General features: G+C 46.9%; 5 protein-coding genes, 1 long non-coding RNA gene and 1 pseudogene across 9 annotated transcripts; 4 read left to right on the top strand and 3 right to left on the bottom strand.

The window, feature by feature from the left end:
• Nucleotides 1-1,671: 1,671 nt before the first annotated feature.
• On the bottom strand, nt 1,672-14,437 carry DES (desmin; the record flags this gene model as incomplete). Its single annotated transcript, XM_083432072.1, has 9 exons — nt 1,672-3,020; nt 3,700-3,782; nt 5,730-5,773; nt 6,540-6,760; nt 7,551-7,676; nt 7,831-7,992; nt 8,227-8,322; nt 9,574-9,634; nt 13,887-14,437. The coding sequence occupies 9 exons, from the start codon at nt 14,435-14,437 to the stop codon at nt 2,979-2,981; spliced, it is 1,386 nt and encodes a 461-aa protein (XP_083288198.1). The 3' UTR covers nt 1,672-2,978.
• A 298-nt stretch (nt 14,438-14,735) lies between these two features.
• On the top strand, nt 14,736-24,313 carry LOC310673617. Its single transcript, XR_014509153.1, has 3 exons — nt 14,736-14,840; nt 20,993-21,134; nt 23,475-24,313. It is a non-coding gene; the product is annotated as an uncharacterized lncRNA (long non-coding RNA).
• A 9,968-nt stretch (nt 24,314-34,281) lies between these two features.
• DNPEP (aspartyl aminopeptidase) lies at nt 34,282-50,260 on the top strand. Its single transcript, XM_083432068.1, has 15 exons — nt 34,282-34,419; nt 34,575-34,641; nt 37,604-37,692; nt 37,863-37,976; nt 38,713-38,838; nt 41,511-41,641; nt 42,888-42,972; nt 43,113-43,217; nt 43,852-43,929; nt 45,093-45,176; nt 45,958-46,118; nt 47,249-47,288; nt 48,352-48,453; nt 49,024-49,191; nt 49,858-50,260. Exons 1-15 carry the CDS (start codon nt 34,414-34,416, stop codon nt 49,906-49,908), a joined length of 1,407 nt encoding a protein of 468 aa, XP_083288194.1. The 5' UTR covers nt 34,282-34,413; the 3' UTR covers nt 49,909-50,260.
• A 3,250-nt stretch (nt 50,261-53,510) lies between these two features.
• On the top strand, nt 53,511-87,861 carry PTPRN (protein tyrosine phosphatase receptor type N). Of its 2 annotated transcripts, none has more exons than XM_083431984.1 (23): nt 53,511-53,791; nt 63,742-63,792; nt 64,488-64,601; nt 65,525-65,630; nt 66,516-66,699; nt 67,270-67,468; nt 67,865-67,981; nt 68,452-68,489; nt 68,911-69,236; nt 70,122-70,208; nt 71,025-71,104; nt 71,663-71,727; nt 73,072-73,284; nt 73,506-73,721; nt 74,762-74,909; nt 75,527-75,600; nt 77,002-77,079; nt 78,373-78,492; nt 79,818-79,984; nt 84,529-84,582; nt 84,864-84,928; nt 85,200-85,273; nt 86,602-87,861. In XM_083431984.1, exons 1-23 carry the CDS (start codon nt 53,683-53,685, stop codon nt 86,671-86,673), a joined length of 2,757 nt encoding a protein of 918 aa, XP_083288110.1. In that variant the 5' UTR covers nt 53,511-53,682; the 3' UTR covers nt 86,674-87,861. The 2 variants fall into 2 exon arrangements, with proteins under 2 accessions (XP_083288110.1, XP_083288109.1); XM_083431983.1 differs by having other exon boundaries at nt 53,535-53,791; nt 67,270-67,585.
• Nucleotides 87,862-88,255: 394 nt separating this feature from the next.
• Nucleotides 88,256-122,601, bottom strand: LOC310683835 (uncharacterized protein). Its single transcript, XM_083454260.1, has 22 exons — nt 122,477-122,601; nt 120,684-120,776; nt 119,120-119,229; nt 118,278-118,337; nt 117,786-117,902; nt 116,343-116,447; nt 115,891-115,993; nt 114,657-114,727; nt 113,022-113,562; nt 109,528-109,762; nt 109,313-109,417; nt 107,688-107,753; nt 102,416-102,507; nt 100,516-100,625; nt 99,192-99,245; nt 98,124-98,240; nt 96,831-96,911; nt 96,409-96,514; nt 95,255-95,325; nt 93,991-94,227; nt 92,116-92,170; nt 88,256-89,510 (listed from the first exon to the last, which is right to left on the bottom strand). The coding sequence occupies exons 2-21, from the start codon at nt 120,746-120,748 to the stop codon at nt 92,142-92,144; spliced, it is 2,475 nt and encodes an 824-aa protein (XP_083310386.1). The 5' UTR covers nt 120,749-120,776; nt 122,477-122,601; the 3' UTR covers nt 88,256-89,510; nt 92,116-92,141.
• Nucleotides 102,728-103,315, top strand: LOC310673607 (large ribosomal subunit protein eL20-like; annotated as a pseudogene). Its single transcript has one exon. The product of its transcript is annotated as a large ribosomal subunit protein eL20-like (transcript).
• A 3,061-nt stretch (nt 122,602-125,662) lies between the features above and the next one.
• Nucleotides 125,663-135,203, bottom strand: LOC310673546 (uncharacterized protein). 2 transcript variants are annotated; one of them, XM_083432016.1, is made up of 5 exons: nt 135,075-135,203; nt 133,289-133,451; nt 132,141-132,250; nt 130,585-130,635; nt 125,663-127,373 (listed from the first exon to the last, which is right to left on the bottom strand). In XM_083432016.1, the coding sequence occupies exons 2-5, from the start codon at nt 133,411-133,413 to the stop codon at nt 125,740-125,742; spliced, it is 1,920 nt and encodes a 639-aa protein (XP_083288142.1). In that variant the 5' UTR covers nt 133,414-133,451; nt 135,075-135,203; the 3' UTR covers nt 125,663-125,739. The 2 variants fall into 2 exon arrangements, with proteins under 2 accessions (XP_083288142.1, XP_083288143.1); XM_083432017.1 differs by lacking the exon at nt 130,585-130,635.
• Between the last annotated feature and the right edge of the window lie 6,274 nt (nt 135,204-141,477).

The following is a 141,477-nucleotide window of genomic DNA, read 5'->3' as shown; positions in this document are numbered from 1 at the left end:
GATTCATCAGAAGATACACCCATTTTAATAAAGAATATGAGAGATTATTAAACATTACCTGCTCAGCCCATGCAGCATCCCAACATCTGTAGTATTTCATGTAATCAAATTAATGTTGATCCAAGACATGAGTTATGGATACAATGACTCTTATTGATTCAAAATCCAGGTGATCTATTGATCCCTGGTGTGTGTGTGTGTGTGAGAGAGAGAGAGAGAGAGAGAGAGAGAGAGAGGGACAGCATATGCATACACATGTATCCATATATATATATATGCATAAACACGTACATGTACATATACTTGTTGAGTATTTTCAGCTCAAGGTCAATGATGGCCGCCTTCCGTGAATCATTGGCCTGCAACAGGCCAGTGGACAAGCTCATAGTTTGCTCTTGAATTTCCAGAAGTGTCACTAAAGTCACATTAGTTTTTGCAACTACATTATGCATCAACAAACATTGCATGTTATTAATATTCTCAGTGTGGCAACTGATAATATTTCAACTGTCAAAATGAATTTTTGTAGTGCCTAAATACTTAGGAAGGCAGTTTCTGTGCAGAGACAGCCTTCTGTCACAGATGTATATTTATGTGCTAGTCGTGAAAGGGTAACTTGTTGATTGTAAGACCAATTTCAGAAACGAACATGTTTGTTACAGGAAAGTAGCGATACTACAGTATGATAAGTATTTGGTGCTTTTATTGTTGATGATTAATGCTGGAAGGTTGTTTTTTTAATTATATAGTTGTCAATACATATGTCTTACAAAGATGTTCAAAGCAGCCTGGGAATTATTATTCATTACATGCTAACTGCACCCATTGGCTTTGCCTGTTGCGTTTTCCCTGCTTTTGGTGAAGCCCACTTTTCTTTTGTTTGCAGATATAAGTCAAATCTCCCACTGCTTGGGCTGCATTCGTACCTTAAAATCAGCAAATAGATTACTCAGGAGGGGAAGGGTTACGTCTAGATTAATCTTTTATGTACAGAAGTATTCCAAGTATTCCTTTTGTCACACAGGAGAGCCCATTTCAGGAATGCCATGAAGCACCCTCAAACCTGAAGTTATAAATAACAGTCCTTAAGATTTGCATAGCACTTTGAAGAATGGAAGTGCTTCCCAAGCGTTATCTTAGCAGCAATCCTTCCAACAGCCTTGTAAAGCAAGGGCAGGGAGACTGTGGCCCTCCCTAGGTTCCTGGACTACAACTCCCATCTCCCCTAACCATTGGCCCTACTGGCTGGGGCTGATGGGAGCTGGAGGCCAACAGCACCTGGAGGACCACAGGCTCTCCATCCATGCTGTAAAGTAAGCCAGTATTGTGGGGCTCATGGGGGGATGGACCCCTTTCTTCCTGGGCTTGGGGATATCCAGGAGACCTTGGGCTACAGTACAGAGTGTAGGTTCATGTACGGTTGCTTCTGTCTGACTTTGAGGCACATCCATGTGCTTCTCCCATCTCTTTAGCACCACCAACGGAAGAGGTGGTTTGATCAAGCCATTGTGTGTCACACAGCTCTCGGAAGGCACAGAAGCCCAGTTTTGATTGAACATTGACCAGACAAGGCTTTTATCATTATTGATAAAGAATTGTGTGTGATCACATGGGATAAGACTCGCCCAGCCAAAGGCATGCAACGGGACGGGAAAAGACACAGACCACCAGTTTTGTGCTCCATGGTTTATTAATCACTTGGCAGAGCCAGGGGCGTGCTGGGGTGGGAGGGTCAGGGGCACACAGCATCTCTCCATCTCCTCCCTCCTCTTTCGCTCACACACCCACCATTTTTTTCCACACTCTCGCTCTCTCTCCCCCCAAATCCATCACCTGCCAGTTCCTTCTCTTCTCTTCTCCAGCTCCTGTAAATGGCCCCTTGTATGCAGCAGCCCCTACAAGAGAGATTGGGATCTAGGATGGGAATAACACTCAAGACAGGGATGCCTCTAGCTGGCACCCGTTGGCGCTGTTCTTCCCCTCCTTGGTGTTTCCCATAGCTCACACCCCAAGTCTAGGAGCTTTGCTCTGCAGCAGGTGTGGGTTCACTTACCCTAAGCAGTCCCACTCACTTCCTCCTTTAAGGGGGCCCAACCCTCTGCCCGCTGCCCTGGCAGGAAATCCCAGCATGGGTGGGAGGGTAAGCGCTTGTCTGAAGCCAAAACTGCAAGCTAAGAATATCAGGAGAGCTGCTTCCTTGGAGGGACTGACATTCACTGAAGCTAGAGATAACAAGCCCCTCCCCACAACCCTCCAGGCAAGGAGTCCTGCTCCACTGCAGGAGGTGGGGTGAGGAGAGGCGCACTGTGGCTTTGGTCTCGGAGGCAAGGCTGGGCAATTGGCTCATCTCCGTCCTCTGGGCTGTGCCAGCTTCCCCTGCCTCCTTCCCCTGTCCCCTCATAGCCTGCAGACCAGGCACATTTCCGCTGCAGCAGTCGGGCCTTGAGGGGACAGGGGGCCTGTGGCGGCACTCAGGCTGGGAGTGAAGCTTCACACATGGCTGTCGTCTGGGCATGTTGGTGGGGAGTCAGTGCCTGCAATGGTGCATGGGTGAGAGATCGACACTGCAGGCGGCGGCCGGAGCTTCAGACCCTATTGTAGCAGGAAGCCTCCCCACCCCCAACACAGGAAGGGCACAGGAACATACGCATTGATGCACACACACATACACACACATACTCAGCTGCCCCTCTCTTTCAGTCTTCCTAGCCACATCCACCTGCAGCTTCTGGGACAGGAAAAACAGAAGGGGAGCAGAAAGAGAGAGGCGTTGGGAAATGGGGTGCAGGGAGAGCCATGCGCACGCACACACACACACATGTGTATGTGTGCGGCTGGGGGTGTGAGGTTTTCCAAGTGGTGCCGTCACAGAATGGGTGAATGGGAGACTGCGTGGGAGCTAGCGACCCCGGGCCTTTGCACGCGGTAGGGGAGAGGGTTTTGAGATGCGCCAGTTGCCTCTCTGGGGATGAAAAGATCTACAGCATTTCATGTTGCTGCTGGAGGGCTTCGCTCACCACCTAGACAAGGGAAGAGAAAGAAAGAGAGAGGGATTCAGTCCTGATGCACACCATATCTTTAAACCACATTCAATGCAACTTCCCCCAAGGAATCCTGAGAACTGTAGTATTACAGGGCTGCAATTCCATGCATCCTTAAACTACAGTTCCCAGGATTCTTTAGGGGAAGTCGTGCACTTTAAATGTGCACTGGGTGTGCCTTAAATGTATGGTGTGGATCTGCCCAAAGGAAAAGCCTGGCTACCCCACATGTCCTTTATGATCAGTTAGGTCCTGAGCCCGCTCCCCCCACCCCCACTGAGTCCTTGGCATACAGACCTCCCTCTTCCTGCAAGCCTAGGCATCCATAGCTCCTGGGGAAAGAGAAAGCTAGCTAGAGGTATGTCCCTGCTAACTCCCATATGTTGGGAATGGCTATATGTTGCTGAACTGCAGCAGCATTCCTAAGAACAGGCCAAGCTGGCTGAGGGCACTAATGGGTATTGGGAGTCCAACATCCTATGGAGGGCCATAGGTTCTCCATCCCTACCCTATATTGCACCCTCAGCAGATTTCACTTCAGCTGTCCCAATTCCAGAGGGAGGAGGAAGAGAGAACCAGAACGCAAGCCCATTTTGACCATTGGTTTGCATGTCTCCCCCATTCTACCTCCCTGGCTTTTCCAGGTCTGCCCACTCACCTCCCCATCACGTGTCTCAATGGTTTTGATGGTCACTGTTTTTTTGGTGTGGACCTCAGAGCCTCGCTGCTCTGGGCTGGTCTCTGTACATAGGAGAGAAAAGAGACATCAGCTGCTGGTGGTTGTGCTCAGGTTGGTGTATGAAGATGGAGCAAGGTCAATAAAAAGCATCAGGCTGTGGCTGAGAGCCTCTTCCTCCTAGAACACCTTTCCCTCTTTCATAACATGCCAGTCCTTGCACAAGCCTCCTCTTCCTGGCGGTAGTATCAGCTTCCATCCCTAGACCAGCTCATCTTTCTACAAGTTCCATCTCCCGCTGTGGTTTCAAAAGTCACTAAGAGAGGCACACCTTCCTCCGGTCCACATGGGCACATGCCTCTGTAGGCATAGACACATTCAGTTGTGAGCACCCCACAACCACTGTGCATATTCCCCCATTTAACCCTGCCTTTGTTTTCACTTATCCCGTACAGTCAAACCTTGGTTCCCGAACGGCTTGGTTGCCGAACAAATCGACTCCTGAATGCTGCAAACCCGGAAGTAAGTGTTCTGGTTTGCGAACGTTTTTTGGAAGCCGAATGTCCGACATGGCTTCTGCTTGAGTGCAGGAAGCTCTTGCATCCAATTGGAAGCTACACCTTGGGTTTTGAACAGTTTCAGGAGTCGAACAGACTCCCGGAATGGATTAAGTTGGAGAACAAAGGTACTACTGTACATTAACTTAGAAGACGGTCACATTATGGAAATTGCAGAACAAAAAGGAGTCCCTTTCCTTCCCTGTTCTCTCCCAGCTTCATCTTCAGCACACGCACTGATGCAAACACTCTTTTGCCACCTTGGCACACAGTGCATTTATTCATTTAAGCACAGACCACCTTTGGCATTGCTCTAGCACAGTCTTCCCTAAGGATGTCCTCTCCAGAAGTCTGGGACTGCAGCTCCCATAAACTCCAGCTAGCATGGCATACGATCAGAGGTGATGGAAGTTGTAGTCCAGACCACAAGTTGAGGAAGGTGGCTCTGGCATCATCCAATCAAGGGGTAAGTCATGACTGTCCAAAAATCTGGCATGAACGTCAGTCACCCCCACATCGTGCACCTCCTCTTTCCCTTCCCAACCAAATATAACACTACCCACTTGTGGCAAAGCAAGCCATCTCCAAACCCAGCTGCTGGCTCAGCTACAGCAGCAGCTCCAAGCCAAGGTCGGTGTCAGAATTGGAAACAACAACAATGATACTGATTTGGCTTTGAACTTTTGCCAAATGAACTGTTTGAATAACCTATTATTGATTGAATAATCTTCTAAGGGAACATGCATTTGGGTGAAGAGCAGAAGTCTCAGAACACAGAATTGGATGATGATATGTGATGGACTTGCAACAGTTTGTTACATAGATAAAATAACATGTCATAGTATTGAGTAAATATTGTATTGCATTGAATTTTAGCCTTTATAATTTAGTTTTATACATGGGGAGTTGTTGTTGCTTTGATATATTATTTGAAAAGCAGAACATCTCCATGTAACAGAACACCAAGTGTTAGTTGTAGGATTTTCAGCTGTAGGGCAAATCCGTTTTGGAGGTGGATTTGAAATCCAGAAGTGGAGGGTGGAAGGAAATGCTTCATCCTTCCTCCACCTCCTTCTCTTCCGCTGAAACTTAACCCCTAGCCTTAACTAAGGTACTACTTTCAGCCCATCTACTGGGTACTTTCAGCCACGTTTACCCTTGCAAATGCATGTCTGGCACTTGAGGGGGGGCATGTTGGGAGAGGCACAAATTTTAACAGAAAAACACCCCTCCCTCCCCACTTTGCCCTGCAAATGGCTCCATTTCCTTGCATATGCTGGTGCGAGCAGGGATATTTAGCATGCAACTCACCACCATTTGATGCTCCCTAAATTGGGACTGACTCTTCAACTGCTGCTCCCCTCTTTTTTCTTTTTAAGTGAACACATTAACATTCCCCCGTCCCCCTCTTTCTTTTACCAAATGCATAATTCACAGAGACATTATGTAACTTACCTCGGAAGTTGATTGCAGAAAAAGTCTGAATGGGCAGTGAAATTCTACACAGAAAAGGAGAGGAGGAGAGTCAGTTCAGCCACGGACTTCTTCCTACTCAGACTCCCTTTGGTCTAACAGCCCTGAACCAACAATCACTATGCTCCACCTTCCACTTCTCTTTATGAAGTTGAACAGATTGTGTGCCTTTTGCTCATTTACTGGAAGATTGTTTCCAGTTCTCTCGTCATGATTTCCAAACCTGCTCCTTCTCACATCATCCAGCTTCATTCTAAAGCATGGTTGTCAGTACACCAACATATTTAGCAAAAGGGGAAAAACAAGGTGCAATTTGACCTTTGAGATACTAGCTAGCCTCTTTCTTTCACAGCTGAGCGTTAACTTATGGCTTGTGCACACGTCCACTTGCCCTATGCCTAGAAAACACGGGTCTGAATGGTTTTCTGTTTGCTCCACAGCTTTCGCCAGGAATACCTGCTCTTTGCATTGAATCAGAGGAAAACCCAATTGACGTTTGCTTTGATTCAGCAGTAAAGATCAAGTTTTCCCAGGGGACATGGTGGGACAAGTAGAAGTCTGGATGAGCATTAAATCATATGTCACCATAGAAGAGCAAATTTCCTTCCCAACTACAGTACCTCTTTGCTGTTAGGAAACACAAGGAATATAATGGGCCATTGTGCCTCACCACTACACTAGGACCGCAGGGTCAGCTGCTCAAAATCTGCTAATTGCAGTTCCTCAGAGCAAATACAGTGCCAAAATGCATGTTCCAGGCCTGAAAAATTGCAGGTGGGGGGGAGCACTCACCTGCTTTCTTCACCCTCCAGCAGCTTGCGGTAAGTGGCAATCTCAACATCAAGGGCCATCTTGACATTGAGCAGGTCCTGGTACTCGCGCAGGTGCCTTGCCATCTCATCCTTCAAGTGTCGGATCTCCTCTTCAAGCCTCTGGATGGTGTCCTGATAAGTGCCGGCCTCGCCAGCAAAACGTTCCTCCATCTCCCTCATCTGTCTCATCAAGGAGTCGTTCTGGAAGCAAAAAATGGGGAAATAAGCACTTCAGAACCTCTGTATGTGTCTGCGTAGGAGAACAATAGTCACGTCTCAGATTCTTTGTTCTCTAGCTACAGTTATCCGAGGAAAATCATGGCATCAGGATGAGGATGGGTTACAGCATTTTAGATGAGAAAGAACTAAACTTGATGAATGAGGGGAAATTGCAGAGTGGGAGGACAGGACCGGCAATCAAGAAAGCAGGTAGGACTCAAGAAGCCAGAGCTTCCACAAAAGCCCAGAAAAGAACAACTCTGTTCCACCTCCAGTATGCTGAATTTCAAGGAAGTGCAAAACAGACCCTCCAGATTTTGTGGGATGACATATCCCATTGGCCATGGGAGGTAGATTCCAACATCTGGAGGGCACCATATTGGCTACCCCAATCTCTATTTTGACTGGCAGGGACTTTAGTATCTCATCCAGAGGTGTTTACTAGTCCTTCCACATGAGATCCTTTAGCTATAGATGCCCAAGATTGAAGCTGGGACCTCAGTTGTGCATAATATGTGTTTGATCATTGAGCTACAGGCCCTCTCAAAAGGGCTGCGAATGGCAATCACATCAGCCATCAACACAGAAATGCGGCCTGGTAAAATCAAGAGCCTTTTTGTGTCTTGCAGAGGTCTCTTACGCCTCACTATCACTAATTAGTGACATTAGTAAAAAGTGATTAACATCAATTGACGTGGGGGCAAATGTTGCTCAATGGGAAATACTTGAATATGTGATCTGACTCTGCCACCAACTTGGCATGGCACCTCACCGTGCCCTTGAGCGCATCAATCTCACAGGTGTATGACTGTATCTGGTGCCGATATTCCATCATCTCCTGCTTGGCTTGGCGCAGGGCATCATTGTTCTTATTTGCCGCCTGGGTCAGGTCAGACACCTATATGCAGAGAGAAGCGATAAGAAGATACGGTGTGTGTGCAGATTAATATAAGAAACAAACCTTTACCATACCATAAGCAACAGCCCGCACAAAGCTTCCCTGACCCTACAGCCAATGCAACTTGTTTCCTAGGAGAGTGGGTGTCTCATACCTTGGACTTGTACCATTCCTCAGCTTCAGAGATATTCTTTGCAGCAATGGTCTCATACTGGGCACGGATATCACGCAGTGCTGCTGTCAGGTCTGGCTTGGACACATCCATCTCCACCTGGACTTGCTGCTCTTGTAGCTGTGATTGCAGCTCTCTGATTTCCTGGAGGAACCAATGGCAGCAGAAGATCAGGACCAGTCCAAGTAGGGCTAGACTGATAGTCTTATAGCATAGTAATGTTCCCATACAACCCCATGTTCCACCCACATCCCTATCCACTCCCACTTAGTCACCATCTCCTTCAATGACTCCCCCTCTTTCCATCTTCCACTCCCCTTATGGCAGCCATCATTTTAAGGAAGAGGTGCAAGGGCACTTACAAAGGTACACACTTACCTCTTCGTGCACCTTTTTGAGGAATGCAATTTCTTCCTGCAGTGACTCAATACGTCTCTCCAAGTCAATGCGGGCCAGAGTGGCTGCATCAACATCCTGTGATGGCAGAAAAAAGGAGACTTGGTTTCAAGGGTAATAAATGCAGTAGAAGCTGGCCACTATTTTAGGGGGTGAGGTGGAGAGGAAGGAACTCCAGGTCCTTGAAGAAACATTTATTTCAGGCCTGACATGTTTTGGAATAATGCTTATTTGGAGGCACATTCTGAATCTGATGAAGTGCATCAAACCACCATAGTAACTCTTCCAAAAAGCATCTTTTTTATAAACTAGAACTAGTTGCCTGTGCAGTCAGGTGCCTGCATAGAAGCAACACCCAACTACAAAGGCTACTGGTTCTAGTAGTTTGTGTAGGTGTCATTTTGAATGCTTTTTTCCAATACAAGTTATTATAGTGATATATGTACCTGATCAGGAGTGCAAATCTCCAAAAGGATTATTCCAAAATGTGTTGGGCCTGAAATAAATCTTTATTCAAGCACTTGGAGTTCCTTCCTCTCAGTGATACTTTCCCAGTTTCATGGTCATTTTTCACTGTTACTGTGGCACAAATATGCTAAGGAGAAAAGATGCTTATGTTTAACTATTTGCTTATGTAAAGACCATGAAGCTGCCCCTCCGATCGCTAACTAACATCATCTGGGAATTTAGCCAATCGTAAATTTAGGAAATGTGTGGGACGAGCTGTCCTTCAGGGCCAATCCACGATCCCTGAACTAGGAGCAGGACACTCATTTTCTGGCACTCATGCCTGATCCTGCTGAACACCACTTAAAGGGAGCTGATACATGTATTATTATTATTATTATTATTATTATTATACCTCCCTTAATCTGAATATCTGTACCCATGAGGGAGCCCCTCAACACCCATTTTGCTATAGGTACCCCAGAATGACTGAAAACATCAGTCCAGAACAAAACTTCACACCCAAAGGTTATACATGTTGGATTGTTAACTGATGTTGCACTATACAGTGAGAGAGAGAGAGAATGTAAAACAGTAGAGGGCGCTGCATTAATTTAACGGTGGCACTAAACTTTAGGAAGAAGCTGAGCAGAAGGGGCGACAGAAACAATACATTCTTCTCAGACCTTGTGAATGCTCCTACAAGGAAAACTTTGCTGTTTGGAATATGGTGCCCAAACAGCCTCTCTCAGACAGTGGGACCGTTGACTTTTGATGGAGCAAGACTCGCCCTGTTATTTCATGAGCATTTTTCTCCTTCACACCCACTTACCCACCCCAACTGACCACACCAGAGGCAACCCAGGTAAGGTCTGGACTTACAGCTCGGAAAGCAGCCAAGTTGTTCTCCGCTTCTTCCTTGAGATGAATCTCCTCCTGCAGCCTGGGAGAGTGAGCCAGAAAGGAGGGGTGTCAGACTGACAGATGAACCAGGCCCTCCAAGGCCTGGATATATAACACTGCATTGCACACACACATCCCAGGGGGCTAAAGCCTGTGTGTGGCTCCCCCAGAGCCCGTGACCTGTGACTCCATCCAAGCAGCAGGAGTAATGTGTGCGTCTGGAATGAGCGATTCTCTTGCATTCCAGGGGGTGGAGTGGGATCTGGCTGGGAGCCAGGCAGGGATGGGAGCTGGAACATGTCCTCTCATTGCCTGTTATAGTCAAAGGCCCAGGCACAAAAGGCATGAGCTCACTCGTGGATAATGCTCACTCCCCCTTCCCTTTTAGGGTAGCAGTGCTTGGCTGCACAGAGGCGGGCCTGGAGTATGGGACAGGGCAGAGACTACAAAGAAGAATCATGGAACAAGTGCTGAGAGGGGAGGGTTCTCCAGCCTGGGATTCCAGGGAATAATGTGGACCCCCAGCTTGGGGTACTGGGAAATGGCAAAGGCATGGCACGAGCTATAAAGATATGGGGACAGGTGGAATGCCATTGAGGTGCCAGAATGCCAGGGATGGTCTTCCAGGCGTTTTGACATGGAAGATGCGTGACATCACCTAGGGGGAGATTTGGACATTAAGGGCCGGCTGTGGGCATCTGAAACTCTGATCACAGACAGCAGTGGGATCCAGTTTCTGGCAAATAATGCCCCCTTTACTACTGAACTCCACACACCAAGCCCCCACATACTCTACAGTGGCGGCTGCAAGGCCCTGGCCCCAGACTGTTCTAAGCTTCTGACATTCAGGACCAGACTGAAAAAAGCTACCTATGACTATTACAGCATCAGTGTTTGTGTAGTACTCTTGGTAGACTATCCTAATGTGGCTGATTTACTGATATACTTCCAACTAGAGTGGGTGCTCTGTTAGAGCATTTAACCCTCAAGCAGAGGGACAAGCTTCTTCCCTGTGGTTACAAAGGGTCATGGAGTTCCCAGTTCACTGCAAAAGTGCTCCATCACGGTCCACACCTGCAACATACATTTAAAGCACTCTCATACTACTTTAGCAGGTCTGACTTCCCCCAACTGTAGTTTGCTAAGGGTGCTGAGAGTTGTTAAGAGACCTCCTCACAGAGGTGCAGTTCCCAGCACCCTTGACAGACTACAGTTCCCATGATTCCTTGGGGGAAGCCATGAAAGTGGTATAAGTGTGCTCTAAATATGTGTGGATGTGACCACAACTGGGGCACCAAAACGAGTAGGGCTCTTGCAACTTTCAAAGTTGCGCAGAAGAGGGCAGTTCAGCGGGCGTAGCTTTGTCATGCAAACTTCCCCCAGTGTGGCCTGGGAGAGGTCTTTGCTCCCCGGGACCCTCTATCATGATTTCTCCTTTCTTTATCCTTCTGAAATGCCAGGATTTCCTGTCAACGTGCCCAGCCTTGATGGCTCAGCATTCCCTGTTTCCGGCTGTGCCCAGTTGTGCCCTGTCTGTCATAAGGGAGCTAAATCAGGAGGAGAAAATCTAGAGTGTCCGATTCCCTCAAGCTGGCCATGGTTTGGGGGGACTAGGCCTCACCCTTCATGAAAGGAAGATACTAAGCTGCTTCCCCCTCAAAGGCCTACATTTCTAAGAGGCTGCTTAAACTTTCTCACCCCAGGCCCTGAATTATTACCCAGTATTACCCAGAATCCATTGCTACCTAGAAGGCTGCTTTAATGGAGGGGAGGCAGTGTTGAAGGAGTCCTTGCTTCACTGTTTGGTGCTGCTTGTGACTCACTTGCAGGCCTGAAGTTGACTTTATTCTTCTTCATTTTGACTCATGCTCAGAGGTCCTGTACCTAGTGATCTATAGGCTTCTTCTTGCCCTGACCTGGAATTTATGGTCTGTGGTTGCAACAGTGTAAAACCGGCATGGCAGGCAGAAACTGAGCATGTCTGGCTTTCTCAGTGATTGCATCTCTCCACCGAAACAGCTGCATTTCTTGTGTCCTATGTAGCTGCTAAAGATATAGTGCAACCTTCACCAGAGGTCTTGAATTAAACCGTGCAACCTTCACCAGAATTTTTGAACTACAACTCCTATCAGGCACAGCCAGCATGACTACCCTCCCTGGGGCAGATGGGAATTGTAGTCCAAACATCTGAAAGGTGTTGGTGAATGCTGGCATGGAGCTTCCCTCAGGAGAAAAAGGTGGAAGTCCCACCAGGGGCAGCTGCTCCTGTACTTGCATAGCCAACCCTTGGTATTGGGGGCTGGTACAGATGGGAACTAGGCCGAATAAATAGGATGAGCTGCAGGGAACGGTGCCCTTCCCAATAACAAGTAATGCTTTGCCGCTGAAGCGCTAGGAGAGAGATTGCTGAGAAGGAAATAAATCAGGCTTGGCACTGGATGAAGACCTGTAGTCCTCTGGATGTTGTTGAAATTCTCCCATCACTCCTTATCATGGGCCATACTGACTGAGAAACTGGAGTCCAACAACCCATATAGCTCAGGGTGTACAACATGAGACGCTTAACCTCAAGGTTGTGGGTTCAAGCCCCATGTGGGGCAAAAGATCCCTGCCTTGCAGGGAGTTGGACTAGATGACCCTTGTGGTACCTTCCAACTCTACAATTCTATGAAAGAAAAAACTCATCTGGGGGGCTACAGGTTTTCCATCCCTGGCTTAGACAATTAATGATGGGCTGGGTATGTTAGCATCCTCACCACTGTACCTGCTGCAGCTCTTCAGCATAATAATTGAAGGACGAGAGCAAAATCTGGAAACAAGATCTTATGACCATCCCACAAATATTTTTGCACATGTTTGGGGCATGTAGCTTGGAGCTGGTTATTTTTAAAGCCTACCCTATTCCTAAGGACCAGGGTAAAGGTTACAATGTTTTCTTATTTCAATTAGTCCTTACACCAATTGTTTGAGGTAGGCTACTATTATGGCCATTTTATGGGCCTGTGGTTGGTAGATCCTGTCTGGAGCTGGGAATTTAAATGGACAGTTTGCAACAGACAGGGAAAAGGCTTAAGAGTGACCTTAGGAATGAGAGATAAGCTTAGGAGTAAGGTGCTCAGTCTCTTCAGCTTATCAAAAGAGAGGACAAGTGGTGATCTGATAAGAAGTGTAAGCAGCTATTTGCAGGCCAAGTGTCAAATGGTTTTCGTCTCAAATAGTGAGGGCATAACAGTCACTTTTGGTTGGGAATTCACGCAAGATTTATTCTCATAAGAGAACAAACCTCAGTGTCTAATACTGAAGCATTAAACACTACCTGCATGTGTGTGCATCTGATACAGGCATACATGTGTTCAGTTATCCACATCTTCCAAATCAAAACAAGAGTGTTTAACGAACACAATTTAGTCCCCTTAGCTCAATAAAAGCAGTGGTGGGGTTTCTTGGCTTGGGGAACAGATGGCACAGTCTCATCAGCACACTGTGTCTTTAAAATATATAACTCTCTAAACTAGTATAAAAATTTCTGAAGACCCTTTCATCTTAGACAGAAATAGTTGCACTTAAACCTCTTTACAACAAATGTCTACGTTTTACCAAACCATCTGGGCTTCTTATGTTTATAAAGATTTAAAAGAAGCTTAAAAGTGAGAGGCAGGGTTGGTGCGGCAGAGGAGTCTGTACCATCACTGGACACACCCTGAACCCTGTTCTAAGAATAAGCAACTTGGCATGGGGTCTTGGAGCCTATATGGGGAAGAGATGCTTGGTTTTTGCTGTGCCTTAGGAAAATGACCCACTTGTCTGAGATATAGCACAGTCCTGGGGCATCAGTTATCTAGAAGCCTTCGGGTGTCAAGGCCTTTAAGATCAACTTTCTACAAAGGAGGAGAACACCTTCCATGAAAGGGATTGGAGTCTTGGGCAAGGACTGGGGTGAGTGTTGATGGCAGTTTGGGCCAGAGTAGGGTAGTTTGGGGAAAAGGACAGCATGAGGGTGAAGGATGTCCAGTGCATAGGCAAGGCACTATCACCAGCCAAGGCCCTGGTCAAGGGTGGCAAAAGGTAGTCCAGCCTCTGTATTTCTTTTTGAAAGGCTAGGGATAGGAGATGATGACAACCGCAAAGTGAATATGCCCTGCCTTGCCCTGTTCACTCTGCTTCTGGTCAAGGAAGGCCTCTTGCTCAGGACAAGGAAAGAGCCCCAGCTACTCAAGCAAGCATGGGGAGGGGAGGGGATGAGCTTAGCAACTAGCCCATGGCAGCAAGGGCTGCTGGCACCTTAATCTCACCTCTGCTTCAGCTTCTGGAGGTCATCCAGCAGATTGTCCCTCTCCACATCAACACGTGCTCTCTGGTTGGTCAGCATCTCCACCTGGCGCCTCAGCTCCCGCAGCTCCTCTTCGTAGATCTCGGCCACCCTCGTGGGTTCCTTGCCCTTGAGCCGGTTGACTTCAGCCACCATGAGCGCATTCTGCTGCTCCAGGTAACGCACCTTCTCAATGTAGTTGGCAAAGCGGTCGTTGAGCTCCTGCAGCTCCACCTTCTCATTGGTGCGCGTCTGCAGGAACTCCTGGTTCATGGCATCGGCCAGGGAGAAGTCGAGGAGCTCGCCGGCACCCTGGTAGGCTGAGCGCAGTGGGGCCGAGTAGCTGGCTCGGAAGCTGGACAGGCTGGGTGGTGCGGCGCTGCGGGACACTTGGTAGACCCGAGAGGAGACGGAGCTGGAAGAAGAGCCCTTGCTACCGAAGGAGGCGCGCGGGAAGGAAGGCGAGGCTGAGCCAGCACCAAAGGTGCGGCGGTATGAGGAGAGTCTCTGGCTGGAGGAGTAGGATTGGCTCATGGTGGCGGCTGGACAGGACGGAGGCAGAGAGAGAACAGCTGCTCTGGGTGAGCAAGTCAGAGTCGGGACGGGGATCTGAGCTCTGGCTATTTGTATCCCTGAGTGTTGACATCATCCCACTGTTCCCTCCCCGTTTCCCCCTTGCCCTCCTCCAGCTCCCATTTTGGAACAGCTGTGGATTCCTCTTGTCAGTGAGAAATCTCTTGTGGGGCGGGAACAAGCCAGTCATGGGATGCAACAGTTCCGTTCTGCTAGGCAACGGCTAGGCCTCATCTGGGAGTGGGCCCAGATCATGCCCGTGGGCCCTGAGGACGATGGTCAAGGGATACTGTGAAGGAGGGGGTGAAGTGGAAAGTACCAGCTTTGGAAAGTGAAAGGGGATGTGAGATCACTGAAAGAATAGGTCAGGCTTGATGACGGGGGAAAACTTTCGGATATGTAAACAGCTATGCCAGGACCATAGTTTGGGAATAGGGAGAAAGAAGCAAACGCTATATTAGGACATTGAAATCCCACCACAACGAGAAACATAACAAAACAAACATTCAGTACAAAACCACACACAGACACACACAACCCTAAAGGTTTTGGCAGAGAAGCGAGTTCTTGGAATGAAGCCAAATAACTTGCAAAAAGAGGCAAAAAGGAATCTTTCCCAGAGTAGTTGAAGCATATTTAACCTGATATTTATTCCTAGCTAATGGACTAGATGGGTTCTGGATACCATTTCCTACTTATGGGTTTTAGTGCAGCCAGTTATCATGCCAGGGATTAGTCTTTATATATTTCCTCAGGCAAGTTCCAAGCTGTGGAGAGTGAGGGGAGTCAATAAGCCTGTTTGCTTTTTCCCCGAAAAATGTTTACCGATACTCTCATTTTGACTCAAAAAAATCACCATTTTATAGTTCAAATCGGGGGAAATAAATAGTAAATGCACAAAAGTACAAAGATTCACAGAGTTTTGGGGGGTATGCGTACGCCCAGGAAAAAAGCACTGCCTGTAATGTCCACAGGCTTCTAGTGCCCTTCATCTCACCTCATACAAAACCCAAAGGGAATTACGGTCTCCTAGGCTTAGATTTTGAAACCAAAACTAAAAACCCAAAGGGCATTGCAATCTCCTGGGCTTAGATTATGAAACCAAAAACAAGCTATATGCCCATCAAGACTGGGGTATCCTGGCCTGTACTCCTTCGCTTCCCACTTTGGGGGCTGAGTCACTGGCAACCTCCTTGCAAGATAATACCAGCCTGCAGTGAATCACCCTGTTTGTCCATGTGCCCAGAATGGAGCCAGCCAGTGATGTCAGAGCCTATGCTCCCTGAATCTCCTCCCCCTTTGCATTCCCCAGGTGGCAGCCACTAAACCTAAATAGCCCAGCTGCTATGCTTGCCTCCCTGTCAGAGTGCTATTCAGAGCCAGGGGGAAAAGGAGGGGCTGGTGAAAGTGAAATTAACCCTTTCTGCCCCTGCAGACATAAGAGTATTAGAAGAGTCCTGCTGGGCCAGGCTAAAGCCCTAATCTAGTCCAGCATCCTGTTTCCTACAATGGCTAACCAGATGCTTATGGGAAATCCACAAACAGGACATAAGCCCAATAGCCTTCTCCCATGTGACTCATATCTAGAGGCACAATGCCTCTGATCTTGGTGGTAGAATATTGCCAGAATGGCGAAACAGTGATTGATAGCCTTATCCTCCATGAATTTGGCCAATCCCCTTTTAAAGTGACCTGAGGAATAGGGAAACTTCTCCCTATTCACATTATGCAAAATTTAATGCACCTCTGTCATGTCCTCCCCCCCCCCCCCTTGCTAACAAGGCCCTGACCTATAGGCCTGAGATGCCATGGTTCTGAAGATGATGATTTCAGTGCCACTGCTGAATTAATAAAAAGTTAGTAGACTACTTAATGACCCTCAGCAATTTTCAAGTGGAATATTTAAAATGCAGTCAAACCAACAATTCATGTTTTTGCTAGATAGGCACAAGACAGGAGCTGAAGCTCACAGGGCTTTCCTGTAAACTTGCTAGAGAGAACTCTGTGAGAGACATTCCCACTGTGCCCTGACAGGGGAAGGGCATAGCTGTATATTTTCCTACCTGCCTGGGCACACCCTCTTCCTCTCTTTCCATCTTTTTCCGCTCTGCTGGAAATGTGAGAACATCTGCTGAGTCAGCTCCAACGCTCAGACTCCATCTTAAGCAAGACTTAAGTATTCATTGTAACTGAATTACCATTTTAAGCCTAACTGAACAAAGCTGCTGTATGTGTTACTCTTCAGCATTACTTAAGCTAAATGTCTAAAACTAGCCTGTCTAAGCTTCCCTTTTAAGCTGCAAAAGGGATGGCACTCTGCTGAACTCACAAATTTGAGGAAGGAAGGATATCTAATAAATAAATCCCCTCCTAGCATCTATTCATATCTCTCAATGCACAGTCAGGGGTGAAAAGGTTATGAGAACTACTGGAATACAGTGGTACCTCAGGTTAAGTAATTAATTCGTTCCGGAATTCCGTACTTAACCTGAAACTGTTCTTAACCTGAAGCACCACTTTAGCTAATGGGGCCTCCTGCTGCTACCGCGCCGCCAGAGCACAATTTCTGTTCTTATCCTGAAGCAAAGTTCTTAACCCGAGGTACTATTTCTGGGTTAGCAGAGTCTGTAACCTGAAGCGTATGTAACCTGAAGCGTATGTAACCCGAGGTGCCACTGTATATGGTATTGCCATTTTCAGGTGAGATGCAATCACATGCCAGCTGATTCAGGTTGTGCCATTAAAGCTGATTTGGTGCTTTTGCTCAACAAACCTGTTTTACCCTCCCAAGATTCAGGCCTTTTTACAATAAGGAAAGTGATGGGGAAATGCACTAGAAAAAATAGAGGAGAACATTTGCTTGACACAATGTCATATAACCGCTTGGACCCATGCTTTCTAGGCACAGGACAAGTGGCAATGTAGACGAGCCCAAAGTTTAACATGCAAAGAAATTCATATGAGAGAGAAGCATGAAGAGTCAGAATACAGTCATACCTCGAGATAAATATGCTTCAGGTTGAGCGCTTTCGGGTTGCGCTCCGCGGTGACCCAGAAGTAACTGCGCACGTGAGAAATATATAAAATGATATCATGCGCATGTGCGGAAGTGGCAAAACGCGACCCGTGCACGTGAAGACGCGCTGTCGCGTCTTACGTTCTATTTGGGATGTGAACGGGGCTCCGGAACGAATCCCGTTCGCATCCCGAGGTACCACTGTAACACTAAAATGTGTATGTGTGTTTCACACACACACTTGAAAAGCAGTTCCTTACATACCCACAAAACCTACAATCATCTGACATCAATGGACAAGGATCCAACTGTGTTGTTCAGGTTTCCACACAGTGCAATGCTACCCCTGCAGTATTCTGAACCACTGTAGGGGCCTTGATTTCTTTTCTGGGTGATCACCCTCCTTTACCTAAGTGACAGCATAATATTTCATTATCTTTCCAAACTCAGTTCTACCTTTGTGTTACACTCCTCCTCCCCTCAATGACATCACAGTGCATTCCAGTACTTGGCACAGCAGGAAGCTCATGAGAATCCAAATACTTGCAATTGGAGAGGGGATGCCTGGGATGGAGAAGCCCTTTGCATGTCTTTAGGGAGTGGATGGAAACAGATTAGGAAGGCCAGCCACAGTCCACATCCTATGCTGCAAGAAGTATGGTGGACCAGGGTTAAGCAAAAGATAGAGCTTGGTCCACTGCTCAATTTCTGGTTGCTGGGATTCTTGGAAAGAAAATTAGATGAGGTTCACTTTGGCTTGATCCAGCAAGGCCCCCATGCTCTTAAGAAAGAGTACATACACCAGATTGCTCAACACAGCTTTCTTATGCCTCTAAAGTTAAGAGATGCTGAGTATTCAATCTCGCTTTGTAAGCACAGAAGTGAATGCCCATGGTAAATAACAGAATGTGGAGTGGCACTAGGTTCTCCACGAATCATGGGGAAGCACCTCGATTATCTCTGTCACATTGATTATGGAATAATCACAAGCTGATACAATTGCCATTTGCTCCAATTGAGCACCAAAGAGCAGATTTCCCTAGGGAAAAGCAGCAGGACCAGAGGAAGTGGATAAGCATGCTGCCCTGCCCAATAAAACCAACAATCAGAAGTGAGAGAGAAAGGGAACGGACTGGAATAGTGGAACAGTCAATGGTGGAGCAGCCATCATTTCTGTCTTGCAAGCTGCCGTTTTCACAAGGAGGAGAGCAGTCTTGAGTGAAGCTGCTGTGCATCAGCCTGACCTTGGTAGCATGGTTCACATTCTTCCCCCATCCCTGGAGCTGTGGCCCTGGAGGCAATGACCCTCTCTGCAACTGCCAGTGCCTCCTCACATCCTGGATCTCCCTTCCTCCACTCCCTCACAAATGGAGCACCTCCAAGGAGAGGGTAAAGTCTGGGGCTCATCCCACTGCTGCAGCCTGCGCCTTCTTGCCTGACTGTAAAAGGGAAGGTATTTCCAGATGGGGATTGTCTCATCCCAATGCTGTGCGGGAGGTGGAAATAATGGGGATGGAGAAGAAAACAAAGCACAGGCTCCAAAGCAACCACCGTTCCCCCCTCCCTCTCCCCTCCTCCTTCCCATTCATCCATGATGCCTGCCTCCTCCTCCACAGCCTTCTTCCAGCCTTGACCTCTTCTTGCTCCCTTCCTAACCCTTCCTCTCCTCTCCTTCCCACTTCCAGCCTCCAAAACACAAGGCCCCCTAATAAGGAATTATAGGGCTGAATGACCAGATAGTGTACTAACACTGTTTTTAATACGGCTTTTGACAACAAAATGGATCCTTCAGAAGACCTGCCAGCTCGGGTTCTAGTTAAAGACGTGGGAGCTGAAGAAAGGATGGGGTTTTTTATTGCTTGCTTTAGCATAAAATGCATCCTTATATAGTTACAAGCAATCTTGTTCCCTTGTGTTTTTCATAAATGGAGCCCGTAGACGCAAAAGAGATGTAACTAAAGCAAGGGAGATACTGTTGATGGGTGGTAATTTGCGTCTGCTGCAGCTCTCACTATGATTTATGCATGACAGTGTTGGCTGGTGATTGAGTGGCAGAATAAGAACTGTCTGTGATGTTACTGAGCGCTGTTGCTCTGCATGCATAAGCTTATGGATGATGGCACACTCTTGTATTTGTTTAATTATATGAGAACCTTTGCAAATGTTCAGGCCATGGAGGCCAATCTGACCTACAGACTAAAGAAAAAATAGTTTAATTGCAAGTACAGAATTTAACATACTGAGAACATGAAGGGGGACTTTGACTTGGTTTCTTGGAATTAATTGCATTGTCCAGTATGGACTTCAGCAGACTTGCAAGCTGCTACTTGACCATCTGAAAGTGTCTGATCATCTATACTGGGCTAGATGATAGTTCAGTATCATCTAGCCCAATGGTCTAATTCAGTATAAAGGCAGCTTCTAAGTTCCAAAATGGTCTGGGGCTTGGGAGCCATGGGCCACCCCCTAACAACGCCCTTGTCTGCTGGGTTTTGGAAAGCTGAGACCTCAATATGTGGCAAAGGGCGAGTTATGAGCAGGGGGAAGGGAAGGGGGAATTGAAATTAGAGCTGGCGTCAGCCACACCCCATCCAAGCAGTACATCCCAGTGCCAAGGAGACATGGGGCAGACAAGCTGGTTTCTGCCAGGAGTTTGGGTGGGGGGTGATTTATGGAGAAGGATTAAACCACATATGTTCATCTTGGGGATGCTCAGGTGGGGGGAAGGGAATGAAATGAGAGGTGGCCAATACTGCCTGGGTGTGGAGCACTAGCATCTCCTAAGAGCCTACATGGCTTTCATTTCAGCCTTCTTGTAAGGAATAGGTCTTGCCAGCTGGGTAGGCCAGTCACACCAGGGGCTCTCAGATAGGCTGCCTCCACACTCAGCTCAAGAGTGCTTTCTGTGGCAAATCCTTGGAATGGGAAGGAGAGAGAGCATCCTGCTTACCCGTCCCTCCCCAGAGACCAAGGTAGCTTTCTTTTCTCTTTCAAACCTATTTACACACACACACACACAAAACACACACCATGGACCAAATTGATATAGGGGGAAATTGCCTATCAGTCTGGCAGAAATGCACCCAAGACCCCCAAACACCATAGTTATGAAGTTTATTTAGAATAAAAAGACAAAGGTAAAACCAGAATGGTACTTTAAAAAGAAAGAAATTGTTTCATTTCAAGTCTACTTACAAATAGGCTTCTGGTCTCCTCATGTGCATTGGTGTAGATGGTCAATGAGGGAGGGGGAATTTGAGGGACATAGAACTGTTGGGCAACAGCCATCTTTTAGAGTATCTGACCCAGCTGTGCCTTGATTGACAGGTGACTGTGGCCAGCCAGTCACAAGTCAGTCACCTCCATCAAGAAGATGGCTTGATGTCTTTTGGAAGTTGGGAGATGGGCTATTGTGGTGTTAACTGTTGCAAGATTTCTCTGTCTTCCTGCCAGACAGAAACCTATTCTATGTACTCAAGACAATTTATTTCTCCCCTAAGACAGACCCAAATTGGGCCCTAATTACACTGTCGTCACTTCTCCTGACTCCCATCGTTCCATCTCCGCACTCCCCCAATGTGGATGGATGGGTGCACCAGGAAGGGAGCCATCTGGAGGGAGAGTCATAGCCAGCATATGAATGTAAGAGAAAGTATGCTTAAAACAGCTGAAACCCTGTGTGTGTGTGTGTGTGTGTGTGTGTGTGTGTGTGTACGTGCGCAAAATAAATACTTCATATTTATTTGAGCTATTTTTATGGGAAATCACCAAAAACTACACTGCCAACATGGGTTGCCGTATGTCCGGATTTTCCCAGACACTGTTTCTGACTGCGGTATTCCAGATATGTCTGGGAATTTCCGGGCGTATGGCAATCCCAAATATTCCCCCTGTGGATAAAATGGGACAACCCATCCTGCCATGAGCTCATTGGAAGATACAAATGTGATGTGAGAAATATATAAAAGGACTTCCTACACAACCAAGTTGCCCCTTGGCAAGTTCCTAATAATATTCACATACAAGGAAGAAGAGGGAGTCCCTGGCAGCATCCACCTAAAGTGTGGTTTCATCTGTGCAGGGCAGAGAATAAGAATGAGTCTCTTATGAAACATTTCTCTGATTTTGTGTGTGCATCTAGCTGTTCACTCTAGTGGGTACTCAAGCACTCACTCTCATAAGCAGTGGAACTTGGGGGTCCTGCTGCAATCTCTGGCAGCAGCTGCTACACTCTTCTACAGACCCTAAAGTAAAGGTAAAGGTACTCCTGCCCGTACAGGCCAGTCTTGACAGACTCTAGGGTTGTGCGCCCATCTCACTCAAAGAGGCCGGGGGCCAGCGCCGTCCGAAGACACTTCCGGGTCACGTGGCCAGCGTGACATCGCTGCTCTGGTGAGCCAGAGCCGCACACGGAAACGCCGTTTACCTTCCCGCTAGTAAGTGGTCCCTATTTATCTGCTTGCACCCGGAGGTGCTTTCGAACTGCTAGGTTGGCAGGCGCTGGGACCGAACAACGGGAGCGCACCCCGCCGCGGGGATTCGAACCACCGACCTTTCGATCGGCAAGCCCTAGGCGCTGAGGCTTTAGCCTACAGCGCCACCCTCGTCCCCTTCTACAGACCCTGCTGCTGCAGTATTTCACATTGCAACATCTTCCGTGATTTAGGCCACTTGTATGAACTGTTTAATGTGCAAAGAATGTAGAAGTGACAATAGGCTCCTCCAGATGACCTGTTTATTGAGCACTCATCCTGATTTGCTTACACAAAGATATCTGATCTTCATTGTGAATTCATTCTGATTCGTTTGCAGGGAGGTTATATGAAAATGAGCATTTGTCCTGATTTGCTTGTGCCGTGGTGGTTATATGTCTTCCTGGTTCTCATCTGTTCACCCCATACTTTTCAGTGCATTACCTTATCGCTTTGCTAAGTGTATTTGTTGTGCCAGGGAGAGAGAGTGCTTTAATTCACTTCAGTTGTGCTAAGCTAAATCTCCAATATGCATTAGCTCCCCTCCTACAAAATGCTGACAGTCTGGCATCAAACCAAGTACAGTAATATAAATCTGATTTGTATAAAATGCACACATTTCCCCAATAGTTCAAAGCAATGCGCAACACAAAAGGTTACCATCGCAGAAACTATTGGGGAGAGGGGAACGCAACTGCCTTTAGAATCTGTACAATATTCGGTGCCGCCATCCTTTTCTAAACCAGGACTATAGCATGCCTTTCCCACGTCACTCCTCAGCGACTGTGTTTATTGGCTCCTCCAAGGTGGTTACTGCTTTCATTCACTTAGCTCTATGTGGGGTTGGTATCCTTTATGACTATCCCAGCAGGGAAGAATGGCCAGGCCATGTTCTACAGTACCTGCTTGGCCTAGCCTAGCCCCAAACAATCTCATATTTAGACAATGAGTGCAAGGGAGCAAGGCAGCAGAGACACTTCCAACTTAGGGAAATTTTCTTTGGAGTTTCATGTCTGTAAAAGGAGCGGGAGTCAGAAGCTGAAAAGGAAGCAAGTGATGTCCCGTGTTTCTCTCTGATCTTATGCATACAGCTTGAATGAGGCAGAGGAAGCCCCATCAGGGAATATGGCCAGGGATGGGACATTGAAACCTTTTGGCTCTTCAGGCTAATGCCTAGGCCCTTGGGTAACACCAGCTGCCTCATTTTGAGTAACAAAGCATATAGCTTTAATACATGTATATAATTCTATCCATGTTTAATTGTTTTAAAATAATTGTTTTTATCTTATGTTTGTACCAGTTCTTGTTCTTATCTGTAAGCTGCCTTGAGTCCCATCAGGGGAAAAAGCAGGGTATAAATAAATATATCATAATATCAATAATATTAACCAAGTGGTCAGAAGCCAAGAAGGAACAGGATCCTCACTTTATTATTGACTCTCATGGGATGTTTAGCTGCCTTATCACACTGCTTGGAGGGGTACATAAAATGTCTTTGAATTCTGCTTAGGATTTCAGCACCCTGGAGAATTGGATGTCATCCACAAAGTGGGTCACCTCACCAATAGCACCTCTTGACTCCAGATCTTTTATGAACAAACAGTGCCAATCCCAGTGAAGATCCTTGGGAGAATCCACAGAGAAACTCCACCGCAGAAACAGATCTTTAATTCTGACTGTCTGCCACTTGACATACAGGTTCATTTTCTACATGCAAGCAGCCATAGAAACAGGGGCCTTCAGTGCAAGTAGGCAACATGGAACACAGTGAGGCACTTGTGTGAGTGACGTCCCTATGGTTTGACACAGTCTTCCCCCAAACTGATGCCCACCAGAAGTTTTGGACTACAACTCCCATCAGCCACCTCTCATGATGAGGAAGGGTTGGGTTCCGTTTTTGGTCCCAGGTGGACGCTGTTTAAAAATATAATTCCATAATAGTTGTTGCCTGGGTGTGTGAGAGAATGAATGGTGAGTGGGTGTTTGCACATGGATGAGAGAGGAGGACTATGGCGTGGTTCTGGCCCTGCTCCTTGCTGGTGTGGCCTTCAAAAGATTACCCCTAAGGGAATGTGGCCCTTTACAGAAGAAATGCTCTCAACACTGTCTTTTCTATCTGCTGCCTTATGCTGTCACAGCCAGGTGTGATCGAAGTAGCAGAAATTACTCCATTTGGACCAGATTCTCTGATCTGTGGTGATATACAGCTTGTATTTCCTCAGTGTAACTATTTGCTTTTACTTTATATATCAACTCCCAATTCCTCTGTGCTTTAAGGCACTTTAAACAGCTCTAATCTGCTTTCTCCAAGAGCTTCAAGATATCAATAAATCCTAAACATTTCTGACAGGTCTTAGGAATGTTGCTCCCAGGGAAACCTGGATGGGTCTGGTCTGAGAGAAAAACCATTCATTCCATGGAAGATTTGCAAGGTGTGGTGGGAGTCAAGGTTTCGGCAGGCAGAGAAGCATCTGCAGGTCTCAGCAATGCTATTTGAGATGAGAAGGGAAGGATGTGTGCCCCTCAGATATGTAGAAACTGCAAGGACAGATGGAGGCTTTTAGTGCCAGTAGTGGGGCAGTTAGAGCTGGACCTTGAGGCCAAAGTCCAGGCAGAGAGTGGCAAAGGATGGGCACAGTGGCAAGCAGGCTTCCTATCAACATCTACACCAGCACAGGCATGATGGGACCTGCTAGGAATGATGCTCTGCAGAATCATTTTTTTTCTTAATAACATTTTATAAACTGGACTGGCTGCCCAGGCATCTACATGACTATAGGTGGTAATTTCATTATTTTTACTTTAAAAAATGTTGTTCATTCAGAAAGGAAGGGAGGGAATATCCCTTTCTACAACAAAATGGGGCTTATTCCCAAGTAAATGTGTTTACCACCAAGACAACAGAAGCAATCCCCCTTTTGCTCCTGTTTATGGCGCTATGAATTGATAGATAGATAGATAGATAGATAGATAGATAGATAGATAGATAGATGATAGATAGATAGAAGAGGGTTGGCAAAACATTTTTGTGCCAGCGCACTGGGAATGTGGAAGCATTAGTAATGCAGGGAATGGTGGCGATGAGAGGGAAAATGTTAATTGTGTGCTTCATATTTGAAGTAACACACATGGCCCTCTAAAGGAGCCCCCCCCCTTCTGTAACTCCATTATGATACCAAAGCTATGAACTAGCTGTACTACTGAGTACTAGGCTATCAATGGCAGGTGAGTTTAATGCTCCCCCGCTGCCCCAGTTAGTGTAGAAGGCAGGCTATGCACAGGGTGAGTAGTTGGCAAGAGGGGAGAAATTATACAGATTTCATATCTGTCATTCATTCCACATTATGTCTGGGAAGGCGGGGTGTCAACCACATTTTCTCTCCTCATGTTGACAGACATCAGGCGGTGAAGCAGCCGCAGCCAGCAGGCAGTGACGCATTAGCAAAATGAAACAATTATATATTTCTTTTAGGGGAACGGTGTATAGAACCCCTGGAAGCATATTGCCTATGGGGGTGGGGGGAACAGGGGAAAGTTGTGAGTCAATGGCGTGGGGAAGCGGGTTGCTTAATATATTATGTGGGATTGTCACATAAGCAGTCGGAGTTGCCACTTGATTTTTCAGGCTCATCCCCTATTTCAGGACATTGCTTTCCTATTGACTGTAGCGGGTGCTCTTCGTTTCACCAAGTCCATAGATTAGAATGGAGGCTGCTTATTTTATTCCAGCCGTGTTAAAGCTCTGAAGTGTCTCCCCCCGCACACACTCCCTTTTTTCTTTATTTGATAACTTAGTTTCTTCAGACAATCGCAACGTGGGGTGGTGATAGTGCCTGTAGATGATTCTGGACCAGTGACAGATGGGAAACAGCCGTACATAGTGAGGGTGGGATGATCTGTTTTTGGCAGCCCCTCTGTCGTTGCCTGCGCTCAGAATAGCTGCTGCCGTGACCACCCTGGCCTTCTCGTGTGGGTGTCTAGGGAGGGGCTGCAGCAGCTGCTGCCAATCACCCTACAACGATGGGAGACGGTCCCGGAAATAGAATTTCCCATTGGGATTGTTACACTTGGGGAATCAGTCCATCTTTTCACTGAATAGACCTTTAGAGAGATATCGGTTCCCCTTTCTCTCTCGAAGGTCCACTGGAGGCCTCTCCCACCCTTCCAATCCCCTCCCGCCCAGAGCGATCAGTTTCAAGGACATTTTAGATGACAACTGCTTCTAGTATGGGTGCTGCCACTGACACAGCCCAAATGGATTTAACCTCTCACTCAAAGGTTGGAACTGAAGCATGGGGAAAAGACACACATTTTAAAAAGTTGATTATTTTTATTTAAATCTGCCCATTGGGGTTTCCAGAGCAGTTTGTGAAAAATGCATGTAAAATGGATTTTTAAAGATTAATATATATTAATATATTATATATATTATTATAATATATAATATAGTATATAATATATATTATATATATTATACGTATATTTATTAAAATATATTTTTAAAGATTAATATATAGTTGCACAAGAAAACCATCTGATTATCATCTCTGCAGAGTAGGGGTAGTTAACATGACAACCCAGTTCTTGTCAGCAGAGGGAGGACCCAGGAGCCTGTTTCCCATTTTCCTCAACTGGCATGGCCATCCCCCAGCCACCTCTCGCCTTTTTTAATAACTCAAAAGAGGCCATGTCATCAAGGGTGCAATCAGTGGCTGTTAGTCATGATGGCTATACAGTGGTACCTCGGATTACAGATGCTTCAGGTTACAGACACTTCAGGTTACAGACTCTGCTAACTCAGAAATAGTACCTCGGGTTAAGAACTTTGCTTCAGGATGAGAACAGAAATCGCACGATGGCGGCACGGCGGCAGTGGGAGGCCCCATTAGCTAAAGTGGTACTTCAGGTTAAGAACGGACCTCCAGAACGGGTTAAGTTCTTAACCTGAGGTACCACTGTATATTACATACAATATTGGAGTCACTATGCCTCTGAATACTAGTTGGTGGACAGCACTATTGCACTCTACATGTGCTGCTTGTGAGCTTCTTCTACGCATCTGATTGGCCACCATAGGAACAAAATTCTCAGCTAGGTAGGCCACTGGTCTGGCCAAGCAGGGCTCTTCTTAAGTTCTTAACCCCAGGTGCATCACTTCCTGAGGTGCATCACTTCCTGTAATGAAGCTAAAACATCTCTTCAATGTACCATTCATTCACAGTTGAGCAGAACTCTTCACTGTGTGCTTGGCATTTGGTTAAGAACATTTATACTTTGCGTGTAAATTCACCGTACAACTGGGCCCTCAGATTTAAAACAAGTCTTCATTACAAGTAGTATAAGACTTAAAAACAGTTCTTAGCTTCACCTGCAAAAATGCTCAAAGAGGAGGGGAGGAAGAAATAAGGTGTGCCTTCAGTGCTTACCACGTTACTGTCAAGAGCTCTGGCTTCTGCCACTGTCACCCCCTGCTTCTTAGAAAGGGAGGAGATATCAGTTGTTGCTTGGGTAATGACGGTAACTTGACCTATTCCTGTCTTGTTTGATGTTTGCCCTGACTGTCTATGGTTGTCATGGAGATCTGGCAGCTGAACTGATGTTTTGAGTGGCAGCAGGGGGTGTCCCAGAGATTGAGAGGTACTGGTGGGGGTGCTGTCTCCAGCATTTGATGTGAGAATTCACAGTTCTCCGCTTGAAAGGGCTTGGATTTCAGGGTGGGTCTGCTAGTCTGAATTCTTGATGGGGTGTTCAAGCACTTTTGAGCATTGGCTCCCCTCTGTGTGGCACACAACATGTCACTGGCGCTTGGAGATGGAGAGGGGCAGATGAACTGAAACTAGTTCATCTGCCCCTTGCATTGCTCCTAGGTCCAGGGTCCTGCTGGTCTTTTCCTGCTGCAGCCTGCCTCCTTCAATCTAGCCAGGGAACTGGGAGGTAAAGCCAGATGATAAGCCCTTGAATAATGTCACATGAAACCTTCCTTTACTACTGGGTCCAGAAAAGCATTGCTGGCTCCATGTAAGCTGCTCCCAGATAATGCCAATGGGCAAAGGTTCTCCATATTCTCTAGTATTTTGTCATTGGCACCCATCCCAAATTGTAGTTTTCACTGTCGACAGAGGATCAAAGTGGGCAATTGCGTTTTAGCCTTTCTGAGCTAGTCATACATATAATTGAATTGGGTGTCCTCATAGTGCAGTTCTACCATATTGGATAGGCCTTACCGCCACAAAAGGATGTAGCCTTAGTAAAGTGACTACTCCCCTTGTAGTCTAATGTACCCAACATATGATTCTTAGGCCTATTTACCCTGCACCTAATGTGCTCCCACCACTGGATTGGGAAATAATGTGGGACATACACACACCAATAGTCATAATTCATATCTACCCTGTCTACATTTTGATGCATTTTCCCCAAACTGGTTCAATCTGAATTGAGAAAAAGAACAACCTAGCTGTGTTATGTATACACAGCCTTAAATGGGATCAGAAAAGTGATGAAATAACTATTCATTTTGCTGCATTTTTAGGCCACCTAATAACAAATTATCAAGGACAATTACGATAAATGTTTATTTTTAGCAGTGACACTAATTTCCGAGTGGAAACTCAATGTGGAAGTGGAAACTTCAAGTGCTTAAAATGGAAGCACAATAGTTGATTGTTTACTTCTATGTCTGAATTTATATCATATTTTCTCCCAAATAGGCAGTTTTCTTGTTGAAAATATTCCTAGCTTTTGCTTTTAGGGCATACATATATCAGGCCATAATCCACGTATTCTACAACAGTAACCAAGCGCAAAAGAATTCAACGAAGCCACAGAATTGTATAAAAGAAGAATAGTTCATCTCAGTACAGTCAAACCTCATGTTACGTTTGCTTCAGGTTGTGTCCTGCAGCGACCTGGAAGTACCGGAAAGGGTTACTTCCAGGTTTCGCCGCTCACGCATGTGCAGACGTACAAAATGACGTCACATGCATGTGAAGAAGCGGTGAATTGCGACCTGTGCATGCGCAGACGCGGGTTGCGTTCTGCTCATGTTGCGAATGGGCCTCCGGAATGGATCCCATTCGCAATCAGAGGTACCACTGTATAATTTTGGGAACAGATTGTAGTTCAAAATAAGTATAAAATGTAATGCTGAAAACACCACTTTGAGGCATATGATGTGGCCATGCCCTATGGTGTCTTCTTTCTGGTCAGAAATTAACTTTGCTTTTGCAAAATCCTTGGTGTTTGCAGATATCCACACACTCTCTAATTATATTTTTGTGGTGTGGGGACTGATGAACAACAAAAGTGAATCCAGCAAGCCATTATGGTTCAAAAGATGCTTCTACTACAAGACTTGAAGGATAAACACCCACCATCTCCTAAGTGGTCTGAAGATCTCACTGGTTTTTATGCATTCAAATGCATTGCTTTCTCATTTAGATACCTGTTTGGACACATGGAGTTCCTATACTAAGCTATACCTTTAAGATATAATTTTTGTTAATCTTATCACTAATGTCAGCTGATGTTACATATTTCTTTTTCTGTCATATTTGCAATCTTAAAAAAAATAAAAAATGCAACATATCCATACAAATGATACATTAGATGGGTATCACATAATCTGAGAATATGAAATGGGGCAAAATTTACTAATTTCCTGAAATGTAGCCTCATCCGGGAAAAAGGCTTTTTGTCTATAAGTGAGATACAAAATGTTTATAGGGCTGCAAAGGATTAATATGGCTGCATTAGAATACTGGGCAAAGGTACAAAACTACTCTGTATATATTTGCAAGGATCCTACTTTATAATATCTTTGTCTTATCAGCTGAAAAACACATTTTGTACTTTCTTATTTTATACACTGTTTTACAGAGAGTACATGCATATCATTTAAACTTAGCTGGTAGCAAAAAACTGTTACCATGAGCTTTTAAAGCATTGATCTTGTTGGCTGGGGGCAGGGGAAGCACTGGTCTGTTGGTTGAGCAAATATTTTTTCCTGTAAGCTACAGAAAGAACCACTTAGATAGGGCAAGTCATAGTGAACAGAGGCGGCTTCCACAAATGCTGGGTCATTCAGATCTGATTTTCCTGTGTGAGCATTTGACAAGTTAGCTTCCCCACATTCCAGCTTCTTCATTTATAATATTCATTGTTATTTTGCCGCTGGCCGTCACACACCAGTGGGTGAAGTTTGGTAGACTGTATTTGGGCTGCATTTTTCTGCTCCTTTCAGCAGTCATGACAGTTATCTTGCGTTAAAATGAAGAAAAACAGAGGGTTGTGGTTTTTTTAGGGGGGTGCATTTATCTATCTATCTATCTTAAAACTGAGGTCTACTGCAAAAGCGATAAAGGCTTTGCACAAGGCCACTGTAGTAACTTTGATTATCTTATGCTGGGGTAGAGGCCATGGCAGCAACATCCATGATCATGGGCATAGCCAGGGGGTAGGAGGGGGGCAGCTGCCCTCCCCCTAAATCAATAAAAATCAATAAAAATATAGTGGTGCCCCGCAAGACGAATGCCTCGCAAGACGGAAAACCCGCTAGACGAAAGGGTTTTCCGTTTTGGAGGTGCTTCGCAGGACAAATTTCTCTATGGGCTTGCTTCGCAAGACGAAAATGTCTTGCGATTCCTGGGGGTTTTTTTCCCGCTCCCCACCCCCTTCTTCTAAGGCACTAAGCTGCTAATAGCCTTTTAGCAGCTAATCCGCCAATCCCTTAAGCCTTTAATAGCCGCTAATAGCCGCTAAACTGCTAATAGCGCTAATCCGCTAATGGGCTTGCTTCGCAAGATGAAAAAACCACTAGACGAAGAGACTCACGGAACGGATTCTTTTCGTCTTGCGAGGCACCACTGTACATAGCAAACTGAGTTTCTGTCCCCCCCCTAACAAAAATCCTGGCTACGCCTATGTCCATGATCATCCAGATTTTCACTGTTTTATGAGGATACTTTAATGAAATGTAAAAGAGACACTGTTGAAGTGGCCTGGCAAAAAGGGAACTGGGCAGATGCTGAAGAAATCAGAAAGGGTTTTGAAGAGAAACCAATGTACCTATAGTAATGGCTGAATTGCCTTGCACCGTGTAGAAAACCCAAGCCATATGGAAACTGCTGTTAGTCTCCATCTGTACAGCCCACCCTTTGAAGCTTGCCACACTTTTGACCAAAGCACTGGACACAAGCATAGTAAGTTTTGACTCCATATGCAACATCAGTTTCACAAGAGAACAACAGCTGACATTCCTGCATTGCAGAGGGTTGGACTAGATGACCTGCACAATCCCTTCCAACTCTACAATTCTATGATGCTATGGAAAGTACGAGTTGTGGTGGCTGTTTTTCTTCTTCTTTTTAATCACTTTGCTGTTGACTTTTGTTGTTGTTGTTTGTTTCTGTTTTTGCAGGATCCACTGGTGTAAATCCCCTCCCTTCTTCTGCTCTGGCCACTGACAGTGCTCTGTCTGCACGAGTTGGTCATTGATGTGTCCTTCCTTATGTTTTGTGTGTATGTGTGTGTGTTAGACAAATCAAATCAAAATTACCGTAGGTTGATTTAGAGAGCAGGCAAGAGGGTAGAGTCCCTGGAGTTTATTAGCAAGAGATTCCTGCAGCAGGAGCTCCCCCAAGTGGGAGAACAACCAACACCAGCAGCAAAGCTGCAGAAGAGCAGGAGCCTGTATGCAGCAGGAGTGTATACAGCACTCTGCAGTGGCATGGCTTGCAGTTCACTTGACCCTTGTAAGAGGCAAGCCAGTGGCTAAGAATCCCTAGGTCTTGGAGAGCCAAGTTCAGATCCACACACAGCCACAAAGCTCAATAAGTCAACTTGGACCCAGTCATTTTTGTTTATTTGTTTGTTTGTTTGTTTGTCCCAGCCACTCTGGGCAGCTCCCAACAAAATATTAAAAACCACAATAAAACATCAACCATTAAAAACTTCCTTGAACAGGGCTGTCTTCAGATGTCTTCTAAAAGTCAAACAGTTGTTTATTTTCTCTCTCACACACCTTAATTTACCTCACAGGGTTTTTGTGAGGCTGCATGTACACCGCCTTGAGCTCTTTGAAAGAAAGGCAGGATATAAAAAATTTTTGCTCAGCCCGAGGCTCTGAACCAAGAGCCATAGAGGAAACAATATGCAATGGCTGTAAAGAGTTAAATCAGGTACATGTAGTTGTGACCATAGAATCATAGAGTTGGAAGGGACGATGAGGGTCATCTAATCCAACCCCCTGCAAGGCAGGAATCTTTTGCCCAATGTGAGGCTTGAACCCACAACCTTGAGAATAAGAGTCTCAAGCTCTGCCGAGTGAGCTTTGCCAGGTCTTCAGAGATCCATTAGAACACAATTCAGAGGGACTGTAAACTAAAGCACATCATAGCAAAAGACCCCTGGAATAGCTGCAGAATGTCCCAAGAATTCAGCCTGACACTATCAGTCAAAATCTTCTTTGAGGGAAGGGTACTCCCTCTATCCAGCACATTTGCTTAGGGAAGGAAACCCATGTATGTCTTACATGTGTTGTGACTTCATTAAAGCTGGAGAGCTGGCAGATATGAGCTAGATGAAAACCTTGGAAAAACCTGGATTTCAGTTCTACTCTAGGCACCAACTTGCTCAAAACAATTTATTTATTTGCAAAACAGGGATTTTGAAAAGGACCTACCTCATAGGAATGTTGTGAGAAACAAGGGGGGTAAAAACAATATACTGTACATCACATCTAGATTCAATTGCTATGTGCAACAGTGATAATAAAATAAGGGCTCTGAAGTAATTTGCATGTATTTTCAATCCAGTATTCATCTTCACTCCAACCTGTGGCGCTGAATTATTTTCTCAGAAATAGACTTAATTGGTAAAGCATATGAATTTTATTCTGACAGCAGGGTGCACAATGTTTTCACAAAGCCAAGATAGTAAACAAGGAAAGAGAGGTTCATATGAGCTTATAAAGGCCAGAGGAATACGTGCTGAAGTAGAGGGAACAGATATTAAGATAAGGCAAAACTAAACAGAGAGCCGTGTTTAGAACAAAAGTCAGACAGGCCTCTTGCCATTATGCAGGTACACCATGTCTAACATCTCTGTATGGTTTCCCCAGCCTTTCGCACATACTGTGCAGCACTATTTCTGCAACCGTGACAACTGGAAAATTGATTTCTATCTTAAAGAAAAACAGCAAAAAACACTGTGTCAGGAAGCAAGTTCCCACACCAGATTCACGTCTGCTTACAACCACAAGAATTGCAAAGTGAAAATCTGACCTAGCAAGTCAATGTATATTTACTCAGAAGTAAGCCCCATCTTGTTCAAAAGAGCTTGCTCCCAAATAGGTGGGCATAGGATTGCAGCCTGCTCGTGAAAACAGACATTCTAATTCCCTGCCCTGGCACAAACACCTCATTATGCAGAGAATATAGAATCACAGAGTTTGATCTCACCTGCAAACGTGATTATTCCCTGTCCCATGCTTTAGGGCAGAATCCTACACTGAAGCTGTGCTGGCTGATGGGCTGCAGCAGGGATGTGAAATCTTCAGCTGGAGGGCCATATTCTCTTATCAACAACTTTCTGGGGACCACATGTGGGGCAACAGATGTGATTCTTACCTTTGTGTAGGAGGGTACGTTCCAGTAATGCAAAAACCAGAGGTTTCCTCACTCCCCAATTTTTTCTCTGCACCCTCTCTCTAGGCAACCACGATTCAAAGACACATTCCTGGAAGGCAAAAGCACTTGAGGACATTGGTGAGAAGGGTCCAGCCAGAGAGACCTGGAGGGCTGCATATGAACCCTAGGCTTCAGGTTCCCCATCCCTGCGCCATAGGATATGGTGCAAGACTCCTCACGCTGGCGATGCCGACGGCGACACACATAAGTTACTGTACAGTGGTGGAACACTCAGACGCGCTGAAAACGGAGCCTTAAATGTCATGGGTAGGACCGGTAGTTTGTGTGTGTTTTTAAAAATTGCTTAGGGGTACTCTCATTTTCCTACTGATATTGAAATACTGCCCCTTAATGAGGCCAAACTCAGTCACAAAATGTTTAGGAGTATGCGTCCCACCAGAAAAAGGCACTTGGTAGGCCTTTGGTTGCACAGAGCAGGAACACACTTATGCCAACTGCATGGGGTTGGACTAGATGACCCTCGGATCCCTTCCAACTGTAGTTCTGTGATTCTATGAAAAGGTGGCTTATTATGGCAAGCATCGCTTTTGCAACGTACGACCAGCCCTCCACGCCCGGCGGCGGACCTCTGAAGCAGCGTCCCGGGCCCTACCGAGAGCTGCCTGCAGAGGGGGCTCCGCCCGCCACTTCCCTTCCCAAGGCCCAGCAGGCCCAGCGCAGCCGGGCGGGGCGGGGCCGGTTCTTGCTAGAGAGGGAAGCGGCGCGGGCTTCGTTCTTTGGCCGGGCCGGAGCTGGGCAACCATGCAGGTAGTGTAAGCTTGAGGGGGCTTTGCTGAGAGGGACGGGGGCGGCAGGAGCGCGGAGGGTCTCTCGGGAGGCAGCGTGGCCTTGGGGCGTCCGCGCAGTGGCGAAGCCGGGTTGCTCCGGTGCCGCCTAGTGACTCGCTCCCTTTCCTTCCCCAGGCGAGCTCCAAGCAGGCGGCGCAGGAGCTGCTCAAGTTTATCAGCCGCAGCCCCTCCCCTTATCACGGTAAGACGGAGCCCGGGACCGGGGGCTTCACGCCCGGGAAGTATTTCTCCAACAGGAGGTCTGCCATGCATTTAAAGCACATGTCTTCCCCCTGAAGAATCCCAGGAACTGGGTGTTGGGAATTGTAGCTCTTCCGTAGGAGTAAACTACAGTTCCCAGGATTCGGGGGTGGGGTGGGGTAAGCAGTGTGCTTTAAATGAGTGGTGCGAGGGGTGTAAATATGCACAGTTGGGGGGGGGGGGCGGCGGAGGGTGCTTAAGGAGATAACAGAAATCACTGGGTTAAAGCTGACCTAAAGTCCAGAGGTACCATTATTATCAGTTTGCGATGGCGTGGAAGGTTGCAGGCTAGGAAGGACTTGCTCACGAATTTATTGACAGCTGCTGGAGTTGTTATAGCTAGGAAGTGGAAAGGGGCAAGGTGGATATAAAATGGGGAAATGGTATGAAGTGGTGCGGGTGGGATATAGCTATAAATGATATTTTAATATGTGCTATTAAGGTAAGACGGGTTGTATGCAGGAGCTATGGAAGGTGTTTGTAGAATTTGTACTGTTAAAACGGAAAGGGGTCAAACCATCACAAGAGGTGTTGAAATTTTGGGAGGTTGGATAGTTACCATGGAATGGTCTCAGGGGTGGGGTGCACATTTTTATTCTTATTACTTTGTCAAAATAAAAAATAAATTTATATTAGAAATAAATAAATGTGAGGTGTGTGCATTCTAGTCAGGAAAAAGCAGAGCCATTAGGGCTGTGGAGTGGGTAAAGGCCTGAGGGCCAGATAAAGACCTTGGATGCTGCATTCAGCCCTTAAGCCTGAGGGCGCCCACCTTTAAGATCTTCTGCTGAGACTGTGGTCACACTTGCACCATTAAGCCCTCTTATAGCAGTTTAACATGCATGGAGAATCCTGGAAACTATAGTTTATGGGTGCTGGGAATTGTAGTTCTGTGAGATCAGCACCCTTAACAAATTGCAGTTCCCAGGATTCCTAGTGGGTCACAATGACAACAGTGGTATGAATGTTTTAAATGTATGGTGTAGACGTAACCTCTCCAGGTGACTACTGTGTCAGATGTTTGGCATCCAGCAACAAAATAAAGGGCTTTTGTCAGCCTATAGTCCCCCTGGGATCAACCTTCCTAAATTGCCTTGCCTGGTACTTATGCTCTCTTTTTGGCACCAGGCAGGGGGGGAAATGTTATTTGCCCAATCATTTCTAACTTGTAACTTGAGTAACTTTTAAGGATTCTCATTTGTCTTACTGTATTTGTACTGTGATGCAGTTGATTGTTCACTACCTGAAATTCTGAAAAAGTTGGTGTTTAAATGTTTTTAATAATTAAACTTTTGGAAGATTATGGGATGCTTTTCATTCCACTTTCATAATTTTCTGCAGAACTTTAATGCATGCAACATGTTCCTTATCTGCAAGTCTTGGTGAGCATAATGTGCCCTTCATTGAATCATCTGTTTCATTTCCCTTGTAGAGGCTCAAACAGGTTCTGCTTGATTCAAGGAGGTTCACTGGAGCATTTTAAAATACAAGGAGGGTGGTTTATCTTCTCCACTGTGTTGGATGCTCAGTGGGCAGAAGTACAAGCTCAGGCTTGTATTCCGCTAAATTCTAATCAGAGTAAACCCATTGAAATAAATGAATCCAAGTTAGTCATGCCCATTAATTTCAGTGGATCTGATCTGGACTAGCACTGAATATTACCCACCATTCTTTGTTAGGGTTTCACACTTAATTCTGCTTGTTGTGCAGAGATGTCACAAGAAACATTTCTAGGGAAGGAGCTTTAGAAGGGTAAATGCTTGAGCCCTGTGCAGATGTGCATTTATTTACCACAAGTGCTTTTTCTCTGTACCCTCTTCGGCTCAGTCTGGCCTCGCCTTTCCTCACATGTTTATCTTGCTTTCCTTAATACATTTCTTGTTTGCTCTCTGTGGACATCTGAACCCAGAGGATGTTCTGAGCAGTTGCCTATCCTTCCATGTGCAGGGGCGGCAGCAAATCCTAATCATTTCTGTGAAGGTGTGGTAACATGGATGTTCACCTGCAGAGGCTGGGAAGCCACAAAAGGCTTTGTAGCTGAGGCTGTGCTTGCTGCTAGGGTAGGGTAAGCAAGTCAGGGTGATAACATTACAATATGACTCTCACGCTTGGGTTCAAGAATACAAATAGGCCTGTGAGTGCAGTTTAAGCTGCATCATGCTGATTTTGGTTTTTTTTTTGGCAGGGATGCGGGGTATCATTCAGAGTCTCATGTGTCAGGGGAAATTTCATAATTCATTTACCTACCTATACCCCAGTCTTTCAAAGCTCTGCCATCAAAACGTGTGGGACAGTGAATTCCAAGTAGGGAGCCTGCCACAGAGAAAGACCTTGTAAGCCTTCCTAAAAACTATTATTATTATTATTATTATTAATAATAATAATAATAATAATAATAATAAATGTTACTGTTTATATCCCGCCCATCTGGCTGGGTTTCCCCAGCCACTCTGGGAGGCTCCAAGACAAATGCACCCAGTGAAAGACTACCTACAAGCTGACCTTAGGACTCAGACATATTGGGAAGAGGCGAGACCTGAAAGTGTATGTTCCCAAGCCGTAAAGGTCTTTGAAGAATAGCCAGCCCTGTGAATTGAACTTGGGGATGGACCAGGAGCCAATGCAGCTGATATGATAAAGGAGATCCCAGGATCCCAGCACTTGTCCCCAGTTAAATTTCTGGGAGGAGAATTCTGCATCAGCTGAAGCTTTAGGCTATCCCGAAGTGAAGAGCATTACAGTTGTCCCAAAATTGGGGGAGGGGGAAGCAGTCCCACAAACTTCCACCTTATTCAGGGCAGCCAAATGTCTCCTTGAAGCCTGCTTCTGCATGCAGCTTGGCCAGCTGGGGGTGAGTGTCTTCATGCCCCCTTCACGACTGCTTGTGTTTTCCTCTCCTGCAGTGGTGGCCGAATGTCGGAGCCGCCTGCTTCAGGCTGGTTTCCAGGAGCTGAAGGAAACTGAACACTGGGATATCCAGCCTGACCGAAAGGTGAGGAAATAGAGCGGCTTCTTCCTTCCCTTTCTCATTTAGGAATTGGGGTGGTGGGAGAAGGAGTGGGGTGCTCCAGATGAGGCCTTGGCCAGGCACCCCATCTAGGGAACTGGGTAAAACACTGATGTCTCCCACTCTTTCTTTAACCCCTCCCCCTGCCATATTAGTATTTTGTGACCAGGAACCTCTCGACATTGATCGCCTTTGCTGTTGGGGGACAGTACCAGCCGGGCAATGGCTTCAGCTTGATCGGAGCCCACACAGACAGTCCATGTCTGCGGGTAAGCAGCAATCCCCCCCCCCCTCAATACTGCCTAGCATGCCCCTGAGTACTCTTTAGCATTCCTTCCTTCCTGCAGCCCTCTGTTGTCTCAGTCCTGCATTATTTGTTGTCTCCCCTTTACATTGACTTTCTGTGAACAGGCTTGTCCCGATACCCAATATGGATGGTGTGGGGAGCCTATGCCCCCCCCCCCCCAAGATGCTGTTGAATTCCAACTCCCACCAGCATGGCCAGGAGTCGTGGTGAGAGGTAGGGCTCCCAACAAAAACTGGAGGGCCACAGGTTCCCCATCCCTGCAAATACTGTTTTCGGCCACTCCTTTTGCCTATGTTATTGGATTGCCAGTGTTTGCAGAATTGTGATAAACTTGCTTCCTCCTTCTGGCAGCAGTCTGGACAACATCCCTTTGGATTTGCCTTCTTCCACTCCTTTTTTTAAAAAAAACAACTGTTGGTTGGGATTTTTTAACTGGACTTATTGAAATACATCTTTTAACACTAAAGAAAAAGCCATGGACCAAATAAATGCATACAGAATACCAACCAATTGAGTGCATAACTTGGTATATATGTATACGGTGAATGTAACTGCAAAAAATCCAAAGCTGCCACCCACTCTTATGACAATAACTCTGGCCCCATTTCTTGTTGTTGGGTCAGTTCCTTACAATGTGAGGAGCTAATTCAGTATGTGCTGTTGGGATATACATATGAATGTCCTTGTGTGTCATCCAGGTGAAACGCTGCTCAAAACGTAGCCAGGAGGGCACAGTCCAAGTGGCTGTGGAGACATATGGAGGGGGCATCTGGAGCACCTGGTTCGACCGTGACCTCTCTGTTGCAGGAAGAGTCATCGTCAAGGTTAGTCCTGGCCGGGGCCCTGCACTGTATACTATGTGACTTTAGGAGCTCTTCAATGCATAGGTTTTTCCAACTGGAAGAGACCTGACTTTACCTCCAGTATTGCAGCCATGTCACATTAGGGCAGGGGTGAGGAACACTTGCCAGCCTAAGAGCCAAATTCATTTCTGGACAGCCTTCCAGGGGCCACATGCCAGTGGGGGTGGGGAGGGCCAGAGACAAAAAGTGCACAAAGAAGCTAATGCAGTTTTTATCTTTGGACAGCTGAGTAATTTCTACACACACACAGACACAGTCCTCTCTATCTTCTATCCCAGACACCCACAAGGTATTATCAGAGGACTGTCACGGCTGAAAATTGGCCGCTGTTTCTTTAATGCTTAAAAAGCTGGGTCAGCGTGAGTCAGCGGCCTGCACCGTATATATAGAGTGAGAAATGTTGGTTGGGTTGGTTGGCTGGTTGGTTAGTGAAAGCTGGTAGTGTTGATGTGTGTACAGTTGGTCAGTCGCTTTTGCAAAAAGACTTTTAAGAATAAAACTCTGCAAGGATACTTTTCTCGTGGACTCTTTTATGCCGACAAAGGTCCGAGGACCAGGCTGAGGCAACAAAGGGAGGTCAGAACCCTTCCTTTTGTTTTTTTATGAACACTGACAAGGACAAGGACATATTCCAGTTAGGAAGAAACACTCAAGGAGGGCAGGAAGTAGACCTACTAAAGGGTATGGCTGAGGAGGGAAGAGTACCAAGGGCCAGATAGAGAGACTTGGTGGATAGGGTTGCCATATTTCAAAAACCAGGACACCTCCAAAATTGTTGAGCCAAAAGAACTTGCCTAAGGTCCAGGACAAAGCGCCACCTTTCGGAAATCTCTCCCCCCTTTGAAATCCAGATAATGTCCGGGAAAATCCAGACATATGGCAGCTTTGGTGGGCTGCATTGGCCTGAAGTTTCCATCACCTGCACATCAAGGCCTATTCTTATATTTGCTCTGCAGCCTGGGAGCTGCTGCAGTAGGACTGGTGAACTTGGCCTTCTAGATGACATTGGATTCCCACCATGCATCATTCCTGATCATTGGCCACACTGGTTGGGGCTGACGGAAGTTGGGAGACTCCCAACAACATCTGAGGGCCAGATGTTGTCCTGTCCTACAGCATGACGTCTTCGGTTGCCACTCCAGTAATGTGAGAACCTTGGAGTCACGTGGCTGAAATTTAAATGTGGCTACTTCCTCTCCACCACTGCCCTGGGTTAGGTGTGAGAAATAGCTCTAGATAGCTCTATTGCCCAGCTGTTGCTTTTTTCGTATGGGGTTCTTGCTATTATATGCTGTTAAACTGAAGATTTTAGTTGGTTGTCTTGGGTTTTTTTTTAAGTAGTTTGTTAAATGCTAATATGAATTGACATATTCTGAGGGTGCTTGATGAAGGAAACTGAAGTGTTTATCATGTGGAATAATCAAGCTGCATGCATTGCATTGTTTTGATTGAGACTGAGATGCAACAAAGGTTCCAACAGCGAATATCCTTCCCTGGAGACAAAGTCCATAAAAGTGTTATTAAAAACCAGCAATTTTAATCTTCTGTTTAATGAATTACCTGATCAGTGCTTTCTGCCCTGGTAAACATGAGTGTGTTCAGTGGAGCTGGTTGCCTAGCTGCACTTGAGTAGGACTGGAGTCTAGTTCAAAGTGTGTCATACTTTAAAGTACTTGTTTGAATATGACTGAAACCAAAAGCGATGAAGAGATGAAAGTTCTGATCAAAAAGATGTTTGGGGCTTTGTTCCATTCTGCAATTCTGTTCTCACCTACACCTACTTGAGAGTAAAATTAAACATTAATTTAAACCAAGTGGAGATGAGGCTCCCGCAAGCATAGGTGCATGGTCTGTGTGGGCCAGAAAATTTATTAGGGAAGTGGGAATGGAAGCGTGCATAGTTATGGTGGCACTCTTACCAAATTGAAATGTGAAACTTTCTAAAAGTTCCTCCAAACTCATGTTCTAAAATGCTGTCATAAATGCTCTTAGTTGGCATATTTTGAGAACAAGGGTCTCTTTTCTGCATTCTTTCTGAGTTGCTTAAAGACAGATGCTCAGGGCTGAAACAGATCTCTTCTTCTTTTTGTTGTTGTTTTTAAACAACTTTAAAGGAGGGAGGATCTCCCATTTTCATCCAAGCCAGTAGCATGGGGGAAGGAAGCATACACACACACACACACACACACACACACACACCTCTACCTCTGAAAGCGCTAATTGTCAGTATTGGTGAAACCATGGGCATAGTTACACTATTGGTCCAATCTTTTCCAGTCTCTCCCCCCTGCAAAGCTGCCTTTCCCCCCCGCCTGGGCACTTTTGTTAGATTGTTCGTGATAGCTCTATTTTCCAGAAGGGCCATATCTTGGTGGAAGATCACCTGCTTTGCAATTTGATCTCTGGTTTGATCTCTGGAATTTGCAAGTTGCACGGCAAAGGAGTCCTTCTGCCAGTCAGTGTAGACAACACTAGGCTGGGTGGACCAGTGGTTCAATGAGAGCCTTTAGCTCCCAGCTGCTGCCTTAATCTCGCTCTTCTGTTCCTCCCCTCTCCCACATTATGCTAGTGGGTGAAAGTGGCAGAATGACCCACACCCTACACTGATGTCCCCCTTCTCTTTTCCATTTCAGGACCTGTGCACAGGGCGCCTGGAGCAGCAGCTGGTGTGGGTGGAGCAGCCCATCCTCCGCATCCCACACCTGGCCATCCACCTCCAGCGCAATGTGAATGAGAGCTTCGGGCCAAACACAGAGCAGCACCTGTGAGTGTGTAAACTGCTGTTCCTCTGTGCTCATATATTCCGTGGTGGGTTGGGGCGAGGGGCAGCAGGCCTGGCTGGCACTCCTGTCATTTGCCTTTCAACAAAAAAGTCAGCTGCAGAGTTTGATCCCCTTGGGTGATGGGGAATGACCTTAGCTCAGAGGAAGACCATCTGCTTGGCATGCAGAAGGTTCCAGGCTCAAGCTCCCCATCATCTCCAGGGCTGGGGGCTGGGAATGGTCCCTGTCTGAAGCCTTGGAGAGCCACTGCCAGTCTGAACAGCACCGAGCTAGGTAGACCTGACTTGGTATATATGACAGCTTTCTATGTTGATACAATACTCTGTGCTTTAGGATTGCCTAGAGAGGCCATGGTCTGGATTCTGTGTAATAAGTCATATCAGACTGGCTGGGACTGGAGGGCTTACTGGCACCCCATCTTTATTTGGTTTTTTTTTTACTTCCAGTATTTATAGACCACTTAACGTTCAGAATCCTAAGCAGCGTACACAAGTTTTTAATGAAAACTACACCTTATAGAGAAAAAGAATAATAAAATTCATTGTAAAAGCAGAAAACCAGTGGAAAATGCCTTCTGAAATGATGGTCTTTGTCACGTGCCTGTCTAAGTTTTAACCAAGCCATACCCACCTGCCCTACACCTGGCCTGTGTGATCAGCATCACCTGCCAAGCCTTGTGCGTAGCTCCTTGCATGGCTCTGTGCCAGCCCCAACAATCAGTTGGTGCTTGCACAGAGCTGTGCATAGTGTGCTGGAACCCTGACACTCAGCTGATTCTCAGGACTTCAAAGCTTCATGTACCGCACAAGCAAGAAAGTGGCCCACCTGACATCGTTGTGACACCAGGTGGTTGACAGTGGCATGTCAAACTTGGCCCCTGGAGATGATAAGGATCCAGGCTGCTGGCTGGATCCAGTTCTCCACCCCTGATCTAGAGGACCGCAGGTTCCCCAGCACTTGGCTGTTGGACCATGCTACCAATATGATGGGAGGGGATGTGATGGCAATGGGAGGGGATGTTCCCAGAGAAAAAAAGGTGAGGCGTAGTTACAGAGTTTCTTGCTTTGCCGAGGGGCTGAGTTTCACCAAGTAGCTTCTTTGGAAGTGTTTTGTGCTGTTGGGTCTTGGTGGCTCCATGGGCTCCAGCTGCTTCTTGGAGCCAAATTTCCCAGGAAGCAGCAATAATGAGCAAGCCAGTTAAACAGCCAACACACCTGCCGTTCCCAGGGTCCCGATTCTGGCCACAGAAGTCCAGGAGGCCCTGGAAAAGAAGACGTCCAAGACAGACACAGCTTGTACCTCATCTCTCCAGGTAAGGCTGGGGAGGCAGCCGGGGGGGGGGGGGGGAGACACACAAGGATGCTGTTGAATTGGCTGGAGAGGTACAGTAGGCAGGTCCAAAATAAAGGGGGGAATTGGCAGCTTTCTTCTTACAACTTTTCTTTCTCACAGAGCCGTCACTCTCCAGCCCTGCTGGCCCTCCTCTGCTCCCAGCTGAAGGTGAAACCGGAGCAGGTGGTGGAGATGGAGTTGTGCCTGGTGGATACACAGCCTCCTGTGAGTGTCCTGTTTTATTAAATAAATAAATAGTTCATTCGGGGTTGGCAGTGGGGTTTTGGTTTTGGGCAGAGCTAGCTTTCTAAGGGTCACATGGTTGAACTCATTACATTTTCTAGCTCCATGCAACTTTCCTTTAGCACAGCAATGGGGAACCTGTGAGCTTCCTACCAGCCAGCATGGTCAGTGGTGGGGGTTGTAGTCTAGCAACATCAGGAGAACCACAGATCCCCCACCCTTTGGTCTGAGAGAGCAGCTGCTGGGTGACCTTGGGCCAGTCACACTTCTTTGAAGTCTCTCAGCCCCACTCACCTCACAGAGTGTTTGTTGTGGGGGAGGAAGGGAAAGGAGAATGTTAGCCGCTTTGAGACTCCTGAAGGGGAGTGAAAGGCGGGATATCAAATCCAAACTCTTCTTCTTCTTCTTCCTTTGGTCTGAGAGAGAGAGAGAGAGGCATAGAGAGAGATGCTTGTTCCAGATTCTCATTCATCTCCTGGGGAAAGATCCCAGCTGCCACTCTCCAACCCGTTTGCAAATCCTGCAGGGAGAATGTGTGGTGTGTGGCAGACAGACTGAACCAGGGAAAGGTTGGTCCCAGCTCAGGATTTTTTCTTTCTGGTGAATCCTCCTCCAGACACTAGGTGGCGCCTTCAGTGAGTTCATTTTCTCCCCTCGCCTGGACAATCTCCACAGCAGCTACTGTGCCCTGCAGGTGAGTACTTTGTGCGGTTGGGGGGCGGGGGTGGGTCAGAGATGAATTCTCTTCTGTGATCCGTCAGTGCCATGCAAAGGAGCCATCCTCTAATATGCTCTAATAACTTGTGTTTCCCCCAGAAATCACCTAGAACCTACTTCTAACCCTTGCTCTATTGTTTCACATTCCGTCCCCACCCCACACCATGTACTAAAATGACCCTTTACTCTTGCAGCCAAAAGGTGGGGTGACCCAGCATGGTGAAACTATTCCTATGTTTGTGGGAATGGCTGTGTGTGGAAATATACCTCTGAGACTCTCTCTGTGTGTAGCAACAGGTAGAGAAACATTTCAAATCTTGGAGGGATTATGCAGAACCACAAGGCTTCCAGCTCAGATGAAATGGAATACTGTGGTTTACATGGAAGTAAACCACACATGTGGTGGGGGGGGGGGGGGCGAGGAGAAAGTCAGAAGCAGCCAAGGGCAATCTTTATTTATGTAACATCAGGCATGGGTCTTTTGTAAAGTTTTGTCAAAAGGTAGGGTACAGCTTTTTCCAGAACTGTTGCACTACAGCGGAAGCAGCATACGATTTTAAATTCCCCTTTTTGTGAAATGACTATAAAGGCACCAGTTATCTACCCTGGTGACACTCTTCTCCCCCAGTGCACCAGCTTTCCGACATGGGACTGCAGCTTAAGAGTTGAGCCCAAGGGAGTCCTTCCATTTGCTGTAGTCAGAGGCCCAAGACAGCTGGAAGCACAAAACTCACAGTCCCTGAGCTTGTATACTTTCCCAGATACCTAGGATGGGCGCGGGGGGTAGGGACAGACAGCTAGTCAGAAGCCGTAAGTAGGCTTTCCTGTGGTGCCAGAAGCGATCTAGCATTGCAGTGAAACTGGCACTTCTCTTTAAGAAGTCAGCTCAGTAGAGAACCTTTGCAAACGTTCAGGCCACGGAGGCCAATCTAACCTACAGACTAAAGAAAAATAGTTCAATTGTAAGTACAGAATTTAACGTACTGAGAACATGAAAGGAGACGCTGACAAGGTTTCTTTAAGAAGTTGGCTCACAAGATAGCAACGCATAGACCAGCAGCAAATATTTCTGTCCCAGGGCACTCCCTATCCTGCCCCATTAGGCACTTCCTAACCTTGTCCCCTTATGTTTTTCCGCAGGCTCTGATTGAATCCAGCGAAGGGCCTGGAGCTCTTGCCAAAGAGCCAAATGTGCGCCTGGTTGCACTTTATGACAATGAAGAGGTCAGTACAAGACAGTCGTGGATGGGCAAGGCTACATTCTGGGTAGAAAAGAGGGAAGGGCCATAGCCCAGGGGTAGAGCACCTGCTTTTCATGCAGAAGGTCCCAGGTTCAATCCCCGGCATCTCCAGGTAGGAGAACTGCTCCTAATCAATGTAGCTAGATGGATCAATGGTGTGACTCGGTATAAGGCAGCCTCCTATGTTGCTGCAGAAGTGGAAAGTGACATCCTGTTCTGAGCATTAGATGAATATTATTATTTGGAGAGTGGCTCCACCTTATGGTTTGATAGATGATGAAGGGAAATGTTAAGAGAATTTAAGGGGCAGGAACAGGTCTGCTCTCTGAAACATTATTAATTCATTTATGCAACACCTTTCTTCTAAGGAGCTCAAGGGTGGCATTCCTGCTTCTCCCTGTCTCCATTTTATCCTCAGAACAACCCTGTGAAGTAGGCTCAGCTGAGAGGGACTGGCCCAAGCTCACCCATCACCCTTGCTGGTTGAGCTGTGATTTGAGCCCTCGTCTTTCAGGTCCTAGTCCAGGGGTGGGAAATGTTTGCTCCTCCAGATGTTGCTGGGCTACAACTCCTGTTGTCCTTGACCGTTGCCCCTGCTTGATGGGGGCTGTATATCAGCAGCATCTAGAGGGGCAAAGGTTCCCCACACCCATCATCAGCCAGCATTCCTAACTGCTGCACCACACTGTGATGGGAGGTGGAATATTTCTGGGTTAAAAAAGCTCTTCTTGCCGGCTCCTTTACTGACTTGATTTACCTGGCAGGTTGGTTCCCAGAGTTCACAGGGGGCTGGTTCGCTCCTCACTGAACTTGTCCTTCGGCGCATCTCTGCTTCGCCCCAGAACTTGACAGCCTTTGAGGAAGCCATGCCAAAGTCCTGCATGATCAGTGCTGACATGGCCCATGCCGTGCACCCCAATTATGCGTGAGTATGTTGCTGTGCCCAGCAGGAAGAAATGCATGAGGGTTTAGCAAGTATTTTACTAAATATTAGGCATTCTGCTGTGAATTTGCTGGCTTGCAGTACAAGCTGAAAAGTTGGCATCTCTTGTGGAATTCGGCTTTCAAAGAGGCCCAGCTTTCATTAAAAATAAAATAAAATCCAGTCCTCATGGTTTTATAAACAAAATTTTTTGACACTTAAAACTGTAGGATAGAAATGCAAGCTGTCTCACTTACCAACTCTCAAACCTGAAAATCCTGAGGTCAGAAACATTTCTTTATCAGTATAGGCTAATCTGCAAAATCCAAGTCATCGATTTAAAGGCCCTCCCCTCAATTATAACAAGGGAGTAAGGCTCCCTAAACTGTTGAGCAGAGGTCCTGGGCCTTGGACCCCTCCAGAGCAGAACTGGAGAATCTGCCCCCCCCCCCCACCTCTGCAGACATGGTTGGACTCCAAATCCCATTAGCCCCAGCCAGCATGGCCGGTGGTCAGGGATGACGGGAGTTGTCGTCCTGCAACATTTGGAACCACCCTCAGGGGTAGCGTTTTGGCAAAGGACATGGATTGAGGCAGAACCAGTAGTTATGTTCAGCCTTCCCCGACAAATGCACTTTCTCTCACCCAGGCCTCATGGCCCTAGAAAACAGTTTGGCAGTGTCAAAGGCAGCGTATGCTGAAAGTCAGAAAATGGAGGTGCTCCTCTGCCTTCCGAGTTTGGCTTGTACTTGTTCCAAATTATGTACCCAGCGCTGAATCTGCCCCCTGGCAAATGGTGCCCTTGGGCTAGATGCAGCTCTTAGGCATCACTGTCAAGAGGGTCTTTCTCATCCTGCCACTGGCATATGGCAGTGCTCCTCTTCCCCAGAATGCCTGTCTCCACTCTAATAAAAGTCCTTTGTGCATAAATCTGCATACAGGTGTTCTCACTGACACATCAGGAGCGCCACTCTGCCACCCCCCCCAAAAAAACCCTGCTTCTTTTGAAATAGCTCCCAGGCATCTCTTCTTAGTTTCATTCCACTGTTGTCTCTTCTTCGAAATTCAGCCTCATGTTTCTAAGAGTTTGGGATCTACTTGGCCAGGGTCTAATTTGATGCTCCCTTTTACAGCGACAAGCATGATAAGAACCACCGTCCAGAGTTCCACAAGGTAGGTGACAGGGCCACGTGGCAACAATAAAATGTGGAAAACTAAGGCAGACTCTCTGCAAGCAGTAGCAGAGTCGTCCTCAGCGCAAGTTGAACGGGGGAGGTAGCAAAACTTACTCCTGAAACTGAAGTTAATTCTTCTTTAAGACCTGATAACATTGGTTTTTAATACACAAATCTTTGCCTCTGAATGTAAGAATGAGCTTTCAGAGATGCTGGGGTGGGGGATTTGCTTTTGCTCCCGTGGCCTAGATGTTGAGAAGTATGGCAAAAGTTATTCAATTGCTGGAAACAACATGTTAGTTACAGTCCTGCCCTTTACAATATTTGTGATGTATCCTTACAGGCTGGAGCTGCAACAGAATATTGTAGTGTGCAGGGCTCCTGTTCTGGAAGCAGCCAGCTGCCCCTGCCATTCTGATAGGGTGTTTCATTTCATTCCCCCTCGCCCATTAGTATCATGTGCCCACAGAGCATGCTCAATCCTCCTTTGGCTTTTGGGTATTCCTCCCCCAAAATAAAAATATTGTAGTACTTCTGCAAACTTGCTTGCCTAAGCCCCTTAAGATTTTGTATTGGGGTAGTGGTGCTGTTTTGCCTACATAAGCAATGACACTCATGCCTAGCTATGGTAGATGGAAGGAATGATTATGCCAGTGGATTTTTCTGTTGTTGTATTTAGTAGGGCAGGGGGCTTGTTCTGGGACTTTGGATGTCTGGTGCCAAGCATTGGTCCCATCCCATGGCTGGGGGGCTCAAGGCAGTTGCTCATCTCCTGATCCCACAAGCCAGAAGAGCAGGGGGAAGATTGTCTGAAAGCCCAAAGGAAGACTCAGGCCTATGCTTGTTTCTGTGTGGGATACATAGAACTACTGCATTATTCTGGGGCAAGATTACCATGGGGTAGGTCTCTGCTTTCCAGTGGTTCCTTTTGGCTTCCATGCCGCCTTCTTTCTGTTGCAGCTCATGTTTCGGGAAGCAAAGCTTTATGTTCTTGATGTGTGCAGACCACATCTCCTTTCTTAGTACATCTTTTTTTCTGAATCCTCTGGTTTCTCACGCAGGGCCCTACAATAAAAGTGAACAGCAACCAGCGCTATGCCTCTACTGCTGTCACCGAGGCCCTGATCCGAGAAATTGCCAGCCGTGTGGACGTCCCCCTGCAAGTAAGCATTGTTCCTCTCTACCTCAAGAGCTATTCCCAAGCTTTCCCCTTGCACTTAATGACTGTGGCCACTAGAGGGTGAGTTTGGATCAGCCAGCGTAGGGAAATACATAAGTGCTATGTGCCTGTACTGTAGATTCTGCAGCCCAGGGACCAATGGGGCAAGATGCTCCATCTGCCGTTGGGGGCGGGAGATGGGACCAGAAATGGTGGGCCTTCAGGATTAAATGCTATGGAGAAGGCCTTACTCCATATCTGAAGATGGGTTTTTTCTGCTTCCTTCTCTCTCCAACCCCTGGCTGTTCCTTCTTGGGTTTTAAGGTCTGTGGAGTGTTGAAGCATTTCCACCCCATGGCTGTCTCTTGATGCTGGGGTTGTGCACATAGGTGCCCAGAGCCTTCTCCCCAAAGGCCTCCTCCACTCCCATCATCGACGCTTGGTAGATCCATATCTGGCCGCCCTTCTTAATGGCCTTGTCCAACAGCTAAAGGGAGTCCCCAACCCCTGGACAGTGTCAAGGCCAAATCAGCTGCTCAAGAGCCTTAAAAGAAAATTCATTTGCCTATTGCAGGAATTCATGGTTCGGAATGACTCTCCCTGCGGCAGCACCATTGGGCCCATCTTGGCCTCCCGCCTTGGCTTGCGTGTCCTGGACATGGGCTCCCCGCAGCTGGCCATGCACTCCATCCGCGAGATGTGCTGCACTTCCAGCGTCCTGCAGTCCATCACTCTCTTCAAGGTGGGTGGCAGCTCAGGTGGGGCAGAGGGGAAGCATTTGCATTGAGCGGAGCTGTTTTCTGTTGCCTCCCAGGGTGTGGGTGTGTGCCCTGGTCTCCCACCCACCCCTTTCCCAGGTTGTCCTCACAACAACCCTGTGAGTTAGGCTAGACTGAGGAAGCCTGAATGGCGTGAGAGAGGAGTATCCCCTTAGCAAAGAAACACTCTTGTCATGGGCCTTGGTTGTACAGTTGGGAGCAAACCAGGAAAGAGGGAAGGGCAACGTAAACAGAGAGCTTTCCTTCTGGCCCTATGTATTGTTTGGGGAGGAGGGGGGCACAAAGTGTGGGAAGAGCTTGGCAGACAGGAACAAGGTTTCCATACATATCGAGGTCACTATCTTCCCCGCCCCGGGTTGCAGGTTGAGCCCTGCTGCCGCCCACTCCCTATCTCTTCCTTGTAATCTTGTCTGTATGTTACCATGGCAACGATGGTGCCCTCCAGTCGGTGATCGGTTTCTGTGGCAACATGGTGCCTCACGATTCTCCTGCTGCCATGGTGACGCCATCATATGTGTGTGTTTGACAGCTGCCCCGTTCCCCCCCCCCAAGGGTTGTTCTTCCCCCACCAAACCTGACTCTTCCTCCTCTTTCTTTCTCTCCTCCTTCCTTCCATCCTTTTTTCCCAGGCCTTCTTTGAGCTGTTCCCAGTGCTGGATCAGGGACTGCTGAGCAACTGAAGAGCATCTCAAGCACAGGAAGCGGCTAACGCCTCCTCTCCCTGGCCAGATAGCAATTAAGGCACATGTTGTACAGCGGCTCATGGAACGACTGCTTCTGGAGAGTTGCATTACAGTCATTTTCCAAAAGAGGCTGGGCATTTGAGGCTTGCGTACAGCCAGGAGGGCCTGATCCAGAGAGCCTGTGCCATAGAACAGCTCGTCCTCACTCCTTCATAGCAGATAGAAAACTTTATTCAAGATACTGATGTGTTAAAGGGCTATCTACAGTCATCACGGTGCTTTAAGTGGGCACTGAAATTGTGGGTGAAATTCCAGCATTGAATAAATGCCAAGTGATTCATACTTTTAATTGATCATCCCACTCCCACATCCTTTGCTCATTCACTTGGGTTCTAAATTAGCTACCGCCCTGTGTGAAGTGCCGCTCTCAAAATGTCAATGAGATATACTGGCTGCCAAGCAAGCAATGTCTGAGAGGCATTATATACACAGGCAAGTACACAAGATCACACCAGGTAGATTACGTTTGTGGGAATGCACTGTTCAGCACCATTTTCTATCCATAATTCTAGTAGCTGGGGGGGGGGATTATTTTATCTTGCCATGGATGAGGGAATCCCCAGAAACTTGGCTGCCTAGATACCATAGAGTTGCCATATTTCAAAAGTGAAAATCCGGACACAAAAATTGGGTTGACGTACGTTCTGATTTTCCCAGATAATTCCACCTGGACACTGTTTTTGACAGCCAAGTCCCAGCAATTTCCAGGAAATTCTGGATGTATGGCAGCCCTAAGATACCAATGAATGGAATCTCCTTACTCAGGGAGCTCCAGAAGACTTGTTCACTGAGCATTCCTCCTGAATTGTTTGCAAGGAGGTTAGATGACATTGCATCAATTCAAGTGTTATCCCACACTTTCCTGTGCATTTTCCCATCACTTTCCTTATTGCAAAGAGCATAGCCTTTAGGAGAAGGAGGTATGTGATGCAGGATGTCCTGGTCCACTGTAATTGTGCAGCCAGAGTTTGCCACTATGTGGTTGAATCCAATCTGAAAATACTGGTAGTCTGAAAGTGCCCTCAGCCCCTATGCAGGCCTGGTCCTGGGAAGTAGGAATATGGGTTTCCCAGCTCTCCGTATCAGGGCAGAGGATTGACCGTTCTGATCTAAAATAGTGACTGGAGGTTCGAAGCATCATCAAACAGTACATGCCTATCTTTAGCATAGCCTCTGGTTTTAGCTCTAATCTGGACAAGTGGTGTTAATGAAAAGTGGACCGAAAAGACACAGACAACCTTGTCAACGTGGTCACCTTCCTCCAGTCTTATACCATTTGCTTAATACCCCCATAGTTTCTCCTTCAGATATTCTGTTGGAAGGGAATAACACAAGAAGCTGACTGCAATGTCACCATGCATGGTGTAGTGAGGAACCTTTTCAGCTGGAGGCCTCTGTTTGCTCAATGGCAGCCACCTGTGGATGCTGCGTGTCAGTGATGGGTGGCGTCAGAGGCAAAAGTGTGGGGAGCAACTGGTGTGATTTTTAACCTTTGTACAGTAAAATTGGAAGTGTTTACATACACCTTCCACCCATCCTGCATCTGTATCCTTCATCCAGACAAGCCAGGGGCATGGTCACAGGTCGGGGGGACATTACTGCCAAGAAAGAGCAGAGCCATTGAGGGATGCGGCATGAGAAGAATAAGGAGGGCCAGATAAAGAGGCTTGGAGGGCTGCATTCAGCCCCCAAATCTGAGGTTCCTACCTATCACTGCTCTGTGTGGAAGGCATCTTCTTCCAGTGGCAAAAGCCTGCAATGGGAGCCCCTGGGCAAGAACTGAGTCTCTTGTCTGATCCTTTGACCCAGACAGTCGACGCGCTGTCTTCCAAGGCAAAATCAAACATTTCCATTTGCAAAAACTTCATGCTTTTTTGTTGTGCCCCTAACTTCTGTTTCCATATCCCTGTTTCCTAGATGGCACACAAGCAATCTCTTGCCTGCTATATAGTCCTCCAGTTGATGGTGAAACATGTTCTTCCAACTATAACAAAACTGTAGGGAAACAAAAAAGAGAGGCAGCCTTGTTGTATGCTGCCCTGACCCCCTAGCAAGTTAGATAAGTTTCTAGTTCTATAGAAAACACAGGGAGTTTGAAAAAGTAAACAGCTTTAGTCCTACAGCATGTGAGGAGGTACCAGCTGAAATGAGCAAATAGCATTTCCCTCTTCCTGCTGCCCCTTAACCACTAAATTAACCTATGAAAGTTGCTGTTATGGAATGTTGAAAAAATATGGCAGAACCGTGGGAATTTGCTTAGGGTTATTTTGTCACAAGAGCCTAAACTTGCATCTTTTGGGTTGAAGCTGTTCTGTATTGAAAGCTGGCAGGAGCACTTAACACTGGCTCTTCAATACAATGGCTGTTCTGACTTAGCCCCTCTAGTAAGTGCATTGGCCTTTCCTGTTTTATTGGAACTGGTGAGGAGAGTGTGTGATGACTGGCCTTGAATCAAGTGCACGTGCTCTGCTTTTGAGAAGTGCTCTTGTTTCTGGTGCAGTCTTTTATTTGCAAAATGAATCCATAGGTCACTTTTTGTTTCTAATCAGGTTGCGTCAGGAAGGCAAGGGGGGCACTCACTTTTGTTGGTGGCATTCCTTCAGAAAGTGGCAAATAGGTCTATTAAAAGCCATTTTACTACTGGCCATTTTTAGGGGAAACGTGTTTAGTATGATTGTGCAGGCCTCTAGAAGCCAGAGAGCATATTAAGAAGAGTCTTGCTGGAAGAGCGTGAATGCACCTGTGCTCGCTCGCTCTCTCTCTCTCTGTCTCTCTCTCTCTCTCTCTCTCTGTCTCTCTCTCTCTCTCTCTCTCTCACACACACACACACACACCCTCATTGCCCTGAGCTGCTATTAAGTAGTTGGGAGCCAGACCTCCTTGCTGGCTTGCAAATCATCTAGAGTTCGATTCTGCACAATCCATCTGGCAGGAATCCTCAAGGATATATGCAGAAGTCTGTGGATCACGTGAGAGTGGAATGACATAATGCTGCCTTGCGGAGTCCCCTGTATCATTCCTTTTGAACGAAGAGCGGGAGCTTTGGACCTATAGGAAAAATAGGACATATAGGGAACCCCCCCCCCCCCATGGATTCAGTTTGCTTAACCTCCCTTCCCCATTCAGGTAGAAAAAGAGGCACTGCCGATTTATAACCGAGCGTGTCACACACAGCTATTTCTGGTTGCTGCGCTCTTTGGGGGGATCGTGTGGAGATTTCAGTGGAATGTGGCCAAACCCTAGACTGTGGCTGCGCCTGCCTGCAGGAGGTGTAATTCAACAGCCTCCGCTAACGGAGCGATTGGTGTAACTTAATGGATCAGCAGCGAGGGGTGTGTGCCAGCCTCGCCTGGCGAAGTCGGTACGATTGGTCGGAGGCGGAACATGGATTGGAGAATGCGGCGAGTATAATACAAGGCGAGAGGGGCGTGGCCTCTCGTGTAATAGGGAGGCGTAACTTTTTTTTCCCAAGCAGGGTGTGGCCGTGGCTTTTTTATTATTGGCTTTCCCTGTGGAGGCGTGTCCTTTCCCTGCGTTGCGATAGGTCACTGGGGCCCCAGAGTGTGCTTTGCATTCTCATTCAGATTGGCTGGTTGGAGGTGCGCGTCCTTGTCTCGGCCTGGAGGGGGCGCTGATTGCCGGGTTAAGGATGGTGCAGCGGCCGTGGAGGCGGCGGCTGCCTGGGCTGTGAGCGCGGGGGCACCGGCCGGCATGGGGCGGTGGCGGAGCCTGATCCAGGCGCTCGGCTGCTTCCTCCTCTCGCTGCTGCCGCTCCTCGGGGCCGGCGCTGCCGCGGATCGTCCGCTGCAAGTGCTGCACGGTGAGATGGATCACCTGGGGGTGGCGAGGAGAAGGAGGAGGAGAAGGATGCAAGCGGGCAGGAAGGAGGGAGGGTGGCCAGAAGGGTAGGACTCTGGACGCCGGAGAGGGAAGGGGAAGGCTTCTTCGCTTGGGATGCTCGGAACTGGAGTGGGCGGGGTGAACGGGGGGGGGGAGGTCTTGGAGGAGCCAAGGAGCTCCTTCCTTCCCGGCTGGCAGAGATTTGGGGCAGCCCCTTCGCTTCCATATGGCAGCCTGGAGCTCCGCTTCCTATTTTTCGTGCACGCTGGAGCTCCCTAGTCCTGGTCTCCCCCCGCCCCCAAATAAATCCGTATTTCATTCCGCCCTGAGGATTGGAAAAGTATCCTTGGAGGAGGGTTGGGTTTCGACTATTAAATATGGTGGGGGTTTGGGGAAGGGGAGGTCGCTCTTAGAGGCGGGAAGGTGGTGGAAACGAAGGGAGATGCCGGCCCCTTCGCTCTTACCCTTCCCGCAGGTTGCTCTTTCCCAGTGGGAGGCGGTGAGAAGTGGGGATCCCTTGGTTGTTGTTGTTTTCTTTAAACAGCCCATGTAACATGTCTGCATCAGTTCCGCTGGAAACATGGAGTGAAGCATCTCCCCCCCCCCCATGCTGTCTCCCCACCCCCTTTCCCTATTTTGCTTCGCCTCTGAATCCTCCAGAATTTTCCCTCGGGCTTTAGGGTTCTGGCTGGGTGTTGGTGCTGGTTCCCCCTCCCCCCATCGCCCCCGGTTGCCCCCTTTTCCTTGCACAGCTCTCGGTGTATTTCTCTACCCACACGCACCCCACTCTCCCATGGGATGTTTTCCTCCTTTTCCCTGGTGCGGCTTCAGCCCCCGCCAAAGGGAGATTGTCACCATTTTGCGTGGCAGCCTGTCATGTGCACGTCACAGCGTTGTTAGCCTTGGCTGGCTTTGCCTCCCCTTTCTCTGTTCAGCTCCAGAGTAGACCTCTTCTCCCCCCCCCCCCCGCCGTGTTTTCCTCCTCAATTCAGTCACTGACGTCATTCTCTCTCGCTGGGCCTTTCTCTTCACCCCCCCTCCCCTTTTCCAGCCTGACCCAGCTGCCTGTTGCAAACATCCACTGTGCCCCTTTAGAAACTGCCTTCCTTCCTTCCTTCCTTCCTCTCACTGGCTGAAGAAAGCTGGGATGCTGAGAGGGATTCCTTCTAGGAAACAGCAGAGCTCTCTCCATCAAGTGCTATAAAAGTGCAGAGGAATAAGCTTAGCTTGGTACCTTCTCTGGGCCTGGTTATTGATTTCGGCTTCCTTCTTGGCAGTTCCTTATTTGCAAAATGAATCCATAGGTCACTTTTTCTTTTTAATGAGGTTGCATCAGGAAATGGCGCAGGAAGGTCAATGTTCCTTTTTCCTTGCAGCTCTCAAACTTGGGCAAATCTTCATCTTGGTTCAGTGCTTCAGTAGCACTTGGCTGAATAGGTTGGATGTGCAGCAACCCCTTCCAGAACCACCACTCAGCCATGCACTGAACAAATGGGAAGGTTCATGAATCTTTTGGATGTTTGCTCTTGGGCCACCCTCCTTTGCAGGCTGTCTTTTATTAGATGCCTTTCTTGGGTGGGGGGCATTCAAGAGGGCAAGGTTGTTGCTTGTCAGTTTTGGGAGAAACTGTTAACGTAGGGAGCTGCAAACTCTTTATTCCATGTTCAAGGAGGGAAGTGAATGAATTGATCTGCCATGTTGATGAATTTTGACGTAGAATGATTACTGGAAGCTTTTCACCTAATGTAGGTTAGGTGCTGAGGATGGACTCCTTTGCTGATCAGTTTCCTGCCCTGCTTGGCAGTGAGGGTGCACTAGAGACTGTGTGGTGGGAGGTGGGAATGCTGGAATGGGGGGGGGGGCGGGAGAAATCCCTCACACCGAACCCAGTGATGGCCATGAATATGAGTGCATTGCTTGGGCCATGGGCCTTTAATTCACAGGAACCACGAAGGACACTTGTGGCGGCATGGAAGCTTGAGTTGTGGCCAGGTGGTATAAAATCAAAGAGCTGAACTGGCTCATTTAAGGGAAGGGTTGGATAGGTCTTATCACTAGCCCCAGGGCATGTTGGTAATCTGCGTGTGGATACTTTGCTGGCTTTTTGTATTTAAAACTTGACCTGTGCTTTCCCTTGACCTGTGCAGATGCTGGTAAAGCTGTCTGAGACTAGGCTGAACAGTAATGAGCATGGGTTAATATGGGGGTAAAATTAAGAGATTTCCACCACATTTAGAAAATTCTGCCTGGTGGGTTTATAGACGTAGAAGGCTTGAAGGCAAAAATATTGAGCTTGATGTTTGTTGTTCAACCAAAGTCCCACTCCTTCTACCTCCTATGACATGTTAGAAGTCTAGATCAGTGTCAATGAATAGGATGCTTTTTGGCAACCTACAATCATAGAATCATAGAATCATAGAGTTGGAAGAGACCACAAGGGCCATCGAGTCCAACCCCCTGCCAAGCAGGAAACACCATCAGAGCACTCCTGACATATGGTTGTCAAGCCTCCGCTTAAAGACCTCCAAAGAAGGAGACTCCACCACACTCCTTGGCAGCAAATTCCACTGTCGAACAGCTCTTACTGTCAGGAAGTTCTTCCTAATGTTTAGGTGGAATCTTCTTTCTTGTAGTTTGGATCCATTGCTCCGTGTCCGCTTCTCTGGAGCAGCAGAAAACAACCTTTCTCCCTCCTCTATGTGACATCCTTTTATATATTTGAACATGGCTATCATATCCCCCCTTAACCTCCTCTTCTCCAGGCTAAACATGCCCAGCTCCCTTAGCCGTTCCTCATAAGGCATCGTTTCCAGGCCTTTGACCATTTTGGTTGCCCTCCTCTGGACACGTTCCAGTTTGTCAGTGTCCTTCTTGAACTGTGGTGCCCAGAACTGGACACAGTACTCCAGGTGAGGTCTGACCAGAGCAGAATACAGTGGCACTATAACTTCCCTTGATCTAGATGCTATACTCCTATTGATGCAGCCCAGAATTGCATTGGCTTTTTTAGCTGCCGCGTCACACTGTTGGCTCATGTCAAGTTTGTGGTCAACCAAGACCCCTAGATCCTTTTCACATGTACTGCTCTCAAGCCAGGTGTCACCCATCTTGTATTTGTGCCTCTCATTTTTTTTGCCCAAGTGCAATGTGTCAGAGTATGGTAGATCTGTACCTTTCTTTCTTGCCAAAAATCCACATGTCAGCATTCATATTGCCGTAGATGAAGATGGCAGAAGCATTTCCTATTCTTCTGAACTTATTTGCACAACTCATATTGCAGGGATAACCCTTTGGATGCTGTTGGGCTACAACTCCCATCACCCTTGACCATTGGCCATGCTAGCTGGGACTAATGGGAGTTGGAGTCTAACAGCTGGAAGGCCACAGATTCTTCACTCCTGAAATAAAGAAAAAAGGGTGGCTACTGATAACCACTTACCCAGTGGTTAGCTACCATGATGTTCATGTAATCACATGGCAAGCTACCCACCTATATTGTTGTGCCAACTGTTGAGGAAAATCTTTCCACACCAGCGGCGTAGTGTGGGTTGTCAGCACTCGGGGCAAGGCAAATAATTTGTGCCCCCTAACCCGTGGATTTGCGCCCCCTAACCCTAACCTTCAGATGTTGCGCCCGGTGCGGCCGGCCCCCCCTGCACCCCCCACGCTACGCCACTGTTCCACACTTCTGCACATCATCTGAAATCCAGGGAAGAGGAGGGGAAGTGGAAAGGTTCTTCTTGTCACGTAACAGGTCAATAGACAACCAGCTTGCTAAATATAGTGGCAAGTTGTTATTTGTAAACTTAGACAGCCTTGTTCATTCACTCAGAAAAAGAATAGCACCTGATTTATGTAACACAGACTCCATTCAGCACTGGCGTATATGGTAAAGAGTTTGAGGCAGTGCTTTCCAGGTTAGATTTGACATTCTGTCGCCCTACTTGCAAAATTGTGCAGTAACTAAGGGGAAGAAAAGGACTGTAGAGGCACTGAGCTGTGGCTGCACAAGAGTGAGACCAAAATATGGAAAGGTAAAATTATTTGTTTGGTCACCAATTTGCAAGAACGTCTCTTTGATCCTTGCCAGCATACTCTCTACCAGACTCCATAGTTCTGATGGGGAGTTGGTTTTGAGTGCAAACATTGTGCTCAGAAGTAAAAGAAAGACCTGGCTATCTGTGGTAAAGGAAAACTTATGCAACATTACCTGCCTGAAAATGGATCTGAAGTACAAGAGGTTGTGACCAAAATGTGAATGTATTTTAATGAGGTTTGGGCAGCTCAGAAATGGAAACTGAGCATATTCTGCCTGTATATTGTTTGTGTACATGCTGTCCCTGACATTGCCTGTTATTTAAGTGCTTGAATAACACATAACACCTAGTGTGTCTATTTTCCCCCTTAGCTTTCCAGCTGCACATTTTGTGTCCATCTACACACTAAAGAAACCCTGCAGCAGACAAAGAACTCTTCCCTGGTCAAAAATCAAAATATTGCACATGAGCCTATTTCGCCCTCATTCACTTTCTAAAACCCATTTCTTGCCCTTTGAGAATCCTAATGTGGCAGAATTGTTTCCCTGTTCTTTATTAGCTGCTAGGAATTGAACACCAAGTACTGTTTACAGGGGGAAGGCAATTGCAGCTTCAGCAAGCATTTGTAAACAGCAAGTTTCTCACGGCCTTCCACATTTTGACTAGAAGCCAAATCCTATTGCCAGTACAGCATCTGCAGTGATATTAATCTCTCTGTGTATGCATGTGTGTGTGTATGAGAGAGAGAGAATGTATTTTTAATGTAGCATTAAAAATATATCAAGGTTTAATGAAACACATTTTAAAAATAACTCTGCATGTTGGGCATACATACTGGGTGTACACAATTTGTATATTGTGGCTTTGTTATAAACTTGTTTTTCAGTCAGGTTCTGGAGTGCCCTATCTCCCATCATGTTGCTCTTTCACATCTATGTCTGTCAATCGGAAAAGCTGGGCTTTAAAAATACTTCAAAGTCTTCTCAATCTGTTTGGAGTGTGTGGGGTTAGGTGAGAAATCTGGCTTTGTGATACCAGGAGACCCACTGAAAGACTTCTGCAGGCCTTTTGCTATCCTGGCTTGCACGCATTCATAGGGAATACTCGGGCTACAGTGCAGGAATGAGGCAGCAGTTCATGGCTTGAGAACAGCCTTGCAACGTATAAATATTTTGGTCTGTGGCTTCCTGAAGGCTCCAAGCACTGAGGAAGGCCAGGGGGATTTTAAACAACAGTGCTTGCACCACACCAACTCTGGCTACAACACAGATGGAACTTCTTGTCTTCAACCATTTTGAGGGTTCTTCTCTATGTCTGTGGATTTCAGAACTGGGGAAGAATGATCAAGCAGTCCGTCTTGGGATCTCAACGCAGATGGGGAAAGTTTTTGGCTCCCCTTCTTGATTCTTGGAAATAATAATAATAATATTAATAATAATTTATTATTTATACCGCACCCATCTGGCTGAGTTTCCCTAGCCACTCTGGGTGGCTCCCAGTCAAGTGTTAAAAACAATACAGCATTAAATATTAAAAGCTTCTCTAAAACCAACACGACAAGTGACTATTTCCTAAAGCTATTAGCCCATTTCTTCCTTTCAAAAATATCAAGGATTATCAAGGATTATCAAATTAATCCAAGATGCCAATTGTTATGTTAACAAACAACCAAAAAATATTGGTATGATGGAAGAGCCACCAGCTGAAAACCTGCCCCACCCTGGCCCGGTTGTATTTGGGGTTTGCAATGCACAGCCCTCCTTGAATGAAGACCCGAACATGGCCCCATGCAGTCAGAGATACTCTCTGTGGACATTTGGAGGTGCCAAGAAACATGCTGGTATTTCCCCTGGCATGTCATTTGTGTGTAGGATCTCGAGAGGAGGAAGAATGGGTTGCGCTGTAGCAGATGAAAAGGAAGTACCTTGGACCAAGGAGGGGTATTAAGGTGAAACCATGAAACATGGAAACTGCTTCATTGTAGGGGCTTGGAAAACCTGTCATTGTCTTTTGGGACTCCCCTGATCTTGAGCCCTGTTAGCTACGTAGGAGCAGCAGACTCCCTTGGTTAATATAAATAATGTTCTACTGGGATAAATAGGAAAGGATGTGCAGAGAGAGGATTGTAGAAGGGACTTCCTTTCCTAATTAGGAGCTCTGCCTCGTCCAAGAGTGTACTCCTCCTCCCCCTTGTGGGGAACAATGCTGCCTAGCACCTTGGTGGTGGTGTAGACAGATTCTAAGGAGCTGCCACCTGCCGTCTGTAGTGATTGAGACCTATCCCCAACTAGCATCTTTTGACATTTTTGCTTAAATCTCATTTTGAAGGGTCCATATTGGACTCTGCTGAACATGTAACTAGAATTTGCCTAGGACAGGTGTGCTGACAGAGCCAGAGCCATCCTTGCTGTGCTTGGCTGCAGAATCCCATTCCTCTGGAGGCCTCTGACTCACGCCGACAAAGACGTCAGTGGTAGTGCAACGCAAGTGTGTTGCCGCGGCCTGCTCTGACTCACTGGCTGGGCAGCTGTGATATTCATTGTGGATGTGGCTGATGGGCAAAGAGACCTACTATTTTTGTGCTTTGTGCTCTGCAGCCTATACTGCCTTCTTCTACATTTCATGGCATTATAAATGAAGAAGAGAGAGAGAGACACAAACTACTTATCTACTTTTGAGACCGTTTCTCCCTGTGGATGTGAAACCACCTTCTAGCAACCTGCCTTCATGGGCTGTCCCTTGCACCCAGCATTTGCCAGAGCTGGGTATTGTATGCCCACATCCCCCATCTGTGTAAATTATAATTACACGCTTTTGAATCAGATGACCCCATAGGTTTCTCTCCAGTCCTGATACCCGTAGCATTAATCTGTGTAGTTCTGATGCATTGGAACACCAGGAATGCCAAACGATCCGTCACAGTTCCAGAGACTTCTTTGTGTGATTCATAGCCTCTCTGATTATCTCCTGATAGAAGATCTCGGGGGGGGGGGTAAGTGCCCCCCCACTGCTCTTCATTTTCCGAACCGCTCTGGGTAGCTTTTAGTAAGAATAGGACTAGGTTAACCCCTGGGTTTTCCACTTGTGAGGTGGGCCCCTGGGACAATTGTTTTATTTTAGCTGTTTGTATCCCATCTTTTAGGGCAAGCCCACACAAGGATGCTTACAATAAGAAATTATAAATTGGTGCACACAGTTCCAGGGAGGGAGGGAATTCTGAATCAGGCCCCCAACTTGTTAGGGCCAAATTAGAATCAACCTTAATTGTGTGAGTGCTGTTAATATGCATGGGTTTTGTTAGACAAATAGCTGAGTGAAGCCTATGCTGCTGGGTAAACATTTAGGGCCTGGGGAGGGTTAATTCTCTTATCTCCCTGCCAAGGTCTTGATGCTGCTCAAACTGCTATCTGCATTTCAAGGGAACATCCACTGCTGCCAGTGGGAACTTATGAGCCATACTAGTTTCCTCACCTTCGCTGTCCCCCAGTCACTCAATTTCCCTCTCTGTTGCTTTTTATATAGCAAAAACACATTGGGTGCCTTCATGCAATTAACATCACTTTTTAGTTTTCCCTGTTGCTAACCTTACTAAGGAGTCTTTGGTGAGGCACATGGTCAACATAACTGTCTAGCCTCCCAGGGAATGATTCGTTCTGCCACTTCTTTCATTATTTTGTATATGACCTTTTAATTGTTGAGCGGTTTTTAAAAATTTATTACCACTTTGGATTTTGTCCTTGTTAGCCACCTTCTCTATTCATTTTAAAAATACATTTTTATTATGCCTTTCTGCTTTAACAAATCACTGAAGGCAGCTCTTAAAATTTTAGAAGAGTCATGTACATAAAACTAACAATAAAACTTTAACTAAAAACAGCAGTAAGATCTTCAGTACAAAAACTGAAAATAACAGAAATGCAAGCAGCAGTTGTTCATGCTTAAAAAACACCCCTCAATGCCTTCTGAAATAAGGATATATTCACAAGTCACCAAAAGCAAATAGCTAAGTGAGCTTTCCAAGGAAGAGAGCTCCAGAACTGTGACTGCAGTAATTGGAAAAGCCCTGTCCTTTTGGTTCAAAAAGGAGGATAATAAACACTTGGACAAAGGGGCAGGAAGGAAGGTTCTCAGTCAGTTGCCAATACCAAGCCTAGCTTGGCTGGGTAGATATTGTAGGCTCAGGGCTATTGATATAGACTAGCAGTATCTGTATCCATATTGGATGGGTGAGCTAGGTTGTATAACAGTATTTTCTCCTCCCAGAGAATCAGTGCCACACCTGGAAGCTTCTGGGGATTTTCACATTTTACACGGCAATCACGTCTACGGCTTATATAGCAGTGTTTGCCTTGATGATTGCCATAAAATGAAGTGTGTGTGTGTACACAGGTGATAGATATCTGGGAGGGAGCAATGTCCAATTTAAGCCTTGATGCACATACTGTGTGTCCCTGTGCCTTTAGAGAGATGGGTCTGCTCTTCATGATTCATGGTAGTTGCTGAAAGACACCAACACACACATGGCAGGCATCTGCTCCATAAAATATGAATCTACCCTTAGGGAACGTTCTTAGTTTATATACTTCGTTCTACATCTCCCTCTTGTTTGCTATTAAATGTCATTTTCTAAATGTTTGAAAGTGGTGCCACCATTGGGGGGGGGGCAGGTTGGGGAAGAGTAGGAAATACTGAAAGCTTCACAAAGGAAAAAACATAGCAATGCCTTTTTTGTGTTGGTTTTGCCTCCAGAAAGGTATATCCTAACACCCATACACAATATCTGGTAATTCCTGAAACAGTTCTCCCAGATATTTTTAATTGAGATTTTTTTAAATTGAAACTTTGCTGCACAGATATTTTGCCTGATTCCTTTCCTCTGTTTATTTACTATTTTACGTGATAAGGCCCAGCTAATGAGAGAGAGAGGTGCTCCACCTTTACCCCCCTGTAGCAAAGCCATTCCAATATTTGGGGGAATAGGGAATGTGTTCCTGTTCTTCAAGTGGACTTAATTTCCTTGCCTCAGTTGTCGCAAAGATTGGGCCGGAAAGTTTCAGCACCATGGTTAGCTCCTTGCAGACCGCTTGAGTCTGACTTTTTGCTCAGCAATAAAGCACCATTGACAAGTTTAAAAGTTGCTTTCGCATCCTTCATTAACTCAGGGTTTAGAAAGGAATCCAGGCAATGTCATTATCAAAAGGTTGGATTCCTGTATTTTCTGTCAACCCTGCCCCCTCCTTTTTTTTTTTTTTTTAAAAAAAAGGCTAATCACTAGCTTCTTTATTCCATCATGGTGACCATTGCTTATGTCCTTGTCCATTGTCCTTGAAGGTGATGGTTATTGCTGGGTTAGATATAGATCCGTGTGATTAGATTATTATTTAACTTGTTATTATTGTTTAAACAGTTCATTTACCACTTGACAACAGTCATGTCTAAGCAGGGTAAAAGAAATACCTTGTATAAAAAAGTAAACACTTATTAAAAGTTTAAGTGCTTGCTGGAATAATAATTTTAAAAGTCATCAGTAGGTGCTGGAAGTCCAACAGGGAGGAGGCCTGTCTGACCTCTACTGGAAGGGCATTCCATAAAATTGGGCCCACAATACGGAGCACACTGCTCTTTGTGGATACGACTCATGCATCAGTGACTGCACTGTGGCAGTTGAGTCCAACAAGATCATATGTACATAAGGACATCCTGAAGGTAGAAAGAAATGAGTTCTATTCATTTGAAACATTGTAATATGATTTAGGTCTTGAAATACATACTGTTTGCTGTAGCCAAGTAGATTTGAACCCCTGCAAAGCAGTCAAGCTGGAGCATCTCTTTTATGAATTATAATACTGTCTCTCTGGAAAACTCTGGTGTGTCTCTGTCACTCTCTTTCCAGGCTGCCTATTTGACAGGAGACTCTGCTCCCAACAGGAAGTCTGTGTGCAAGGTAAATAAGCTTGGGATGGATTGGAATTAAGGGCATTAAGTCCATAGGGAGGCAAAGCACCTGTTGCTGCAGAGTGATGTACACTTATTTCCCCTGCTGTGTTAAAATATACTTTCTGCATTCGTTATGAAGTGGGGGGGGGGGGGAGGACCACATGTGCATCAGGCTCTGATCTGGAAGCCTTTCTGCCCCAAGAATGGGACAAGTGCTTGCCTCTTTTCCATGTTGGCATGTTTCCTTGAGATGCTCCTCGATGCTTCTCATATGAATTACAGCCTTGTTGTGATATTGGTCCATTTGGGCATTTAACGGTAGAAAGCGTGACTGCACACTTACCCTCACAAGACAAAATTATTTCACTTTCCCTGTCTCTTAGTGCAATCCTATCCAGGTTTGCCTTGGGCTAAATCCCACTGAATTCAAGGAGGCTTACTTCCAGGAAAGTGTATTTCAGCTTCAAGCTTTTGCATATCTAATTATCTTAGGATGGACTTTCGTGAAATTCAATGGAAACATATTGTATTCACACCCTATATTGAAGCTCCCCATAAGCTGTGCAGCAGCCTGCTAACCACCATCTCATCTGCCTAGCTGTGTGTTATTCTCTGACCCTACTTCTCTCTTCCCCCTCCTTTCACCGATCTTTCCACCCTGAGTTGCATGACCACTGTCTCATAGTCATGTTATCTTTGCAGATGGATTGTTTGGTCAGTGCCAGGAAGGTTCCCTTCGAGATAAGCCGTATTTCCAGGTTACAGCCTCTGTGCTCCAGCGTTTGCAGGATGTGCTGCGGCATCTCATGGCACAAGGTAAGTGTCTGTGCTTGAGGAGGAGGAGGAGAATTAACGTAAGATGAGGGAAATGAGCCAGCTCTGCACAAACCAGGAGAGGGAATTAAGAGCACTGTATGCCCCGTCTTGGCAACATTACTTGGGTGTCTGTCCAACCCCCCAGTACCACAGAACCTTCTACCAAGTGAGACCATTGGTCCATTTAGTGCAATATTGTGTGAACTGACTGGCAGTGGCAGCAGCTCTCGGGGTTTCAGATGAAATTCTCTCCCAGCCCCACCTGGAAATGCTGGGCATTGAACTTGAGATCTTCTGCATGCAAAGTAGATGCTTTAGCACTGAGCTATGACATCATGCTATAAATGCATACTATTATTAGGCACCTCTAACATATGCTCAGACTATGGGTTCCTCCAAGCTGGATGTTGTTGTTGTTTTTGGGGTGTGTATTTTGCAACATATTGTGGCAATAATAGTGCATTAGAAGTGGACTTATACTGGACCAACCACGCCTCAGTCCACTTTATTAGTTGTTCTGCGATGCTTCCCCAAGATTGCTGCATTATTGCACAACAAAAGCAGGACAAAAAGTAAACGGGAACATTTATGGTATAAATAGGTGCAGCATTTCAGCAGGAAGTTGTGGGACTTAGAAACAAAGCAGTGTATCTTCCCCAAAACTTTTGCAGGTGCAAACAGCCACAATACAATTCGCAATAAAATGGATGGGGCCCTGTATTTTACTATTTGTCTCTGGCAAATACCTGTCTCTATATTTTGGGGATGCCGTGCTAAAATCTTTAGTCTTAGTTTCTGCAGTTGGTCATTCTTTGGACTACAGCTGCTTCCCAAGGATTGGATGATATTCATAGTTTCAGCGCTGGATTCAATACTTGGCTGTTGTGGCCATGCTTTGACTTAGCTCTCCATCTTCATGGCAGGTTTATCATGGCAGGATGACCTTACCCAACACGTGATCTCCCGGGAGATGGAACGCATCCCCAGACTTCACCTTCCACCTCCTTGGGAGTCTGTAGCTGAGAACAGGTAAGGGGAACAGTTCATTTGGAATGTGAGCTTTTACTTGAGTTGCTGCCATTAATTTTCATCCAATATCTGCTTATCACAACTGAGAGGGGGAAATGTCTCTTGGAGAATAAAGGGGAACTCCCTTGTCTCCTAGCTGATAGTCATCTGTCTGTCTCTCAGAATGACAATTTTTAAGAAGGGACAACTCAAACACAAAAACAAGCACAGAGAAGGCTGTGCTTCTCTCAGCCAAGATCTACTTATCCACATTCAAGGGAAAGGAAGCTGTTGTAGGTGGTTTGAGATCCGACTCCAGTGCTCACCAGTACAACACTAATTTCAGAGCAGAACACTCCTCTTCCGGGAGCTTGTAAAGCTTGCAAGACATTTAGAAATGTCTTGTTCTTAAACTCTCAACGTAAGAACCACCTTTGAACAAATCTTAGGTCAACGTTTTATTCTCTCCACGTCTATAAAATCTCTTTCTCTTGCTTCTTTGTGGTGCTTCCCCCCCCCCCCCTTTCTGTACACAACTGTTTTGAAGGCAAAGACTCTTGAGAGCCCAAGAAATAAGGCAGCAAATCATTGTGGAGACAAACTCAAAAAGTGCCAGGAAGAGAACTGGAAATGTCAGGACTTAAAAATAAACAGAGACAGCCCACTATGAGGTTTGGAAACTCCCCCTGATGGTGTCCACAAGATGTCCAAGCAGTGGCCATCGATGCAAGAACACTTAACTGTATCAGGATGGGAGAACTTCCCTACAGAGAGTTAGAGGTGCTGCCACTGATAATATTGTAGCATGCAAAAAAAACATCTTGTTGGACCGGGAAATGTGAGCTTCTAGATGCCAAGCTGCATATTGATAGCATAATATATTGCCCATGACTGTTCTCTTTTCAGGTTCCCGCCTAGTCACCTGTCTCCAAGGAAATCCTCTTTGCCACCAGAGCCTGCCTCCCTCCAGACAGCTCATCAGCCTCCTCTCCCTCCAGTCCTCCTGCAGCGGTACCTGGAGCTGCTGTTGGCTTCTCAGCCTGAGCTAGGCTACAAGGAGCCCTTCTTATCTTCATATCCACATCACCAGGTGTGTCTCAGCAGTGGTGCATACAGAGTAAGGGCAAGGAGTCTGCACGAAGAGTTAGAAGGAGAGTCAAGGGCCTGTCCTGTGATTTGCAAAGTGGCCTGTTCAAATGGAGAGAACTGAATGTGCTTAGGAGGCCTAAGTTTTACTGAAGCGTTGAGTAGGAAGGAGTCACTTCAAAGCCTGAGCAGAAGTGTAACTGCTGACGATAGATTTTGGACTGCAGGCCACTGAATTCTAAACTGCACCACTTTGCCTTTGGAAAAAGTTTCTTGCCGGCTAGGATGAAGGATATTTAGAGGGGGTGGGATGCTTTGGGGTTTTATTTTAACCCATATGTTCCAATCAGTCACTTCAGTTGCTAATTTTTTACTATATCCTTTCAACCTAAAAGTTCCTTTTCTCATCTATTTCTTTTTTAGAAACCCACCAACTCCTTATTAAACCCCATATGCTTAACTGCACAAAAGCTTATTTCGCACTGTACTTTTGTTTTTTTACATTGCACAAAATGGGTCTAGCTGCATGTTAGAACAAACTCTTCTGCGAACACTTCTGTTTCCCTGTGTTCAGTTCAGCTACCCAGATGGTACCTTCCAGGACAACCCCAATGCTCACAGCGCTGAGCACCCTGTTCTGCTGGACCGAGCTGCTGCTTCTAAGGCCCTGTTTGGTGCCAGCACTGCTCCCTCCTATAGGGGGCAGCAGGGGCTGGATGGAGGTCAACTTTTCCAGGACCTGGGAGCACTTTACCTAACGCAGGAGCAGACAGGTAAATCGAGAACTATGGCGCAGCAGAAGCACGATTCCAGGATGGATGGCCCCTTTCCGGACTATGGCGACAACTCTGAATACAGAGGGGAGCCCCGGGCACTCCTGGCAGAGCCAGGTGAGACTGTTCCTACCTGTGTTTCACTGAGGGGTTCCTCAAGCACTTTGTAGCTCAGGGGTGAGGAATCTGTGCTCTTGTGGATGCTGTTGGACTCCTCCCATCTGCTCCAGTCAGTCTTGGCCAACGGTCAAGATTAATGGGAGTTGTAGTACAATGGCCTATGGAGGCCGCAGGATCCCCACCCCTGTTGTAACTTGTTATCTCAAGCGAGAAGCCTTGGTGCTGGTGGGGCTGCTGTTGCAACACCTTCCTCTTTCCCCAATTTCCCTTCCACAGATAGAGCACTAGAGAGGCTGGCAGCAGTGCTTGCCAGCTATGGCATCAGGCCCCAGGATCTCACTCCCCAGCATCTCAGCTCCCTTGCTGGTCTTCTCCGGCTCCTCCGGAGTCCAGGTAAGATCGGCAAGATGGTATATGTAAGAGGATCTGGGAGAAGAGGCAGCTGTGATGTCTATGGATGAAGGAGAGGAGATGGAGAGAGGGTTGTGTGTGTCTGGGGATAACATGGAACAATATCCGGACTATTTCTGCATTGACAAGGGCTGAGCTGTGCTATTACTGTGCTGATCCAGCCCTGCTCCTCACAATCTGGGGATAAATCTGAGTTGGAGCTCTATCCAGAACCTGTTTTTCTGTGTTGGTGCTTAGCTGTGGAGCCCATGAAGTAGTAATGAAAGAGAGCATGTACTTGCTGTATAGAATACCTTTACTGCTATGTAATCAAAACGCCAACCGTGCCCCCTCCTGCACATCTGGGAACATTGGGCAGAGGTTCCAAAGTGGGTAGTTTGATTTCCAGGTTGGTTTGAGGATTTAAGATCTCATACCTTAGAAACTAAATACTCTTCTAATTCTCTTCCCAGCTGGTAGGCTTGGACCAGACACTCCAGAATCTAAACGGGTAAGGCAGCTCCTTCTAGAGGCAAGGGGCAGTCTCCAGCCCAGAGTTCCTAAGGCCCTCTTAAGATTGTTGGAATTGGCTTTCACACAGTTTACAGGGGGCAAACAGTATGGGAAGCCTGAGTTGATGAACCACCGTCTTGCCCTGAGGAGTAGACTTGGCCTGTGCCTAACCTGTTCCAGTCACTATACTACAATCCTCCACAGCTAGTTTCTAGGTGGACAGCCTGTGGAGAAGATTGGGTGTGTGCCCCTGAGACCTGAAGGCAGAGCTGGCCAGCCTGAGGCTGATAATGAACAGGCACAGTTAACGACTCAGGGGCTTTGGTTGGAATAGAGGGCAGGAGCGATCACCCAACCGCTGGTGGTTGCAGATTGGAAGTGTTGAGGTGCTGGTGAGTGATGTGCCTCTTTCTCCTCAGGTGACAGAAGCTGAAATGCAACATGGGGAGGAGCTGGAGCCACCCCCCTCTCAAGAGAGCTATGTCAGTGCTGTGCCCACAGAGGGGCAGGTGCAGGCACAGAGGGCGACGCTTAGCCCAACTAAGGCCAAAATAACCATGACGACAGCTTCCCCAGAACAACCCGAGCCCCTCCGTGCTGGTGAGGGGGAAGCAGCTGGCCTCAAGAGGCAGGTGGCAGTGGTGAAGAAGAGCCACACATCAGTAGGGGGACCTGGCAAGGATGAGGACCGGCAAGAGACAGCGCTGGCTGCTGAGGAATACGGCTACATTGTCACTGACCAAAAGTGAGAGAAGGGGCGGGACATGGGGGGAAGGGGAAAGGCCAAGGAAATAGGAGTTAGGCCAGTGGGGGCGAGGTGTGTGCTCTCTAACATTTGGGAGATAGGGTGCTATTTGAGAGGTAAAAATGCATGTGCTTGTCTAACACAGGCACGAGATCAAGACTCACACTATTAATAATATATTTTATTTATTTATTTATTTTTGTTATTTATTTATTATTAATTTGTATTCCGCTCTTCAGCTGAAGATTACAGGGCAGTTCACAACTTAAAAGCACAAAATGATAACACAAAATACATTTAAAAAAACCCCTGCTCCCATAAGCACATTTAAAAAGCCATAGAATGCTTAATCAGCCAAAGGCCTAGTTATAGAGAAATGTTTTCATATGGCACCTGAAGATATGTAATGAAGGCGCTAGGCTAGCCTCCCTGGGGAGAGCATTCCACAAGTGGGGAGCCACAGCAGAAAAGGCCCATTCTTGTGTTGCCACCCTCTGGACATCTTGTGGAGGAGGGGGCACATGAAGAAGGGCCTCAGGTGTGTGGGAAATGAGGTTTCAGTGACGGAGAACAAGGCATGTTCTTCTCTCAACACCTGGTCCCTCGAATCCTATGACTTCTTGCTGTTGCACTTGGGCAAAGCTGGATTTTAATCCCAACACATATTTGCCATCTTGTTCAGATTGTTGGGCTGTCTTGACAGCTCTCATGGGCTGCATTGCTTAGGTGTTTCCTTAGAGTGGATGGCAGGAGGTTGTTTGCATCCGCTCGTTGTATACCAGTACAAGGAAAGTGTTGCCCTCCCGCTTTCTGCCTCCCAATGTTTCTCCCATGCATGCTTTCCCCATTGGCTCCTGGCCTCTCCTCTGTCTCCACCACCTGCAGGCCACTGGGTCTTGCTGCAGGCATCCGGCTCCTGGAGATCCTGGCTGAGCACGTGCACTTGTCCACTGCCAGTTTCATCAACATCAGGCAAGTGCTGCTGGGACTTAACTGAGAGGTGGGGATCCATAAGGAACTGGGGTGTGTTGTTGCCTCTGGCGCCTCAGGAAGGGGAGGAGCCTGGTGAGGCAGGCTGGAGAGGGTTCTGGAAGCATATCCTGAGGAAGATGCCTTTCCCAAGACTGAGGGGTCTTTTGGGATCTCCACAATCCTTTACAAGTAGCTAATGTATCCTGTCCTGGCAGGTTCCCATTGCTGGATGGTCACAAGTCGCTTGCCTATTTATATAAATACGGTTACCTGAAGTGGCATTGGAAGTTGTTGCATCAGCTGGCTTATCCCGAAGAAGCAACTTTTATTTAAAATGGGCAAGGAACTGGAGGACATTGTGGCCACAGTCTCTCTTTCCTTTCTCATATTGTTGCATGCTTGCATTGAAATTGGTACTAGGCCTCAACCCTTCTGCATACCCAACATTATGATTGTGATATCGCTTCTTGGCCTGAGGCAAAACACAGGTGGCCTTTACTGTGCTTGACTCCAAGCTGCTAATTGGTAAATTAAGGAGGTGTCTCGAGATTAGAGGGTTAGATATTGCCAGGGCTTTTTTTTTTCTTTTTTTAAAGCCAGAAATCACTGAAACTCAGTTCTGGCACCTCAGGTGGGTGCCATTGCTAATATAAGAGAACAAGTTTGAGTCCTGGCACCTTTTTTTCTAGAAAAATAGCACTGGATATTGTTGAACATGGTGATACACAAAGCAGCAGAGGCAACCTGCTTTGTGGGTGTATATTGTGCTACGATGGAATCGGGACACCTTGTAACCTCAAACCTCTCGCCTTGCAGTGTTGTGGGCCCAGCTCTCACCTTCCGCATCCGTCAAAACCACCAAAACCTGTCTCTGGGTGATGTGGCCAACAGGGCTGGTAAGTTGACTCTGAAACAATAGTTGCAACACATGTGAATGCATCTGGTTACAGACTCATTTCGCCATCCTGGATCTAGAAGGACTCTAGTGGTTCTTCTCAATTAGATATGGGACAGGAGGGCTGGAGAATACTCCAGATGTTGCTGGACTCCAAATCCCATTAGCTCCAGCCACCATTATCAATAATCAAGGAGGAGGTAGACCAGCAAGGCTGGGAGGAGTACAGCTTCCCCCTCCTGCCCTACAACATTGTACTCCCTCCTGACTTGATGCTTGGCCACCCTTTATCCTGCTGTCCATCTGCCCAGTTAATGTCCATGTGCAGAGTATCCATTTCTTCCTTCAGATGCAATAGGCAAACATCAGTGAAGGCAGCTGCCTTTAGTAAACAAAGTAAGGAAGGCTATCATGCAATATGGCAGTGATCCAGAGATAGCAATTAACACACCACTCCCTGGGCCACTCAAATGCCTTCACTCCCCCAGAAACTGCCTGTCCGCATGCCTTTGCCCTTTTGCCAGCTGTCCCTCCTTTTTTGTCCCCTTTTCCCATCTAGCACTGGTGAAGCCCCAGCTGGAGACGGAGGTGGGAGTGAAGATCCTACAGACAGGTGTTGGGCAGGTAAAGCTGGGGGGTCATAGGCCTTGGGATTTGCAGTGGTCTTTGAGGGATGTGGATGGCGCTGTGGGTAAAAGCCTCAGCGCCTAGGGCTTGCCGATCGAAAGGTTGGTGGTTCGAATCCCCGCGGCGGGGTGCGCTCCCGTTGTTCGGTCCCAGCGCCTGCCAACCTAGCAGTTCGAAAGCACTCCCGGGTGCAAGTAGATAAATAGGGACCGCTTACTAGCGGGAAGGTAAACGGTGTTTCCGTGTGCGGCTCTGGCTCGCCAGAGCAGCGATGTCACGCTGGCCACGTGACCCGGAAGTGTTCTCCAGACAGTGCTGGCCCCCGGCCTCTTGAGTGAGATGGGCGCACAACCCTAGAGTCTGTCAAGACTGGCCCGTACGGGCAGGGGTACCTTTACTTTTACCTTTTGGGTTTTGACCATAGCCCTATTTAAGAGTTTAAGCAACATAACGGAGAAGCAGGGTTGGTTGTGCTGCTCAGACCTGCCCCCTGAAGCACACCCACCTCGACACAGTTCAGAGCCCTTCACAGCTCTAAAGCAGAGATCTGCCCCCAGCTTGGTGGAAGCACCCAGTGCAATTTGAATCCCTGGTTGTGCTTGGCTTTAAATCCTTACAGGAGGCCTGTATGAGTGGAAGAGGCTCCTTGCTTCTGACATTTACCTCCAAAACTCATGGAAGGCTCTAAACTGTGTAGAGATGATGGGGTGGAGCTTAGCTGCATGGCCCTGCTCTTCCTTGCATGTTTATCTACACGTGAGCAGGCCGAGTACCTGAATACAGCCAGGGATTAGTCAAAAAGTGGGACTTGGAGAATCCTGGATCACCAGCCCAGCATCGCCTAAGTCAAATTTGAAACTGAGTGGGGCAGGGGCCCTCCAGGTGCTATTGGACCGCAGCTTGCATCAGCCAGTGTGGCCAGTAATCAGGGATGCTGGGAGTTGTAGTCCAACAGCTCCTGGAGCTCCCCAGCCCTGCAGTGCCCTGGCAGCAAGAGACCAACCGAGGGATTGCATCACGCGTGGTGGTGCTTCCAGCATGCAGGTTCAGAGTGGGAGGAAACGTACTGGCTGCAGGTTACGTAATGTAGGGAAGAAGAGTTTGGCAGGGACTCCCATGGACTGCTGGGGTTTTCACAGTTGATCGAGGAAATGAGAACTTTTTTCTGCAAGAAGCCAGAGGAAATCCTGGTTGGTTTCCATGATACAAAGATCGTGGGAGTGCCAGCAGCCACCGACTGCCACATGTGCCAATTTTGACTTCCTCTTCTGCCTTTGCATGTCCCATGAGCCCCTTCCTATCCCACTGTGCTGCTCCTGACTCCCGTCTTCTTCCCCACAGCGCAACGAGGCTGCGACCTACCCGCACCCCACACACTTTGGCGACACCTTCCGCTCGGTGCTGCTCACCTTTGTCCTGCTGGCCTGCGTGGCTGGCATTGTGATAGCCGCCGCGGTGGTCTTCTGTCTGCGCCAGCATGCCAAGCAACGAGAGAAGGAGCGGTTGGCAGGGCTGGGGCCTGAGGGAGCGGCTGACAGCACCTTTGAATACCAGGTACGGTGCGGCCCATTTTGCCCTTTGCAAAGAGCTGCAAATTGGGGCTGTTTCCCCAAAGTTTGGGAGGAGCCACAAAGCTTCTGTCCTGGAAGAGGGGCTTTGTGTGCAAGGACACTGCTTTGTTGCCTCTGACGTTCCGGCAAGCTCCCACCTGACCTTCGCCCTGCCTGTGGCAGATCTTTAGTACATTAGCTGCTGCAGCTGTGTCTTTCCCACAGGAGTTGTGTCGGCAGCACATGGCTGCCAAATCACTGTTTGGCCGTGCCGAAGCTCCCTCGCCCTCCGCTCCGGCGGAGAATTCCCGCGTCAGCAGTGTCTCCTCACAGTTCAGCGATGCGCCCCAGGCCAGCCCCAGCTCCCATAGCAGCACACCATCCTGGTGCGAGGAGCCTGTGCAATCCAACATGGACATCTCTACTGGGCACATGATTCTGGTGAGGCGTGTTTGCACCGTGTGTGTTTCTGTGTGGAGGTACAGGCTTTGTTGAGGTGCAAAGTTGCCAGATACTTTGCAACAACCAGAGGTGCTATGGACTAGTGGTGGGGAACCTGTGGTCTTAAAAGTGACATTGGACCCCAACTCCCATCATCCGCGGCCACTGGCCATACTGGCTGAGGCAAAGGGATGGTGGAGTTCAACCATATCTGAAGCAACACAGGTTCCCATCTTTAGACATACAATTATTATGTGTGGGCAAAATGATAGTAGATGAAATGACAAGATTTCTGATTTCAGATAGTACGCAGCAGTGCCCCTGCTGTCTTTTGCTCCCCATGGATCTTGGCCTATAGATACCAGCAGTCTCCCTTTTTAATGGTTGGCTATTTCTGGGGCAGCCAACACAGTGTTGTCCAGATGTTTAGGGCCACAGCTGCAGTCCAGAACATCTGGGCAGCACCATATTGGCTACCCCTGGACCTTTTATTTCTTTATTTGGCAGAACAGATATTCTGCTTAATCAACAAGAACCTTTTAAGTGGTTTACATAAAACAATATGAAATATAAAGAAACATTAAAAATAAAATACCATTTTTTATTTGAAGGATTTGAAGTATAGCAGCAGATGAGAATTGTAGTTTAATAATTTATAATTAACATATATAATGGGTAAAATATAAGTAATATATAGGAGCTTTATAAGGTCAGAAAAGAACTGCCGTGGAAAGGTGGATAGAAAGTCAATGGAAATGAGAGATTTGCTCTGATGGTTGTTTAAAAGAATTTGCAAACTTTGAAAAGTTAATAAAATAAATATTAACAAAAAATATAAATGAAGAACACTGGTAAGAGCGAACATTAAAAACAATTTCTTTCCATCATATAAATAAAACCAGCAGTTTCAAACAACATCTGCATAATAAAATTGCATGTTTAAAATTACATGTCTGGGGTAGTGTATGTGCAGATGTGCTTGTGCAAGTGGACATGTTTAAGAGATGGTAATGATGCTGCCCTCCCCCTGTCACCCATAGGCATACATGGAAGACCACCTGCGCAACCGTGACCGGTTAGCCAAGGAGTGGCAGGCGCTGTGTGCATACCAGGCTGAACCTAATGCCTGTGAGGCTGCGCAGCGTGAAGCAAACATCAAGAAAAACCGCAACCCTGATTATGTGCCCTGTGAGTAGCACAGAACGGTGCTTTCTTCCTGGTATCCCTGTTTCCAGGGCCACTGCTGGCATGCCAGTTCTGAGGCTCTTCTGCGTAGGGATTGTTGAATGATTGCATGACCAATGACTTGCTTTTTTCCCAGTTTCAATTTGCATTTCAAAGCAAATTTGTCTAGTTTGCACTTTCTAAAACAATGCGCAAACGGAAGCACAGCCATTCTTTGAAATTCGGACTTCTCCAAAGTTTCCAGGGGAGTTCTTCCACCAAGGGATGTGCACAAAAATGTATATGCCAGTGTGCATAGAAATCCATATATTACTGAAAATAAGATACTAAAATGGTATTAGGGGGAATGTGTATATTAGGATAAATTTTCACTAAAATGCTGGTGACTTGAAGGACTTTTTTTTTGTAAAAGCAAACTGATGTGGCAATGTGGAGAGCTGAACTTAAGAATGGAAAAATGAGAAACTGAGAGAAACTGGAATGGAAGGATTCACCTGTCCTTAGTGATAGCTCATATTGTCTGTGAACTCCAGGACTGAGGCCCAGAACCCTCCGGGGGTCCCTGGCTACTCAGTTGGGTCCTGTTACATTGACTCATTGCACTTTTTTGCTGTTTCCAGACGATCATGCCCGCATCAAGCTGAAGGCAGAGAGCAATCCTTCCCGCAGTGACTTCATCAATGCCAGCCCTATTGTGAGTGCCACAAACTCAGATTCACACTCTCCACTGAACTGCCCCCTTGAATCCACTGAATCTGTCACACTGCCCTCATGTAAGAGGCAGCCTTTTGCTCGGTCAAGTCTATCAACTGTGGCTCATTTTTAAGTGATGTCCTCAAAGCCACCAGGTCCCTTCACTAAAATACGACAGACCCATCATAAATGAAAGCACAGATCCTCCCACCCTTCCCTGGCCACGAGCTCTTCCCTGAGTCCAACAAACTCGTTTTTCTGAATGTGCCCTCCCAGTGCTGCCAAACTGGAGGGAAAAGCTGCATGCTTTCCCAAGTGCTATCTTACCTTCCTTCCAGAATCAGGTAAACTTTCTTGCTCTCTTGTCATGCAGCCCTGCTCCTCCTAGTGTTGAAACTGGGCAAATACCCTTCCACTAACCTAAACTCTCCCCTTTCAGACTGTCTGTGTATCATAGGGGACTCATAGAACTGTAGAGTTGGAAGGGACCACGTGGATCATCTAGCCCAATTCCCTGCAATGCAGGAAACTTTTGCCCAACATGGGGCTCCAACCACCAACCATGAAATTAAGGATCTCATGCTCTACTGACTGTAACCCCTTTAGAGAAAGTCCTTCAGCCAATCAACCTTCTATCGTGGATGCTTAAAGGAAATCTATCTTGAATTGCGATGTGTACGACTTAAGTGCAGTAGAATGGACAATATGAATTGTATTCAACTAACTTTTACTCAGAGTACAGTGGTACCTCAGGTTAAGAACTTAATTCATTCTGAAGGTCCGTTCTTAATCTGAAACTGTTCTTAACCTGAGGTACCACTTTAGCTAATGGGGCCTCCCGCTGCTGCAGCGCCACAATTTCTGTTCTCATCCTGAAGCAAAGTTCTTAACCTGAGGTACTATTTCTGGGTTAGTGGAGTCTGTAACCTGAAGCGTCTGTAACCTGAGGTACCACTGTAGATCCATTGGAATGAATGGACCTAAGTTAGTAATGTTCCTTCATTTTGACTGGTTTGCTCTAAACAAAAGCTAGTTGAGTACAACCCTATATAGTTGAGATTGGGTTTAATTTTTCTCTTCTGTCCCTTGCCCCCATACCCACCCAGGCACAGTGACTTATCCTCCTAACTAATAATTCATTTGGGAGGGTGGGGTAGTTTGCTGCTTGTGGATTTGTGAGCATGGACAATGACAAGCCATGGGAAAAGAATTAATTTCTAATGTTCAGCGTACAGCTAAGCATGATTGCTGTCTTGGCACAAGATTTCCATCCAGAGTTATTACAGTTAGCAAAGTTCAGGCAGACTAGAGTCCTGCCCCTTGACCTTGACCTCTCTTACTCCTAGTTCCACTCTTCCCCTTCCCTCCAAGATGAGTACAACACATATTATTTTCTCTGCAGATTGACCATGATCCACGGATGCCAGCATACATTGCCACACAGGGGCCACCGTCCCACACCATCGCTGACTTCTGGCAGGTGAGGCAAGCATGGCTCATGATAGCCTATTCCGGGAAGATCTTGCTCAAGGGTGGTGTGGGGGCAAAGAGGCATTTAGGATGTGGCCCTTACTCTTGCACTGTGTGAGAAAGCTGACTGACCCTTGTTTGGCAGAGATTCACGCTGTCTGCATTAATATGCTATACGGAGCCCGTAGATGAGGTGGTGGCAATGAATAGCAAAGGGCAGTCAAAGATCGGGAACCTGTGGCCTTTCAGATGTTGTTGGGACTCCATCAGCCCCAAACACCATGGCTAATGGTCAGGGATGATGGGAGTTGTAGTCCAACAACAGGAGCAGCTATGTCCTTGCCCTACAGGCTATTCATGGTTGCCACCTCCTCTAGGGGCTCATGGATTCCCCATCCCTGCTGTGGAGAAACCTTCAATCCTGGCCATGGATGAAGCTCTGCATGCTCCACACTGAGGCACTGCTGTGAATAAATTTTGTGAATTGGCAAAGGTCCTGAATATTGGCTTGTTTTTGCACGATTAGTTTTGCCCTTTGTGTGATTTTGTGTTACTTTTGCTAGCCAGAAGAAGAAGGTACACATAGCATTGGAGCTCAATCTGTAAAAGTCCTCCTTGGCTCCCCTCTAAATTCTTCATTTGGCTAGACCATGGCCTGTACGTTTCCAAGCTTACCTCTGCAGTCATGAGGGAATGAAACTTGTCCTTTTGCTTTGTTTTTAAACTGAAGCTAATGTTTACTAAATTCTGTGCCTGACACAGTGCCAAGTTTCATGGGGTGGCTATGGATGTCTGGCCCTACACACAGCCCTGAGGTAGCTTTCAGGCCACTCTGGTTCACATCCTACCTGGAAATGAAGTAGAGGTGGGGCCCATCCTGGACAGGAGGGAGAGGAACAACCTCTTCATTCTTGTGTGCTAGATGGTTTTGGTCTCTGACTTGCCCTGTAAGAACATAAGCACTGCTGGGTCAGGCCAAAGGCCCTCCTAGTCTAGCATCCTCTTCTCACAATGGCCTACCAGATGCCTCTGGGAAGCCTGTGAGCAAGACCTGAGCACAACAGCTCTCAGCTTGCGTCTGGCATTCAGAGGCATGCTGCCTCCAACAGCCCTTGTAACTAGCAGCCATTAGTAGCTTTATCCTCTGTGACTCTGTCCTATGAGAACATACAACCTGGGCCCATTCCCTCAACCCACACCTGTCCCTTAGTACCTGCTGTGGACTCTGCCTTCTTCTGGTCTAGAGAAGAAGGGTGTTTGCATTTTGAGGGCTGGGGATTCAATGTCTGTTGCTTGTGCATAGATGGTGTGGGAGAACGGCTGCACCGTCATTGTCATGCTGAGCCCTCTAGTGGAGGACGGCGTCAAGCAGTGTGACCGCTACTGGCCTGATGAGGGCTCCTCCCTGTACCACATCTATGAGGTGAGCCTGGCGAACGGTGGCCCAAGGGCCTGCGGACACAGTTGTTTTGTGATCAGCATCCCTGAACTTGTCCCAGTCTCATATTTTTGTGATGCAAGGAAAAGGAATCCCAAGTTGCCACTCTTTTTATGGGCATCTAGGGAACATACTGAGGTGGCACAGTGGTCCATCTAGCTCAGTACTGACTACACTGACTGGCAGTGGCTGTCTCCCAGCCCTACCTGGAGATGCTGGGGACTGAACTGGGGACCTTCTGCATTGAGCTGCGCCCCTTCCCTAGCTTCCTCTTGTCTCACAAAGCGGCAGTGACATCCTTTTCATGCAGCTCCCTGCTATGTGACTGAGCTGAGCACAGCCGTACTGAGAAGCACAGAGATGCTGGCTCTGTGGGAAAGGCTTGTGACATCTGCCCCACCCACATGGGCACACCATTTATGTGCACCTCTCCCCTCCCCCAGTTGGGAGCATGTCCGAGAGAACTACCTGCTATGGAGCCAGTTCCTCCTCCTCCTCCTCCTGCCACAATCTCTTCCCTGATCCTGGGTAGCTAGCTGCCTACCGCCCACCAAAATCCTTGGTTCTTAAGCCCTCTTGGGCAACGCAAAAGCCCTCTTCTATGTACGGAGAGCATAAGGAAACAAACTCCTTGAATCACGGAGTGCTAAACTGCTTTGTGGCCTCGCAAGGTAACACTGTTGGCCATCCCTGACCCAAACTCTTACTGCTTTGCACAATTCTGTAACCCTGCAAAGGGCCAGGAAGTGATGTGATTAGCCCAAGGTAACTTCTGCAAGGGCTGCCTGGTTGATACACTCGCTGGGTCCACAGCCCTGAGAGGAACTGCCTGTGAAAACCAAATGGTGCAGACAAACCCCAAGTCAGCTGGCTGTATGGACACAGTGCTCATGAGGGAAGAGCAAGACAAGGCCTACGTGGGCCTGACAACTGCAGGGGTGAACAGAGTCCCACTTCCCCTGGTCCAGGGAGAGCCAATGTGTTAATCTCTAGATGTTGTTGGACTCCGGCTCCCATGGTCCCTGACTGCTGGCCACGCTGGCTGGGACTGATGGGAGTTGGAGTCCTGCAACTTCTGGAGAGGAACCACGCAAGCTACTCCTGCTCTAGCCACTTGGGGGAATGGTAGGAAAGGAATTACAATTGACTGAGCAGACTAAAGCATTGGGGTTGGGCTGGGCTGGGCTGGGGGAATAGCAGCAGGGGAAATTGGGGGCTGGTTGGCTTATGTATAGTTGGCTAGGGAAGGATAAGGCCTCTCAGTTAATGTGCTATTTTTCTCCCTCTCTCCTCCTGTCCCCACCTTACAGGTGAACCTGGTCTCCGAACACATCTGGTGTGAGGATTTCCTGGTGCGTAGCTTCTACCTGAAGAATGTCCAGTCTCAGGAGACACGAACTCTGACACAGTTTCACTTCCTGAGCTGGCCTGCAGAGGGCATCCCCACCACTACACGGCCTCTCCTCGACTTCCGCAGGTGTGGGATTTTGTGCCTCCCCCCTCAGTGGTCAACTAGGATGAGATGTTGGGCGGGGCCTCTGGCACATGGTGTGTGTGACAGCCCTGGGCAAAGAGGGTTAGGAGTCAGAGCTTATATAGCTGAGTTCCTGGAAAAGGGCTAGGCCATGTTTCAAATCTTTCCTAGCTGTTCTGGTCCAGAGGAAGGTCTTCAGGACCAGTGTTAGGAAGCCTTCAGGGGAAAGGGAGGAAAACTTGAGTACCATAGAAAGAAGGCACAAATTAACCTACTACATTACTTGTGCCCCTTGGAGCCATTTGAAGGCACCCAAGACAAAAGCTCTGCCTTTTTCCTCCATGAGCTTGACATCCCCTCAGAATGGGTGTCACAGGCAGGTCACAGTTAAGATCGGTGGAAACGGAGTCATAATGTGTGCTGATGACCCTTGCAGTACCATCTCCTTCCCTACCCATTGCAATACACATGAGAAGGCTGATTTTTGTGTGTTGAGGCACTCCATTTTCCTTGCATCCCAAAGACTCTAAGGGAGCCATCAAAGTCCTCTTCAGCAGCCTTTCCCCCCCTCCATTCCCAGAACCAATTACCTGCATCACTCCAGACTTGGGAACTAGAGGTGTCACTCAAAAGTAAATTGCATTGATGCCGACTGTGTCGTTTTCTCTTAACTGTCAGCATTTAGCCCGATGGTGCTAACTTTGTGCAGGAAGGAATGTTCTGGCGCATGAGTCATGCTGAGAGTCCCTGTAATGGTTGGGAAATAGTGTGCCTCTGGGCTTTAGCTCTGTGGAGCATCCGCTCTGACTATGGAGGCTGCAGTGCTAAGGGGTACCTGGAAGTAACATAATTACACACTGTGCTGCATTATTTGTGTGGGTCAGAGTGTGGTGTGTGGGCTGGTAGTGACGCTTAACGTAGATGATGAACCCTTTGCCTTTCAGCTTTAGTATCAGCCTTAGAGAAAGGTAACCTCAGAAGGTACTGATGTGGGGGAAGCATAATTTGGCATTTAGTATAGGATGCTTGATACTTTGGGTGTGCGCGCACATGCGCCCACACTTGTAGTGCAAATGACGAAGGCTCTGCAAGGTCACGAATGAATCAGGAATTACATGTAGTAACGATATTGCCTCTCTGCACCGTCACCGCAGTCCTGTGAATGCTTTAACTGGAACGCGTTTGGGGAGATGCGCACTTCAAAACAGGCAAGGATGGGGGGTGGGGGACTCCGAATGCCTCTAATTAAGTGAGAAAAGTTTCGTGACCGGAAACACACACTTCAGATATAGACAGGGGAGTTGTGTGCAGCTGGACCCTTTGAATTCTACACACCTCACTCAAAAGGGTGCCACTGAGGTGCAGTATGAAACACAGTTCACACCAGATACAATTTATTCTTCAGGACTGGCCATTTCCCCTGATTATTGCGAAGTATGAACACAGAATCACAAGAAATGTTATGGAGATACGCATTTTTGAGAGGCAATGAATGTTCGCTTTAGTTACAGCAGGCTTCAAAGAATGGGGCTTTTGGACTTTGCTGGGCATCTTCCTCCCCACCTCCTACCAAGATCTGGAAATGGCCCCCTGTACTGCCTCCCTCCCCAGTCCAGTTTCCATATGGGGAAAACCAAGTGGGATGTCTTACGCCAGCTGTGAGGACCCTTTGGCCCTCCAGATGTTGCTGAAATGCAGCTCCCATCAGTCCCAGCAAGCATGGCCAGTGGCTGGGGTTGATGTGAACTGTTTGTTCAGCATTAATTGGAGGGCCAAAGGGGTCCCCACACTTATCTTAGTCTAATGAAGGTAACTATGCAAATATGTGTCATTATTCTGCATGTTTTCTGACAGCAGCCAAGGATCAATGTTTGTGAGGGTCCCAAATTCAGCTATGATCTATGTTGTGTGGGTTCTCCCCACCACCCAGCCTCACAGTGAGATGAGATCCAATGGATAAAAACACTGCATGGGGCAAAAAAATGGAGAAAACACCGTAAAGGAGCAGAGGGAGACTGCGAAATTTCCCCCTTATAGAGAGTTTGTGTCTGGAGCGATTGGCCCATCTTACGCAACCTGCTTCCAAATTACTTCTAACCTGTTTTATCCCCTCTGTCTTGTCCCTCCCGCGTGCTCCAATAAGCCTCTCTCTCTTTCTCTCTCTCTGCATTCACCCATCCTCCTTGCGCAAGGGGACTCCTGCTGCCTTGACATCTGTGCTGGCGGTGGGTGTGGACGTGGGGCTGCTTAGCTTCCCCGGCAGCCATTGCAAAAAGAGGCACCTCTGGGAGTGGGATAATCACCGCTGTGCATTTCCAGATCCATTAGGAAAACTCTCTGTGTGGCTTCAGGCTTGGAAGATGACAGAGAGGAAAGGATCCCGGTGTCACGGCTTGGGGTTCAACGGTTCCTGTGGCCTTATCAGCTTCCCCCACCAATGGGCTGTATTTGGGGGCCCAGGGCACATGTCCAACCTCAGCAAGCTGAAATACGAGAGGATCCCAGCTTGCTCTCAGCTCTGCCTTTCTCTCCCATCTGTGTCCTGTCGGTGCTGCTGTATGAGGCTCTTTGCCTCTCTAGTTCCCTATGGCGCTCGCTTAACTCTTTCCTCTGCCTGCATCACACCATTGCGCTCTCTCTCTCCTTCACCACCACCACCACCACCTCTCCTCCTCCTCTTCTTCCTTCCTTCCTTTTTCCTCTCTCTTTTCTCTCTCACAGCCGCCAGTGTCATTTTTGTGATTTGCAGCTAGTAATCCTGGCCCAGTTGCATAGTCACAAAAGTGATCATTGGCCGCCGTGCTGGCTGCATGGAACGAGACAGGGCCTCAGCTGCTGTCGTGCTCCACCTTCTGCCCTCCCTCCCTGCTCTGCCCTCGACCACCAGAGCAAAAGAGGCCCAAAACTAGATCCAGTCTCCAACGTGCAGATTGCCATTGGAGAACAAGGAAGCTGCGTGTGGCGGTTGTGAGTGGATGGAGGGTCTGTGCCATAAGGCAAGAGAGGGGATTTGTTCCACGAGGGTGAAGAGCCCATGACTCTGCCACCATGAGCACATGGAAATGGCACTTTGATACGGAGCAGGTCCCTTGCTCATAGCCTGCCAGTTAAACCTGCAGCTTGCAGGCAGTGGATGCAATGCCTCTGGCTCTCATCATTCCTGGCCATTGGCTTTGCTGGGTGGGGCTGATGAGAGTTGGAGTCCCAACAACATCTGGAGGGTCACAGGGTCCCTTTTCCTGCTATAAGATCGTATTTTTCACAGCTGAATGCTGCAGGCGGAAATTTTGCAAATCAGCCTGCAGACATCTTCAATAATATGTTTTCTTCCCCACCTCTGAGATATTTTGGCATACTGCACTTGCGTTTTGGAACCTTATATATATATATCAAAGTGCTCCAAAATGTCAGGCTGCCTGACTGATGCTCTGCAGAGTAATGTGTCCTTTTTGATCCAGCCCCACCCCCTTCAACATGTACAGCAATCAAATCACCAGAATATCATCTTACCTATATATTAGATTCATTTGACATAATTCCTTCTTATTGTTCACACGATTTGACTAGCTGATCTGTGACACCCCATGGTGTGGATAGAATAAATTCCTCTCTCAAAAATAAAGAAATTTCCCCCTTGCCAGCAAAAACTCTGTAACTAGCAAGAAACCAAGGCTCTTCACCTCCAGAAGAGCAATCAAGGTGAAGGGATGAGAGCAGCATCACTCACTTTGTGGAATCAGATGTGTAGCTGTGAAAAGGACCCCAAATAACAAAACAAAGGGTTCTCATGTTGCTACATTGGAACACTGGTCATGTGAAGGATACGCGTTTCATATTGGATGTGTAAATGTGAAATAAATGTATTTGTTACGGAAAATATATAGACTGGTGCAAGCAATCTCAGTCACTTGTTCACTGCATTTTACCATGTGCATCATAGTAATCGGATTGCTTTAATGCACTCATGAAGGTAATACTTGGGTTATTTAATGGTATGTTGCAGGGGGCGGATTAAACAGAATGACATTTTGCTCTCCAGTGGATCAATTAGTATGTGATTTTTAAAATAGCATTTTTGGTGGGTGAAGAGGATTGAGAATCCAATGTGATGAACCAAATTTGAAAAATCCATTTGGGGGATTACTGGGAGACACTTGGAACGGGCTTTGAAAAGGGGCACTTGTCCTGCAAAGTAGCATTTTAGGCTCCATGCCTCTTGGAGGCTTCTGCACTTTCACCTTTTTTTGACGTTTTGGAAAATGTCCCATGGGCCACATAGGAGGATCTCTGCCAGTTGACTTTGCAAAGTTCCATCTGTACACAGTGTCCTCCTGCCTGTATACTGCTGATAGTTGGGAGTAAAGTGTTTTGGTCCCACTTGGTGCTGAGCTTGCTGAGAACCATCCTTGCACCCATTCCTAGTTCTGCTTGGCTTGGTAAGTGAGGTGGGGAGGGTATTGCCTTAATCTGCCCTGCGACTTCTAAGTGATCAGTTGAAACCCAAAGCAGGGCTTCTCTCTGATCCCAACCTTTCCTTGTTCCGGCAGGAAGGTGAACAAGTGCTACCGCGGCCGCTCATGCCCAATCGTCATCCACTGCAGGTAATGCCCTGGGAAGGCTGAATCTAATTGGTTGTGGTGTTGCCGTGGAAACACCACCCTGCTGAGGTACAGAGAACGGTTCTTTTCAGAAGCATACAGGAAAGTGTGATGGATTTTGCCAGGCTGGGTGGGGGATTTGCCCCTCAGAAGCATCCCATGTCATAGAACTAAATTGTGCTGTCAGGTCAAAGGGTCCCCTTCTGAGGGAAACAGCAGAGCTGGATCTCCTCTTTTGTTGTGTTGTTCTCAGCAGCAGTGCCAAACCTCTTATCTTTTTGCAGTGATGGCGCAGGAAGGACCGGGACGTATATCCTTATCGACATGGTTCTGAACCGAATGGCCAAAGGTGAGAAGGGATGGGAGGGAAGGCAGGTCTATTCCATGCACACAACCTGGTCTTGGCCAAGCCTCCAGGTGCACAAACTACTGCACAAAGACAGGCCCCTGCTGTTTGAAGGCCTCCAGCCCACCATCTCCTCCTGTCTCTTCTGCATTTATCCCTGATTATCTTCAGATTCCACAGCCACCATTTTGTTCATGAGTGTATGGAGTTTTCCTCTTCACTGCTTCTTACCCCTTCACTCGATTCTGACTTTACCTCTCCTCCTGCCTGCTAGGTGTGAAGGAGATCGACATCGCAGCCACCCTGGAGCACGTGCGAGATCAGCGACCTGGCATGGTGCAGACAAAGGTATGTTGGGATGCTTGATTTCAGGTAGCCAATGGAATGCTCTGCAGCCCCAGCCAGCATCATCAATGGTCAGGGATGACGGGAGTTGTAGGCCAACATCTGGCAGGCATCACCTGAGCTATCCCTGCCCTGTGCCCACTACTTGTGGGCAAAACCTGAAACACCTGCTGTGGGTGGACACTGGTGGCATAACTTGGTTCCTGGAGGGCATGGAATAAAAGTGCATTGGGACCTTCTGGCAGTGACAGGGTGGAAGGGAAGTGTAGGCCCCACCTGCACTATGCATTTAAAGTGGTATCACGTCACTTCAAGCAGCCACGAACCCCCAAAGAATCCTGGCAGCTGTAGTTTGTTAAGGGTGCTGAGAATTGTTGGGAGACCACTATTCCCTTCACAGAGCTGTAATTCTCAGAGTCCCCTTTGAAGAGGAATCGAATGTTCAACCACTTTGAGGAGAATAGGGGGTCTTTCTTCTTTACAGCTCTCAGCACTCTTAACAAGCTACAGATCCTGGGATTCTGTGGGGGAAGTTGTGGTGGTTTAAAGTGGTCTGATGTGGCTTTGTATGTGTAGTGCAGATGAGGCCTAAGTCAAGCAACCATTGTACTCTCTGCCCCTGCCTATTTGTGTGGGGGGGGGGGCGGGGTCAGACATGGTGCTTGGTGGCATACTAAAGGTCAGGGGGTTTTTACCCAGGAGATAAGAGTGCCTAGGTTTGGAATGAGGAGGACTGAAGTAAAAAAAAAAAAAAAAGGAAGAACCTAAGGACTTTTGGGTTGTCAAACCCTATCTAGAGTAGGCTGACGCTGTGTTCCTTCTTGGCCAAGCTTACAAAAGTGGGCAGAGTGAGGATGCTCAAGTCTACCTTTGTACAGTAGGTTAGCTTCTCTACGCACACACATACACTCCCCCCTCTACCTCTTTATTCTCCATCTGGGCAAGCAAGAAGCATTGTCAAAACAAGAACAGGCAAAAGCTCCTTCTGTGAAGCAGGGCCAGGTACATCTTTACACCTGCAGTGGTAGGAAAGTGAGATCCCTCTGATGTTGCCAATCTGCAACTTCCCAAATCCCTGCCCATTGACCATGCTGGCTAGGACTGATGGGAGTGCAGCACCAGCCGCAGTGCCACACATTACCCACGCCCTTCTGTTGAGAAGATGTTGCTGGACTCCAACTCCTGGCATCCAGGACTGGCAGTGGCTGATGGGAGTTGGAGTCCACAGGTTCCTCATCTTTGCTGCCTTTTTTTCTAATTTTGAGGTGAGGGGGATTAAGAACATAATGTGGGGGATGCCGACACCCAGACTGATTTTTATGTATCCCCAGGACCAGTTTGAGTTTGCACTGACAGCCGTGGCGGAGGAGGTGAATGCCATCCTGAAGGCCCTGCCACAGTGATGCCCCGCTCGGCGTACCCCAGCTTTGTGACTCCCCCCAACTCGATCCCTTTTGCCTCTGCTGTGCCGTGTCCTTGCCTGGGATGTTCTTCCTTCATAAAGTCTATTTCCATGTTATCGACCATGACTGAATTTCAGCTACGGGTGGTGGCCCCTCACCTGCCTGCCCCACTCCTCAGCCCCTAACCCTCCTCATACTGTGGGGTGCTACCCTGCCCATGTTCTCCTGGAACAGGGGTTGCCAGTGTTGTGCCCTCCACATGCTGCTGGGCAACTACAACTCCCAGGAGCCCTAGCTAGCATTGCAAATAGCCAGTTTGTCGTCTAGCAACTTCTGGAGGTTGACTGCCCTTGCTCTGGACGCAGCCCTTAGTTAGTGAGAAGTGGGTACTTTGACACACTTTGGAGGTTAGTCTGTGCCCTAATAAACATAGCTGGATGTGCCACAGAGCAATACAAGGGGCTCTGCGCTCAGACACTGTGTCAAGGCAAGTTTTCCAAGGACCCTCCTTTGTGTGTCCAGCCTCTGTAGATGTGCCTGCTTCTACAAAGGTGAGAGGTGTAGACTTTGTGGGTGCATGTGGGCTCCTCGTCTATACAGAATGCTGCTTTGTCCCTGTGCCATAATCGCGGGTAATATCCACGACAAGGCACTGCTAGGGAAGTCTATCTAATTAAATCATGTGGTCCTCATGCCCCTTCCATCTCTTCCTCCTCCAATCATCTCCTCACCCTCGATTTGGAGCAGCCCCCAAAGGGTCCCTAGGTCTATGACAGGTGAGAGTGGGGAAAGCGTAACAAGGCTTCTACCCCAATCGCTCCTTTCCCCTATATCAGGCATGGCCAAACTGGGCCCTCCAGCTGTTTTGGGACTCCCATCATCCCTAGCTAACAGGACCAGTGGTCAGGGATGATGGGAATTGTAGTCCCAAAACAACTGGAGGGCCAAGTTTGGCCATGCCTGCCCTATGTCTACTCCCCGTTACTTACAGCCTAGCAGCCTTTCCCTCCTTTTCCCAAAAAGGGGGCGGGGTGTCGTGGGAGAGATGGACCTATGCCTGCTCCTCCCCACTATGTTGCCCTATCCACTTTCTCTCTGTGATGTTACGTACACCAAGAGACATTTCTAGAGAATCTAATTTTGTATTTGATGTGAATAAAGTTTTTGTGTCGCGTTTGTGCAGCTGCAGCCCAGCCTACTCATGTTGTGTGTCATCCAGAAGGGGTGGGGGTGGGGCAGCGCTATTTGCATTGTGGGCTGCAGAAGCTGCGGCCAAGTGTCCCAACGCATGCCAGGCACACAACCCGTTCACTGCCCTGAGCTGCTTCCTTGAAAGGGTAGCAATACAAAGGGGACTGCTTGCCTTCAGCTGCTCAGCCTGAACACGGGAGGCCTTAAGTCCGTGGTAGAGCATTTGCATTGCATGAACAAGATTCTAGGTTCAATCCTCAGCATCTGGCTTGAGTCAAGGCAGACAACAGCCCCACCCCTAGGGGGCTCATTTATTTCCTTTCCTAGCTGGCACATGTCAGTATTTGTGAGTTGAAGTACTTGATACCAGCGATGAAATTCTGACGCAGCATTCATTGCAAATAAATTTATTGACAATGTTTTCCACTCTATATACCAGGCCAGTGCTTTGAATTACAAAACAGATCAATCTCACTCCCGAGTCAAGAGATACACTGAGCAAGTTAACTCCAGCCCTGTTACTTTCTGGGAGAGGATTTCCTCCAAGGGATCAGAGAGAAAGAAAGGGGAGAGAGAGAAAGGGAGAGAGAGAGAGAGACAGCCCCTGCCCTCTCCTTCCTGGCATGAGAGGCCTACACTACACGCCCACTCTCTCTGCAAGGCCTGGTCTGGAAAAGTGACGTCCCTGCCGCTCTGAGGGAAAATTTGGTTTATAGCCCTTTGGCCCTAGAGCAGCCTCCCCCACCCTTGGGTCTGCAGGTGGCTGCTGGGAGTCCAACCCCCATTGCTCCCCATATGTTGATGGACTACCAGGCTGAGAAATGCTGCTGTGGAGGTGAGGGGGAATCTTTGGCTCTCTAGGTGCTGCTGAACTACAGTAGTTCCCATCAGGGCCAGTGGCCAGGGCTGAGGAGAACTGTGGTCCAGCAATATCTGGAGGGCCAAAAGTTGCCCACAGCTGCTCTCGAGCACAAAGTCTTCTATGCTAAAACTGGAAGCCCTTCTCCCACGGTTTCTGTCCCAACACCTCCACACCTACCCACACCCAATCAGTCAGTCAACACTATAAACAGGAAGAGTGTTGTTGTGCTGCGGCCCAGAGAGTCCCTGCAGGAGCTAAAGAGGACCAGAAGGCCAACCTGCATCGGAAAGGCTTATCACTTCCTGTGCCCACCACAGTTCACACAGCACCGCCGTCTCCTTCATAACTTACTCATAAAATGGTCCGGCGAAAAATGTCCATCGTGCTCCTTTAGCCACGGTCCTCTCTTGCAAGGGAACAGGGCACCGGTGAAAAGGGAGCTACAGGCAGCGGGGGGCTTGGGGATACCTCCGCTCAACCCCACCAATAGGTGCTGTTAATTCAGGAGCAGCAGCAGCATAGCTACAAGTACATTGTTGTTGTTTTAAAAAAAGATGGGCTGCGCCGAGCCCGACCCTTTGGAGCTACTGAGTGCTATAGGACACGCAGCAGAGAGAGAACTAGCGGGGAGGAAGTCACACACTCGGCACCTGCCCATCAATCGTTCCCCCAGGCAGGGCTCAGGGAGGGAACAGAAAGCGAAGTCCAGGCTTGAGTAGCCTTCTGGGAGCACAGAGTGCTAGAGAGGCAATTCTCCCATGGCTCTTCCAGACTCAGAACACACCTGGGGAGACAAGCAAGGAGACAGGACAGGAGGGAGGGGGGAGGAGGAGGAGGGAGAAAAACAGACACCGAGTGAATCAGGCAGCAGTGAAAAGTGTTGTGACAGCAAGCAGAGCCTGGGCTGTGCACTACATCATCCCCCCCCCCGCCCTCCAGAGGTCAGGCTTCGCCAAGCAGGAGTATGACTTGCAGTACTGAGAGGGAGTGGGGTGGAGGGGCTGGTGAGGGGCTCTAGCATCAAGGCACAGCTGCTGTGGACTCAGGATTAACTATAAGGTCAAGAAAGAGCCACTGCCCTTTAACAAATCAGGGGAGGAAGGGGTGCATCCGAGCATGCAAAATAAGGAACTGTAGCCGGTTGCTCTGCAAAACCATCACCTTCCCACCCATCCATGGTCCCCTGCCAGTTAAAGTGTTAAACATTACATGAAAATATTCATCCTGCAAAGGCTTGGTTGCAAATTGCTCATAAGGAAGGGAAAAGGGAACCAGAGGTATGAAGACCTGGGGAGGGGGGAAACGAGGGGGATACATGTTTTCCAATGTACAAAATTGGGGGAACTTGGGGGTGCGGCAGGTGCACATGTACCTCCTATGAATATTTGGAATGAATGAAATTCTTTTTTAAGACCTGATTTTAGTTGCTCAAAATGTGCGGTTGGAAGAATTTTTTTTTCTTATGTAAAAGGACCTAGAGCTTTAGAGAATGACCATTCCTGTGGATACTGCAGTCATATGCAACACTCAGTTCCAGGAAACTTTTCTGGAGCAAGAGGCTGAAGGTGGGTGACTAAGTTGTGACCCTCCAAAACTTGCTGGACTCCAACTCTCATCAGCCTCACACCCAGGATGGTCAGGGGTGATGTGACGTTGTGATTCAGCAGCATCTGAAGGGCCACAGGTGAGCCATTCCTGAGTGAGAGGCTGCTGCTTTTGTCTATGAGAGGATCTAAGTAGGCACAGGGAGAACGTGGGTTAGACACAGTGTTGTTCAACCTTGGGCCCCTGGATGTTGTTGAACTACAACTCCCATCATCCCCAGCCAGTTTAGCCAATGATCAGGTATGTTGGGAGTTGTAGTCCAACATCACCTTGGGCTCCAAAGCTGAAGAGCACTAGGTTCAAGCTGTGCTTATGGAGAAGTGGAGCCCCAGGTTGTACACAGAGGAGAGGCAAACTCACCTGTTTTTGTTATTTATAGGCAATCTTTCCTACAAAAGGAGCTCAGAGCAGATTAAATATGTTCTCTTGGTGGCCTCACATATGGGCAATGTTCAACACCCAATTCTATATTAACCAGTGGAGCTCTTAGAGGCCTTCACACAGAATAATAGAAATGTAGCGTTGGAATGGGCCACAAGGGTCACCTACTCCCTGCAATGCAGGACTCTTTTGCCCAACGTGGGGCTCAAACCCACGACCCTGAGATTAAGAGTCCCATGCTCTACCAACTGAGCTATGTGGTGCTTCTATAATGATGTGATGAATTAGGGAGCGCACTCCAACTGAGGCTTATGAATTGAAGCTGTTTCTAGGCCCTACTTGGCCACAGCCACAAGCTGAAGCCATGTCCTCACCTTGCCAACTGAATTATGTGAATCCGCCCAATCCCTGTGAGGGGATCTATCACCCTCCCTCAAACAGTACCCAGTGCTGGGATATATCAGGGCAAGGACTAATGAGGAATCTTGTAGCGTGGAATGTGCACACAAAAGCAAGAGAGATTTGGGGCAGATCAATTACCACAATCATAAGCACTAGGGCTGTGCATATTCCGTACTGCCAAACTAGGAGTGGACAACCAGGTCAGACAGGTCTTTATCTCCTCACACCCCACAAGCCAACTTTGACCACCAGTCAATCATCTGATGATTCCACTCACCTGTCAAAGTTGACCCATGGGGGCGGTCTGCTTTGCCAACATGTTCGCCTCAGGAAATACACTGGCAAAGCAGCACCCAGCGGGACTGAAAAATTCTGAACAAGATTTATCCTCTCTCTCATCAGCTGATTGGGGGAGGGGGTTGCATCCTGCTACTTTGGCTGCACAACAACACATTGTGGGGAACTGACATGTGCAGCCAACACAAAACAAAACATCATCCCCTGCTCATCAGCTGATGTCAGCAGATGGATAGGAGCATGGTTTGGGGGGAAGCGGCCTAATGGGCCTGAGGTTCATGCATTCTGCTCCAAACCCAGAATAAAACACTGCAACCTACAAATCTAAGGTCTGTTGATAAACTGCACTTTCCTATCAACAAATATTTAAGCATTTTCAAAAATGCATTTGCCCCCTGGCTCTACAAGCCAATTAATACCCCCTACACCCCCCCAAAAAAAAACCCAACCTCTGGATATTTTGGAATCCAGAAACAGGTGATAGAAAAGAAGAGAGGAAGGGAAAGCACATGGAAGCGGCTGCATCTCAACAGCCAGAAACTCACTTTAAAAGATAGGCAGCCTTGTATGGCAAAATGCCAGGCTGTGTAGGAAATATACACAGCTCTGCTATTATTATTATTTTTTAAAAACCATCAACAGAACCACCCTGCAGATCCTTTGCCATTTCAACCAACTGGACAAAATGAACACTTGAGGGTTACCTGCAGAGAGGCAGCATGGAGGGGCATCAGACAGAGTATGCCTGTCCATCAGGGTCTGTGGCATGGGAAGCACAGGAGGGAGGGATGGGCAGGTGAGGAGACAAGCAGTGGCGGCAGCGGCAGCAGCAACAACAGCAGAGAGAGAGAGAAAGGGCACCAACAAGTTACATTCCTACATCGAGCATCCACCGAAGCCTTATCCAGGGCCTGCCACTGGGGGTTACGTTAGACACAAAAGGGACCAGGGAGAGAAAGAGGAGGGTGCAAAGGCCCTGGGAAGCAGGGGAGGGGGAAAGGAGGAGGTCACAGCTGCAGGGAGTGGTGCAAGACGCCAGCAAGCAGGGTTGAGAACCACTGGTTTAGGGGCAGGCAAAAGCTGCAGGGGAAGATGGCATGCACTTGCAAACTACAGGGCAGGTAAGGGGAACCTCTGTGGCCATCCAGATGTTGCTCCCATTAGCCTCAGCCAAAAGTCAGGGATACTGGGAGTTGCGTTCCAGCACCATCTGGAGGAGCCACAGGTTCTCCACAGAGGTATAAACCTACATGCGTTATGTCTCACACATTCCTCAGTCCCCAGGAAGTTCCAAAAGCAGGAAGTGCCTTTCAACTACATTGTCATGACAGATACAACTAATGTAGCCTGGTCCGTGTTCAGACCTCCCTGCCCCCCTGTGGTACCTCCCCTCTCTTCCTCTGCACAGGAAGTTGGGTGCTCAAGCGTTAGGGCCTAAGGCAGTTCCTACGCGAGTCTCCATGCCTAGGCTGCCCCCCCCCCCCAAGGCTGAAAATGGGCAGCGCTGCCAAGTAAGCGGAAGAGAGCAGAGTCCTCTCTCAGAGCTGTGCCTTCTCTGACATCTCGGCCCATCAACAGACCGCTCTGCTGCTACCCACTGTAGGATGGCCACCACCTTCAGCGCAGGTTGAGTTCTCACTAGCCCTTCACATATAGGGGTTGTTGCCCACCCACTCCCCCCAGTAGCAGTGGTCGGGGGATAAAGGCACAGGATTTGGTACCATTCATGGAGACGGGAGGGGATGTTAGTGCAGAAAAGGCACTCGGATCCAGGGCAAATTTAGAGGACGGCCCTCAACATAGGCCATCACATTCTGTTATTTGGGACGTGACAATAATAAAAATAAATACATTAATAATAATAAAATAATAATAATAATAATAAATATATATATATATCAGCTCCCCCAAATTGCTGATACAAAACCCTGGGGCAGAAGCAATGCATTCGCTTCCTTTAGTGCCCAGGGCAAGCAGTGGCAGCCAAGAGCACAGCCCCCTCCCGCCCCCCCACCCCCCGTGGATCTATGCATACAGGAGAACAACAGGGACATACAGCCAAGCCATGCACTAGAGCAGCAAGGCAGACAGCACAGCCTGCACTTGCTGAAGGCACCAGGGCTTTCTGTGCAGGAGCTGCCTGGGCCAATGCCTCTCCATGCTAAATTACACACACACAGAGCTAACAAAATTTGCTCCTGCCCTTTACTCAGTAGCAGCAGCAGCAGCACCTCCTCTTCTGACCGGGTGGGCCTTCGGGCGATTCTGCCAGTGACGCATCACGGCAGCTGGTCCTGGTGGAACAACCCCCCGCTCCTCCATTGGCCAGGGTCCCAAGCGCACCAACCAATGAAAGCCCAGTCTCAGGCCGGCTCAGAGGAGGCTGCACTGCGCATCTTTCTTCTTCTTAGGGGAGGAGTCTTTGCCTCTGCCCTTTCCCCGTCCGCTCCCTCCCACGGCCCCCGAGGGGGATTTAGAGGGGGTCTTGGACAGCCTGTCCGCCTGGCTGTCCGTGGCGTGGCTCCCCTGTGGCAACTGCGCTTTTCCAGGGGGCTGCTTTTTCGAGGGGCTTCTCGCACCTGCTCTGTGCTGGCCCTTGGCCTCCATTTCAGACAGGCTGTAGGCCATCGCCAGCTGCAGGTCCTCATCGTCCTCGTCGCTGTCGGTGTACAAGATCACAGGGGACGAACTGGGGGACGGGCGCTTGGGGGGCGGGTGCTGCGGCGCCGGCGAGGAAGGGGCTGGCTTGCGGCTTTGCACAGCTTGCTGGTCCCGCCGGCTCAGCTCCAGGCCGAGGGCCAAGTCGTCTGGAACACCTGAAAGGGAAGGGGTTGAGCCAACAGTTGTCCAAAGAAGGCACCCCAAGTATACTTTCCCCCTCCCATCATTGCTATGGCCTTGCCCAGAAAGGCCAAGCACCCTAGATGTGGGGTCCCCAACATTGTGCCCGTGGGCACCACAGCGTCCTCAGACACCTCCTTGGGACCCAACAAGAGGCCTGCCATTTCCAAACAATATTTTTAATTGACATGGGGGGCATGCAGCTATTATGCCCGAGTATTGCCAGTTGTTGTGGTGCCCACAACGGTATTTGAGATTTCCAAAACCACCCAAAATGGTTGAGGACTCCTGCCCCAGGATCTTCAGCCGGTGGGTAAGGATTTGCAGCCCAGCCTAAAAATGGTTGCAACAGCAACGCTACCACCAGAGAAATATGTGGTTAGAAAATAATAATAATGAAGAAGTTGACCCCTGAATGCATTTTTGAAATTAAAGGCAAGATCTGCGTCTGAAAAAGTTGAAGGTGACTACGCTGGGCTGCTTCCCTTCTTCAATATATGCACCGCACTTTGTGGGTAATGGATGTCTTAAGGCCCAGGTGAAAACTTTCCTAGCTCTCCCACAGCTCTCTTCCGTTCCTCAGCCTGGCTTATGCTATTATCACATTCATCTCTTATTTTACCTCTCCAAGCCATTCCACCACAAGTCTGAAAAGCCCCCCTCCTTCCTCCAGCCTATGCTTAAGAAAGAGGCCAGGAGTGCTGGGGAGATCCCTTCCAACCCCCAAATGTCTCAGAGGTTGGCACACAGGCATCCTACCGCTTGGTGGGGGGGGCACATTTTTCACAAAGCTTTTCACAAGTTGTAGATTAAATGTCAGAGGCGCTCCATGGGGATGAGGGTCTATTACTTTCTCTGTCTCCCAGGAGACAGGTTGAGATCACACAGAAGGCAGCAGGCGTCCAGAGAAGCTCACATTTCTGCTCTCAGCTGGAGAGAGCTGTGCATGGCTGACTACAGAGAAAAGAAACTCAGGATACATCTCCCTTTTTAGTCCCATACCATTAATTTGGATGGATTTCAGCTCCCCGTTTTCTTCCACTTCCACCCTCTCCTGCCCATTTTCGATGATCCTGGAGAACAAGGGGGAAGGGGTAGGGACAGAAAAGTGAAATGACTTTGTGAAGAGCACATAAAACCATGCAAAACCTTCCCCCAGCAATGTTGAACTGGAGAAAACATTAAGTTGCATGGCTACAAACATGTCTATTGTTTAGCCTTTGCTTACAGTTTGGGTGCATGATTAATCCCATAATAGCAACCACAGTTCTCTTACTACCATACCTGTAATTATGCACCTGCTCGCCTTCATTATATTTTTCAAAGACAAACACCAAAAAATTATTTGAAGCTGCTCTTAAAATTTATTTTTGAAGAAGAGAGATCAATAAAAATATTTTGTTCTACAGATGAGAGTTTTTGCACAAAAGCATCAACTTAGAATCTCATTTTTTTAATGTATTATGTCTTTTGTATTTTTTATGAGGCCAGCCTCATTCCACTAGATTTGAGGGACAGGTCTGGAGTGTCGAAAGGTCAGCATCAATGCACAAATTTGACTTCTCCTGTACACTTTAACCTTTTCAGTTATGCTGTAGGACAGTGGGGGGGGGGGAGGGAGAGGTGTTACCCTGTACAATCCACTGCAAACACATGATCACCAGAGGGACTGCATTTTATAAAAGTTACGAGGCTACAAAGCAAGTAAACCTCTAACTCTCTGGGACGCAACATGTGAGCAAGCTGCTAAAAGGTCTAAAATACCAGGGGCCATGGGATTTCCCCAACTTGCTGCTGATAAAATGACCAGTAACAAGAAAGAGCTAGTGCGCGCGCGCTCTCTCTCTCTCTCTCTCTCACACACACACACACACGTAAATAAGGAATGCATCCCCAATCTGGTACAGATTGTGTGGCTTTCCCATCGCTTCACTTAGATGGACCAGTGGCCTGAGTCAATATAAAACTTCTAGATATCCTCCCCATAGCTTACTCTGTGCATCATACAGAAACAAGATAGCAGAAATGAGAAGGGGAGGAGGGCCAGGGAGAAAACAGAAAGAATGGGCTTGGTCGTTCCTCAAGAGGGCCCAAAATCTGCGTGACAAGGCCAGAAGACAGTAGGCCAATGGATTAAAACATCCTCCTAAGCTTACCTCTTGGTAGTAATCCGCTTGCCATTGATGAATCTGGTGGAGGTGGAGACAGAGCGGAAGCCCATTCCTGCATTCATAGCAGGACCAAGCCCTGGGGAGAAGAAGTCTGAAAGAGAGAGTGCGCCAGAATCACTGACAAGGAAGGGTGCAGCTGACACCAAGGCCAGGGGAGATGAACCAGCAAAGGAAAAGAGACACCAGGCAGGAAAGCTTTCCTTTGAGATTCCAAGGAGGGGCAAATAGGAGAAAGAATGTAGCCTTGCAAAAGTGGCCACCAGGTCACAGTGTGCAAAGCACACAGTCCCAGGGAGAAGTCAACCCTACAGCAAGGGTCCAAGTGCAGTTGGAACCAGGGTGGGGAACTGGAGGCCACAGTGAGGAGCAGGTGGGCAGGCAAATCCTTCCAGCTGTTCCTTCCTTACCTGGCGATGCTGCAAAGGGAGAGAAAAATGGCCCTGCCCCAGGGTGCCGTGGTCCAGGTCGAAGGTCTGCGAATGGATCGTCTGGAAAGAGGTCCAAAGAAGAGATCGTCAACCACTACATTCCTCTGCAGGGAGACTGCTACTCAAAAGCATGCAGATCCATACCCTTTGTATTCTGGCCTACTATCTGCCCGCAGTTCTGATTCATGTATCTTGTACCACACTGCTGCTGCTGCTTCCTTCCACACAAGTTTTATTGCCTTGCCAGAGCCTCCCTGAGCTGCAAGAAACCACCCAGTGCCAGGAGTGGGTGTGGACAGCCACTGAGCTGATCCAATTGCATCACACAGAGGGGAGCATTTCCCTTCCCTAACACAGAAGTTCTGGATAAGCACGAGGTCTGTACTAAAGCCAGTGCCAACATTTGGCCCATGTCTAACTAGGAGGGATCTGGTTCCCCAGAAAGGATCTGGTTTCTTGTAATCTGGAAATGATCCAAAAAGGAGGGACTGTTCACTGTCTAAGTCCCCCTCCTCTCCCTTTACTCTCCTCAGCTGCACAAGGAGTTCTGGAGAATGTTCTGGCCTGGCTTTAAGGCTTTGGGTCCTCCATATGCTGTTGGACTCCAACTCCCATCAACACCAGGCACCATGTCCAATGGTGAGGGAAGAATGATGGGAATTGCAGTCCAGAAATGCCAGGAGGGCAACAGGGTTACATTGTCAAAGCTAAGCGGGTCTCAGCCTCATGCATCCTGGATGGGAGACTGCACTGCTTAATCACTCTGAGCTTCCTCATGAAGGAATTTATATGCAGGTAAAATAAAGTGGAAGACAGAAGTGCCTGGCATGCTCTGGTCCATGGGGTCACGAAGAGTCGGACACGACTGAACGACTAAACAACAAAATAAAGTAACACCAAGTTCACACAAGAAAACACCAACAGACCTGGCATAACCCAAACCACAACAGTAGCATGTAGGTCATAGAATTTCCTGTAGGAATGGGGCAGGGTGGAGCAGGGAATGAGTAACAAAACCCTACTGCACTCTCCACAGAAGTGCCCTATATGGTAAAAGGAAAACCCAGCGAGAGGAACCCTGGGCCTGACACAACCAGATAGCAATGATATTCTTCGTTACTAGTTCCTTCCATCTCTCAGGTACTGGTTGTCTTTGGGATACCACTGACTGTCCTCATAGTTTTGAAGTCCAGAGACAGCAGATAGGGTCTTCCCTCCCTACTCAGATAAAATCCCCTTGCAAAACAAATGAGGATCAAACCCAATGCACACCAAAAAAGTCAGCAAACGGATCGTGCCCTCCAAAGAAATCCCGGAAGACGTCGTGGGCGCTGCGGAAAGTGAAGGTGAATTCGGGTCCTGGGTGTGGTCTTGACCCGGAGGGCCCACCTGTGGGGGAAGGAGAGACCAAATGTGAAGCTTTATTTTCCTCACACCAAGACACTGGCTTACTGTTTACCAAGGTTAAGGCTGTGGCACCCTGGAGCGCCTTGAATGATGGTCAGGGGTGCCACGGGCAACGTTGGTTTCTGTCCCTCTTTTCTTCTCTCCCTCCTCTGATGCCCTCTTGTGTCTCTGCCTCCCAAAGGCTTGCACAGTTGTTTGTTGCAGCAGCCCTGGCTACAAGCTCCTCAGGCAAATGGTGCCTCTGAGGCTGGCCAGGGGGTGCTTCCCAGGCCCCTGTGGGACAGTGTGAGAAGGCACCTTTCTTTGGGGCAGCTGTGGCCTGGGAACACCCCAGAAGGGAGGGTGTTTGAAAATGGGACTCAGAAAGCTTGAAAACCTCTGGCTTAGGGGTACTAGATAACTAAAATCATTTACATCAAAGGCCCAGCAAACCTGCAGCCTGCCAGCCAGCCATGCCTTGATATGTCTGCAGCCCCTGGAAATAGTTTAATCAAGCACTGATTCATGGGTCAAAAGCCACAGAAGGGCTACAGAGCTGGACAAACCCATTTTACAGAACAGAAAAACAAAACTGTTAAGAATCACAAAAAAATGGCTGTTTGGGCCGTGAAAGGCCTAACTGCACCACAGCTGCTTTGGTTTGGAACTGACAAGGCAGCCAAGACCTTAGTAATATTCTGCTCCCAAAGAAGTTACCCAACTCTGCAAATTTCTCCCAGGAAATTGCTCCCTGTGAAAGTTGCTCAATCACACTTCTATGATAACAGCTAAAGTAGCTAATGCAGAAGGCCTGTATGTTTCGGAGCTGCACATAAGCTATCTGTTGCCATCTTTGTTCTCGCCCTCTTGGCAATGCAGAAAGCTGCTTTGAACCCGATCCTGGTTTTTGATGATATTTGTCAGGATAACCCAGATCTTGACCAAGCTCCTTACCTTGACCCATGAGCCCATCTTTGCCATATCGGTCATAGACTTCACGCTTGCTCTCTGAAATCAGAAAGCACCTGGTTAGATAGCTGCCCACAAAAAAGAGGTGAGGCTCAAGCAGACATGTCTGCCACTGACTTAGTTGGGACACAGCCCCCCCCCCCCCGGCCACACATGGACTTCGGGGCAGGGAATGTTACTGAGTCCTTGCCTTGTCTACCCAAAGCTAGTCCTGCCTGGGTTAATAATTAGTAGTAATTTGCATAGCATGCTCAGAAAACATTGCATTATTTCAGAAAAACTTGCAACAACTGTGAAAAGTCAGCCAGCAAAATTGGAATCATACTACAGCTAGGGGCTGAGAGAGAGAACAGTTAATGAAACACACCTTCCATTTAATCTAGCTTAAAAGGCTCTCATTTCAAAGGAAGCCCAATCTTCCTCAAGTAGCCTGTCCTAATGGCCAATTGTCCCACAAGGCTTAGGTGGGGGCTCTCGACTTTACCTCTCAGCTTCTAGTTTCACTATTACAGGGATGGGAAACCTTTTTGGCTCCAGAGGCCAGACACTGGAGGTTTGGCCACAGGGCCCAATTTGACAGGTGGACAGAACTGGCCAGCCAACCACATGACATGATGATGGCATCACATGTCTGACAGGAGGGTGGGGCTGACACCCGTCAAAATTCTTCCCAGAGCTTTGGGAAAGTCATTCCGCACTTCCCCTTTAAACACAATGTGGGAGGTTTAAAAGAGGAATCGTAGAATTGAGGTGTTGGAAGGGACCCTCAGTCATCTAGTCCAACCCCCTGCAATGCAGCAATCTCAGCTAAAGCATCCATGACAGATGGCCATCCAACCTCTGCTTAAAAACCTCCAAGGAAAACAGGAACATGAAGAGACTTGCAACGCACCCTTCGAAGTAGCCTTCACCCACTCATTTAAAGGCGTCTCCAAAGGGCACTTTTGCTACGTCCTTTTATATGCCTTCGCTTGCTAGTGTTCTGCCTCTGCTTGAAAAACGTGCCTCTTTTTCTCCCTTCTCTGCTTCGTTTTATTTTGCTAAATAAAAATGGGGGCTGGGGGGAGGGAGGAACCTCCCACCAGCCCCAGCCAGTCTGGGCTTACAGGAGCTGTTGCCCAACCATATCTTGATGGCCGCAGGTCCCACACCTGCACCTTAACCCTGTGAATAAAACTCTTTTCCCTTCTCTTACAAGGAACAGGAAATCTCCTCAGTCTCCAGAAACAGCCCACAACCAGGGCCAAGACCCTACATGAACCGAAACAGCCTGAGGGAAAGAAAGGCGGAGGAGAGAGTCGATGCTTACTGTCCGATAGCACTTCGTAGGCTTCTGCTATCTCCTTGAACTTCTGCTCAGCATGTTCCTTGTTATCTGGGTTTTTATCCGGATGCCACTGCAAGGCTTTCTTCCTGTACCTGTTTGACAAGACAACCATGATAGCTTGGTTGGTGTATATTCTTACGGTATAGGCCCTGTCAAGAACCAAGCCCACAGACAACTTCTCTCTCTCCCACCCCCACCCCCCCGGTCACATACTGGCCTACACATTCACCCCCTTGTAGTTAGCAGCAACCCTACACACACCCCTTTCTGCTTATGTGGACATTCTGCTTCTGTGGGAAGGGAGTTTCAACACGTGGGACTTATGATCCTCATTTGCTTCCAGGTGAAACCAGACTTCTCTCTCTTCCCACAGGAGCTGATAGCAGCTGGTGGCCATAGCAGATGAAGCTCCAGCTCAACCAAGAGTGGTCATCGGTCATTGCTCTGCCATCTGTCCTCCACGAGGGGGCACTTCACTCCCACAGTAGCACAAAACCCACAAAATTAAAAGTAAAAGCCAATTTACAGTTCCTTGGCTTTTCAAAGGCAAGTAGATTGCTGCACTTCCAAAACAGGATCCGCAGAGTCTCTTTCACAAAGGAAGAGCAGACAACAAGCCTGGAGATTTGCTCACCTGATAATTTGCTTCATGGGAGGCTGAGGAACAAGGGTTTCTACAATACCTCTCTCCTGTTACAGGTGTGCTGCTACCTTAGGGCAGCTCCAGCCTGCGCTAACACAAGGAGCAGAGTGGAGGCATTCCCCTAAGGGGAAATTTTGGGCCAAAAGACTCTTGAATCCTACAGCTTTCATTATACTGCAGTGCCACAAAGATCTCCTGGCACAGCACTAAGTGTCAACACGTTCTCCCTCTGTTCATTCTTGTGCAAGGGGGCACACCCAAGTTGTCCACCTCTGGAGTGCAGACCTCTCTGTGCCCATTCCAAAAACAGAAGCAGCCCTGCAAACAGCCCATCCCTCTCCCATTCAATTATCTTTCCGTAAGGAGGGTTAAAAACAATAGTTTTGCATGAAAAAGGCTATTCTGGTTTTTTTTAAGTTTTACTTCTAGTAGATTTCTCATTTAAAAATCAAATCAAATCTGAATCTTCACACAAGCTGCACAAGCAAAAGTTTTGGATCAGCCTCCTTGGATCAATCTCCAAGGCACTATTTAATAACACATCAACATGTTTTAACGGATATGGCAGCCAATCAGCATGTGCTTTGGTTTTTGGAAAATATACAAAACGTAGTTTGGAAACTGAATTTAAATACTTATGTTGATCTGTTCTCTTGGCAATCTAAAGCCTCCTTTTTTATATGCTATAGTATTCCTGCAGGCAGAAGGTTTGTGAATGTTAATTAGGCAGTGGAGGGAAATCAGACAAACATAATATAAGTCAGCCCTCAATTGAGGAGTCGCAAGAAAAGTGAATTTTCAATATCTGGCAACTAAGTACCTGCATAACAACCTCAAGAGCTAGAACAGATTCTCAGATCAAGTACATTAGACCTGAAACTAGTAGCTACCAGGTTCTCCACAGGAAAACTAGGAGCTCGAGTGGAACCAAAAGATGGAAGCAGAAAGGAAAAAACCCAAAGCACTGGGAAAATGCAGTGTTCAAGGCTAATCAGAGTCCAAGGCAAAGTCGGCAATACAACTTACTGCCACAAAACCACCCTGTATCCCCTAACACTGGGAAACACAGAGTTCTGAGAGCTCATTATTCTTGTCACAAACTTAAACAGGCTGCCCTCCACTAAACTGTGGCCAGGTACACTGTGCCACCACTTCCACATCTCACAGTCACACTCATAACCACCGCACCAGGACTAGCAGTCAGTAGCCTGAGTCAGAAATGGAGAGAATGCAACTTACGCCTTTTTGATGTCATCCGGTGAGGCACCACGGGGCACCCCCAGCACTTCATAGTAATCCACCATGGTGCCCAAATGTGCTATGCAGCAAACCTAGAGTAAGAGGGAAAGGTTAGTATAACACACCTCTGTTGAGCATTACCCAAGCTAACACCATCCAAATTAAAATAGCCCTCCCACCCACCCTTTATCGCCGGAATGGTTGTGTCAAGAGTCTTGTAGTAACACATGAAAAGGGTTCACGGATACAACCAGACCCAGATCTTTGCCGTTCCTGAGTCCTTAAAGCAACTGGTACAACTGCAGCAGGGAGCAAAGAGGCAGCACCATGAAGGCGTCAGGCACCCTGAGGAAGTTGTTGGGAGATGCCTCCCCACTCCTAAGAGCCCAACACCACCTCTCTATCGTATGCGCATCTTTGCTCCTAATCATGTTGTTGCAAAGTCCCATTTCTGGTACTTTGTTTCTCAGCTGAAGAAGACGAAGAAATCTTCTGGGGAAATTGTGTACTGTGGACAGGTTTTAGAGAAGTCTCCGTTGAAGGTGAAAAAATTCGGTAACTGGCTACGCTATGATTCTCATAGTAGAACTCATAACATGTACAGGGAATACAGGGATTTGACAACTGCTGGAGCTGTCGCGATATGAGAGCCCATCATGGAGCTCGTTCTCACTCAATTCAGATCACGAAGGTTGAAGAGATCGCTGCTAGCAAGTGCCACAGACCAGCTGTCAAGCAGTTCCATGATTCCAAAATCAAGTTCCCTCTGCCACATAGAGTTCTGCATCATCAACATAAGCCACGCTTCACCACCAAGAGACCAAACACATTCTTCCAAATGCAGACTTGGTTCATTTGCTCTGAGTTTCAATAAAGTTCTTTTTGAGAGGGGGAAAAAAACCTGCAGCAGGGAAGGGTGCACAACTCTAATGTGAGAAAAACAGAATCCAACAGGCGTAGCCAACCAAGGATTGGCCATCAGCTGCTCTGGCCAAGTCAGGTATGTCTGGAAAAGGGACTCCTGTGAGCTGCCAGAAAACACCACATCCCAACAGTGTCCTCCTCCTTTCCAAGCTGCTTCACACACGATGGACATTAGTTGACTCACAGCTATTTTGATCATGTCTAACTGTGATGTTCCCAATGCCAAGAGAACCATACTTTCTTCTCCTACACATACCTTGACTATACACACCATAAGAAATCAGTGCTTATAAAAAAACAAACAAACCACCCAAGCCTAGACAAATGGATAAAAAGCAACAGGTGTGGCATTCGCACATTCTAAGGAAAATAGTAAGGGACGTGAAAGATCCACATATGCACTTGCTATGTTTGCACTGTAAATAAATGTCCAGTCATTTAAAGAGAAGGAAGAGGGATCTAAAAAGTGAATAGACAGAGATGTGAACATCCAGGGAGGGTGGGAATGCCTTCTCATCTCTCTCTCTCTCTCTCTAACACTGGGGTGTGGGCAGGGAAGCTCCTATGCAATAGTTTCATTTTTTGAATGAGTGAAATGCTTAAGCTTCTACCGACTCAAAACGTGTATTGTAAAGATTTCTATGCAGGACAATCTACATCATTAGAGAATGAAGTGTATGCTTTGGATGTATGCAACACTCAGATACAAGCTGCATTTCCACACCTAGAGGGTGCTGTCATCTTTTATGAAAGGGCCTTCCCTGCTGGTGAATTGCTGCTAATCTTTTGGTGACATCTGATCTAGTTTGGAGAAACTAGAAGCAACTAGCCTATGTGTACTGTCCTTTTGACCTGGTCCCAATCTTCTAACTTGTGCCACAGACTTCCAGCTACAGATGTAACAGTGCAAACCTTTGCATATCTACTCAAACATACGTACCATTGTTTAAAGAGACTTACTTCCACGTAAATGCAAACAGGAATCCAGCCTAACGTTTTTGAAGCTGCAATCCTAAGTGAATAAACTAGACTAAACTAGAGTAGGCATTACAAAATATGCATAAGATTTCTCAGTACCTTTCATAAATATGTCAAATAGTGAAATTTTGTATGCAAAGTTATTAAATCACATATTTTATGTTGCAAAAGCAGTAAAACACATTTCAGCTTGAGAAGGTATTGCATATTTTCCCTGAAAGTGGAAGTAAAAACTAGATTATCTGGAAGACTTATTCTCATACCAAATGCCTCTCTTTATCTTTCACATTTACAACAAAAACTGTAAGAGAGGCTTAATGGTCACAAAGGAAACTGCTCTTTGTGGCTTAGAGTTGCAACCTGGGTAGTCTGAAATGCAGTGTGAACTCAGAAGTCAGTCCCACTGGGTTCAATAAGGGTTACTTCTTAGTAAGTTTATTTAGGGTTGTAGCTGCAATTTTTTTTTATCATCTTACTAGATTAGGGGTGGTATTCAACCAGTGCATCCTGTCAGCACCACAATTTCTGCTTGGGCAAGAGGACTCCTCCTGCCCTGTGTCCTCTTTTAATCTGCTCCAGAGCATTGAGGGAACCCCTAAAAGAGATTTAGAGGGCATGTGGGGGCAGGGAGAAGACGGGGGAGATCTGCTAAGCAAAGAGAAATCCTTGCACTTACAGAATGAGCGATGCAGCACCACGATGACTTCCACTCAAAGCTCTGAACAGCTTTAGATGTGCATACAGTTAGCTTTTTCCCCAGCCCATGAAGTGCTTCATAAGGATTTATTTATTTTTAAAAAATTAAATAGCTCAAATAACCAGAGCACACATTATGGGTTGTATTCAGCAGTGCCCAGTTAAGAGATTACAACTGCAATCCTATGCACAACTTCCCTGGGAGTAATCCCTGCCTGACACAGTGGCAGTTCTGAGAAACAGGTTTAAGGTTACTCTTTGAATATGCAATCCTACGCATGCCTGTTAAGCACTGAGTTCAGTGTAACTTCTTCTTGTTGTTGTTGTTTAGATGTTTAGTCGTGTCCGACTCTTTGTGACCCCATGGACCAGAGCACGCCAGGCACTCCTGTCTTTCACTGCCTCCCGCAGTTTCGTCAAACTCATGCTGGTACCTTGGAGAACACTGTCTAACCATCTTGTCCTCTGTCGTCCCCTTCTCCTTGTGCCCTCCATCTTTCCCAACATCAGGGTCTTTTCCAGGGAGTCTTCTCTTCTCATGAGGTGGACAAAGTCTTGGAGCCTCAGCTTCAGGATCTGTCCTTCCAGTGAGCACTCAGGGCTGCTTTCCTTAAGAATGGATAGGTTTGATCTTCTTGCAGTCCATGGGACTCTCAAGAGTCTCCTCCAGCACCATAATTCAAAAGCATCAATTCTTTGGGAATCAGCCTTCTTTATGGTCCAGCTCTCACTTCCATACATCACTACTGGGAAAACCATAGCTTTAACTATATGGAGCTTTGTTGGCAAGGTGATGTCTCTGCTTTTTAAGATGCTGTCTAGGTTAGTCATTGCTTTTCTCCCAAGAAGCAGGCGTCTTTTAATTTACTCCAAAATAAATGGATTGCAGCTGCAATCTTATATATATGCTTACATGAGAGTACCACAGATGATCTTACTTCCATGGAAACATGCACAGGCTTATGCTGCAAGTGTGTATCTTATGAAACTATCTGCGGAAAACTCTTCATAAGTCCAAAAAAGGGACAAAGCCACCACAAGGATAAATCAGGCAGGTCCCAATCTCATGCATCTTCCTACGACTATCTGCCTGGATCTGAGCAGTATGGGGTGCCACCTCTACTCTGTGCTTTTCACGGTGTCCCAAGGTGCTGCTAACAGGGACTGATGGCCTTATGAAGGGGCAGAGAATAACGTGGGAGGTACAAGCCTCCTGTTGTCTGACTAAAGAAGCCTGACTTCAGCAGACATGGTCCACACATTTCCAAGCTTGGATCTATAATTGCCATGACCTAGTGCTGCTGCTTTCGAAACAACTACTCTGCATAAACACTACTTAGAAGGGTGACACTCCCTCTCACTGAAAAGTCTCTTCTTCCAGGATGGACAGACGGAAAGACATCTGGTTTTACAGGAATCACCTTAGGATGCTTATTGCTAAACCCATTCACGCATGCAAGCAGAATAGGGTGGTGCTTGAAAGAAAGCTTCTGAATGGCCCCTGCTTGGTTGCATCAGGATTTAAGGGAAGTTGTTCCAATTCCAAAACTCCGCCTACAAAACTTCAAGTGCATAGCAATCCTGGCCCATGCCTCCTGAAGCCCAGACAGGTTTAGCAGCCCATGCTACTAAACTGTCTGCTGGTTGGAGCCTTAGGCCAGATTCATATATGAAGAGTACTGCTTAAAACACAAGAAATGTTGCTTGTCTCCATATAGGAAGCTGCTTGGGTTATATCAACCACAGACTGCAGATGAAATTGCCTCCAGCCAGCTGCTTTGCAACCTAAAAGACCCATGGTGTGGAGATGCAACCACAACACCACACTGCTGCTTGCACCATGGTTTTGGATCATCAAGCAAAGTGGGGGGGGGGGGTCTGTGAGCCTCCATATACCCCCAATGTCTATAATCCCTGACCATCCCTTGCCATGGAACCTATGGATCCGGGATCCATAGGGAATCTCTCCTACCCAAAGACAACACTGAACAAGCACCTAAGCTGACCCAAGCCCAGTGCACCCAAAAGGATACTACTGGCCCATTGCCTTCCTCATTAAGTATCTTTATGCATTAAGCGGTTTAGTGGCCATTAAGTTTTTAAGAGATTAGGAGGCTGCGGGAGGAGCAAGAATAGCTACTGGGACAACACTAAGGCAGGAAAACGACCAAGGAGGGTTTTCCATCTCACAGTGTTGCAGCCCAGTTCTGAAGCTCAGCTTTGTCTGCTGACCTGCAGATCGTTGCTTACCTGTCTGGAGCATATAAATGGATGCTCGGGCATTTAACTCACAAGAACTCCTGCAGGCTAGTTGCTATATGAATGATAAGAAATGAAATCACAACCCCATACTCTTTGCAGTTACAAATGCAAATGCAGTTACAATGCAAAGATGTTCACTCTGTGGGATTGTTTGTTTTTTAATGCTGATACTCATCAGCGCTGACCTCCTTTGAGCTCTTCAGTCTTGGGTTTTCAATTTATCAGATTCATGATACACCACTCCCTGTTGCCATTTACTTTGTGGATCATCCACTCTTCTGTCAACGTGTCCTCCAAAATATAAACAAAATTGGAAGCTGGTGTGGAGATGACAGTTTGCCCCTTCCCTTGCAATCCTCCTCTGAGCTGGGTTCTGCCTAAACTCTCTCTCTGACAGGGGTACCTTCCTTACCTCTACTTTGCTGGAGTAGAAGAGGCAGAGAAGGCTTTTGCAATAAGGTGGTTTTCTTTTCTCCTCCTCTGGGAAAGAAGCAGAAAGACTCCACCTTAACATTGTTACACTAACCCCATTTCCACATTAAAAATATTTCCCTTCTGCCCCCCCCCCCCCAAGTTATGCAGAGACATTCCATTTGAGGTCATCCTCTGTCAAGAATGCCTTTCCAGACACCACCCTAAAATATGCAAACCAATACTAAGTAATATTAAGGACTCCGAGATCAGGGAGATGGGTTTCCAGGTCAAAGTATTTGACTTGAGACACTCTTCAGAACCTCATCAAGTTCCCTTCCTGGGGGGGGGGGGCACCTTCCTACACCTTTCATTTCATTTGGCTTTTTTATGGCGCCAGATCGCTTCTTCAAAAGTTGCCCGAACGTAATATTCTCTTTCCCGCCTCGCCTAGTGCACATTTCTGTTTGAATCAAATTAAATCTGAATAAAATCGTCACCAACTCCCTGCCTAGTCAATTTGCCCTTGCACATCCCATCAAGCTGATCTTTTAAAACAACAACTCTTCCTCTACGGAGCTTCCACCGCCCCCTTCCCATTTATCGCAATCCGCTGGCAGAATCCTACAATTTTGTTTGCAGCAGCCTGCAATCAGGGGCAGGCCTTCTCCCGAGTTCTCCTAGAAAGCGTGAGTGCTTTTGTTGCCGTTTTCCGGCGAAAATGCTTATTTGTCCCTCTCGGGGCTGGCTCTGGGCCCTCGCCTCTCCCTTTGTTTTGCGGTGCGCCACCGGATCAACAACAAGCACAACATCCGGCCGGTGCGAGGGACCGATCGCGTTTCAGCTTCTCGACTGTTCTAACAGCGCCTTTCCCCATAGCACCCATTTTCCTGACGGCAGGAAAAAAACAACCAACACGCATTCCGTGCAGGGCAGCAGCGGCGGGTTGCAAACGCCTCTTTTTCTGATGGCATTTTGGGTGGGGAAGAAACGGGCATGCCTAAAACTACCCACAGCCTCCCGGATCTTAAATCCTATTTTTGGACAGCGCGTTAGTTACTGCGGAACGAAACTCAGCTGCTCTCTCCGCGTAACGTACACACACACACACACGCAACGCCCACCCGACACAAGAGCGTGACTTGAAAGCGGGGAGACCAGGGGTGGATGCCACCCTTTGACCATTCAGACCTACTAGATGCGGGGACGACAGGGCGCAAAGGACCGAAATTGTTGTTTTTATTTATTATTCGCTGAATTTATATACCGCCGTTCGCCCGACGATCACAAGTGCGGTTTACAGTGCAAAGACACGAAATAGGAAAAACAATATCCTCCCACCCCCCCTATAGGGGTAAAGCGGTTTTTAAATCGTATTGACAGCAAGCGCAACTTCGTAACACTTCTGCTTGTCAGAGCTGCTTAGACCCTCGTCGGTGGTCGGCAGACAGCCTCTCTCAGGGGATCTGCCAGCTGCTCCACATTCCTGTCCCGGGGATCCTAGAAGAGATCTGCATCTCCAGATCGCTTCTTGCGGCCGTTCTCCCCTGGCCGTCAACTGCCTCGCTTTTGTTTTATTGCAATGGCACCCGATGCTCCGAGAAACAAGCCAGCAAGCAATCGTACCTCAGCGCTGGAGGAGGCTCCGTCCGGACTGCACCATGCTCCGCAGCTCCGCAGCCCCGCTCGCTTGGGACGCGAGTTTTCCGCCGCTCTCGCCTCCTGCTGCGGCTGTCAAGGGAAGAGCGGAGGAGGGCCCCGGCCTGCAAGCCCCAGCTCGGCCCCGGGGACTGGCGCCGGCGCCGGCCAATGGAACGCGCGGCTCCATTGTGACGTCGAACCCTACACTCTGAACCGGTGAGGTAAGGCGAGGAGGCCGCGGCCAACAGCTGCTCGGGGCTCCGGTGGAATTCTCTGGAGCGCGCTTGCGACGGGGGGCGCGTGGAGCCCCCTCCCGGCCCCACGCGGATGTGCGCTACGACTCCGGTACGCCGGAGGAACCCCTTGACAGCCCCATACGCGGGGAAGGCCCCCCCCCCCGACTTCGAGGGTGGAAACATCTCGCAGCATCTCGGGCTGCAACGCGTGCAGGACACGCTCTTACCTGGGAGTAAGGCTCGTCGAACTCCCTGGGGCTGACTTCAGAGTAGACACTTCTCGGGTTACACTGTCAGGCATACCTGGATCTCACGTTGTAGCTTTTCTCTCTGAACCTGATGCTCAGTGCTATATGGATTTCATTCCCACTAGTGTTTGGTTGTTGTTGTTGTTGTTGTTGTTGTTGTTGTTGTTATTGGTTAATATATTATTAATATTATTATTAAAACCCTTCTGTACTAGTGCCACATTACCATCCCTCTCTGCATAAAGGGTAGCAGACTGTCAAGTATTTAACAGCAAAATATAAATACAACACAAGGAGCTTTCAATGATCAAGTCAAAAGATTAAAAACAAATCATGAGTAAATGAACTGAGTGCAATTGTGAAATTATAGAATTGTAAAATTATAAATGATGTATAAAAACACAGTTACCTCACACAACAAAGAAAATGGGGGGGGGGTCTTGTCTGTTTACAGACACCTGCAAACACAGGAGGAGAGGGAGGGCAATATGTTTGGGAAGCAATATGTTTGGCACCAGCTTGGCTGCAGGAGTTGCTAGGAGGAGGTGTACAAGACACCATCCAACAGCCTTAGGGACTCTACTCCAGATTTGTGTAGGATTTACCCCTTAGCCTTTTGTTCTCCCAAAGATGTCCCACAAGGCAGCCTCATAAAGAGCCTAGTAAAGGCAATTGCCCTAATATGGATGTTCCATGGGGGGGGGGGGAATGATAATCTCCAGATGTGTCTTACACTATAAATTTCTTGTTTTAGAAAGTAAGGACTTGTGTGAAATGGTGTGTGAGGGAGGTGAAGTGGGTAGTTGGCTGCAAGCTCTGCCAACATTAGCACAACATGGAGGCAGCAGGTCAGCTGAGAAAATACCAGAACATAGATTGTTGTTATAAACTGGTGGGTGGTAGCGGTAGCACAACTGAGACATGATGTAGCAATTTAGAACAGGCAGGGTGGATGGCAGAAGCCAGCTGCAGTGACTCAGCATTAGGGGAGTATTGCTGCTATATAGAAGCTTGTCAGCCAGGTCTCCACCAGGATCCTAAAGCCTGAGACTCAAGAGGTGGGTCTTGGTAATGTCACAGGGTTACCTAGTCTTCAAAAACAACAATAAGAATCTGATAATTGGCTTGGGCCTGGGTGCATGGCCCCAGAATGAAAGGGTGGAATTTGGCAGCAAAGGAGCTAGAGATGTGACAGATCAGAAAAAGGGGGGCAGGCGAATAAGGAAACACTTTGTTTTGCAATGGGGGATGAAAGAGAGAGAATGGAAAACCTCTTATGAATGATGAGTAAGAGACCTTTTATAACACTATCCCTCAATTCCATATGCTTCTCAGCTAGTCCTGTGTGCTGTTTGTAACTGATGGTGCTAGACACACAAATCACATGAGTAATAGTAACCACAGGCAGGCATTTGCTAGCTAGTTAACACACAAAGAAGAAACCACCCTGGCAGAAGGCCTTGATGCCAATTCCCCAGTGTGTGTTACTCACCCCCAGTGGATGGAAGCCACAAAAAGGAGTGATTTCCTGGTGAACACCCAAAGTCATGAGAAATTACCATAGCTGTCAACGGTTTCCTTTTTTTAAGGGGAATTCCCTTATTCCAAATAGAATTCCTTGCAAGAGAAGGGAAAAGTTTACAGCTATGGGAATTACTGGATGCATGGGGAATTCCATGTCCTTACAGTAATCCAGAAAAATTGGTAAGACTATGCATCAAATCAACAGGACAGTGTCAGGGTAGAGGTTTAAATCACCCTGACCTGTGTTTTCATTAATTGCTTATGCTTAATGCTTAGCAATGCTAAATTGGTTTATATTTTAAAAATTAGCATATGCAAATACGTTGTTGTCTTTCTCTGTGTGAGAGAGAATAGTGGTCAATGTAGAGAGACTGTAACAGTGTCATTACCTGGCAAGTGTGCATATGTTTTTGCAAAGGATAGAAACTTGCTTATTTTAAAAACAAATGAAATGGGGGGGGGGGATGACAGGGTGTCTTAAGATGGCTATGCGAGGGACCAGTGTCTGTTCTTGGTGCCATGTTCCTAACTTTGTGGTGAGAGCCTAACAGTTTATATATTTATAAAAGCAGTGCCACATCACAGGACCTATGCAGTGGGATATTAATCTGTGTGGGTGTCCTGCTTCTAAGAACTGCTTCCAGGTTCCTCACCCTACTAGCATACACCTTTTCCAGGTGCCATTATCTTCACTCAAGGATATGATGCAGAGCAGGTGTTAACCACAACTTGTTCAACAGGTTGATCTTTTGCTGACATGATGCACCATCCATCTTGTATGCATCTGCTGGGACAGCCTTTCTCAGTGTCTGCAGGCAGTGATGGAAAAGTGACTGGTATCTCTACATGTGCAAAGCAGCTGCCTTGCTACCGAATCTTTGTAACCTGCTCCCATGCATCTGGACTAGAGGGTGCAGCTTTCAGCTAGGCTGGAACATCTCCCTTCCTCACTAAGAACACTGAATAGTAAGTGAGCTGTAGGGTAGAAGGCTGCCCTTTCTTCAACAAGACAAGATTTTGGTCCCTTCTAGCTCTTCGTAATTTTACAAGCCAGTAATATGGCAGGGAAAAAGGACGAACCCTAGAGATGATCCATTTATCAGGCAACCACAGCTGTTTGAAGCTCCTCCACTCTTTTCTGGTTTGACTGGTTTTCCTGAACAACACACTTTCAATTAGGCTGCACCCAGAAAGACCAAATTCTGACATCAGAATAAATTATTTGGCGCTGGTAGGATGCCTTAAAGTGGTCACTTGACAACATAATGACTGACTCAATTATTTATTGAATTTGTACCCCACCCTTCATTCCCAAGGAGCCCAGGGCTCAAAGCTGGTCTGTGGGGGAAGTAAGGATCCATTCTACAAGCTAGATCTAATTCCCCATGCCTGAATTATGCAAATGAAGTGCACGTAGTAAAATCATTAATGTTTTCATGATACAGTGCTTTCTTAAGAGATTTTTTTTTAAAAAAATTGTGATACGTAAACGGTTTTAAATAAAATAAGTGCACAAATAAGTGCACACCTCTGAGCTTGGCAGTTCAGGCAGAGCCAGACGGTTCCTGGGCTGGGGTACCCTGCATGCCCCCCTCTCAGGGGAATAATGCCACTGTGGAGACCAACAGCCAGGCTGTGACCTTTATTGGACACGGGAGCGTTCTTCTCTTGCATGTCGGTGAGCCTCAGAGGACAGTGCACATGATGGATTCCCTCTCCCTGTGGGAAGGGATAATGTCGGGGAAGACATACCGCATGTCACTGAGGACGGAGTCATTCTCCTCAGGGGCCACCGGCAAAGCGAGTTGCTGCCTCTCCGGCTCTTCAGCGCAGCCTCTGCCCTTTGGGCCTTCTGCTGGCTTGTCCTCCTTTGTGTTGTCTCCTGCGCCCGGGCTCCTGGCTCTAATGGGAAAGGGAGCACCCGCCACTTCCTCACTGGGCCCTGGCGTCCTTTTGTGTGCCCTCCGAGCGCTGCCTCGCCTCTTCCTGGAGCTGTCTCGAGGGGCGCCTGCCAGGTGCTGCTGCCCCACGGTCTCCATCTCAGACAGGCTGTAGGCCAGGGTGGCCCGATGCAGCTCCTTGTCTTCGTCCTCAGGGTGGGCGAAAGAGAACCCTGCGCTCTGTGGGCGTGGTGGAGTCGGGATGTCCGTAGCAGACGAGCGCAGGATCTCGTGTTGTTCCGGCTGGATGCGCTCCACCGTGGCCTTCAGGTCATCGTCAGTGAGGTCTGGAAGTGTGAACAAAGCAAGGGGTGAGGAAGCAGCCCCTTCAGCATCACTCTGGGGGCCCAGCATCCCTGAGGCTCAAAGGGGCTTTGCGTTCTGCCCCAGCATGCAGCAGTGTCATTTGGATAGGCATGAGAGACAATGGGAGCAGGGGCAGGGTTCTTTAGCACCTGAGATAGCAACATAGAATGGGAAGCCTTCCCAGTGCCCCTTCAGCAGCCCTCAATCAAGGAGGACCCACTGCCAATGTGAAAAGAATATCCTGACCTCAATGGATTTCTCTGCTTATTTTAATGTGGGAGAAACATGGACCAATTCAAGCCTGGACTCAGATAGTCTTAATCCTTGCACAGCTGCTAATGGGCAATGTGGTACAATGGATGCCCTTATTACTCCAGGGACGGCCCAGCCTAGAGTGAGCCATAGAGCTGCTCCTGCTCCTCCTCAACTTAGGCTCAGTGTCATCCATTGGCTTTGGCAGTCACAGTAAACACCAGTCACCACTGACCGAGATGCAAGCCAAGACCCCCATCTTCCCTTCTAGAATCATAGAATCATAGAATCATAGAATCATAGAGTTGGAAGAGACCACAAGGGTCATCGAGTCCAACCCCCTGCCAAGCAGGAAACACCATCAGAGCACTCCTGACATATGGTTGTCAAGCCTCTGCTTAAAGACCTCCAAAGAAGGAGACTCCACCACACTCCTTGGCAGCAAATTCCACTGTCGAACAGCTCTTACTGTCAGGAAGTTCTTCCTAATGTTTAGGTGGAATCTTCTTTCTTGTAGTTTGGATCCATTGCTCCGTGTCCGCTTCTCTGGAGCAGCAGAAAACAACCTTTCTCCCTCCTCTATGTGACATCCTTTTATATATTTGAACATGGCTATCATATCACCCCTTAACCTCCTCTTCTCCAGGCTAAACATGCCCAGCTCCCTTAGCCGATCCTCATAAGGCATTGTTTCCAGGCCTTTGACCATTTTGGTTGCCCTCCTCTGTACACGTTCTAGTTTGTCAGTGTCCTTCTTGAACTGTGGTGCCCAGAACTCTATATGTGTGCCCAACTCTAGTGCCCTCAGAGTTTGATTTCTTACCATGCACTCCTGCCACTTTGAGCTCCCCGTCCGCATCAATCTCCATTCTCTCCTGCCCATTCTCAAGGATCCTGCAAAAGAGGCCTTGCCACATTGCATTGCAGCACTTGCCACATTGCATTCTGGTAAAGCGTGTGCTGCCACCACACCACACCCCACACCCCAACAACCGCACAACAGAGGCGTTCTCGGTGACTTCTTCCCTAAATTCCCTCTTGCTAGAAGCTCAGCACAATCCAAACCTGAGCATTGCTGAGAAGCACTGTAAGACTTAGGACAAAGTTAATACAGAGTGGCTATTTTTATCGTCAACACTGAGAATGTTTCACTTCATTTTTTTCTGCCTTAACAGTTTTTAACTAACACAAGCCCATCATGGGGGCTAGTTATATATCTAAACAAATAAACTGATTGATTGGGAAACCACTGATAGTAAGCAGGAAACAATTGTCAAGATCTACTCCACAGGGGTAGGAGTTACTAGTTACCGGTATTGTTATGCAAGAGCGAGAAGAGTCAGATGTACAGGGGATGGAGTGGAATTGCAAGGAATCCAAAGGACAAGCTACACATTCAAAATTATCTCAATAGTAAGGAGAACTGGTCAAGGGGAACAAAATGAAATTAAGCAAGGGCAAATCTGAAACATTACAGCAAGAATAATTCTTTATTTGCAGTGTTGTGTTGAGGCTTGGACACTAAAGGTTTTTTACCCACACCAGTTCATAAATGAACTGTAAGAAGATAAAAGGTTAAACAATCTGAGCAAAGGATCAGCCTACAGATTAAGGAAGGACAATATACTGGTCGTTTTTAATAGTATTAAAAATTTTTCAGAAGGTGATCAGGTAGGTGGACATGGCAAAAATAATTGAAGGGAAGCAGTTTTAGGTTAAGCATAAGAATTTCCCATTTGTAAGAGCATTTCATCACACATGAAGTGCTTTTGAAGGTCTCTTCTATTGTATTATTTGCACAGCACATGAATTTGGGTTAATAGAAGACAGGTAATAGAAAAGGAACATATATTCTTAGTTCAAGCAAAATGCCAAATGATGGTTTGGCAAAGTCCCAAACTCACAAACTCCCTCTTCCCCCTTCGCTCTCCATTCTCTTTTTACACAATTTGCTTTAGTGAGTTGTTTCTGCTCTTGCAGAAAACGATAGTTTGCCATTACATCTGATTAGGGGGCAGGCTAACTCGCGGGCGCCTGGCCCCTCCTTGTCACCTCACCTCCTGGTGGTTATCCGTTTGCCGTTGATGTACTTAGTGGATGTGGAGACAGAGCAGAAGCCTATTCCTAATTCCGCACCAGGCCCAAACGTAGTGAAGAAATCTAGGAGGGGAAAGGGACAACATCACTGCTGAGGGGGAGGGAGGCAGCTAGCGCAGGCCTCAATATTCCCAGCCAAACGGCAGAGGCCTTCCCATACTGGGAGTGTCAGTGGGCTAATGAAGGGACTGGACAAAGGAGGCACCAACACTTCACAGGAGAATTGTTCCTTGGACATTTAAAAGCAGGGGTGAATTGGGTCCTTGTGGGATGACAGAGCCAGAATGAGGTAGAGAAGCAGATATGGAGGAGGCAAAGTGTATTGGAGAAGCACGCCCTGCAATGAGCATGTGCAGCAGATGGCCCACTGAGCTGCTCAAGGCTGCAAGGTGATGATGCATCCTTGCCTTACCTGTCTGGAATGGAGAGCTGTAGGAGCAATAGGAGTAGGTGGTACAGCCTGGCATGACCCACTGGGGTATTCCTCCTTGAAGATCTGTATATGGGGACAACTCCTCTGGAAAGGAAGGAGGAGGCTGATAAGTGGAAGACTTTCCAGTTACACATAATAACCCAGATAATACAGGGACATGTTCAGTTCCGTTGCTTGGTGCAATGAGCCTAAGCTGATCGGGTGATATAATGAAATACAAATCCATGTTTATACCATACCCCAAGACACAGAGAGGATGTCTTATGTGACATGCACCCCTTCAGTAAGGGCAAGGACAGAGCAGAAAGACTGCAGCCAAGCCAGACCTGGAACCTTCCCCCTGTCCTCATCTCGGTCAAAGCACAAAGAAGAAAAGCCCTGTGGATCATGGTAGTGAATATAATCCACTGTTGTGGTGGCTGATTCATTAGGGTGAACAGAACACTGCTCTGAGCTCAGGCTCAGGCTGGGAGGACAGAGCCCACACAATCCTCTCTCTCTCTCTCTCTCTCTCTCTCTCTCTCTCAAGTCCACTCCTCTTCCTCTCCAAATGGCTCTGTTTCAGCAGCCTGGTGACACAGCAATCCGACACACACTTATCTGGGCACAAGACCCTCTGAAGACAGTGCGACCGCTATCTGAGCAAACATGCACAGGGGTGAACCGTTGGAGAGGGGAGGAAACATTTTAGTTGTTTCCACTGTTGAAAAAGAATGCAAATAAGAAAACTGTGAGTGAGGCCGTTGTCTTGTAACCTTGGTCCTGCAAGCTATAATAATGTCTAGCTCCTTTGTCTCTGAGAAAGGTACTGCGTCTTGAGAATAGGGTGTTAGTGCCTTTATTTTTTAGCAGAAGAAGCAAGTTATAGACATTTTTAAGCAGGGTGGTGAAACTTTTGCAGCCCAAGGACCACATTCCCTCGCAGGCAGACTTCTAGCGGCTGCATGCTGCTGGTGGGTGGGGCTAGGTGCAAAGTGGGCAGGGACACCAATGCGGCTCTCACCTTTGTAGAGTAAGCGGCAGCCCAGCCATGCAAAACTCAGCGGCTTCTGCATCTCCTCCTTTCCACATCTCTCTATCACGGCAAGCCAAAGTTACTACCAAGGTTCAAAGACACTTTCCCACCAGAAGAAAGTACTCAAGGAGGATGGTGCATAGTAGGGTCAGTAAGGGATGCGGCCTGGGGAATCGGGGGTGTAGCACAGCTGTTTTAAAACAAATCTCTCTTGGCAGAACACATTGAGTTTAGTCTCTGGCATCTCCAGGTTAAATGAAGAGATGTCTCGGGTGCAAAGGCTGATGAAGACCCCTCTGCCTGAGGCCTGAGCTGCTGCCCACCAGAGGAGACAGCTGTGAGCCAGAGACACCATTATAAGGCAGCTTTATGTTGCCTACCCCTTGTTCCCCTCATGCAGCACATACCACAGAGTTCACTGAAGGGATCTTGTCCTTCGAAAAACTCTCTGAAGACCTCATCTGCATCACGGAAGGTGAACATGAAGTCTGGAGTCTCAGTGGCGCTTGGATAAAACCCAGCACCTTCAAGAAAACAAACCAGATACCTGTCACCATCACTTCTCAGCACACCGTGGATGTCTTTCAGGGAGTGAAGGAAGAAGGGAAAGGGGATGATATGCTGAGGACAGCTGAATCTAGGCATGATCTCTTGGCCCAAAGCAAGATCCAGAGCCAGAAAGGAAGAAACACAGAGCAGGGAGCAGCCCAAACCACGAAAGAAAACAATTCAGTACCCAGGATTCCTTATTCCCACTTGATGCAAGAGGGGTCTCCATGCGTGCACCCATGCACTAGTTGGTGAGAGCACCAGGAAGTGCTTGTGGTGAGGACTGAGCCCAGAACAGAGGTGCATATGGATCATATGTCCTGTATGTCTACAAACCAGCCTCCACTTACCTGTGCTCAGTCCTATCAGCCCCTCGAGTCCGTAGAGGTCATAAAGGTCCCGCTTATAACCTGCCAGAAATAAAGAACAAGAGTAGGCCAGTCCCATCTTGAAGCCCATTCAACTTTTGCTACAATCCTGTGCATATGCTTTAGCTACAAGACTCCTGAGACATTAGCAGAGCAAGGTGGGAGCGGTGGTGGCGGTCCATCCCGGGTGTCACCACTAAGTGTGGGGGGGTGACAAAATGCTGCGGGGTCTGCAGCGTGCCCGAGCCACACGTCTCTCCCCAAACAGTCTGCCCACCACCTCCCCCTCAGCTGTAGGAGGCAGGCAGACTCCTTGGAGGCCCTGCAGAGCATCCTGCCCCGGCTGGCCCCACTCCCGGACGTAGGACATGCACGCCACCCCAGGTGCTGGATCAGCTTGCTCCACCACTGCCCTGAGACACCACAAGCTCTCCCTCCAACACTAAGCACTGTGGCCCCAAACAGCAGCAAAGTACTGAGTAGCAGAAAATATAGTTGCTAAAAGTGCCCCTGGTTCTTCCTTTTCAAGAGATGGATGGAAGGCGGACTGGCAGGTCTAGCAGTGAACCAAAGGGGATGCCAGGTGCCTGGAGAAGGGGTTGTACAGGAAACTCATGCTGGGTGGACTGTGATTGGGCTGAGTTCTCACTTCTGTGGCCTGCAGGGAGTAAGAACTGGGAGCCAGCAGCAGCTCAGGAAGCGGCATGTGTGCATTATAAGGAAGGTCTCTAAAAGACCACAACAAGGCAGGGGGCACATAGGGAACAGCTCAGAGATGGGAGACCCCTGGGATGGGGAATGGCGAGAATGGTCCAATGTCTTACTGTCTGAAAGCACTTCATATGCTTCTGCTATCTCCTTGAATTTCTTCTCCGCATATTCCTTGTTCCCTGGGTTTTTGTCTGGGTGCCATTTCAGTGCATTCTTCCTGTACCTGCAGCAGTTCAAAAGGAGAGACTGAACTGTAGGATTACCATTAAGAGAAACCGTCACCTCTCAATATTATGTCAAGAAGAGAGGTGTCCTTTCTTCCCCAATACCAGCAGTACATGACGTGGTGCATGCTCAAACTACATAATCTGTAGGTTTCTAGAAGTCTTCACATAAGAAGCAATATTGACTAGGGCAGCCATATGTTCGGGATTTCTAAGGCGGAATTGACATCCGGGGTGGGGGGTTCCAAAAAAGCTCAACAAAATTTGGGGTGTCCTGGTTTTTACCTTTTGTAATATGGCAACCCTAATATTGGCAATTATGTAATTTCTGCATTCTCAAGATATTACAGATATTATAGAAAGGACCACCATGTAGCCAGCGTACAACCAATTTGTAGGAATACCTTTGTAACCTCAAGGATAGGCTACTGTGATGCACTCTGTTTGGTTGCATTCAGTTACTATCTGGTGAGTTCAGCTAGTAGACAGTGTGGGATCCTGCTTCCATGCTGGCGTATGCCTCAAAAGATGAATGACACCTGTGATGTAGCATCTGCATTGGCTCCCTGTCCTGTTGCATTCCAGGCACAATGCAAGGTGCTAAATCTGACCTCTTAAGCCCCTTTGGCCATTATTATTACTGAGTGCCGCCTTGAATACATTGTCCATGCATCAAATTCAAATAGCGAGGGCATGTACTGTAGATAGGTGAGTTTGGTGGCTGACCTATAATTGTGGAACTCCTTTGTTCTAGAGTCCTTTGTCCAATCAAAGTCTGGGCCTGTAAGCTCTCCAGAATGGTTGCAGAACATTTTTTCTTTCGTCTGGCATTCTGTGGCAGGGTTAATCAAGCATGGGGTGATTTTTGTTTTGTTTTGTTTTCTACATGAGTACTATTTCATCTTCTTTTTGTTTGTGTGTGTCATATTACTCTGTGCACTTGCAATTATGTCTTTTTTATTTTTCAATTATATTTTTAAAAAGCATGGGGTGATTTTAATTTATTTAGCTATGTTTTCATATGATTGCTTTGAAGTGCAATACCTTAATCTACCTGGAATCCTTGGGAAAAGGTAGGATAGAAATTGAATGCACCAAACAACATAAATAAAGGGCAGATTGCACAGATATTCCTAAAGGGGTAGGTGTGAATTACAGTTTAGATGTGTCCAGCACAAAAGCCCCTGGACCTATTTACCTGCAATTTGGCAGTTTATCTACTCTGGAAGGGCTGCTATGTATCCACTTCTGTCAAAGGTGAAAAAAGTCATAGTCATTACAAAAAATTCCCAATAGTGAATAAGGGTGAGGAGAAGGAAGCAGGGTAAGATAGACCTTCCCAAGCCGAACTGGGCAGGCTCCAAACTGATCTAAGCCAAACTGGGCTATTTTATGAAATGCCAAATTTGGGTTCACATAACATCTTGTGGTTGGTGCACTCTGTGCTACTTACGCCTTCTTTATGTCATCTGCGGAGGCCGTTTGGGGGATGTCCAGTGTTTGGTAGTAATCAACCATGATGCAGCTTGTTTAGCGCAGAGGCCAGCTGTAAATTAGGAGAGAACATGGTAGGACATTGATCATCCTCCAGCCAGACTTCCACACTCACCCACTCCAGCTCTCAGAAGCACTCAACTGATGCCAGATGCAAAACATCCTCTGCTGAAAGTACCTAATACAAGATGTCTCTTCAAAACACAGTTTAGCTTTATGTGCAGCCACCACTATCCCATCCTCTCATAAGTTGCAGGTGGCATGTGCTTCCACCTCAGGAGAACATTGCTGACCAGCTCCCTTGTTCTACACTATAAAAGGGTAAAGGGACCCCTGACCATTAGGTCCAGTCACGGACGACTCTGGGGTTGTGGCGCTCATCTCGCTTTATTGGCCAAGGGAGCTGGTGTACAGCTTCTGGGTCATTTGGCCAGCATGACCAAGCCGCTTCTGGCAAACCAGAGCAGCGCATGGAAACACCGTTTACCTTCCTGCCGGAGTGGTACCTATTTATCTATTTGCACTTTGATGTGCTTTCGAACTGCTCGGTTGGCAGGAGCAGGGACCAAGCAATGGGAGCTCACCCTGTCGTGGGGATTCAAACCACCAACCTTCTGATCGGCAAGCCCAGGCTCTGTGGTTTAACCCACAGTGCCACCCACTGCACTACACAGTATTATAAATAAATAAGTGGCCCTAGCTCCTGGCTAAGCATCACAAAGGCACAAATTATTGTACTTAAGTAAAATAAAAAGGTCTTTGGCCTGTTTTGATAACAAGATGTAAATCATTAAGTATATATACCTGCAGTAAATTGCCCTGGTTCTTTACAAGTGGAAACAGTGGCAACATCTCTCTTTCATTTAGCGCAGACTGCAGACAATATAACAAAATTTGCACTGCAACACATATTCACTCTGTTATCTGCCCTATATCATTACTGCTAATCCAGGCATGTCCAAAGTCTGTTTCAGGGGCCTAATCTGGCCCCCGTAGCAATATATGTCCTGGGGTAAAATCCTTTAAAAAAAAGCTCAGCAACTTCAATCCTATAAAAAACTCAACAACTTTGGTAGGCCCTCACGCATCAAATCTTGCTCTCTTTGAAAAAAGCACCCCTGCACTAATCCATGTTATGCTCACAAGATCACTAGGACATGAGATGGCCAAAAGGGGGCTTTGGTTTTGAGAAGGTCATTGTGGAATAACAGCGACAGGTTCAAATCTCTGCAAGGCCAGGTAGAGATTATTAGGAATACTCATACATTGATCCATATTCTGAAGGGAATTCCATTAGGTTTCCTTCTACGTACATATTTTTATGTATTTTTAAGCAATGCCAAGGACATGCTTTATGGATATGTGCAATTGCTTTGCAGATGTCTGGACTGGTTACCCACAGCCACCCACCACTGAGTTGCCATCTGGACTTGTAGTTCAAGAATGCAGATATAAAATAGCAGGAAGGCCGCTGTGAGAACAGGATGCTGGACTAGGTGAGCCATTGGCCTGATCCAGCAAGCTCATCTTACATTTTTGTGCTTAAGGGTCTAACCTCCCAATTCTGATCTCTGTATTCCAGGGTCTCTCTAGACTTTGTCTCCAGGGATGCAGATGGAGAAGAATAAAGACCTCATTTGGCTTCTTCCACCCTCTTGCTGTGGAGTTCTGGGTTCATCTTATTGTTTCAGGAGGGAGGGAGAAGGTGCATGCTATCTGCACCATGAACTCAATACCTCTGGCTCTTCATACCTGCCCAAAACCTCTGTTTCTGCCTCTGGCTGCCTTGGACATAGGAAAGGACAGCAGGACCTCTCCATCATCCTTTTGCATCTACCCTCTCTTGATGAGCATATACTGCAACCAATGACAATCTTCTGCAGATTGTGATGTCAGGGGGGTGAGGCTGCAAGCTCTTGGTCATAGCCCAAGTGTATGGTACTTGGGAGGGGTTAGTAATTGAGGGAGGGGGACTCCAAGCCAGGGCATCACCATGTGACAACTAGAGGCTGGGATTCATCACAGACACAGAGAGGAAATGGTAAGGAATATATGGCACTGTGTGTGATCTGTTGTACGAAATGAACGTATGAAACTGAAATAACATCTCTGTAACACAAAGTCATGCAGCATTTCTGTGGGTCCCTGAATAACACTGTTTGTCATTGGCTTCCCATTGTGTGTAGGGTTGGCTAGGATCCACCTGCAGCCAGACATGACAGGGCTCAGTTCTAGAACAGGCAAAGGAATAATAAAGAAGAGTGTTTGTCTGAGCATGTGTCAAGTATTCTTTTGCTCACCCCTGAGGAACTACCATCAATCTCCATGTTTCTGGGATGAATGGGCATTAATGTGTCAGAACACATGGCTTCCAAGTTAGTCTGAGTTGCATCATGGGGATTTAGAAAGAAACCTCTTCTTTACACGTGGTTACCCCCGGCACTCTGGACAACTTCAAGCATATATAAAAACATGATAAAACATTAAACATTAAAAAAACTTCCCTATACAGGACTGACTTCAGGCGTCTTCTAAGACAGTACAGCTACAGTGGTACCTTGGGTTACAAACACCTCAGGTTACAAACACTTCAGGTTGCAGACTCTGCTAACCTGGAAGTAGTACCTCAGGTTAAGAACTTTACCTCAGGGTGAGAACAGAAATTGCACGGCGGAGAGGGGAGGCCCCATTAGCTAAAGTGGTACCCTCAGGTTAAGAATGGTTTCAGGTTAAGAACGGACCTCCAGAACAAATTAAGTTCATAACCAGAGGTACCACTGTACTTGTCTCCTTGGCTCAGGGTCGCATAACTCCACACCCTCCAACATTTTCCCAACGAAAATAAGGATGTCCTAAGGAAAAGCAGGACATTCCAGGATCAAATCAGAAACCGGGACAGCTTCTGTAAATCCAGGAATAACCCTGGAAAATAGGGACACTTTGAGGGTCTGCAGTAAATGCCTGCTTAGGTGTATGGGAATCAGAGGTAGGTCCAATTATGATGATCAGTTGGCTGAGGAATGTTATTTCCCTGATCGTGAGAAAGCCCAAAATTCTGAGGTGCCTTTGGGCTTCAAAGCTAAAGAAAAGTTAAGGTGGTGCCAGCAACTGATATTACAGTCTGTCACAATCTCAATTTTTTCAATGCCATAGAAAGCTAAATCTGTGAGTGTTGGACAAGTTGCTTTGGATAACGACCTAACCAGTTGCTCCTATTTGTGCTTATAAAAGTTCACACTGCAATGAATCAAGGTGCCTTGGTACTCTCCTGTTGTGTTTTTCATTCTGGCTCATCCCAGAGGGAAATAATCCTTCAATTTTCTCAAGCCAAACTGCCGGCATGGTTGTTAATAAGTGATGCATGTCATGTAATGAATAGGTGCATATAATTAATAGGTAGTGCATAGAGTGTCCCAGTAATTCCTGAGGTAGGAAGCTTCAGACAGGCCATAAAACAGTAATGATCGTGATTGACATACATCTCCTAAGAGATTTGTCCTGCTCTGCTCCTGTTTGCAGAGTGATAAATGGGGGGGGGGGGGAATTATGCAACAACAAAAACAAACCTCTTGAAATATGTCTATGCACTCAGTTACAACTCATGGCAGTCACAATCCATATTAGGGAAAATACCTTTAGCAGGTCAACCAAAATAGTGTACAAGCATTCAACTTCTCCAGAACTACATCAGGCTAGACGGCAGACAGAAAGCAGAGTAAGGGTAGGAAAAAGCCATGTGACCTGCATCTGATTACAGTCTCAAGATGGAGTGGGGGAGGTGGCAGTAGACATTCAAAACAGGCTAGTTATGTACTAGCCAGGTATCAGGTTACACTAAGACCTCCTGGGGAAAAGAAGCATTCCTAATGGCTGATCCCCCATCTCTTCAATAATGAAACCTGAATAAAACCTGGATAATAGCTCCTTAATGTGGTGCCAGAGATAGTGGAATCACCCGCCTGTATACTTTGTAATTAAGTCTTTAATAATGTTTCCCACTAGTTTTCCCAGAATAGATGTTAAGCTAACCATCATATAATTTCCTGGCCTTCCACTGGATCCCTATCTCAAAAATTGGTGTTACATTGTTCACTTCCTGTCATGGACATTTTATTTATATGCAGGGAGGGAACAAAACCTCTGTTGTTCTAAACACTTACTAGGGAAGTAAGTTCCAGTGAACTCAGTGTGACAAATTCTGGATAAGCAGAGCTTCCATGTTCAAGAGCAGTATTCGACTGAATACCAGTTGATTGAGGTTGGGAGGCGCATGCCATAAGAGGCCTACTCAGGGTTTTCCCCCCAGCTGGAACTCACCAGAACTAAGTTCTGGCACCTCTCAGGTGGGCGCCATTGCCATATAAGGTGTTCATGGTGAGTTCCAACAACTCTTTTCCTTGAAAAATAGCACTGGGCCTATTGCCTTCATACCCTGTTTTTGAATTTACTGAAGACATCTGGTTAGCCACTGTGGAAAGTCAAGTGCTGAACTAGGTTGTTCAGTGGTTTCATCCAGCTGAGGTCTTTGGATGTTCATATGTTGGCATCTTATGTAGGCATGGGCAATCAGGGCAGAAATTATCAGAGTGTCGAGGAGGAAAAGTAAATGCTGTGGGGATAAATTCAGACAAAGCAGCAAGTGGCTGAAGTGTCATGGATATTGGGGACAGGCAAGTATTTCAGCAAAAGGATCCCTGGGCCAAAGCACCGTGGTTCCTCTCCAAATCAGCCCCTGGATACTCAGTGTTCCCATTGCTGCATCTGTTACGGTAGTTCAGGGATGGAAAATCTGTGACCCTCTCGATGTTACTGGATTACAACCCCCATCATCCCTTGCTGGCTGGGGCTGAGGGATTCTGGGAGTCCAGCATCTGCATAGCCTCATAATAATTCCCATGTATCTTGTTGAGTAAGAGCAAGCACCAAGTATGAACAAAAAAAAATTGGGTTCCTGACCCTTCCTTTATTGTACTCTCAAACACTCACTCCTGGAGGTGCCCAGCACTCATCCACACTCACAGGTTGTCTTGAAAGAGCTTGCACCAGCATTGGGAGCATCGCGGACAGGAAGATGGTGCATTTGGGTCAAACATTTCCCCTTGGCTACTTAAATATGGAGACCAAGTCTTTCCATTATGAGCTGGAGGGTCAATATGTGGGAGAAGCATGCTCTTCCTTGGATTTAACTGGTTTATTCTATTCCAGGCTTGGATGTTTTCCCACTGGTTTACTTGCATGGCCTGATTCGTTCCACGTGGTTTTCTTTTAGCCGGAAGTGGTGCTTGGCCAGCACCAGAGAACTCAGGGGCCCCACCAAAGAGAAACCTTGCTGTATTCTCTGCTGGACCAAGCCAGACGGTAGCTGGCACCTTCCATGTATAAGCAGGCATAGTGCTCTCAGTGTGCTGGGGGTCTGCTTTGGTACCTCTCCCATCACTGTTTTGGACCTGCACCTTGCTCTTCCCAGCATTCAGCTGCTGCTTCTGGGCTGCCATGTTGTTCTTCACAGCATGCAACTCATTTTTCTGGACTTTCATCCTACTCTTCTCATCATTCAGTGCCCTCTTTTGGACATTTGCCTTGCTCTTCCCGGCGTGCGTCTTGTTTTCCCCAGCCTGCAGCTCACCCTTTTGGGAGCGTATTGCTTTTCCATCTTTCAACTTTGGCGATACCAACTTAGTCATCCTCCCTGACATCTCCTTACTTCTGATTGGTGAGGTTTTCCTCCTAGTGTACCTCAGGCGTCCAATACGTGGCTCCTGCTTGTCAGATCGTTCCTTCTGCCCAGCACACTGCTCTGTCCCATGATCAGGTTCACGTCCTGGATGGGATCTACGTTTCTGTGCTGAAAAATTCTCAGTTTGCATCTCATGCTTTCCAGGGGCGGCATCAGCTTCCCCATTCCGAAGCTTGTTCTTGGTGCTTGACCCTGACTTCTCATGCCGCTGTTTCGTCTTCCCTGTATGAAGCTTACTCTCACCATGCAGCTCAGTTTTTAGCTTGGGAAGCTTAGCCTTCTCCGTATGGGTCTCCCAATCTTCGCTCTGTTGCCTGGCCTTTTCTGCATAGGCCCCATTCTTCTCACTTGGGGCTTTCCTCTTCCCATTGGTGCTCTCGCTATTCTCTACAAGAGGTTCTTTACCAGACTTGCTGCTCCTAGTGTGCAATGCGCTGTTCTCGACAGGCAGGTTTTTCTCCCTAGTCTGCAATCTCTTTCTCCCATCCTGGGTCTGCTTACCCTTCCCGACTGGAAAATCCTTTTTCTCAGGAGGCAATTGGTTATGCTTTGCCCGGTGTCTTTTGTGAGACTTTCTACGTGGATGCAAAGGAAGGGGCTTGTTAGGCTTCTGACTTGGATCGTTGGACTCAGAATCTGAATTTGGTTCACTGGATTTGGAGCTTGACCTGCTACACACAGAACTGGACTCAGAACTGGATTCATTAGACTCATCAGAGTTCAAGGTGGAATAATGCTCTGAACTCGACGACTCATCATCAGACTCAAATGTTGAGTCATCATACTCAGAACAAGAGCTCTTGTCATTCTCCACACTCAACTCGTCATCCTGAGAACTTGGTTTGTCTGGCTTGGTATGGTCTTTCTCATCTACCGTATTACTCTTGTGTTTCTCATGGGCAGGCATCACACCTGCAATAAACCAAGTTTTTAGTCTTGTGACAATTTTGCTCTGTTCACAGGACAAATCTAAGCCTGATTTCTATGCAGTAGAAACAGTTGTCTGTAGCCTGTCAGACTGTAGTCTGACAGGTTTTTCACCTTGGTTCCCTCTGCAACAACCGCCATGTCAACAGGGGGATAAGTCCCCTTTCTTAAAAGCACACAGAAAATTTAATGTTCAAGGATGAATCTTCAGGTGCATAACAAATACATTTCCTTTAGTTACTAGAACTTAAGCATTTCAGAAAAGAAGATAAGTGAAATTAAAAGCATAAGTCACAATTTAATATATCAGAAAGATACTTATATCCAACTTCCTTTGAAGGAGATGCATTTTTCTAATCTTTCTCAATTATCAAAGAAAAACAAGACTGCATTCCACAAAATATACAACTTCTTGAAAGGATCTGATAATCATATGCCCAAAGTACATACAATGCAACTTCTGCAACAATTTTGATTAAACATAGCTTACTATCATCAAAGCAAAATAATTTTAGCAACATCTAATAGAACTACATCAAATATAGTTTCTTTTGGGTTTTTTAAGTGTATCTGGATGGAAGTTACATAGATATACTGTATTATAAAAATATAACTTGTACAAAAATGTGTTTGGCTCACACCTGAGCATAATAAAAGTATAAGTTATAAAAATAGCATTGCTGTGAACACAACTTGTTCAAATAATCTATACGGGTGTTTTGATTATGTCAGGCTAATTCAATATTTTCTCCTAAAAGGAGACAAAAGCATTTTGTTGCAAGATAGGAAATAGGGAATAGTGATGTGCTAGTTTGACATACAGGTCTGGGCTACCTTTGAAGGATGTTACAAAATCAGAAAGATGTCTTTGATTCCCATGTTAACAACTTTAATTGTGATGCTTTATGGCGAGGTAAAATAGCTTATAGGGCTTGTTCTAGAGTTTCCAGAACCAATCAAAATGGATGCAAAGTGAGTTCAGAAGTGGGACTATTTGCCACAGTTTATTTAAAGGACTGTTCAGTTAGTGGCCTGGAATACTCAGCACTTCCATCTTACCTGAAGGCAAAAGTCAGCAAAGCCCATGTGCGAACCACACCATATTTCCTATAAGACCCCAAAGGTCTTCAGAGCCCCAGGGTGTCTCTTAGAGACCACCTGGTGAGCCCATTATTCTGAAGTGGTCAGGGCTCTTAGCATCATCAGACCCAAGTTGTTCTCTGTTCATTCACAGATAGATGGATCATTGAATTAACATATATGACAATACAAGACACAGAAGACAAGAAAGATTAAATAACAATGGATGACTCATCAATTAATATATCATGGTGGTTAAAGTTTATTCTAATAGTTAACTTTTCCTATTAGTCCCAATGGTATCTGTGGTGGTGGGATCTTATCAACCTCTACACTTCCTTCTCCTGTTTTCTGACTCACTACTGGGGCATTCTGCTGTATAACTCCACCCACTTCTACCCACTTGTATCCTGCTCCTCTAAGGGAGCCCTGTCCCCCTTTGACCCTTTCATTCTCCTCTATTTCTAAACTGCCTGTGCTTTCTCCACCTTCTCTGTCTTCCTCATCTTCCTCATCTCCCTTGCCTCCTACTTTAGCTCCCTCCTTCCGAGTTGCATCCATTATCCTCCTCTGCTAGCTTCCAGTCTCTCCTGCTTTCTCTTTAACCTGCTTTGGAGCACCATCAGTCCTGCCTTTAGTCTCTGGCTGTTCAGGCATCCCTACAGCTTTAGGGATGCTACCTTGCTCTGCCTGACTCACTTGCCAGCCAGACTGTCAGGCTGCAGGGCAGGCAGACGAGCTGCAGCAATGCTAGTTCTCAACAGCATGTTATACCCTTAATTGGAAAGCAAGCTTGGGCTCGGCTGGGCAAACACCTGCTTAAGCAACCTTCTGGCCAGCTAAGTAATTGGTTCTCCATGAAGGAGTTGAAATTTCAAGCATAAGGAGCTGACTGAGAAAGTGTGTCATTAGCCAACGGGTTTTTGCCCCTTTTATTTTAGACTTCAAACATGTTTGGAAACATCCATTGTACATATTTTAAAACTAAAAATAAATTCTAAATAATATATGCAGATAAACCTGACACTACTCATTAACATCTCCTAGCTGCTGATGCCTGCTTCACTCAAAACAGCGCTTCCCATCTTTAAATGTTCAAATCCCAGAGGGAGAGATTTTGGGGAGCAGCAACCGCAAATGGCGCTGTGTGTGTCTGGCCTGTTGTTGGATGGAGGACACTACTTGGAAGACAGCCAACAATAATTATGCAAAAGAGGGGGTGGAAACTGTTTATTAGATATGCCAGATACCAGCTTTTTAGCTCTTCTATAGGTTGAACCAGCACTTGAATCGTGGCTCCAAGGTTATAAAAAGTCAGCCAACACATTCTGCACAAGCTACAGCTTTGGAACAGTCGTCAAGGGAAGTTCCACTTGGAGTAGCTAAGCGCAAAAAGCTATGCAGTGCAGGTTATTGAGAGCTGAAAAGCTATGAAAATTAAAAAGTACATGACATGCTTTGAAATAGGTTATAAACCTGTAACAGAGTGGTGGGCAGGAATAAGGCACCCACAACTGAGCTAGCCAGCTAACACCCAGCATGTCAATACAGCACTTTCTGTCATGCACCAGATAATGATTTTGATTATGCTCAATCTGATCTCTGTCTGCCAGGTCAACCAGAGGCAAACAGCATTCTTATATTAATTGTGTGGCCTCTGGCTGGCTGACCCAGGATTCAGTGCAGGTCAGCTGAGCTGACAACCTCAGTGGGATTAAGTCAAAGCTGGATCCAATTAGAAAGATGTTTCACTCTTTCCCTTCCGCTGCCTTGGGTCCCAAACACATGTTACAAGGAACAAGTGGCTGTTGCTGATCTCGGTCTCCCTGGTAACATGTAATTAAAGAAGAAGTGCCATGTGGCATTATCACACTCTGAATTTCTTCACCCCTGCAAGCAGCACCCAGTGACATGGCACTGGAGCTCTACTTTAGCTAAATATTACCGGGGCAAGATAGGAAAGGCAGGTCACTGGCTGCCACACATTCCTCATTGCATGTTATTTGGCCAATGGTTGCAGCTCTGCGGATCAAGAGGAACTCCACAAAGACACCCCCAACTGTGGCTTTCTCCATTTCCTCTCAGGAATGTGAGACTGAATTGTGAAATCACTCACCTTTTTCATTCTGTCTGTTCTGGAGGGAGCAATCCAGGTTACGCTTGTTTGCTGAAAGGCAGAAGATATACCTGAAAGTTCTCCAGCCCTGCTGCAGCCAGCTGCAAGCACTTGATTCAGGATTTGGAAAACTACCACCCCTCTAGGCACAAGGCATCCATAAAACGGAAACTTATTGTATCTCCCCCCCCCCCCCCCAGTGACTAACCAGCTTTTTAAGAAGCTTACAGTTAGGGATAAACAAACCTGCCAGTTTCAGTTTCTCTCCCTTTTTTAGTTTTCCCATCTTTAAATTCAATTCACTGCATTCCTGCACCAGTTTGCATTTTTTTTAAGTCTATGTGAACATTCATCAACATTTCTTCTAATATCTGTATGCAATTTTGCCTAGTTTTTGCAAGCTATTTTCTCTTAACATACATCATTGTTGTGTGTTGTTTTTGCTATATGCATTTTTACTTTCCTCTAATGTATACACAGGTGTTTGGGGTTGTTGTTTTTTATTAAGAACTGCATTGCAAAATTAAGGAAAGTGTGAATTTCGAAGGATAGCTGCATTTTGGCTTGTGTTTTGGTTTGGGAAGCGCGAATAAGGTAGAGTCGCATTAAAATGCAAGCTGAAACAAATTTCCAACTGTCCCTAGTTATAGTCAATTGCAGCAGCATAGGGAGCCATGAAAATGTGCAGAGATGCTGACAGCCGTCTAAAGAAGAAGGCATATTGCAGGAGAGAAGCTCCAGGCACCTACTAATAGGACATGGACCGATGGCGAAACTGCATGTTTCCCCGCAGCTCTACTACTTCAGATGAGCACCCCAAAGCAATTCCTCAAAAGGAAGATGGAAACATTGAGGCACGAATGGGACATCAGCCTCCTGTGCATATAAACAAAGAGGGTGGTGCCTCCAGGCAGTCAGGAGATGTGTGTAGACTGCTGCTCTTTATCTATTGGGTTTGGACCAGTTTGACATAAGGTTGGTCGTAGCAATGGCATTACAACGTTTGCTTTAAAAGAAAAAGAAAAGTAGAAAGATAGGGGCCTGGGAGCAGGCAGAGAAAAAAGTGTGGGTATATATCCACTCTAAATATTGGTGCCATTTCTGTACTAGTTATAACTTGTTAGCCTCTCCCCCGCAAGCCTGGGAACTGCAGTTTGGCACAGGTGCTAAGAGAGATCTATCACCGGCTGGTTCCCACCCCAAACTGCATTTCCCAGCTTTCCATAGGGAGAAGATGGTTAAGCCCGTAGACTCTCAAAGCAGTGTCAATAGATCCAGAGAGAGAAGGAGAAGGGGAATATATATGTTAGAAAATAAAATAAATGTGGGTCCCGTGCTGCAGCTTGGGGTTAAGGATGCTTCTGAGGTGGGAAAAGACTGGATTTTACTGGTGTGGATTTCTAAACAGGATTGCTTCAGTGCATAGGGCAAGTTGAAAAGACTCTCTCCCTCGCTCTCCTGCTGATCAGCAACTAGAGTCAACTTGTGTCTCATTGGGAAACCAAGGCACCAGTGAAGTGAGAACAGCAGAAGGGTCTAGGAGTCTGAGCCCTTACAGTTTGACAGCACTTTGTATGCTTCCATTATCTCCTTGGACTTCTCTTCAGCTTCCTTTTTGTTATCTGGGTTTTTGTCAGGATGCCACTTCTTCAGTTTCGCTCTGTACCTGTTCAGTTAAAGGAAAGGATGTAAAGAATTAGGTTTCAGATGGCCTGTTTATTTTTTGAGCAATTCATCCTGATTTGTTTGCACAGAATTTGTGCAGAGGTTATACCACTCTGCCAGTTGGTAATTATCTCCCACTTTCCAGTGCTTTTCCCATCACTTTTTTTTTAACCACAAAATTCTACAAATAGAACCAGGTTTGTTGTACAAGAGTACTGTAGTGCTCCTTGCTACTTATCACCCTGTACCCCTTCCTCACAGGTGGGTTATGTGAGTGCTATCTATTGCACAAAGGACATATGATGGCATCTACCTGAATGGATGAGAGATCTGTGCAAACCTCCTGACCGTCTGGAAACAACTTAGTCTGTTTGGGACCACCCGTTAACCACCTGGGCAAATATATGAATCTATTTCTTCAACTCAAAATCAAACACTTTGCCAACCCTAAAGAAGGAAAATGCTTACTTCATTGACTTCTGAAGGTATTAGAATTAAGTGCTTCCTCATTGCCCCAACATAACAAGTCCCCATTCCTAGCCATTAAAAGTATATATAATTATACTTGTGCATTTCATAATAGGTGACTCAGGATTCAATGCTGGCTTCTCTTTTGAAAACAGCACATACTCTTTTGTTATCTCATCCACACAACCCATTCATTCATTCATTCATTCATTCTCCCCTCCTCTCTGTCCTATACACGCAATGTAGCCTCCCCCTTCCCTAGCTGCATTTAGGCCTCACGAAACCGTCCTACTGAAGCCAACAGAAGAGTTTCTCCAGCCTAAATAAGTAATGGCACAAAGGCACTTTTGGCAAGGGGGAAGGTTAACCTTTCCCTCCCTAGCTGCGACTCTGGCCTGAAAAGAAATCAATTAGGCTTGAAAAGAAATCCTATTGGCTTCAGTAGGAAAGTCTTTTGAAGCCTAAATATGATGCTGGGGATGAGGAGGGAAGAATGGAGGCTGAGCCAGACAGAGCAGCCTCAAGGCTGGCGGTTCCTCAGGCAAACTGAATGCTCTGAAGGCTGACTTACGCCGTTTTAATGTCGTGATGTGTTGCCCCCTGGGGAATGCCCAGGACTTCATAATAGTCCTTCTCATCTTTTGTCTGTCCTGTTGAGAGACTTGGAGGGACACTGGGGTGTCTTGGCTGACCCATGCAGGGCAGAGACAAGGAGACGCCGTAAGTACCTGGCCCTGCAGAATAGAAAGCAGAAGGAGAGCTAGGCGGAAAGAGAGGACTCACTGTCTTGACATTAGTCTATAAATTATAAAACTAGCTTGGATATTGGATCAATGCCAATTATTTTAATTAAACCAATTAAAATAATAAGTTTGTTTTTATACTTGCGTTTTTAATTAATAATTATTTGCATTAGATCGGACTGTTATAGGATGTGTGATCGTTGCTGTGTATACTCTCATATCTATGGTTTTAAACTGCTTTGTGTATAGCAAAGTAGAAAAGCGGTATACAAATGAAAAATTAAAAAGACATTGGTTTAAACCTCAGCTGGGTGCATCTGAGAATTAGTCTTTGCCTTTCAGGGCCACATGCATCACTACAGGAAACAGAGTATAAACAGAGTATACATTCAATCAGTATCATACCACTTCATAGCTACAATTCATAGTGTTCCCGGGGAAGAAGAATTGGTTGCAAAACCACTCTAGTAATTGAAGCTCTGTGAAGGGAATAGAGGTTTCCTAATTACTCTCAGCACCCTTAACAAACTACAGTTCCCAGGATTCTTTGGGGGAAGCCATAATGTTAAAGTGGTTCTGTAAATGTATGGTATGGATGTGGCCTAAGAAATGACATAGTCCCTCAGAGGGTAAGTGCTGTGCTATAGTTTTCTTCACTGTCAAATTAGCCGCACGTTTATATGCAGTGAATATTTCTTTTATGCCACCAGAGCAAGCAACAAGATGCTTACACTTCACTGAACTGAAATGTTGCTGATGCCCTCCAAATGCTGATGAGTTCCAACTCAGTGGTCAGGGATGGGAAATACTAGAGTCCAGCAACACCTGGAGAGCACTAGCTGGTGGAAGCCTGCCTTAAATCGGCCCTTTGACATGATTAGGGCCCAAGTCTATGCCATCCTTGTGGGATAACCAGCCTCATATAACCAAGATACATAAGTCTAATTAATGCATGAAGGAGTTAAGACCATAGAGTAAGCTGTCCTGCCAAGTTTAGTTCACTGTGGGACTAGGTAATCAAGCCTGTGTTTCCCTTCAGCCTTTCTGAGAAGCTCAGTGAGTGAAAAAGCTAACCTGGTTGCTACAGCTTAGCTGCATAGCTCTCACAAGCCACTCTTTGAGTTCCTATACCAATAATTTAGGAACTTTCACCTCTGTAACTGACAAGTTTTACTGCCTGTGCAACTTTTTTCTGAATGCTGGATGGAAATAAAGTACATGAACCAGATCTTTGAAAAATTTGTAAGTAAGCCAATCTTAACTTACCAAACATGTGGTCTTTGGAAGTTTTGGAACTCACAAGGGCATATTTTAAAGGTCTAACAGGCTATACATCCACATTTCACTTTGCTGCATATTTTGTGATTTTAAATCTCTGCTGTGGTTCTCTCACCAAAGAGTATTTGCCCCAAACGTAGAGATTGGCATCCAGAAATTCTCCTTTTATACCTATTTTTTCCCCTTGAACCAACAATACTTAGCAAAGCAGTGACCCTGGCCTTATGTATCAAAGGCAATTGTTTTCAGGTGGCATAAAATGAGCTAGTCAACCCAGGATGAAGGCTTGGTGGGTAGTTCCACTAAGTATCTGAACAGCTGAAACCCAAGCCCTACCTCACAGTCTCAATAGATTTTTCCTGATGATTGACACATCCTTTGGTATATTCATTTTCCATGTAGGCAGAGCCCTAGTCACTCAAAGCTGCTGCCCGGGGTGAGAAAAGGGGAGCTTGATTGTGATGTCAGGGGCTCTGCAACTTGCACTCATGATTTGCGGTTGGCTGGCAACAGGCAGTAGGAAGTATGGTAACAACCCAAATAGACATGCCACAGCCCATAAATGAAATGGTGTAGTCTCCACATTTAAGCCTGCAATTAATTTGTCAATAACTCAGGTTGCTATCTATCCATGGACCAATTCCAAGTAGCAAGATGCCATGGCAAAGATGGCGAGAAGCAGCGTTCATTGGTTGATTCATTCATTTTGTAACCAAAATAGTGATTCAGAAATGTGATGGCGCTTAACTTCAAGCATTTTCAAACATGAACTTCATTAAATTCCAAAACTCAAAGCAACTTGGCAAACAATTCACTTGAGAGTTGCCTGCAGATGTCAAAAACCAACCACGGCAGACATCAATTTGTGAAGAATTCTCTAGCTCAGATATCTGCATTGTTAATGAAAGTGCATACATGTGTTTGTGTATTAAATCTGTTTAATAAATCCATGTTGTGAATAATATTGTGTATTTAATTAAATGTATTTAATTTATATTTAAATAGATATATTTAATTAAATTCATTAATAGTGCATATTAAGATAATATTAACTATATTGTGAACACTTTATGATATGGAAATTTAATTCACTGTTTGGCCCCAAGGCTGTGTGTCACTCTTGCAGCCCATTTGGTCTGAGAGGTAAACCACCCTGATCTAGCCTAAAATAGTCTTAAAAAAACAACAAGACAAAAGCAACCCCAACTAAAAATGCCTCAAACTACCTGGACAGAGAGGTGGGAAGTGTGTCCCTTTTAACCCATGATGTCACTGGTGCTGATAGGTACCTGTGACAGTTGCACAATGACCTTAAAACACAGTATATCTGCTGATTGTAATGGAGTTGCTAGCTAGGAGGTGACTCATATTTCACCGTAACCTCCAACAGTGGTTTGAGAGAGCTTCATTAACATGTGACCCCAAAATTCCAGATGCCCTCAAACTGATGCCAAAGTTTTGTGCTGTTTTGTTCTGCGAACCCCACATTTTGTGCTGCCACCCCCAAACAAGTACTGTAACTGACAAAGCAAATTGGGGTCACAAGTGGATGCCAAAAATCCAACCTTGTCCAATCAACTCCAAACCAGTACCAAAATCCGGGGGCCACAAGGACACCCCAAAACCCAACCACGTCCTATAGACTCTACACTGGTATCAAAGTGGTGTGCCGCAAACCCCGCTTTCTGTGCAGCCCCCCAAACTGAACAACTGACACTCAAGACAGGAGTGTTCCTAACAAACAAGCTATTTCTGCTCTGATACTAATCCATTTCCTTAAGATACAGGTGATCCTGCTAAACCAGGAATTCCAGAGGGAGCCACAAGGACCAAACTCAGCCCCTCCAAACACTCTTGAACTCCAACCTCAATCATCCTTGATTATGGATGGATGGATCTGTCAATATTTTTTCAGTTTCTCCTTTTTTCCAATCTTAAATTTGGTTTTGCACATTTCTGCAGCGATCTTCAATTTTAACTTTTGAAAAAAAATCAGGATTTTTAAATTTCAATGAACACATTTTTGTATGCAGTTTCTCCCAGTACAATGCATTTCTGCATGTTATTTTCCCTAATATATTCTTTTTCATGCACACTTTTTATCTAATATATGCATTTTTGTAAACAATGTTTGGTGGGAGAAGTGAATCACTCAATTTTGATATGAGCAAATTTTGAAGGGTGGTTGTGTTTTGTTTCTGATATTGTTTCAGAAAGTGTAAAATTGATAAATTTGGCTTTAAATGAGAACTAAATCCAATTTCTTCCCATTCCTGTCCTTGACCCATGGGCCATGCTGGCTGGGGCTGTTGGAGTCCAATATCATATAGAAGCCCATAGGTTAGCCACTCTTTCTCTACACATTTTTGTGGACCATAGTAAACACCCTCTACAGAGACCAGTGTCTCTTTGTGTCCTAAATTATTGTTCTCTTTATTGCCATGGATAATGACTCTGGATGCATGCTGCAATTGCCCAGACATTGTCAAAGCTGAAGGAAGTTGGACAGCTAAAAACTGCCAGGAGGAGGTTTGCTTGGAAGGTGACCTAGTGTGGCCTCTTCTTGAATGTCTTCAGCTTTGCCATTTAAAGAACTACATCTGTGAATGAAGATGCATCACATCTCTGAGGCAGCCCCCACCACAAGGCTGTAGGCCCCAGAGCCAGAGAAATCTTGACCATACTGCATTCTTTCGTCTTGAGGAACACAAGTATCTCCTCCATGGCTGATCAGAAAAGAAAATGGAAACAAACATCACTGTTCCCAACCTTTATTAAACAGCCCATTGCCCTTTGCTAACCTCCGTCCTAATGGATCCCATAATTTTCAGTTCTCACTATACTGGTAAGCAAGTAGACTTAGAGGACATGTTTCTGCCTGAGTCTTCTTCAACCATAGTGAGGAGATTTCACCCCTCCCATACTCAAGAATCACCTCATCAGTCTCCTGACTCTGAGGAGAGGAGGAGGCGTGTTCTTATATCTGCATGTTCCAATCCAGCACTCAGTGTGAGATAGTGTGACTGTGTGTGAGATAGAGACTCAGAGAGAGAGAGTCAGCCAGCCAGCGAGTGAGTGAGTCAGCAAGTCAGTGTCTTAGGAAAAGACTGAGAATCTCCATTTGTATATAGTGTATATTACAGTAGCTGTTAGAGAATAAAAGAAGATATTCTTCAGCACTGTCGTCTGAGTATTTATGCTCTGCTGTAATCTGCTGCACAACGACTGTTTTCTTGGTGAAGTGATTTGCGGTGCTCACAGCTCTGAGTTGTGAGTCCACGGCACTTGGACCTGTTCTACAGAGGAAGGTGGTCTCTGGAAGTGCCATCCAGCTCGCCTGGCCCAGTCGGGGCAAAGGTGGACGAGTCCAGTTGGTGACACTGGCTCAAGGGCGATGCTGACATCGGTTATGGGCCCAGTCGTTGTTCCAGTCGTCTGACCAAGCGGTGTTCCAGTTGTACCAGTCATCCCAGTCGTCCCAGTTGCCAGAGGTTTCTGTTGCTGATTGCCGGACGGCGGAACGGAGGCTGCATGCTGGACTGATTTGTGGTGCCCAGAAGCAGAGCTGTTTTGGAGCAGAGCGTTCAAACTGCCGCTGTTGCTGTTGCTGCTGCTTGATTTATGGAGGTATGTTGCTGACTGCCAAAGAAAGAAGATAGCATCCCTGTTTGCCTGTTAATTGCGCTCTGAGTGGGAGAGAGAGTGGCTGAAGGAGTCAAGGCTTTATCTGTGTTGCACGAGGGAAGTGTCTTGCTCTAAGTAATAGCAGACATGGCCTGTGCACATTCTGGCCAGATGGCTCTGTCTTTTCCTCTCCTGACGCCTGAAACTTATGCAGTATGGCAAGTGAAGATGAAAGCGCTTTTGCAGAGGGAAAAGCTATTTCACACGATAGAAGATGACCCTCCCGATAAGGATGATGATGAATGGCCTGAGTGGCATGCTGCAGACATGAGAGCCCGAGGGACAATTGTATTGAGTGTTTCAGATCACTTGCTGGTTAATTTGGAGGGTGAAGAAACTGCACGAGCTGTTTGGCATAAGTTGAGAGATATGCATTTGAGGCAGAATGCTGGTTCCAGCGTGATTTTCTTCAAGAAACTGTGCAGGCTTGAGTTGGAGAAAGGTGGTGATTTGCCTAGCCATCTATCTGAGTTAAAGCGTCTCAGACAGGACCTTGTTCAGCGAGACCTGGCTATTTCAGAGGCTGTGTTTGCAATGCTCATGATAAACAGCCTAGATGACTCTTACGATGGAGTAGCTGCCCAGATTTCTACAATGCCTTCTGACCGGCTAACCGAAGATTATGTGTCTAGCGTGCTCTTGAATGAGTGGGATCGCAGACAGGCTGTTAGAGAAAGCCGGGAAAATGGTGCTGTTGAAAATGTGCCTGAGTCTCCAGCAGGGGAAAGTGAAAGTGAAACTGCTGCTGTTAAAGCACTAAAGGAGAAGCGGTGCTTTTCGTGTGGAGCACAAGGCCATTTGAGTTTTCAGTGCAGCAAGAAAACTTCAAAGAAGAAGGGAAACTTCAGAGGCAGAGGGGGAGGAGGACGAAACCCCCAAGCACCTGCTACTTCAAAGGCTTTGATCTCTCGCTGCTGCAATCAACGTGGGCGGAGTTTCTTCGTGGTCGACTCTGGCTGCACGAACCACGTAGCCAAAGATAAGGATCTCTTTGTTCAGCTTGAGAAGCAAGAGAAAGAAATTAATCAAGCAGATGGGACTGTTCTCACGAGTGTGGCTAAGGGAACTGTGTTCTTAAAGAGCCTGAATGCAACAATTAAGAATGTCCTGTATGCGCCTGATATTCAGGACAATTTGTTGAGTGTTTCCCAGCTTGATCGTCAAGGGTTTAAGGTGGTGTTTGCTAAATCTCGCTGTGAAATTCGTCGAGATGGCAAGCTCATTCTATATGCAAAATGTGTTAATGGTTTGTACCAATTGCCTTTTGTTTCAGGTACAGGTACTGCAGAAGCAACTAAGAAGGAGTGTTGCAATTTATCTGTTGATAAGAATGAGAAGTTGCATGACCAATGTATTCATTTTTACCACCGTGTTTTTGCTCATTTGAATTTCCAGGCTGTGGCAAAAATGCCTGATATGGTTCAGGGTATGAAGTTGAAAGAATGTCCCTACCACATGAAATGCGTTTCTTGTGCGGAGAGTAAGGCAAGGCAAGCTCCCAAAGGTACAGAGTCTGGGAGAGAGGCCAAGAAACCATACAAAGTCATTCATGCAGACTTAGTGGGGCCTCTAGCGCTCTCTAGAGGCAATTCAAGGTTTTTCATGGTTTTGATAGACTCCTATTCAAGATATGTATGGGTCTATATGCTGCAGAAAAAGTCTGAAGCCTTTACCAAGTTTCGCCAGTTTTGTAAATGGCTCAGAAATGTACATAATGAGAACGTACGTTGTCTTTTCAGTGACAGGGGAGGTGAGTTTTGTTCAGAGGAGTTTGAGAGTTTTCTTTCTGAACAGGGCATTGAGCATAGGACGGCCACGCCCAGATCACCCTGGCAGAATGGTTTATGTGAGAGAGTAAACCAGACCTTGCAGCAAGGAATCAGGACACTGTTACACGATTCGGGGCTGCCCAATCCCTATTGGGCCGAAGCTCTTTCGTTTTTCTGTCACGTGTATAACAGGAGGTACCAGTCCGCAGTAAATTGCACCCCATATGAGATGCTTCACGGAAGGAAGCCATGTGTAAAGCATTTTAAAATTTTTGGATCAGAGGTTTGGGTGCACACCTCGCAGGGTGACAAACTGAGCAAGCGTGGAGAACGTGGTGTTTTCCTAGGATATGAGAAAGGGTCTTATCGTGTCCTGATCACAGACACGAAAACCATCAGGCTGACCAGGAGTATTGAGGACAATCCACAATGGGACAGAGTTGGCGTTTTTCAGTGCCATCCCATTTGTGATGATGGTGCAAAAGGGGCAAAGACAGTTAAGAGGGAGGCAAGTTCTGATGTAATTGATAATCCTGATGCTGATGTAAATTCGGATGGTGGCACAGATTATCAGAGCCCAAAAGCCTCAGGAGAGTCTGACGCAGATTCAGACTTAGCAGCTTCATATACTTTAGCTCCCCATTCTCTCAAAGAGGAGGAAGCACCAGAACAAGAGGATCAGAGAGTTTTGCGCAGATCCGAGAGAACAACCAAGGGTGTACCACCGAAAAGGTTTTCTGAAGAGTTCGCCAAGACTGCGGTCACGTGCAACTCTGGTGTGGTTTTTAAACCAGGCAGAAAGTGTGCTGAGAGTAATAGCACAAAACGCTTTATTTATTTCCTTACCTGACCAAAGTGGTTTATGTGTAATATGTTTAAAGGATGAGGATTGAAGAAGCAAGCGTGTGTTTGAATACTGAAAGTGGTTTGTTCAAATCTGCCTAAATGGATAATGTTAATTTGCATGTGAGAAAAGGAAACGTGTATGAAGATTTTTCTAGAAGCTGCTTATTCATTTGAGTGTTCACAATGTGTATTTTGTGTAAACTGCAGATTGAGGTTTATGTTTTAACTCCTTCCTAATAGACACAGAGTGGTTACAGTGATTGTTTAATGGTATTGTTAAAGTGTCTTAGATAAAGGGGGAGAGAGCTAACTGCAGATATGTTGACCAAGGTTGTAAGCAGAGAACAACTTTTTGGTGTGTGTAAATTGCAGTTATGTTAAAGATTCTTGGAATGGTCGGATGAAATAGGGGAGGATGAGGAGATTTCACCCCTCCCATA

This window comes from Podarcis tiliguerta, assembly GCF_965153285.1.
Source record: "Podarcis tiliguerta genome assembly, chromosome: 1".
NCBI classification, from domain to species: Eukaryota; Metazoa; Chordata; class Lepidosauria; order Squamata; family Lacertidae; genus Podarcis; species Podarcis tiliguerta.
Note: the sequence above shows the minus strand (reverse complement) of the source record. Positions and strands in the feature narration are given on the sequence as shown.

Coding starts and splice junctions, on each gene's coding strand:
- PTPRN (XM_083431983.1), top strand. CDS start 53,683: ATGGGGCGGTGGCGGAGCCTGATCCAGGCGCTCGGCTGCTTCCTCCTC. Junction 84,583..84,863: donor CCAATCGTCATCCACTGCAG/GTAATGCCCTGG, acceptor ATCTTTTTGCAG/TGATGGCGCAGGAAGGACCG. Junction 85,274..86,601: donor CTGGCATGGTGCAGACAAAG/GTATGTTGGGAT, acceptor ATGTATCCCCAG/GACCAGTTTGAGTTTGCACT.
- LOC310673546 (XM_083432016.1), bottom strand. CDS start 133,413: ATGGGTCAGCCAAGACACCCCAGTGTCCCTCCAAGTCTCTCAACAGGA. Junction 130,636..132,140: donor ATACAAAGTGCTGTCAAACT/GTAAGGGCTCAG, acceptor TCTGCCTTTCAG/CAAACAAGCGTAACCTGGAT. Junction 127,374..130,584: donor GAACAGACAGAATGAAAAAG/GTGAGTGATTTC, acceptor GGTTTATTGCAG/GTGTGATGCCTGCCCATGAG.
- DNPEP (XM_083432068.1), top strand. Junction 43,930..45,092: donor GCAGCTACTGTGCCCTGCAG/GTGAGTACTTTG, acceptor GTTTTTCCGCAG/GCTCTGATTGAATCCAGCGA. Junction 46,119..47,248: donor GCCGTGCACCCCAATTATGC/GTGAGTATGTTG, acceptor TCCCTTTTACAG/CGACAAGCATGATAAGAACC.
- LOC310683835 (XM_083454260.1), bottom strand. CDS start 120,748: ATGGTTGATTACTACCAAACACTGGACATCCCCCAAACGGCCTCCGCA. Junction 117,903..118,277: donor GCTGATAGGACTGAGCACAG/GTAAGTGGAGGC, acceptor GTTTTCTTGAAG/GTGCTGGGTTTTATCCAAGC. Junction 96,515..96,830: donor TCCCTTTGCAGCATCGCCAG/GTAAGGAAGGAA, acceptor TCTCTCTTTCAG/ACTTCTTCTCCCCAGGGCTT.